The sequence below is a fragment of the Hemitrygon akajei genome, chromosome 18, assembly GCF_048418815.1.
Source record: "Hemitrygon akajei chromosome 18, sHemAka1.3, whole genome shotgun sequence".
In the NCBI taxonomy this organism is placed as follows: domain Eukaryota; kingdom Metazoa; phylum Chordata; class Chondrichthyes; order Myliobatiformes; family Dasyatidae; genus Hemitrygon; species Hemitrygon akajei.
The window spans coordinates 7,135,310-7,238,529 of record NC_133141.1 but is presented as its reverse complement, the minus strand read 5'-3'; the positions used below and the strand labels follow the sequence as shown (position 1 = coordinate 7,238,529).

The 103,220-nt window shown below is 41.1% G+C and overlaps 1 protein-coding gene across 2 annotated transcripts; it reads right to left on the bottom strand.

Annotated features, from left to right (window-relative positions):
• Nucleotides 1–21,342: 21,342 nt before the first annotated feature.
• gosr2 (golgi SNAP receptor complex member 2) lies at nt 21,343–98,145 on the bottom strand. 2 transcript variants are annotated; one of them, XM_073070715.1, is made up of 6 exons: nt 97,989–98,145; nt 85,348–85,412; nt 77,721–77,829; nt 75,453–75,585; nt 65,991–66,131; nt 21,343–23,497 (listed from the first exon to the last, which is right to left on the bottom strand). In XM_073070715.1, exons 1-6 carry the CDS (start codon nt 98,015–98,017, stop codon nt 23,336–23,338), a joined length of 639 nt encoding a protein of 212 aa, XP_072926816.1. In that variant the 5' UTR covers nt 98,018–98,145; the 3' UTR covers nt 21,343–23,335. The 2 variants fall into 2 exon arrangements, with proteins under 2 accessions (XP_072926816.1, XP_072926817.1); XM_073070716.1 differs by lacking the exon at nt 65,991–66,131.
• Nucleotides 98,146–103,220: the final 5,075 nt, after the last annotated feature.

Here is a 103,220-nt window from a genome sequence, read left to right as displayed (position 1 = left end):
CCTTCTGCCTGCAGGTCTCTGTGCCTCCGTTCCCTGTTTGTTCATGTGCCTGTCTAAATACCGTTGTATCTTCTTCCACCACCTACCACTCTCTCTGTAATAAAATCTACCTCATAACTCCATTCAAACTCCTCCCTCGCACCTTAACGCTGTGCCTTCGAGTATTTGGTATTATCACCTCACCTTGCTATTTGATATTTTCAACACTTTCACCTTCACTCTCTGATTACCAGCTATGTCTATGCCACACATAATTTTGCAGATTTCTATCAGGTTTTCTCTGAGCTCCTGATACTCAAGAGAAAACAATCAGGTTTTGTCCAATTTCTCTTAAATTCTCTTATTTAATTATTTAGGTAAAATCGTAACATGGGAACCAGTTTATTTATTTTATTTCTATTTAGAGACTCAGTGCAGAACAGGCCACACTGCCCAGTAACCCACCTATTTAATTTTAGCTAATCACAGGACAATTCACAATGACCAATGAACCTACTAACCGATATGGTTTTGGAATATGGGAGGAACCCCATGCACTCATGGGAAAGACATACAGACTCCTTACAGACAGCACTGGAATTGAACTTCAGACTCCGACACCCTGAGCTGTAATAACCACTACACTGCTGTGGCGACCCATTAGAGCCATTGATGTGGGCTGAGCTGCGAGATGTTCTCAAGTACTTTCCCTGGTCACTGGCTGAGGCATCATGCTCCCAGTGTTGTAAAGGTTTATCGATGTTATGTCACCCCTTCTGCTGGGCACCTTTCAGTACTTACACACAATGACATGGCTTTTGCATTTTCAAAATCATCATCATCGTCGTCATTATGTGTTGCTTCATATGATGTGGATGATCATGGTCTTCATGACCATGATTGTTCTTGGCGAATGTTTCTACAGAAGTGGTTTACCATTGCCTTCTTCTGGATAGTGTCTTTACAAGATGGGTGACCCCAGCCATTGTCAATACTCTTCAGAGATTGTCTGCCTGGTGTTAGTAGTCGCAAAACCAAGACGACCATCTCCCATGGCTTCATGTGACCCTGATTGAGGGGGCTAAGCAGGTGCTACTCCTTGCCCAAGGGTGCCCTGCAGGCTGGCAGAGGGAAGGAGCATCTTACACCTCCTTTGGTAGAGATGTATCTCCATCCAACCACCCAGTTTTCAGAATGCCCTTGTTTAACATGGCATGGTAAGGTAGCAGTTAGTGTTGCTGCCTCACAATTTCAGGGACCTGAGTTACAAAGCTGACCTAGGGGGTGTCAGTGTGGGGTCATCTTAATAATTATTGACATTTCCTCCAAGTGCTCCCATTTCCTTCCACATCTCAAAGGCGTACTGGTAGTTCTGTTAGTGTACATGAATGATGGAAAAATCAAAGGGGAGTTGACAGTCATGTAAGAGGGAATGAATGTAGTGATGGAAGAATACAGGGAGTGGAGAATGGAACCAATGGGACTGGAAGCTAGTACAGACACAATGGGCTGAATGGCCTCCTTCTGTATCATAGAATATTTCACAACCAAGAAATGTATTAGAAGCTCAGCAACCATTGTGTACACTGTAAAAACCCACAGAACTTTTCATTGAAGCACAGCTGACGTGTTCAAGTCCAATGCACAAAAATTAGAGACAAGTGTGCCAGGATATCCAACAGGCTAGCACGTCAACCTGGAACCCGTTCTTTCACAAAGTTTGAAAAAAAAATGGCAAACAACCATTGGGAAGAATTTAAGTGATTATTGAGGGATTGGTTCTGCAAATATTTATTGTTATTGGAAAAAAACTTGAAAGGGCCCTTGCCCAAACTGAAGACTAGTGTACAACTTCAGTAAAGTGAGCTGAGGAACAGCATTGAATCATAGAATTGTACAGCATAGAAGCAGTGCATTTGGTCTATCTTCACATACCAGCCACTGGGTGCTCTTCCATCTCCCAGCACTGGTCCATAGGCCTCTATAAACCAATTCATGTGTTCTTCTAGGCACTTCTTGAATGCTGTCAATGAACCAGCTTCAACCATTCTCTCAGGGCAGTGCATTGTCATTCCCTGAGAAGGCAGCTTCCCATTAAATCCCACCTTAAGCCTATACTCAGTGGCCACTTTATTAGGTACACCTGCTTATTAACGCAAATATCTAATCAGCCAATCATGTGGCAGCAACCCAATACATAAAAACATGCAAGCATGGGCAAGAAGTTCAGTTGTTGTTCAAAACAAACATCAGAATAGGGAAGAACTGTGATCTGAGTGACGTTGACCGTGGAATGATTGTTGGTGCCTGATGAGGTGGTCTGTGTATCTCAGAAACTGCTGATCTCCTGTGACTTCCACACACAACAGTCTCTAGAGTTCACAGAGAATGGTGCAAGAAAAAAAACATCCCGTTAGCAACAGTTCTGTGGTCGAGAACAACAATGGTGTGCAGAAGAGCATATGTGAAGGCAGAACATGTCAAACCTTGAGGTGGATGGACTACAGCAGCAGAAGACCATGAACGTACACTCAGTGGCCACTTTATAAGAAACCCACATGTGTTTCCTCCCACAGTCCAAAAACATATTGGTTGGTAGGTTAATTGGTCATTGTAAATTGTCCTGTGATTAGGCCAGGGTTAGTTAGGTAGGTTGCTGGGCGGTGTGGCCCATTGGGGTGTAAGGGCCAGTTCCGCGCTGTACCTCTAAATAAGTCAAATAATGAAGCAAGGAGTAAAGGTAGACACAAACTAGATTAGTAAAATAGACAGTACAACAGATAACAACAAGGACATTATTTTATTTGGAAATCTGAGGATGATGTCAATTATTTTAATATAGCTTTATTTTTACTGCTTGTGTTTGAGCTTTGGCCCAAATGACGAAAGCTAAGAGCACAAATAATATTTGAACTTGGAAGGAAACTTTCCCCTCGAGTAGTAACTGATGTGGCGCTTAGAATATCACGAGGTAACTATCTGAATAAGAACAAGGTTCAGCTTATTAACAGTGACAGGGGTGAATGAATGCCATGGGAAACACGGGGAAGTTTGACAAAGAGTGTTCAGCCAAGAGTTAAAGTTGTTGTGTGGGATATAAGAGAAAGCTAATGACTTTAGAAATTTAAATGATACATTTTTACCAGAGTGAGGAAAAACACTTCCTGAGAAAATAGAGGTGTTCTGCAGAGTCCATAACCAAGAGTGATCTGCACATGCTTCTCTGGATAAGGATAAATAGTCAAAGATGTTACAAGGTTGAAGAAAATGGGTTAGAGTGTGGTAGAAGTATTATGTGGGAAGTACTGACTATGTTGTGGAGGTACCTTCTAACTGCTAGTAGTTACCATCAATGCCAAACAGTAAAAGGAAGACTCATCAAAAAGCAGAAACTTTGGAGGTACAAATCATTTGAAAACACAATACGATTCTTTCAGAATCATAGTGTGGGGATCAAACCTGATAGGAGTGTATAAGGAATGCAGTGACTCCATTGAGTAAAGGAGTGGCACATTTTACAATCTAGCCGTTCATGATTGGGTTGGTCATTTTTTGTGGACACTTTGGACTTCTCCTTTCCTGCACGTCAGTTTCCAGTTGCTATGTCACTTGAAGGCAAACCTATGTTTTATTTTCTTCTGTAGGTTTCAGCATTTCACACAGATTAACGAGGATTTCAAGCTTGTTTGCTTCAAGCAAATTTACTGATTTAAGAGACTAGATGCTGTATTGTGATTCAAACTGCTGTTAAAACTCAATACAGGGATATTAATTTACACTTCTCGTTACCTTGGTAAAGCAGCCAGCACAATCAAAGACCCTACCCACCCCAGGCATTCTTTCTTCTCCTTCCCATCAGACAGCCTGAAAGCATGTACCATAAAGGTACAGGAGCCTCAGGACCTGCACCACCAGGTTCAGGAACAGTTGCTAACCTAAACCATCAGGCTCTTGAACTAAAGGGGATAACTTCACTCACCCCATCATTGAAATGTTCCCACAACCTATGGACTCACTTTCAAGGTCTCTTCATCTCATGTTCTTGATATTTATTGCTTATTTTTTTTTATTATTATTATTATTTATTTATTTATTTTTGCACTTGCACAATTTGTTGTCTTTTGCATTTTGGCCACACACCCTAGTTGGACAGTTGATTCTGTTATGGTTATTATTCTATAGATTTGTTGAGTATGCCCACAACAAAATGAATCCCAGAGTTGCGTATGGTGACATATATCCATGCTTTGGTAATAAAATTTACTTTAAACTTTGAGCACCAGACTCAAGGACAGCTTCTAACCCACTGTGAAAAATGATTCAATGGTACCTGAGTACCAAAAAATGGACTCCTGACCTCACAATCTACCTCACTGTAACCTTGCACCTTAGTGTCTTCCTGCCCTGCACTTTCTCTGTACTGAAACACTTTATTCTGTACTCTTTATTACTTTACCTTGTATTACCACAATGTACCGTTGTAATGATCTGATCTGCATGTAAGGCAAGTTTTTCACTGTACCTCCGTACATATGACAATAATGAACCAATTTGCTAATAACCTCCAGAACATGAAGGCCCTATTTGATTTCAGTTCTCATTTACTCTGTGTCAATGTACCTGAACATACTGTACTTCAATTAATAAAGCCTTTGGCTATTCATGCACTAAATCCTCCAATAAGATTAAGAGACCTGCTAAAGCTCAGCCAAAAGTCTAAAGTTCCAGTTTGCCCTTCCCACATGTACAAAAGGAGAAATCTTACTGAATTACTTCACCCACCAGCCAAGCCTGAAGATAGGAAGCAATTAAAACTGTAAATGGAGAAATCAAAAACAAAACAGAAATACTGGAAGAACACAGCCAGTCAAGCAGCATTTGTGGAAAGAGAAACCAGTCAGTGCTGTGGGTTGGAAACCTTCCTTGGGTCATGGGGGAAGTGTAGAAGGTTTAGTATTCCAAATAGAGCTAGAGGGGAGGATCAACATGTAAAACAAGAAACTTTATAAGGAGGTAGGTTAAGACCAATCAGGTGATAAGAAGACATAACAAAGAAATAGGGTGGGAAAGAAAAAAAATCCTTCGGTAAATGAAATGTTGCAAGAGCAATTTATGTGAAATAGAAGAATTCAATGTTCATGTCTAGATAGGATCCTGTTTTCCAATTTTACATTGGGCCTCACTATGGCTGGACGAGTCTACAGACAGACAGGTTAGAAGGGGAACGAGATTGAGGATTAAAATGGGATGGAGCAGATTGCTCGGGATCATCCCTGTGGACTGGAATCTGGATTTGGTTTCTCCAGTCTACAGGAGATCACACTGCAGTAAGTGAGATTGGACAAAGTACAAATGAATCACTGCTTCACCTGGAAGAATTGTTTGGGTCCCTGGATGATGGGCAAGGAAGTTGCTAAGAACTCTCTCTGCTTAGTCTGGTCAGCAAGCTTCTTGCAAAGATCCTACTGTAAAAATTCCAAGTCCTTACTGAGTTAGATCACGCTGAGATTCATTGTGGGGTTCACAGTTGGATTCTGCACAGCATACACACGTGATGGTGGTTTTACATAACAAGAATAACAACCATAGAATCATTCAAAAATTGGCTATCCAGTAAAGGTCTTCTTTCTACCTGTGGTGTTTCAGGTTTGTCTACCTTAGATGATATTTTTAAAATGTTCATTTTCAGGTAGGTTTCACTGGGAAGTCTATTTATTATCCATCCCTAGGTGCTTAAGTTTGATACTAATCTCTAGCGAGCTTGCTAGGTTGGTATGGTAATAGATAGTTAGGCCTAATAAGGTTATCCAGGTTCCTTCATGAAAGGTCATTGACTCACAAGGGCTGTTACGTTTGCACTAAATAACCACCAAACAAAGGTCAAATCATAAACAAGAGAAAACTTGCAGATGCTTGAAATCCAAGCAAGTCCTGCCGCAGAGTTTCAGCCCAAACCATTAACTGTACTTTTTCCATAGATGTTGCCTGGCCTGCAGAGTTCCTCCAGCAATTTGCGTGGGTTAACCAAACAAAGGTCCTCTACAGATCCTGTCCCCCACTAAGCAACACTGCCCACCAAACTACAGGGGTTCACAACAAGACCTTGGAAAAGGAGCAGTGCTTTTCCCAGCTACAGAGCCCCTGCCCATTAAAGATGAGATAACTTTTGGCACCATCTTGAATAAACCAATACTGCTCTAAAATCACCAGAGGATGGTGGTGGTTGTCCATCGTGTCCAATGATGACAGGAAACCTGTGCGGAAGAGTTTTTAAAGTGGAGAAGCCATTACACTGGGGCAATTCCATTCTCTCGACCTCAGACATCCATCTCCAGTGGTATGAACAAGCATCACAAACTAGGGTTTTCCTTGATAGCAGAGGATGATCATGATGTCTTCCGTGCCTTTTGATCTCCACGGAATGTTGTAGTATCACCTTCCTGGCCGTTGGATCTTACTGTAGATCTCATCCACACAGTCTGCTGGAGCTGACTTTGCATGCTAGGAAAGGCATGTGCCAATCTCACTGGGATATGTGGCCACTGGATACCCTAATCTGATTTAGAAAAGAATGCTGAAAGATCAAAACTTCAAGCCTAATACAAAGCTCCTGATCCACAAGGCAAACATGATCCCTGTCCCTCTCTCTGTTTCTGACACATCCCACAGCTTCCACATCACCTTCTGGACAACCTACAGCAGGCACCCAAGGACCACTTACACAGTCTCTGCAAATTCCTTCAAATCTTGGCACAGTAAGGGAGCTGATTACAATGCTTTCTCCCAGGGCTGACAACCCCACCACTGTAACCCAAATTACACTCATAGAAACATAGAGCATAGAAAACCTCCAACACAATCCAGGCCCCTTGGCCCACAATACTGTGCCGAACATGTACTTAATTTAGAAATTACCTAGGGTTGCCTATAGCCCTCTATTTTTCTAAACTCCATGTACCTATCCAGGAGTCTCTTAAAAGATCCTATTGTATCCGCCTCCACCACCATTGCCAGCAGCCCATTCCATGCACTCACCACTCTCTGCGTAAAAAAACTTACCCCTGACATCTCCTCTGTACCTGCTTCCAAGCATCTTAAAACTGTGCCCTCTCATGTTAGCCATTTCAGCTCTGGGGAAAAAGCCTCTGACTATCCACACGGTCAATGCCTGTCATCATCTTCTACACCTCTATCAGGTCACCTCTCATCCTCCGCCCTCCAAGGAGAAAAGGCCAAGTTCACTCAACTTATTCTCATAAGGCATGCTTCCCAGACCAGGCAACATCCTTGTCAATCTCCATCCTTGTAAACCTAGCCAGCTCTAATGGGCAGGGCACATTTTTTTAAGCACTCTATTCCAAAATCAGATTACCAGGTGGATGGAGTGAATGGCTCAAGGATGCTATTAATATCTTCCAGAAAAGCCTTCCCAAACCCATGGGAATCCCAATGCGACTAATGAAAATGAAGAACAAGCATTCACAGATACTGAGAACCTTGCTGAGTGCAAGTGCAAACCCAAAAAAAAAATGGCTTGGGTATGCCAACACCCCACCAACTATACACTCACCCCAAACATAAACAAACTCCTTCTGCTTAAACATTGTCTTCCTCAGCGATCTCAGAACGTACAGAACCAGAATGTAAACAAGTCATTGCAGGCTTTGAGGGAACACTTGACAGTCAGCAAGTTTGGATTTGTGCCACAGCAATGTTGTTTACAGGTCAAGGAATTCTCTCACTTGTTGTAAAGTCCCAATTGACCAGCATGGCTGGCATAGAGGAGTGGCACCTGTGGTGTGGCCACTCCCTGTGGCTCATGGGACAAGAAACCTGGGAATTAATGCAAAGAAGCAGAACAACAATGTATTCATTAATTTAAAGGCTCAGAATCAGGTTTAATATCACTGGCATACAGTATGTCACGAAATTTGTTGTTTTGCAGCTGCAGTACATTGCAATTCATAATAATAAAAATAAATATATCATGCAAAAAGAGAGGGGGAAATACTGAGGTAGTGTTCATCGGTTCATTGTCCATTCAGAAATCTGATGGCAGAGAGGAAGTTGTTCCTGAGACATTGAGTGTGTGTCTTCAGGCTCCTGTACCTCGTCCTTTGTGGTAGCAATGAGAAGAGGGCATGCCTGGGTGATTGGAGTCCTTAATTATGGGTGTCTCCTTTTTGAGAGACCGCCTTTTGAAGGTCTAATGCATCAAGTAAAAAATATTGATAATGTAGCCAAAATATTCTTGGATTTATTTAATACATTCCTCATCCACTGACATCCTAAAGGAATTAAGTAAATTGCAATTTAGTGGTCCTCAATTTCAACATTCTGAATACTTGGTTCTCCCCAGTACAAAGAACTGGAAAGGCCAAATTTGAGCTTAGTCAATACCAACAATTTTATTTTCAGCTCATTGATAAGCACGAGTAATTCAATTGCAAAACCTATATCCTTAATTAAGGAAATTAGGTGAGTGTCAGTTCTGGAATTCTGCGTCTGCCAAATAGTTTAATGAGCAATACATATGTTATCTTTTTGTTAAGTAAGGTAAGAGAATTTATGAACCATTATTAAAGAATTCAAAACTAATGAAGCAATTGAAAAATTACAATAAATTGATGTTAAAAGTAACATTACTAAAGTAATGATACAACATTTACAAATAGAAGAGTGATGAGAAAAGGCCTTTCAGCCCTTTGACCTGTGCTTTCGCTGATATGTTAGGAGGAGGAGTCGGTCACAGTCCCTTGAGCACCTGTTGCTATTTAATAAGATCATGAATGATCAAATTGTAACTTCACCTTAACTTTGCTGTAACCTTCTAATTATCAGAAAAAAAACAAATTACTTTTGCAGTAAGATTATTCCAAAACTGCATCCACCACCCTTTCATGGACATAAAACACAGAGCAGTACAGCAAAGGCACAGGTCTCTTAGCCGATAAAGTTGAACCAGGCTAATTTAAAACTAGTAATTAAACATTTAACTAACCTAATCCGTTTTACCTACATAATGAAAGTTCAAAGTAAATTTATCTTCAAAGTACATATATGCCATCATATACTACCTTAACATTCATCTTCTTGCAGGCATTCACAGTAGAACAAAGAAATACAATAGAATCAATGAAAAGCTACACACAAAGACTGACAAATAACCAATGCGCAAAAGTAAACAAACTGTGCAAATACAAAAACCAAATAAATAAATGTTAAGGAGAACATGGGTTGTAGAGTCCATAGGTTGTGCAATCAGTTCAGAGTTAAGGTTATTCACTCTGGTCAGGAGCCTGATGGCTGAGGAGTAATAACTGTTCTTGAACCTGCTGGTGTACGATCTGAGGCTCCTGTACCTTCTTCCTGATTGCAACAGCGAGAAGAGAGCATGGCCAGGATGATGGGAGGTCCTTGATGATGAATACTGCTTTCTTGAGACAGCATTTTGGGCCGAGACCCTTCATCAGGACTGGAGAAAAAAGATGAGGAGTCAGAGTAAGAAGGTGGGGGGGGGATTTACATTTTCCTTCATTATACTCCATTTGCAAGATTTATCTACTCACCTGCCCTATCAAGCTGTTTCATAACCTTCCTACTTACCTTTGTTTCATTTGCTATGCATTTAACAACTACACCTTCTGTTTCTTCATCCATTTTTAAAACTGTAAAAGTTGTGAACGCAACACCACTGATGCCAATGGGCATCATTAATTGATGCTTGCTCTTCATTCCCTGTAAGCCAGCCATGCTGTTAACTCTTCCTCCATCAGCATATAGTATTTTCTGTAATGTTACACCTGATCAAACACCTTCTTAAAGCCTATTAAAACCATCCATTCCCCTTCATCCACAGCACACCACTTCTTCAAAAAATCCAGTAAATTGGTCAAACATAATTTCCCTTACACAAAGCCATGTTGATTTTGTCCAATTAGCTTTTTTTTCCCCCTCAGCACCCTCTGAAGCCTCTGTCAGTCAGGGTCAACTACGGATGCTGCATCCTAGCTGTCAAGATATGCAAGCCTGGGCAGTACGATATGGAGAGCAAGTAGTTCTCCAAATAACAGGCGGCCCCTCTCCACACAGCTGATGAATGCAAAGGAACAGCAGAGACCGATACAATTTGGTACCAGCAGCATTGCAGGGGTTGCCAGTCAACACAGGACTATCTTAGGGACTCTGGATTTTTCCCTTGGGGTTTACTCCCAAACCTTTCCCCATGAGTGGGTATAGCCACAAGGTAGCGGAGGTTTGAGATCAGAGTTTTCCTTCTCCTAGATGAGCTGCCAATCACAGCTGACGAGTCCCATCTGTCCGAAGTGACTGGTTTTAAGGCACCAGCAACACACGTTTGCCCCTTCTCCTGTCAGTAGAAACATTTCCACTGGGCTTAGTAGCCAAGCCACACGTGAAGGCCAGGAGCTGGACTTGGTTGTCAGAGGCTATTTGAGATACACGCCATTGGGAGCATTTAATAGGTAGAGGGAGCTTATCCCCACTACCACTCCCGACTATGACAACCTTAAGGAACCAAGCGTCCTGCAATAACATATTTAGAAACAGCACCAGACATTTTCTCTTTGACAGATGTTAAGATAGCTGGTCTGCAGTTACCTGCTGTCACACAAATCTTTTGAATAAAAGAGTTAAAATATAACAAATACTGCTTTGTCACAAGCTTTTATACAAGTTTAATAAATAAGCAGTCATCTGACTGACCTCGATAAGTCTGCAATCCTCTTTTTAATTGTTAATTGGTAATTGCAAGTTACCTGATATTATTCTACAAAATGTGTAGGTCCACAGGTATCAGTTTGGTTGCAGAATGACAAGGTTTTCCAAGTTGAGGCTACAGAATGAGCTGAGTACAATATTTAAACTGACTAGGCAGCAGTGATGCCAAATTAATAGTGGAACAGTTTGAGCTAATTCACTCACAGCTCCATCAACACAGATTTAGTCACAACCTAGGGTGCTGTCGGCATGGGGTTTGCACAACCTCCCTTTGAGAACGTAGCTACTTCAAATGTAAGAAGCATGACTCCCAAACTGCTCGCGCCAAGTGCCCACTCGAACATCTGGTGATGTCAGTTGAAGAATATTTATTGGCCTGAAATACTCGAGAAACTTCCTTTATCCCCACTTTTTGGTGGGGGTCAGGGAGGTGATAGATGGAGCCCCAGTTTAAATCTCTTTTGAAGTAAGGCATCTCCAACACTATTGCACTTGCTCTGCATTGTCTGTGTGAAGTGGGGCCTGAACCCATAATTTTCTAGCTCCAATGTAAGTTGCCACCAAGGGAACCACATCTAACACCAACCAAGTACTCTTCAGAGCCTCAATGGCAAAATAATTCTTCAGGAAATGAATAAAGGTAGAAATCTCCAGGGCCCAGCACTTCACCAGGATAAGGTGCAGATACTGGATCCCAAAGATCCTAACATTGCAGGTTGGTGGTATGAAGACCCCAGGACGTGCTCAGTGCTGGACTCCCTCCCTGCTAGTATTCTCAAGTTAAGGACTCTGTGCTCTGCCATGAGGAATCATCAAGGGCAATTCTGAATTGTCTAGTTATAGATTGAATTTTCTAGATCGTGCCAGCAACCACTGTGACCAACGACAACATCTTGCAGACAGCTCATGAAACTACGTCTTCTTTTAAATATGCTTCTTCTCCTGAACTGTGATCGACTGCAGCCTGTAATTTTGATTTTGTTGACGTTTTTCTAGACCAATTGAGCGACCTGATGCTTTTGCTATCTCCTAGGGAATTTGGCGAGGTTTTATTTTAATTTTATTTACCAATACAGTGGGGAGTAGACCTTTCCAACCCTTCAAGCTATGCCACTCCAGCAACCCCCCCAAAACCCCAGTACTACCTGACTATTGGCTTTGATGTTGGTATTGATTTATTATTGTCACAGTGAAAAGCTTGTCTTGCAAACTGTTCAAAAAGATCAAATCATTACTTAGTGCATTGAGCTAGAAAAAGGTAAAACAATAACAACGCTGAATAAAATGTAAAAGCTACCAACAGAGTGCAGTGCAGATCAATGATAAAGTGCAAGATCATAACAGGGCAAATTGTGAGCCAAAAGTCTATTTTATCATACAAGAGATTCATTCAAGAGTCTGATAACAGCGGGACAGAATCTGTCCTTGAGTTTGGTTGTATGTGCTTTCAGGCTTTTGTATCTTCTGCCTGAAGGCAGGAGGGGAGAAGAGAAAATATTCGGGGTTGGGGGGGCCTTTGATTATGATTACTAAGGCAGCAGAAAGTATAGACAGTGTCTACAGAGGGGAAGCAGGTTCCTATATATTGAGCTGTGTACACAACTCTCTGAAGTTTCTTGTTGTTACATGCAGAGCAATTACCATACCAAGCCATTATACAGCCAAACAGAATGCTTTCTGTGGTGCATCAATAAAACTTAATGAGTCAATGAAGACATTCCAAATTTCTTTAGCCTCCTGAGGAATTAGAAGCATTGGTGAGCTTTGTTAGCCAGGACATCTGCTTGGTAGGACCAGGACAGGAGCAACATGTGGCCTGAACTTTCTGTGTTCGAGGCAGGTTAGAACTAGCTCACTTCCCAAACACCCTTCCAGTGTTTTCATATCACCGGTTACTTCAGTCCTCATGCCTGACGACCCTTGGATTTTTAACGTGGCAGCAAGCTCAAGAATGTCAGTGAGTTTATCAGGAGATATGGCTATGTTATTTAGTTCAGTGTGCTCAATGGCAATTTTCACAAGCCAAATATTTAAAACAAACTGAAAATTGATTACAAGGTGCAATGAAAACCAAATCAAGATAACTTGAAAAGCAATTAAAGGTTACAATCAGAGCAAAATTGCAGGCCACCTTGCAGGTTCATGTTAAAGTGATGCCTCTACATTTTGTGTTTTAGAACATAGAATAGTCAAACACAGAAAATGGCCTTTTGGCCCATCTTGTCTGTCCTGACCATGATGCCAATTTAAACTAATCCCATCTGCTGGCACGTTTTAATCAGAATCAGGTTCAATATCACTGGTATATGTCGTGAAATTTGTACTTATGTGGCAGCAGTATATTGTAATACATAATAATAGTTTTTCCCACTCCTTATGAGTGATGTGTATGCGTATTTTTCCCTCAATCTCAGGTCATTTACCAGAGGCCTGGAAGCTTGAGGTTTCGGTGAAGTATCCTTGCTGTTCCTAGTAGTGTGCTCCTCTGGACCGAGATCTCAGATGTTGTTCCCGGGATTTAATGAAGCCACTCTCCCAGTCCAGGTGTCACAGCTCCAAGTGTTCCTATCACCACCGGGATTACTCTGGCTTTAACCTTCCACAACCTTTCTATCTGCTCTTTCAAGCCCTGGAATTTTTCCAGTGCCTCATGTTCTTTCTTCCTGATGTTACTGTCATTCAGGATTGCCACATCTATACTGTAGCTTTCTTCTGTTCCTTGTCCAGTGTTACTCTGTCAGGTTGGTTGGCCTCTACCTGCTTAACAGTCTGCATCTGGAAGTCCCATAAGATCTTAGCTCTGTCATTCTCCACTACCTTCTCAGGTGTTTCCCATTTGGACTTGGGAGATTCCAATCCATACTCATTGCAGATGTTCCTGTGCACAATTCCTGCAACTTGGTTGTGCCGTTCAGTGTGTGCTGTCCCTGCCAGCATCCTGCACCCTGCTACTATGTGTCAAAGTCACAGTAAAATTTATTATCAGTGTACATACACGTCACCCTATACAACTCTGAGGTTCTTTTTCTGCGGGCATACTTAGCAAATCTATAGAACAGAAATTGTAAACAGGATCAATAGATAACAAACTGTGCAAATGCATTTATAAATAAATAGCAGTAAGTAACGAGCATGAAATGACAAGCTAAATGAGTCCTTAGATGGGTGTAGTTATCCCCTTTGTTCAAGAGGCCGGTGCTGGATGGTTTCAGCAGATCCCTTGCACGGTCTGCATTTTGAGATTTGTCTGGTGTGATAGACCCCTGCTTCTATTGCTCATGCACACCGCCTGTTCTTGTGCAGTCATGAACAGCGCCTCTGTGCTGTCCCTCAGCCCTGCCATTTCCTGTTATTGGTAGGACTTTCTTATGTCAACCACGGCGACTATCAGGCGATGGTGCATCCCCTGCAGGGGCTTGCCCTGCCGTGGCCTCTGGTCCTCCGGCTCTGCTTCACTCATATTCCCTGCCTGCTGTCTGGGGTATTCACCTAGTAAGTATATACATACACATTTATTTTATATATATATATAGGGGAAGAGGATGTTCCTAAAATGTTGAGTGTTTGTCTTCAGGTTCCTCTATCCCTGATGCTAGTAATGTCCTGGGTTGATGGGGTCCTCAATGATGGATGCTGCCTTTTTGAATCTTTTTGCATTTTTCTATTCTCTTCTTCATATGTCTATCTAAATGCCTCTTGGATGCTGCTACATTTGAGATTTGCACCCTCACTTTTGAGTTTGGCAGGCACCATATATTGCCAGTAAACTGTCAAATGATAGAGACAAGGCCATAAGTCTACTCTGGGTGTCATCATTCATCCACACAGGAACACGTAAACTCAGAAATCTATATAAAAATTAATGTATTAACATGCAGAGTGTTTTCATTTGATCTCTGTGCTGTTCCTAGTCAGAAACTAGACTATTTCCAGCTACCACTCCAAGCTAATAAAAAAAATCTAGAGGAATGATGAGTTAGTTAGCAGGGAGCAGGGAACCAGAAATGAGCTTTAGGCTTATTTCATCAACCTACTGATGAGAATAATTGAACTTCTCCCACATCCTAACTCTGTTCTTTAACACATACAAACTTACTTCAAAATTTAAAGTCAATTTATTATCAAAGTACATTTATGTCACCATATACAACCCTGAGATTCACTTTCTTGTGAGCATACTCAATAATTCCATAGAATATGCAAATATAGCCAATATGCAAATAACAATAAACTATACAAATACAAAAAGAAAGAACTATTAATAATATAAATAAATAAGCAATAAATATTGAGAACGTAAGGTGAAGAGACCTTGAAAGTGAGTCCACAGGTTGTGAGAGCAGCTCAGTGATGGGACAAGTGAAGTTGAGTGAAATTATCCCCTCTAGTTCAAGAGCCTGATGGTTGAGGGGGTAATAACTGTTCCTGAACCTGGTAGGGTGGGTCCTAAAGCTCCTGTACCTTCTTCCTGATGGCAGCAGTGAGAAGAGAGCTTGGCCTGGGTGGTGGTGGGGGGGTGGGGTCCCTGATGATGGATGCTGCTTTCCTGCGACAGCATTTCATGTAATTGTGCTCAGTGGTGGGGAGGGCTTTACCTGTGATGGACTGAGCTGTATCCACTAGTTTCTGTAGGATGTTCCATTTTATGGCATTGGTGCTTCCATACTAGGCTGTGATGCAGCCACTTATTATACCGTCCACTACACATCTGTATTAGTTTATCAAAGTTTTATACGTCATGCTGAATCTCCACAAGCTCCTAAGGAAGTAGAAGCGCTGCTGCACTTTCTTTGTAATTGCACTTGTGTGCTGGGCCCAGGACAGGTCCCCTGAAATGATAACACCCAGGAATTTAGAGTTGCTAACCATCTCACTTTATCCATCTTTCTACAAGCTCAGTTTTACAAAGATCAAACATTTTGCCTGTCCTCCACTCCACTCCAAGTCCCACTCACCCCCAGCAGTTTTGCTGCAGATTCCAGCATCTGCAATCTCTGGTGCCCCATTTACCTTCTGGCTTGCATTGAAGCTCGACCAACACCTCTGTTAACTTTCTACCCTCCCATTCCCTTCTTTTACTATCTGCCTCATCCTTTTCTCCATTACCAAGTCCACTTCATAAACTTTATGTACTTCGTGTTCTTCCAGCCCTATCCTGATTACCAATCTAATTGCCAAGTTTCAAGGTTATTATGAATTAATCTCCTTCCATCCCCCAGCCCCACCACTCTTAACTCAACTTTGCTTAAACTACCCAAGCCCACCTCATTGTGAGGGCTTGTTTTAAACAAGGCAAGAAAGTAAACAGTAGGATATTGAATGGTCTAAAAGATAAAAAGGGACCCTGGAGTGAATGTCCACAGAAGTTGCTGGACATATCAATAGGATGGTTGAAAAATGCAAATGGAATACTTTCCTTTAGAGTCAGTCATAGAAAAGTATAGCACAGAAATAAGCTCTTCAGCCCATCTAGTTCATGCCAAGGCATTTAATAATAGAGCATTGAACAAATGGTAGAATGATGTTTCTTGAGTTGTACACGTGACCAATTAGACTGCAGCTTGAACAGAGCATCTGTATGAAAAATGTGACAGGCAGAGTTTTGCAAATATTTACCAGATCTTGAACATCAGGAACATATGGAAAGATTGGATAAGGTTGGCTCAACCAAAGTGCATAGAATTAAGGGGGGGGGGGGCACAGAAAGAATAAATAGGAAAGCCTGGGCTCCCTCAGTTGATAGATCAAAAACTAGGAGGTGTGGATTTAAAACAATGATGGGTTCAGATGAAGAGTTTTTTCATGCAGAGCATAGCAGAGGTTGGGGTTCAGGGCCTGAATATGCGGTCAAGGCAGAAGCCCTCATGGTATTAAAGCATTTGTGTATCCACCCAAAGTGGTAGCTGCAGAACTCTGAACCAGGTGCTCAAAGGACATGCTAGATCTTCCTCATGCAGCATATGATGGAACTAATAGCCTCATACCTTAACCTTCCATTTTTCTTTCATCCATGTGTCTGTCCAATGTGCCTAATGTTTTAGCCTCCACCACCATCCCCGGCAAGTCATTCCAGGCACTCACAACCCTCTGTGTAAAAAAACTTACCCTTGATGTCTCCCCCAAACTTCCCTCCCTTAATTTTGTACATATGCCCTCTGGTGTTTGCTATTGGTGCCCTGGGAAACAGGTTACTGACTATCCACCCTATCTATGCCTCTCATAATCTTGTAGACCTCTATCAAGTCCCCTCTCATTCTTCTATGCTCAAAAGAGAAAAGTCCCAGCTCTGCTAACCTTGCTTCATATGACTTGTTCTCCAAACCAGGCAACATCCTGGTAAATCTCCTCTGCACCCTCTCCATAGCTTCCACATCCTTCCTATAATGAGGTGACCAGAATTGAACACAATACTCTAACATGATCCTGTGATAAACTCATCATCTTCCAATACTCAGGGCTAGGGGAAATTACATGGCAAACTGTGATTCTTTTAATAATATTGACACAGTCAAAGAAATGGGGACCGGCAAAGACGATAGTTTGTGGTTCTGGAAGAAAATCATATCAGCCATCAAAGGGCAGATATTGATTGGTCTGAAAACCTTTTCACTTGTCCCATTTAAACACTTTCTTGGACTTTCCAATGTTAATATTCCATAAATGTAAGAATGGAATCATCAATGCCTGAAATGATGGAAATAGAAAGTAATTAAACCCATTCAAAATAATGCTGTTTATGCATTGTGCTATTACAATCTAAATAATATTGTTACAGCTAAAGTAACAGATGGATATGTTCATCTTCTGCATGTATAACTAGCAGTAGTAATCCCTAATTATTTTCCCCTTCCCACACTCCCAAAGCTTTCCTCTTTAGAATTGGAGCAGATCTTCCCTGTTAAATTAAGGGAAGGTTTCTGCAAGCCAGTGCCTGTGACTTTTCACACACTCTGCATTCGAAGAGCATGCAGTGCAAACTTTGCTTTGTAAAACATTCTGGAAGTTGTTCAATACTCAGACTGTGTGTAAACAGCAGAGTCAACAATCACATGATTGAAATAGAGTGAAGTTAATGTTGAGCTATCTAATGTGGTGCAACACATTATCAGCCTGCATCCTTTCTTATCTGCACTATATCATTTAGGATATGGCCAAACATTACTTCTATTGGTTCTTTTGAGTCTGCCTGATAAATTTACAGTTGTCAGTATCAAACAGTCCCATGGTAAGCATGTTATTAAGTTGTTCATCTGATAGGGGCACTCCCATGGACTGGGATCTCACACACTGAAACTACACCAATGTCTGACCATTTCAGGATGCACAGCTTAAAATGTAATCAATTCTGAGGCAAGTTCACATTGAGCAAGTATGGACTTCAACAGACTCCAAACTCTAGGGGATGAAATTGTATTATATTACATTATTAAATCTAATCCCTGTTAATATCACTAAAGTATAAATAATTCTTTTGGGTGCAATAAATGTGCTTGAGATACATATTCCAGCTCACTTGGCAGTGATAGGAGATAGGAAACTGAAATGATAATGTAGTAGACCCTTGACAGACAATAAAAATAATTAATATGCCACAGTCATCATGAAGAAACTAGTTTTAAAATGAGAGCAAGCATTCTGCACAGTAATTGCCCCAAAAGGGTTGTTTTGCAAAAGTAATCTAAAAATGAATAGAGGAAATTAACTGAATATTTGAAACATCACCCAATGATACTTGTTTCCAATATGACAGATGAGCAAATCACAATGTTACTGATGCAAAGTAAGTTGAAATATTAACTGGGCAGAAATTACTGTGCTTTGGACCATTCTGGGTCATTTGGGCATGAGGAGAATGCAGCAGAGAAGTGTGCATAGCCATACAGGGGCCTCCCATAATTTAAATCAGAAATTTGCCAAGATTCTGCACCTCATTAGTGGCTATCAGACGCTTCAGTGCTGTAAAAGCCATCAACAGCACCAGCACTCACTGAGAGCCTGGAACTGGGGTGAACTCATCATGGATTGAGATGTAATTAGCACATGCTGGAAGGAACACTTCAAAAACCCTCCTCAACTGCAACCCTTTTCTACTTTCCCAAAGAACTCTACCCACCACTCCTGACTACACAGCCAAAAGTAACAAGATGTCAGGAACTGATGGAATCCCTGCTGAAGTACTAAACCTTGGCCGTGAAGAGTTCAGTCACAAATCCACTATCTTATCTTCACATCTGGGATGTGAATAAGGGAATCTCAAAGACAACATAATCACAACTATCTTCAAGAAAGAGCCAAACCTGCCTGTGGTAACTGCACAGGGATCTTCCCACCAAGGAGAGTCATTGTCCGGGTCCCACACAACCAATGCCTCCCAGTGGGCTATTTCCAAATCACAGGGTGACCTAATGGATCAATTCACCAAGCAATAACTTCAAGAAAAAAGCAGGAAGCAGCACTTGCCATCATACTTAGCCTTTGCAGCCTTTGACTCAATCATTCAGTGCACCTCTTTCAAATTCAACTGCCAGGAGAAAAATTGCCTCCATCTTACACTGGGTCCACAACACAATACCAAACAACAGAATCATTCTCAGTGAAGACCGGTGTCACATCACTGTGCCAACATTTCTGAATCCTCTTGCCACATTTCATCTAACCTCCAAAACTTCCCATGGAAGTGTCAATTAATTTCAAAATTAACAGGCACTGTTTAATCCACAGCAACCTCATACCATAACACAATGCCCTTAGCATTGTCAAAGATCCCTCCCATCTGTCCAACAATCTCTTTGAACCTCTACCAGGAGGTACCATAACATTAGGACAAGGATAGGAAGCAGCTTCTTTCTCCAGTCCATAATACTACTGAACTCCCTATCACCACCCAGGTCTCATCACACATGAAGGGCAAGTAGCATTATACTGTTTACTTTTTCAACTTACACCATATTATTTGTTAATTTATTTGTGGCGATATTAATTTATGTGTTATGTGTGAGAGTTACGTGCACTGTGTTGCATACCTTGGTCTGGAGGAATGTTATTTCACGTGGTGGTATACATGTGCACAATTGAATAATAAACTAGAACTTGAACCCAAAGTTACCCTAACATGGAGACAATATGCTTATCCCTGCTGAGCTCCAAGCCATGTCAGCTCTTTCCAGGAAATTTGAAAGGAGGGCAAGATTTACGTTCAAAATCTTTATCAAAGGTCCTCTATCAACTTTCCGCTGCTGTGGTGTGACCAGAGGAAACATGGACCACTGCCTTGTCTTTGTTGAGCAAAAGTGGACATTGATGCCAGCTTCAATGCATCAGTACAGACATTGGACAATTGGGAAAAAAACTATTTCAAAATGAGGACCTCAGATCTGGCACAAAACCATCATCTACAAAGGCAGCAACAAAGCCTGCCTTTTTATAAACTTCTATGGATTGGACTACTTACAGTGGGCATCTTGGAAAAAGCGACGCAACAGACTTTTAACACCATAAATCAGTGAGTTGATGGTTATGTCTCTCCTCTCACTGTGAAACAGGGACACCTCTTTTTCCCTTATTAGAGAGAGTGAGCCTATAGTATGCTGAATTACCAGGTGAACGAGTATTCTTTGGGGCACTACAAGTCTGTGTCTTTATCGATGCTTGAGTGCTCTGTGGAGGGTACCGATGTTTTTTTGACTGGTGGGGGAGCGGGGGGGGGGGGGTTTGTTACCTTGCCGCTGCTTTTGCGTGGGAGGGGAGCTGTGGGGGCTTTGGGGTCATTCATTCTTTGGGGCACTCCTCTGTCCTTGTGAATGCTTGCGAAGAAAAAGAATTTCAGGATGTATATTGTATACGTTTTTCTGATATTAAATGTACCTACCTATCAAAATTTCAGATTCAGGATTGCTTAAAGTGGAGGAACATTGAAAAGCTAGAGTCCATTCATTTTACAGAGGAAAGCTGTACGTGCATTGGCAAGGGCAGGTCACCTTATAAACTGCTCAGCTACCTGCCACATCGACACTTCCAACTCTACCCATGGAAGAATCCGCAGTTCCAACATTCGCCTTCTTGGCCACCAAAGAATCCATAGCACTGGAGTGGAAATAAATCAGCCTGGATCTGAGGAGCTGCCTAAAAATGATCTTAGACAGAAAATTAAGTCCACCTCCCTTCTGAGAGCACACTCACCTATTTCAATTTCCACTCTGCCCAGGTGGGTTAATAGAGCCAGCAAATCTTCATTAAATTTGGATTGAAATATACATGTTACAGTCACAAACTACTGAGGTGAAAAGACAGGATTTGCAGTCTGATAAACAGAACATCAACATAAATTACAAGCTATAGGGAGTGTAGTTGCAGGATTAAGTTCTTATCAGTTTTCATACATTCACAGTCTAATCATAACCACAACACAAATTACAACAAATTTACATGCTATACTTTAATGGTGGCCAACATTAAAGCACCTTTGCATTTTTAGTAGATTTACATTTGTCTCTGGGTATCTATATAAACTGGGGCATTTTAATGTTTTTAAAATATAATTTTAGGCCACTCTCCAGTTAGAAAAGAAAATGCTTTCTCTTCACTCAGTAAATATAATAAAACATTCAAATGGAGACAAAGGAATAATGAGCAAGGATGCCATTTAGGCTTTTTTTTAATTACTGTACAGCAGATATTTTTTGAAGTATGTGCAGGCCAAACAAGAGATGTTTCTGTGGAAAGTTGTCACAGTCTGATGCAGTCAACAAACAGTTTGCTTCAGTCAAGAGTAGTTCACATCACATATTTTCATCAAACACAGACCCATGGGCTTTAGGTACTGATACATAATGGGACATCACTTTTATAATATGCCATTGCCACACTGAAGACATCTGGAGACCATCAAGACTGAAAAAAACAGTTTGTTGCTTTATAATGAATACAGGCTCAAACAGCAATAATGGAAATATTTAAAGGCGACATTTTAAGTATATCCATCCCCATTTTCCCTCAAGCTCCCTGCATATTTTGACTTTTCTTTGAAAATGATCATTGTGTTATCTCTAATAGGTAGGGACTGGGATATCTCGCACACTTGCTGAGCAGCACTGCTTGGGACCCATCATTTGAGCTGTGGCAGATGGTTAGAGTCGACCATCATCAAATGTCTCAATACAGGTTGACATTCTCTCACCTAGCACTGTGGTTTTAAATTTGTAGTACAGATTTGTACTAATTAATTAATTCTAACCATGATCTAATAAAGATCTAAAATTTAAATCTGTACTGATTAACCCTCCCATGTCGACAGTGTTTCTGACTTATGGAAACTTTGGGTTACACTTAGTTCTCAGAACCTTTAGGTAACCCAGGAAGTGTATATACTTTAAAAACAATTCTTCTACTCAGAGGAAGATCATCAGGTGCAATTTCTGTGATCTGGCAATGGTCAGGTCAAGAGTGACAGACTGCTGAGTTTTGACCTGTATTATCTAAAATTGCTTGTATTGCAGTTACAATCTTCTGCCAGTGGTGTCACTGGGTGGCTATTGTTGGCCAATTGCTCAAAGCAGGGTGCCACATCTAATTGTTTTCTGAGTAAGATTTGCTTATTTATTTTTATACACAGTGAGGAATTGGCCCTTCAACCCGCACCACCAAGCAAACCCCAACAATCCCTGACTTAATGCTAATCTAATCACAGGACAATTTACGACGACTAATTAACCAACTAACTGTTACATCTTTGGACTGTGGGAGGAAAGTGGAGCACCCAAAAAAAACCACGGATTCCACAGGGAGAACGTACAGACCCCTTGCACAGGACGTCAGGGCTGAGCTCCGAACTCCAACGCCGCAAACAATGTTGAATGAGGAAGAAATACTGGCAGGATACTTTATTGGGGGGAACAAGGGGGAAATCTCTCTTACTTTTTTCAAAACATTAATATAAGGTCTAGATGAGTGGACACGAACCACAGAAATCAGCCTTGGAATGGATTTGGAATTGGTGGAACTCTGGAATAGGGACTTCTTCCCCTTTGACCTCAAGAAACTGGGAAATTGCACAGAGGCCAGCCAGTTTCTGAAGCACAACTTACTGTTCACGGCATTCCTAGAATCCAATCTTTGACAGTCAAGGATTAACAGATTATATTGGGAAGTGCTGGTTTTGAAGCCGCCACAGCAAATATCTGCAATTATTTAACTTTTTTTTTGAAAAAGGAAAAAAAAATAGGGGTGGCAGTGCTGAGAGGAGACGACTGCCAAAAGGTAGCTTCCAGGTTAAAAACATTTTAATCAATGTACAGAGTGACTGAAATATTCTTCTCTTCCAGGTACAAGAATATAAAGTTCATTGATATCCATTATCTTAATCACTATAACTAGAATTAATAGCTTTCATCAGGACTTTGATCAGTCTTCCTGTCAGAAACAATTGGAAGCTTTATTGCTAAGTGTGCACACTAAATTGTTCATTGAGATCAGTTATCCAAATTTGGTCCTGTAAAAGGTTTGAGGCAGGCTGAAGGGAGGGGAGCAATTCTGAAAGCAATGAGCCAGACAGATTTGGCCAGCTTCTCAAGGAATTACTGACGGTTCCTGTAGAAGACTGCATCACAAAGGCATCTGCTCATGTCAAGTATTTAACTGCCAAGACCATGATAATGCAGGTCACAACCATTCCACCGATCATGATGAATTTGTCCTGGAAGGCCCGTTTCTCAATCAGACGCATCACAGTATTTGACATTCCCAACATATTTGCCACATCTAGGACCTTCTTTTGTGCTCCCTGTAATGAAAGAACATAATTATTAGACACCTTTGCAATCATTGTAATTTCTTAAATTAATAACTCAAGTGCATCTTGTTTGAGGGTATTTCTCCTGACATTCTTCTCAATAGTTACATGTTCTTCAACAACAGTCAAAGATTCAGTTTGCATGTATATTACAGAGTTATTTGTGAATCGTTTCCAACAGTAATTGGCTGAACAGTATAACCACAGCAAGTTTTCATTATGTGGACATAATAAAATATTTATGAAGAAGAAAGAAGGTATGAGCCTTAAACAGGAACTGGAACAGGTCAACTTATTTACAAACAACAGAACATCTGCAGATGCTGGATATCCAAGCAACATGCACCAAATGCTGGAGGAACTCAGCAGGCCAGGCAGCATCTATGGATGAAGGGTCTCGTCCCAAAACATTGACTGTTTACTCTTTTCCATTGATGTTGCCTGACCTGCTGAGCTCCTTCAGCATTTTGTGTGTGTTGTATCAACTTATTTACAGCCTAGTTCCAATTAGACTACATTTGATCACAAAAGAAAGAGCATGAACAAAGTAATACACACACAGTATATTGGCGTGGCTTCATCCTTTGAAGATCAATTAACACATCACACTGGGGAAACCAGTCAGGGAAGATTCAGCTATTTTGTCAAGTCTCTGGTAGTGAGTTATTTAAGATGAGAGAAGGGTACGCACACAGCCAAGTTTGCACTTGTCAAAGCACTGAACTTATTGCGCTGCAAGAATGTCTCAAGAACGGCAAAGAGGCCCAGATGGTAGAACCTGGAGAGCTGCATTAAATCCTAACCTTGGGTGCTGTCCCTGTGGAGACTGCATATACTGTCTGCAAACAAAGTTTGCAAGTCAAGTCAAGTTGTCACTTTTTATTGACATTTTGACCATAACTGCTGGTACAGTACTCAGTAAAAAAACAAGACAACGTTTTTCAGGACCATGGTGCTAGGTCTCTAAGTTTCTTCCTATATCCTTAAGGTGAGCAAAATTAACCATTTTGTAATTTCAAAGCAATGACCTACTAACTACATATTGAATGCATTTTTGATATTGGAGTCTTTCCTGTTCTTTTACACACAGCCTTGTACCCATCCACAGATGGAATCCTGAGTGTTACAGGTTATAATTTATATCAAACCATGACTGTACCTTTTGCTGTGGGAAATTAATATATAGGTGAATGATAGAATCTGGGTGTGCTGATAGAACACAGGGAGAAGGAGTTTAATGGTTGGCGGGGACTTGGCGAACCAAAAACGCCTGTTTCCAACCTGCATCCATGACTCCATATACTGCTGTCAAAAGAAAATCACATTGGTGGCTAAAATAAATGATAGCATTCAGAAATGATCCTGCAGAGATTGGATGGTGGAATAGAGATACATCTCTACCAAAGAAGACGCAAGGAGTTCCTTCCCTCTGCTGGCCTACAGGTCACCCTTGGGCAAGGTGTAGCACCTGCTTAGCAACCTCCGCCACTGATCATGGTCATGTGAAGTCATGGAAGCAGGTGATGGATGGTTGTATGACCAACTGGTGCATATCACAAGTGCTGGTTATGCGACCACTGACACCAGGCAGACAATCTCTGAAGAGTATTGATAATGGCTGGGGTCCCCTATCTTGCCCAGAAAGTGGCAATGGCAAACCACTTCTGTAGAAAAAAATTACCAAGACCATGATCGTTACATCATTTAGACACGGCACATGGTGATGATGATGCTGCTGCAGAAGAGGTAATTCTGGAATATGACCAGATGAAAAGAAAGCTTTTTCAACTGATAGTTAGGGAGCTGATAAGAAATAACATGGATAAGATGATTTCATGAGACAGAATTAAATCATGTTATACACAACTTTGAAATGAGATTTACAATTATTTTTGAATGGACACCAACAATCAGACTGCTTGTTTAAACATTTCATAGATTTGGTATTTAGATTTGTGAAGTCATATTTCCTCATGCTACCAAAACAACATTTAATTTGCTTCTATTCGTTTGTAAAATCAAGATTCAATTTAGTGCACCGGTACATAAAATGCTTCAGTAAAGCGGGACCTTCACATCTAATAGATTGCTTTAGTTATCAGCAGAATCACATTATATTATAAGGTCATTAAGTAAATCAATTTGCAGACTTCCTGCTGTTAAAACTAATTTTGGCAAATCTTCATTCGTTCTTGTTGAGGTTCAATTATGTAACTCTATATTATTCAAATACAATTATCTCCAAATCTACATTTATTTAAAGCAAACAAAACTGCCAATTTTTCCCACAGCAAAAGGTACAGTCATGGGTTGGCATAAATTATAACCTGTAACACTCAGGAGTCCATCTGTGGATGGGTACAAGGCTGTGTGTAAAAGAACAGGAAAGAATCCAATAGCAATGATGCACTCAATATGTAGTTAGCAGGTCGTTGTTTTGAAATTAGAAAATAGTTAAACAACACTGCACCAGGACCCATATCACACTGTCCTGCAGAATGACTTACTACAATTACTTGCACTTCTGAATTTATCAAGTTGATATTAAGCAGTCATTAATAAATTTCAATGGCATTTGGGATTCTACATAAATCACAATTTTTCCTTACCCCCACAACCAACATTTAAAATGCTAAGAGGCTACAATACAATAAAACTGTATTAGTGAAAAAAAAACAGGCACAAACAGCAGGTGAAATCAGACTCAGGTTGAATATCACCAGCAGATGTCGTGAAATTTGAGCAGTACGTTGCAATACGTAATAATAAAAGCTGTGAATTACACTAAATATAGATACTAGTTAAATAAGTAATGCAAAAAATGTCCATTCAGAAATCTGATGGCAGAGGGGAAGAAGCTGTTCCTGAATCATTGAGTGTGTGGCTTCAGGCTCCTGTACCTCATTCTTGATGGTAGTAATGAGAAGAGGTCATGTCCTGGGTGATGAGGATCCTTAATGATGGACGCCGCCTTTTTGAGGCATCACTTCTAGAAGATGTCCTGGATGCCATGGAGGCTAGTGTCCACGATGAAGCTGAGTTCACAACAATCTGCAGCTTCTTTTGATCTTGTGCAGATGCTGATGCAGCCAGTAGAATTCTTACTTGCATACAAACTTATACCTACTAGGGTAACACAGAATTGCAGCAAGTTAAGCTGCTGCTTCACAGCACCAGTAACCCAGTTTGAATTGTGACCTCAGGCACCGTCAGTGTGAAGTTCATAGATTTTCCATGCAAATGCATGAACTTCCTCAGGATTCTCCAGTTTCCTCCCACATCCCGTAGTGTGTGGGTAAGTGCTAGAATTTAGAAGTTGATGATATTATGGGTAAAATTTTAAAAACTGGATTAATGTTCATTTAACATAAATAGATGGGTGATGTTCTAGTGTGGTCTGATTTCCTGCTGTCGCCTTTTGTATCTCTAACTCTTACTTTATACCAGAACCTGCAAGAAGCCACCATCCTTCCCACAGGTCCCATCAACATAGATGCTCCTCTCTAGCCTCAAAGCCTGTGTGTTCACAGACACCAGACATAGTTTTCTGCTGTTGTGCACTTGGTAAATGCACTTCTTTTACACTCACAAACATTGCCTTGTCATTCTGTTGTTGTTGTGCTGAGTGTGCACACTTCAATGTCTTCCCCGGTATATTGTAACAAAGGGTTGGCTTTATGATGCCTTTCCTGCCATACACTGCAGAATATTCCATCTCATTAGTAATGGGGATGTCTATATGTTGTGTATATACTGTACTTAAGGTAGATGCTTCTGTTTACTTTGTAATATAATCATAACTACATTGTAGGGTGCATCATATTCTGGTTCATGTGTAGTCTTAAGTTCACTTTGTTGGCAACTAAGATGGTATGGCTTAGTGCCAATTTAAATCTGGCTCATCGGGGGGGGAGAGGGGAGAGGTAGAAGCTGCCAAGGAGTTCGCACTGGCCAAAAATAGTATGGAGTTATTATTGTGTTTTCTGGTAGATCTGTTTGTAAATATTAGCAGTTTTGAGTACTTTTTGCTAATTTTTTGTATGTTTGCTTTTGACACACCTAATAAACACTTTTGCATTAAAGTGCTCAGTGACTCCAGCCAATTTTCCTTTGGTCACAAGCTACCTATCTAACAGTTTCTATTAATGACATCATGCTGCCTTGCAGGTACCATATCTCAGGATTTTGTACATTACAACTGATAGTTGCCACATAGGTGACATTATCTAAAACTTCGTACTGACATCATTCAGGGATATTATAGTAAGGTCCATTTAGCAATATTCTGTCATATTTGGGTATGAACTATGGCTTTTCCAACTTGGAAGGCAGGGAACTATAGACCAGTTGATTTAATACCCATTACTGGCAAGATGCCAGAGTCAATAATCATAGAGAAAATCACTGATCATTAAAGAAAGCTCAGTATATTTACACCTAGTCACATGGAAGGCTTTGGCACATTTGGTCAAATTGTTTGAGGATGTAAAGTGGAGAGTTGATAGGAATGTGAACCTGTAGATATAAAGCATTTAGTTTTCCAAAAGGAATTTGATAAGATGCAAAATAGAGACTGGTACATAAATTAAGGGCCCAAGATATTGGAGAAAGTGTATTAGCACAGAATGAAACTTGGCTGTCACATGAAAAGCAGAGTTAGAATAAATGGACACAAAATGCTGGTGGAACACAGCAGGCCAGGCAGCATCTATAGGGAGAAGCACTGTCGACGAAGGGTCTCGGCCCGAAACGTCGACAGTGCTTCTCCCTATAGATGCTGCCTGGCCTGCTGTGTTCCACCAGCATTTTGTGTGTGTTGTTTGAATTTCCAGCATCTGCAGATTTCCTCGTGTTTGCTCTTAGAATAAATGGACCTCTTTTCAGCTAGAGCAGGGGTTCCTTACCTAGGGTGCACAGACCCACTGCTTAACCGTATTGGTCCACGGCGCAAAGAAGGTTGGGAACCCGAGTTAGAGGGATATAATATTGGAATGCCCAAGGGATTGGATCTTGGTCCTCAATGACCCAGTGATGGGAATGAAATTAAAGGTTTCCAAGTCTACCATGATATGAAAATAGATGAATGGTTATTTTCTGATGAATGCTTAGGATTCTATAACAGGATAAATACACATTTGAGTAACTGGGCCAAAACCTGACAAGTGGAGTTTAAATGTGGGGAAATGTAACATCATGCACTTCAGTAAGAGCAACCAGAAAGCAGATTATCTAAAAGTTCACATGGATCAAGGTGTTCTAATGTATGAATCATAAAAATTCACAGGCGGGTCCAACAAGTAGCAAATAAAAAGCTTGCTGGCAGTTATGGCAAAGGGATTTGAGTTTAAGGTTAGAGAGGTTTGGCTACAGTTTCACAGGGTATTGGTGGGGCTACAACTGGAATACCATGTAGTTTTGGTCCCCTTACCTAAAAAAAAGGATAGTAAATTTGGAGTGACATAGTAAATCACAAACATGAGATAATCTGTAGATGCTGGAAATCACAGCAACACAGACAGGATGCTGGAGGAACTCAGAAGGAAGCCCTGAAGAAGGGTCTCTGCCGGAAACATTGACTATTTACTCTTTTCTATAGACGCTGCCTGGCCTGCTGAGTTCCTCCAGCATTTGGTGTGTGTTGCAGGTCACATAGTAAATATTTTAAAATTAACAACGGAACAAATTTGCTCTCTAAAGTTCATGGTAGAAATACTCAGTGCAAAGGGTGCTCCAGTTTCCTCCCACATCCCAAACCTGTACAGGTTGTGAGGTTAACTGACTACTGCAGATTCCAGTAATTGGTGGAATATGGGGGGAGTTGGTGGGAACATGGGAGAATGGGATTAACGTAGATTTAGTGATTGCTGATCTGCATGGGCTCAGTAGGCAAAGGGCCTGCTTCTAAGCTGTATATCTCTGTAATTCATTGCTCAACAGAAATGGATTCAGATCACCCACACAACATAACCATCAACTAAAATGTCAACTGTTTATTCTCCTCCATAGGCACTGCCTGACCTGCTGAGTTCCTCAAGTATTTTGCGTGTAATGCTTTCCACATTTTAGCTGACTGGAACTGGGTGCAACCAAATTATTGCCCAAGTTGAAATTTTCTTTGTAATGACTATTGATAGCATGATATACAAACCAAACTGCTACAAGGAAAACAGTCAGATTGTGCACAGTTTTAGACAGCTGAAATACAGGACCGACTTGGTGTTGTTTGGATGAGGTGAATCTATTCCTCTGCTCACTGGCACTTCATCCTACAGCAAATCTATTTCATTTGGCAGCTGATAAACAGTCTCTTGCTTTACATTGATGTGGGGTTAAATCCTTACACATGAAGAAAAGTGTTTTGCAGAGATTCTGCTATTGACTGGATTCATGAAAGAAACAGAATCAAGATTTCAAGATGGAAAAGAGTGTTGCAGCTTCTGGGGATTAAGGGAGTGGAAGATGTCACCAGTGTGCTTACGATGCTGATAAGCGTGTCAGTGGGAAAACTAGTCAAACAGTTTTACTTTAAAAACATGGCTGTACTGACAGCCAAGTTAGGAGGTAAAATAAAAGTGGTAAACAATTTCTTGCATTTCAAAAATAACCAATTTTCAACTGAATACAATGGAAGTAAACATCAGGCACCCTTTTGTTAAATGAACCATTGACAGAAACAGCAAATTTTGTTGTGGCCATCTAAATGTTATTAAATGCTATCTGTTGCTTGTATAGTTTAGAGTTTAGATCATTTCTGAAGCAGTGGACACAGATGTTTTCTATCTGGAGGAAGGCACTTCGGAATGGATGCTTAAACCACCAGTGTGGGAGCCAAGCTCTGGCGATCAGTAGATAGCCTGGGTCTGAACCATCCAATTACAAATTAGCACCAAATCCAAAACATCTTTTTTTGAAGAAGGGTGGGGTGAACACAAAGCATGCATTCTGGTTCTCATACCACTGAATTGAATAGTCAGGGCATAGAAATTGGCAGGGATATCCTAACCAGCTGTGGAAGCTGCAATGTAAGTAATTCTCAATTCCCTGATAGAGGCGGGCAGAGCTTGTATTTCTTGCAGCTCTGGTCACTGCACTTCAGTTCCTAGGGACCCCACCTTAGATAAAAAGGCTGACATGTTTTCCAGTGGCAGCCAACATAGATAGAGAAATGGGCAATCGCAGACAGGGAAACTAACTGAAGTGAATGTTGAACAAACAAAATAAAAGCCAAGTCACTTTCATGGAACCACCTTCACAATTAGAAAGGCTTTTTGCATACACTTCAATGGAAAGAAATTCAGACTTCAGGTTATCATTTGTCTTTATAATCTGTAAAATGCCTATAAAACTTAAGTACAGTAATTGAGCAGTACACTTAAGAACCAATGGAATGTAACATTGCTTGATAAGCAATACTGTAATCATTTTTAAATATGTATAAAATTACCCTTATCAACAAGGTTGATAGAACAAGAGGAGTGGACTTCTCAAAGTTTGATATTCCTGATTTATGCCAAATCTGTCAAAACAGGCTCCAAAGTAACCATCACTCAAGAGTGAGTGAGAGTGAGTGTGAGAGTGAGAGTGAGTGTGTGCGCACGTGCACTAGTGTTACTCAGTGCAAAGGGTGCTCCAGTTTCCACTCACATCCCAAACCAGTACCGGTTGCTAGGTTAACTGATCAGTACCGATTGCCTGCAATTGGTAGAATCTGGGGAGACTTGATGGGAATGTGGAAGAATGGGATTAATTTAGATTTTCAAGTCCAGCCACAAATTCTCAATTGGATTGAGGTCTGACCTCAGACTTGGCCACTCCAGGACATTAACTTTGTTGTTTTTGAATTGCATTGAATTTATTTAAATCTTACATCCATCCCACAACATGAAGGTGTAAAATTCTTTGTCTTATGACTCTGTCGCAATGTACAGTCATGAGAATCTATAATTCTAATGGCTTGTATAAAGAAGCTGTCCTGTAGCCTGCTGGTCCTGGCTTTAATGCTGTGGTAGAGTTTGCCAGCAGAAGCAGCTGAAACAGTTAATGGTAGGGGTGACTGGTGTCCCTGATTATCTTCCAGGCCTTCCTTATGCACCTGCTGCTGTAAATGTCCTCAATGAAGCGAAGTTCACATCCACACAAAATGCTGGAGGAATTCAGCAGGCCAGGCAACATCTATAGAAAAAAGTACAATCAACACTTCGGGTCAAAACCCTTCGGCAGGACTGGCGAAAAAAAGCTGAGGAACCAGTCCTACCAAAAGGTTTTGGCCCAAAATGTTGACTGTACTTTTTTTCCATAAATGCTGCCTGGCCTGCTGAGTTTCTCCAGCATTTTGTGTGTGTTGCTTGGATTTCCAGCATCTGCAAATTTTCTCTTGTTTACGTCCACAGATGCCAATTTGGTCAGCTACCTACAGGAAAGATGTAAATGAGGTTGAAAGAGTACAAAGAAAAGTTACAAGGATGTTCCTGGGTCTGGAGGAGCTGAGTTATAAGGTAAGATTGAATAGGTTAGGACTACATTCTTTGAAATGTAGAAGATTGAAGGGAGATTTGAGGAGTATAAATAGAGCAAAGGCAAGTAGGCTTTTTCCACTAGGTTGGGTGGGGCTACAACTAGAGGTCATGGGTTAAGGGTGAAATGTGCGAAGTTTAAGGGGAACACGAGGGGAAACCTCTTCACTCAGACAGTTACGAGAGTGTGGAATGATCTGCTAGTGCAAGTGGTGGATGGGAGCTCAATTTCAATGCTTAAGAGAAGTTTGGACGGGTACATGGATGGTAGAGGTATGGAGGGCTATGGTCCGGGTGCAGGTCAATGCGAATAGGCAATTTAAATGGTTCGGCATGATAAATGGGCCAAAGGGCCTGTTTCACATGTTATATCTCAATATGCAGAGTACAAGAAATAGGTGGATGATCTTGTTGCACTACTACAGATTGTCAGCTATGATGTTGTGGCCATCACTGAATCGCGGCCGAAGGATGGTTAAAGTTGGGAGCTGACTGTCTAAGGTTACACTTTGTATCGGAGGGATAGGAGGGCAGGCAGAGGGGGTGGTGTGGCTCTGCTGGTAAAGAATGGCATCAAATCAGTAGAAAGATGTGACGGAGAATCAGAAGATGTTGAATCCTTGTGGATTGAGTTAAGAAACTGCAAGGGTAAAAGGACCCTGATGGCAGTTATATACAGGCCTCCCAAAAGCAACTGGGATATGGGCCACAGATTACAACAGGAATAAAAAAGGCATGTCAAAAGGCAAATTATATGATAGTCATGGGAAATTTCAACATGCAGGTCGATTGGTAAAATCAGGTTGGTAATGGATCTCAAGAGAGCGAGTTTGTTGAATGCTTATGAGTTGGCATTTTAGAGCAGTTTGTCATTGAGCCTACTAGAGGATCAGCTATACTGGATTGGGTGTTATGTAATGAACCAGAGGCAATCAGACAATAGACAATAGGTGCAGAAGTAGACCATTCGGCCCTTCGAGCCTGCACCGCCATTTTGAGATCATGTCTGATCAATACCCGGTTCCTGCCTTGTCCCCATATCCCTTGATTCCCCTATCCATAAGATACCTATCTAGTTCCTCCTTCTTGAAAGCATCCAGAGAATTGGCCTCCACTACCTTCCGAGGCAGTGCATTCCAGACCCCCACAACTCTCTGGGAGAAGTTTTTCCTTAACTCTGTCCTAAATAACCTACCCCTTATTCTCAAACCATGCCCTCTGGTACTGGACTCTCCCAGCATCTCCCAGCATATTTCCTGCCTCTATCTTGTCCAATCCCTTAATAATCTTATATGTTTCAATCAGATCCCCTCTCAATCTCCTTAATTCCAGCGTGTACAAGCCCAGTCTCTCTAACCTCTCTGCGTAAGACAGTCCAGACATCCCAGGAATTAACCTCGTGAATCTACGCTGCACTTCCTCTACAGCCAGGATGTCCTTCCTTAACCCCGGAGACCAAAACTGTACACAATACTCCAGGTGTGGTCTCACCAGGGCACTGTACAAATGCAAGAGGATTTCCTTGCTCTTGTACTCAATAACCTTTGTAATAAAGGCCAACATTCCATTAGCCTTCTTCACTGCCTGCTGCACTTGCTCATTCACCTTCAGTGACTGATGAACAAGGACTCCTAGATCTCTTTGTATTTCTCCCTTACCCAACTCTACACCGTTCAGATAATAATCTGCCTTCCTGTTCTTACTCCCAAAGTGGATAACCTCACACTTATTCACATTAAACGCCATCTGCCAAGTATCTGCCCACTCACCCAGCCTATCCAAGTCACCCTGAATTCTCCTAACATCCTCATCACATGTCACACTGCCACCCAGCTTAGTATCATCAGCAAATTTGCTGATGTTATTTTCTATGCCTTCATCCAATTAGGGAGCTTAAGGTAAAAGAACCCTTAGGAGCCAGTGATCAAACTATGATTGAGTTCAACTTGAAATTAGGTATGTAGAATGTAAAGACTGACGTAGCAGTATTTCAGTGAAGAAAAGGAAATTACAGTGGTATGAGAGAGGAGTTGGTCAAAGTAAATTGGAAGGAGATGCTGTCAGGGATGACAACAGAGCAGCAATGGCATGAGTTTCTAAGAAAAATGAAGGAGGTGCAGGATAGATGTATTCCAAAAACAAAGAAATATTCAAATGGCAAAATAGTACAACCTTGACAGACTAGGGAAGTCAAAGCTAATGTAAAAGCAAAAGAGCAGGCATACAACAAAGCAAAAGTTAGCAGGAGGATAGAAGATTGAGAAGCTTTTTAAAAACCTACAGAGAGAAGCTAAAAGAATCATTAGGAAAGAAAAATGAAAGCAAGATAGCAAACAATATCAAGGTGGATAGTAAAAGCTTTTTCAAGCATGTAAAAATAAAAAAGATGAAAATGGATGTAGGACTGCTAGAAAATGAGGCCAGAGACATAATAATGGGGAACAAAGAGATGGCAGATGAGCTAAAAGAGTATTTTGCATCAGTCTTCACTGTGAAGACACTAGCAGTGTGCCAGATGTTGAAGGGTGTGAGGGAAGAGAAGTGAGTGCAGTTACTATTACAAGGGAGAAGGTGCTCAAAAAACTGATAGACCCAAGGGTACATAAGTCACCCAAACCAGATGAACTGCATCCTAAGGTTCTGAAAGAGGTAGCAGTAGAGATTGTGGAGGCATTAGCAATGATCTTCCAAAAATCATTGAAATCTGGCATGGTTCCAGAGGACTGGATAATTGCAAAAGTCACTCCACTCTTTAAGAAAGGAGGAAGGCAGCAGAAAGGAAATTATAGACCAGTTAATCTGACCTCAGTGGTTGGGAAGATATTGGAGTCAATTGTTAAGGATGAGGTTATGGAGTATTTGGTGACACAGGACAAGATAGGACAAAGTCAATGTGGTTTCCTCAAGGGAAAATCTTGCCTGACAAACCAGTTGGAATTCTTTGAGGAGATTACAAGTAGGATAGATGAAGGGGAAACAGTGGACGTTCTATATTTGGACTTTCAGAAGGTCTTTGAAAAGGTGCCACACACAAGGCTGCATGCCAAGTTAAGAGTCCGTGGTATTACAGGAAAGATACTAGCATGGTTAGAGCATTGGCTGATTGGTAGAAGGCAGCGAGTGGGAATAAAAGGATCCTTTGCTAGTTGGTTGCCAGTGACTCGTGGTGTTCTGGAGGGGTCGGTGTTGGGACTGCTACTTTTTAATGCTTTCTACAGGAGCACAACTGAGAGCATCCTGACTGGCTACATCACTGCCTGGTATGGGAACCGTACTTCCCTCGTTTGCAGGTCTCTGCAGAGAGTGGTGCGGACAGCCCGGCGCATCTGTAGATGTGGACTTCCCACTATTCAGGACATTTACAGGGACAGGTGTGTAAAAAGGGCCCAAAGGATCATTGGGGACCCGAGTCACCCCAACCACAAACTGTTCCAGCTGCTACCATCTGGGAAACTGTACCGCAGCATAAAAGCCAGGACCAACAGGCTCCGGGACAGCTTCTTCCACCAGGCTATCAGACTGATCAATTCACGCTGATTCAATTGCATTTCTATGTTATATTGACTGTCCTGTTGAACCTGCTATTTATCACAAATTACTATAAATTGCACATTTAGACGGAGCAAAACTAAAGATTTTTACTCCTCATGTATATGAAGGATGTAACAAATAAAGACAATTCAATATTGATGATTTAGATGATGGAATAGATGGCTTTGTTGCCAAGTTTGCAGATGATACGAAGATCGGTGGAGAATCAGGAAGTGTTGAAGATACAGGTAGGCTGCAGAAGGACTGGTTAGAGCACTGGCTGATTGGTAGGAAGCAGTGAGTGGGAATAAAAGGATCCTTTTCTGGTTGGCTGCCAGTGAATAGTGGTGTTCTGTAGGGTTTGGTGTTGGGATTGCTTCTTTTGTTGCCAAGTTAGTAGATGATACAAAGATTGGTGGAGGGGCAAGTAGTGTTGAGGAAACAGGAAGGCTGTAGAAGGACTTATAAAAGATTAGGAGAATGGGCAAGAAAGTGACAAATGAAATACAATGTCGGAAAATGCATGGTCATGCACTTTGGTAAGAGAAATAAATATGCAGACTATTTTTAAACGGGGAGAAAATCCAAAAATCTAAGATGCAAAGGGACTTGGGAGTCCTTGTGCAGAACAACCTAAAGGTTAACTTGCAGATCGAGTTAGTGGTGAGCAAGGCAAATGCAATGTTAGCATTCTTTTCAAGAGATCTAGAATACAAGAGCAGGGATGTGTTGCTGAGGCTTTGTAAGGCACTGGTGAGGCCTCTCCTTGAGTATTGTGAACAGTTTTGGGCTCCTCATCTTAGAAAAGATGTGCTGGCATTGGAGAGGGTCCAGAGGAGGTTCACTATGGATGATTCCAGAAATGAGAGGGTTATCATACAAGGAATGTTTGCTGGCTCTGGGCCTGTACTTGGAGGAATTTAGAAGGATGAGGAGTGATCTCATTGAAAACTTTCAAATGTTGAAAGGCCTAGACAGAGTAGATGTGGAAACGATGTTTCCCGTGGAGAGGAGACATGATAGAAGTGTTCAAAATCATAATCATTAAGATGGATGCCAGCTGCTACTTCAGAGTTAATCTATCAACAAGGACACGGGCCCACAGGTGGAGTCTGGTTAAGGGGATATTTTAGACTAACATCAGGAAGCATTTCTTTACACAGTGAGTTGTGGACACATGGAACAAACTACTTACTTATGTAGTTGAGAGCAGTACCTCAGAGACTTTCAAATCTAAACTCGATAGCTATTTTAACACACTATGTGAAGAGGAACTTGGCAAGCTTTAACAGGCTGAATGGCCTGTTCTTATCAAAATATTTATATGTTGTAATGCTCTAAATTTTAAAAATAATTTTATGCTTGGGCATTGCTCCTTACAACAAAATTGGCCGTAATATCAGATCATTATATTGATTGCAGCAAATGTTGGGATCTGCTACACAGAATGAACACTGCTCTATCCATTGACGGATGAAGCACAAGCCGAATCCCTAATGCAGGTTAATATGCGCCATTGCTCTAGTCAAATGTGCCACCAATTACAGATTGTTGAACAACAATCAGTCTGTTTGGAGGATGTCAGCATGTTGAAGAGATTCTGTGGAAGGAAAAAAAATATTGAACCAAAATGTCAACAACTCCTTTCCTCCCGCAGTTGCTGCATGACTTATTGAGTACCTCCAGTAGATTATTTGTTGCTTCAGATTCCAGATCTGCAATCTGTTTGTCAGCTCAACAACAATCCTTAATTGAGGCACAAGTCCAGTAAGCAGATAGACCCAATCAGTTTGGAGATCATTACTAATTGTGAAGCCTTAAAAATTTCTCCCATTGTCATTTGGAGGATTTTAGTTCCAACTCAAAGAAAAAAGAAATGGGTGAAAAGGAATAATGAATGCAAGCAGATGTGACTGGGAACCGAAGAAGGGAAATGGAGACAGTCAAACCAACAGCAGCAATGTAAGGTATAGCACAAATCAGCAATGTAGATAAGCATGAAATATGTAAAATAATCGTGGAAGACTCTAATCTCTAGGTAGATGACACAATGCAATTTAGCCATAATGCTGATCAGTTACCTCCAGGAGGACCACAACCTTGTGGTAGGGTTTGGAGGCTTGTGTGCCTCAATGACCCTGGGAGCTATGCTGGCTGGAGTCAGGCTTTGGCTCTTGGTAGGGTCACCCATGTCAAAGGTCAAAGGACAGAAGACAGATTAAGAGTAGTCCAGCAGTCCTCTAAGTTCGGGGGTTCAGCTCAGAGCTAACAACCTTGACTGGTCAGACAAAATTGTCACAGAAACAGCAATAAAGGATCCTTTTACATCTGAATGCGACAGTATTCCCAAGTCTCCACCCGGGACCTGGAGGACTGACAGTAGTGAAAACCAAAAAGAAGCTACTGACATGATGAAGGAAGTCCAGAACAGCACCAAAGATGGAGGACCTTTATTGCTGCCCTAAACACCAGCAGCGTAATGGGCAGTAAGTGACCAGCTGACTGTGAAGTAATGGGGATTCCAAGAAAAAGATTAGCCAGAACATTTGGGAAAACTCTGCTCCTATTCAAGCTACTGCCATGAAAATCCTTTATGTCCAGCTGAAAGAGCAAGCAAGCATCTACATGATGGCACCTTTAATAATGCAGCACTCGCTCAGTCGCTCCCGGCAACGTCAGCTTATGCTCTTGTGCTTATGTCTGAGTGGGACTTGAACATACAGCTGGCAAAAATTGACCAACCACCACCACACGAGCATCCTTGTCATTCAATTTATTTATTATGCATAAGTTTGTAAGAACACACATTTTGCAACTTCTAGCAACATCACCTGTTAAAACAGGTGCCAAGAGTGAATGCTGAAAACTGTGTACATCAGTCCATCTTCCACGGCATCAAATAGTTCACTAATCTTCAGGTATATATCTAGGGCAGTGAAATTAAATGAAACAATAACTTCAGCTCCCAACTGACACGACACACCTTCGCTCTTGATTTCTAATAAAGAGAGAATGCACCTCAGCACTTTATAGAGCCCCAAGCTAAAACTGTATTCTACGTATTCAATGCATTTAATAACATACAGAAGTCTTGCATTGTCTTGAGCCTCTCAGCTCATATACCTTCCCTATTGTTTGCAAAATGGAACAATTTATTAAAAAAAACAGCAAACTCAATGCCCTTTATAAAGACTGTGTCCCTCTTGTATCAGATCAGTTGACCTACATCCAAGGCAATTTCCATTTTTTTCCCTTCAATTTCATTTTATTCAAGTTCCCTTAATTAGCCAGCTCAGCTCAGCTTCTGTAGTAGAAATTGGATTGGGTGGCACTGTTTTATTAAGTGCTAAATGATCCAAAACCAATTTTGCCTGGAGTGAATTGTCCCATCTCCGGATGAAATTGTGGCAAGTGTAAAACTGGATCAAACACTTCTGCTGCTGACATTATTTGAGTAATGCATATTCCCACTTACATCAATATTATTGGAGCTCAAACAATCATCGGGAAAAGAAAGAATCTCTTATATTGAAACATTTGATCGATTTATGGAATAAGGTAAATGTGGATGATGAGATAAAGAAATCTTTATTAGCAAAGAGAACCCTAATTCAAAATAGACTTATTCCTTTTACAATGGATAATCAACTTTTATATAACTGGTTTCAAAAAGGGATCAGATATATAGGTGACTGTTTTGAAGGAGGTATATTGATGTCGTTTGATCAATTAAAGAATAAATATAAAATATCAAATAACACTCTTTTCTGTTATTTTCAATTAAAGGCCTATTTAAGAGATAAACTGGGTCAAACAATGTTAATGCCAAAACCTAATGAAATAGAAACTTTAATTCAAAAAGGAAAAATTAAAAAATTTATGTCTTGTATGTATAATTTGATTCAAAAACAGACAATTAAACCAGGAATTCATAAGTCAAGACAAAAATGGGAAACTGATTTGAATATTAAAATTGATGAAAAAAATTGGTCAAGACTGTCTTGATAGTATGACAAATACAATAAATGTCCGACTTAGATTAGTACAATACAATTTTTTACATCAATATTACACCACAAAAAATAAATAGATTAAACCCAAATTTATCTGACCAATGTTTCCGATGTAATCAAGAAATCGGTACGTTTTTTACACTCTTGTTTTAAAATTCAACCTTTTTAGATAAATCAAGACTTTTACTGGAACAAATTATTGGAATACAACTTCCACATAGCCCAACATTATTTTTATTAGGCAATATTGAAGGGATAATACCGAAATCTAAATTGAATAAATATCAGAAAAAATTTATAAAAATTGCATTGGCAGTAGCCAAAAAAGCTATTGCAGTTACTTGGAAATCAGATTCATACTTAACTATGGATCGTTGGAATAATGAAATATTCCACTTGAAAAAATTACTTATAATTTAAGAACTGGATATGATATATTTTTGAAAATTTGGCACCCCTATCTACAAAAGATAGGATTAAATATATAGGTCCTTTGAAGATAAAACTACCCGGTATTAGTTATTTGGGGAAAAAAATAAAGATATATACTAAAGTTATTTTGAACTCCATGGTGCATGTGGGGATCCTCCAATATCCAGGCAATCCTTTTTTCCTTCTTTCTTTTTTTTTTAGACAGGGATGTTAAGGGGGGATTAAGGGGAGGCGGGAGGGCTAATATTAATTTTCATTACTTTATTATTCTATTCATTGTATGTAATTCTCTTAAAAATTTAATAAAAAATATATATATATATATAAAAACCAATCATTCAGCAATGGCTTTGGTAACAACTGTCTGACTGGGCAGTTCTAAAGTAGACACACACCTCACTACATTCATCGTGCAACAACTAACATAGATACGTTTTGCTGCAGATTGTGTTAAGCTCCTCATTCAATGAGTACCTCAATATTTCAGACAAACAACACAGTCCAGGCCGTTCCAGCCCAACGAGCTGCACCACCCAGCAAACCATCTATCAACTAGCCTAATCAAAGGACAGTTTACAATGATTAATTAACCTACTATCTGATATGTCTTTGGACTGTGGGAGGAAAGCAGAGCACCCGGAAGTAACCCACTTGTTCTCCTCCTTACAGATGGCGCCAGAATTGAACTCCGAACTCTAATGCCCTGACCTATAATAGCATTGCGTGAACTGCTACATTACCATGGTGCCCATAGTGACACTGGTGCAATAGTGACATGCCCAAGAGCATTTTATGTCCAGAAGCCCTGAATTGGCACCACAGGTCACACAAAAATTTTGGGCCATAAGATAGTGACTTGCCAATCTGTGATTTATCCAATCTCAGAGTCTTTACAGACATCACATCCTATGGAGACAACTCTTATCCTCTTCTTTCGTGACTTCTCATACCAAAGGGGCAAAGGGGGTTGCACCTAGAGCTGTGGTGATGAAGCATTCATGAGCAGAGTGAAAAATGCCAGTCCCCTCCTGAAGATAAAAACTATTTACTACCTCAGGTTCCTTATACCGGAGGCGGTGGGTGTGGGGGGGGGGGGGGGGGAGAGAGAGAGAGAAAGAGTATGGGGATAAGGTCCCACTACCTTTTAAATGCTCACAACGGCATGTGGCTCAAATAGCCTCTGCCAACCAAGAACCAAGCCCAGCTCCTGACTTTCACACATGGCTCAGATACTAAGTTCAGTGGAACCGTTTCTACTGACAGGAGAAGGGGCAAAGGCAGGTTACTGGCGCCGTAAAATCAGTTATTTCAGGCAGATGGGGTGCATCAGCCGTGATTGGCAGCTCATCTAGGAGAACGAAAACTCTGATATTACACCTCCACTACATTGTGGATACACCCATTCATAGGAAATGCTTCGGAAGTAAACCCCGAGAGAAAAATCTGGAGCTGGAGTCTCAAAGGCAGACCTACGTTGAGTTCAACGCTGACTGGCAGCTCCTGCAACACCACAGGTGCCAAACTGTATCGGCCTCTGCCGTCCCTTTGGATTCATCAGCTGTGTGGAGAGGGAGAGCCTGCTGCAAGGGAGACAGCTTGCTCTCCTTATTGTACTGTCCTGGCTTGTGTATCATGAGGATAGCTGGAACATAGACTGGGAAAGGATGAGGAATGTGGATGGAATAACAATACGTGTGCTCAAGTGAACTTGCACGTGCATCTGGATAAGTGTGAGACAGCAGTCATTTCACTAGAGTGCAACTTACTTTGACACACAAAGATTGATTCGACACTGATCCACTATTTGGGTATTCTCACATTTCAAGCTACCCATTGCCAATCTCTTCTAATAGTGGCTTGGACAGGTCACCTGCCACTCAACATGAAGGACCTCCCTCTTGATAAAGTCAACACTCTCATCCCCTCTCACAAAACCATGGAGCTTTTGCTTCTGTCAGGCTGTTTTGAGAAGTTCACCTTAAGGTGAGAAAGCCTTTCATGATTACAGTGTAGCAAAATATTAGTAGCTGTGTCAATTAACTCTGGTGCTGTGAAGAATGAAGAACTTCTATAGTTTCTGTTTGGCTGGAAATCACCTCAACGTCATTTCCCAGTGGCTTTTAACCAGAAGTAAAAAACAGACGATGCTGAAACCACTCATCTAGTCAGAAAGGAGACACAGGGTTAACAATTCAGGTCCAAAATTCTTTGTCAGGCTGAGAAAAACTTCTCATGAAGTTCACAGTTACAACAAAGGGGTCTTCTAACTTAAAGCTAATTCAGTTGCTCTTTCCACAAATGCTGCCTGACCTGTTGTGTCTTTGCAGCATTGTTTTTCTTTCAGATTTCTAGTATCTGCATTTTTTTTTCATTTTTTCTTGACTAGATTCGCTATTTGCTTTTGAAAGGAAGTTGATTTGATACTTTCACTAAGTACAACAGATATGTGTACCAAAAATAGTTGAAATCTAATTACTAGGCATGTAATTAGTATGGAATCTAACACTGAAATTTGCTACTTTCACACATTCTTCCAGTTTTACAAACTCTGTTTTTCGTTCCTCATCAGCAATTATGCAATCGATAAACATTTTATAAAGGCTAAAAAAAGCCTACCTGTACTTTGGTAAATACAACCATCCCCAGAGCCTTATTTAGGATAATGGCAACTACTTTTGAAAATAATTTCTCTAAATATGGAAAACTCTGTTACGAAGTGTCACAAGTGCTGACCACACAACATGACACCCACAACAAATCATAGCATTTAACAGAGTAAAACATCCCAAGGCACTTCACGGAAGGAATTATTAAACAAAACTTGACACTGAGCCACACAAGGAGCTATTTGGACAGCCAGACAAAAGATTGATCAAAGAAGTAGATTTTAAGGAGTGTCTTTAAAAGTGGAGAGTAATGCGGTGTTTTGGGTGGGAATTCTAGAGCTTAGGGCCCCAACACCTGACACTGGATTGCTGTCTGTGCAGCAAAGGAAATCAGAGCTGGGAAGGAACCAGTGTAGATGAAGAGAGACCTGGATTGGTCGAGTTATAAAGAAAGGAAGGAAAATCATGAAAGCATACAGCACACAAACCCACAAAGACTATCAAATATTGATTTATAATGACCCTGTAAAACATCTGATTCAATTCACCCCATATTCCCTGTAACTCGCCTGAAATTGATCACTCACCTGCAGATACTGTGGGCAATTCACCAACCTACTTTGGGATGTGGAAGGAAACTGAAGCACTAGGGGAAGCCCACATGGTCAGAAAGAATATGTGCAGGAGCTGCGAAGCAGTAGCTCTGCTAGCTGTACCACTGTACCACACAGTAAGGCGATATCCATGCGGCATGGTAATAGGCCTTTCCGGCCCAACGAGCTCATATCGCCCAATTACACCCACGTGATCAAAAACCTACCAACCAGTACTTCTTTGGAATGGGGGAGGAAACTGAAGCACCTGGAGGAAACCCACAGGGTCACGGGGAGAACGAACAGAGGAGACTGTATGTTCTCCCAGTGACTGTCTGACAGCAGCAGTGGAGTTGAACCACCGGGTCGGGTCACCGGCATTGTAATAGTGTTACATTAATTAATACGCTACTGTGCTGCCCTAACTTTATCAACTTGAAGCTGCGTTCCCGTATTAATCACAGAACTAATTCCTGCATTCGTTATTTGCTCAATAGCACTTTGCTCTGCTGCATGTGACTAGAACAATTCAACTAACAAGTTCACAAAATGTCTGGGCATATGATGTTTCCTCTTGTGAGAGAAACTAGAACTAGGGGTCACTGCTTTAAAATAAGGGGACACTCATTTAAGCAGAGATGAAGTGCTATTTTTCCCCCTCTCAGTAACTTGTGAGTCTTGGAGGATTCCCTTCCAGAAAAGGAAAAGGTAGTGAAGACGTTGAGTATTTTTGAAGGCAAGGTTAGAGTCGTAGAGAGATACAGCATGGAACAATGTCCATTTACTAATCCCATGCTATATAAGGCCCTGGTCAGACCCCACTTGGGGTACTGTGCTCGGTTCTGGTTGCCTCACTACAGGAAGGATGTGGAAACCATAGAAAGGGTGCAGAGGAGATCTACAAGGATGTTCCCTGGATTGGGGAGCATGCCTTATGAGAACAGGTTGAGTGAACTCGGCCTTTTTTCCTTGAAGTGACTGAAGATGAGAGGTGACCTGATAGAGGTGTACAAGATGATGAGAGACATTGATCGCATGGATAGTCAGAGGCTTTTTCCCAGGGCTGAAATGGCTAGCATGAGAGAGCATAGCTTTAAGGTCCTTGGAAGTAGGTACAGAGGAGATGTCAGGGGTAAGTGTTTTTTTTTTTAAAACACAGAGTGGTGAGTGCGTGGAATAGGCTGCTGGCGACGGTGGTGGAGGCAGATATGATAGGGTCTTTTAAGAGACTCCTGGATGGCTACATGGAGCTTAGAAAAGTAGAGGGCTATGGGTAAAACCTAGGTAGTTCTAAGGTAGGGACATGTTCAGCACAGCTTTGTGGGCCGAAGGGCCTGTATTGTGCTGTAGGTTTTCTATGTTTCTATGCTTTTAATGTTTCCCATATTCTCAACAATCTTCCCAGATTCGAGCTACAAAATAGAGCAAGTTACATCGGCTATTAACGAGCCAGATCATCAGGACATGGGACAGAGGGAACATACAAATTCCGTGCCGGCTGCACTCAAGGTTAAGACTGAACCTGGGTGTCTGGTGTTGCGAGACAGTGGTCCTACCAGCTATACTGCTGAATAAACAAGGGTAGTGGGGGCGGGGAGGTAAAGTTCATATTCTCTTGTACCACAAGAACACCAATTCAATTGTTTATTGGCTAAACTGCAAGAGAGAAATTGGGACATCTCATCATGAAATGAATGGAACCAGAGGCAGACAGGATAACAGTCTAGTGGATTTCACAGCACATCCAAAATCAATTTGGATTCAATCTAGAACAGGGGCTCCCAAGCTTTTTTATTTCATTAACCGAGGGGCCCGTGGACCCCAGGTTGGGAACCCCTGCTATAGAGCATCCAGTAACAGGGTACTTACAGAAATGTGCATCTACAAGGGAGAATACATCTATGAGGGTAGCAAATGTGTTATGTGCAAATAACTCCAAGTTCCTGAATTACAACATTGATTACCTTTCAGAACAACTTGACTGGCTATAAAGTGTTTTGGTACACCCTGAAATACTGATTATAAATGAAGGGCAAGGGAACAAGATAACAATGAATGCACATTACAGAGAGTAAGAGGAATTCAAGGCTGTGTACAAAACAAGCATAACTGTTGAGAAGCTGGGCCTATTGTGGTGCATTTATATATAAATACGCACACAGCAAAAGAACATATTATTGTGGGATCAACAGGCATACTCTATCCTGTCATGTACCATCCTCACCCATTTAATGATCCATTTTCCAAGTAATCATGCCAATTAGTGAGAATTCAAACAATAACATTAGTTGATTTAGTCAGTTACTCTTGAGGTATTTAGTCATTTATTTTGTCTAAATCTTTTTGAATAGTTGCTAATTAAAAGAACAGTGGGAAGCTGTGTTATTTTCAGTGAAGGAAACTATAAGGATTTGTTCTACTATATTCAGACACCCAAAACAATATACGTCAGACACTGGTGCCCTCCTCTACAAAATACGTATCTTCAGAAAAAGATAGAAGCATTAAAAATAATTGAAAAACCAAATGTGTCTGCCGTGGTTTATGTTATTCGGTGGAGATTACTCTCCGGATAAGTAAACAGGTGATACAATATCTAAGAGAGAACTTTGCTGAATGATTAGAAATGCTTGAAACACATAATGTGCTCAAATGTTTCCCTTTTTTTAAAAAAATCAGGCATGTGCAGTTTCTTTCCTTTTATTTCCAACCGATTCATTATTGAGAGTATTTATGGCATTAAGGCAACATCCTAGCTATAATACCAATGATCTGTGCTCCAGAAATGGTAACACCTCCAAGCCAAACTATTCTAATATAGTCAAAACACTGGCATATATCCAAAGCTGAAGAAATTATATGAATATGTCCTATCCACGAAAAAAACACAACATATCCAACCCAGCTGATTAGTCTATTTTCAATCACCAGCAAAGCGTTGGCAAGTATCATTACGTCAGCGCTTCCTGCTCACTGATGCTCAGTTTGGGTTTTGTCAAGACCACTTGGCTCCAGACTTGATTACTGCTTTAGTCCAAACAGGGACCAAAAAGCTGAATTCCTGTAGTAAGACAAGAGTGACTGCCTTTGACATCAAAGCAACATTTAAACAAGTGTGTCATCAAAGAACTCTGGCAAAACTGAAGTTATTGAGGGTTAAGGAAGATGGCTGTGGTTGTTGAAGCAATCACCCCACCCCTAGGATATCTCCACAGGAATGTCTTGGGCTTAACCATCCTCATCCATGTCCTTCCTTCCTTTACAAGATCAGAGATCGGGATGTTTACTGATGACTACATATCTAATTCCATCCATACCACCACACTAAGTCAAGCAGTCCATCCTCACACATCTATGGAAAATTATACTTACGCCACACAAATGCTGGACAATGGCCAATTGTAGTGCAAGTTACATTATCCACCTACACCTAACAATCAGTGGCATTACCAAGTTCTACCACATCAACATCCTGGCAGTCACTGACTAAAAGGTAAACAGGAACAACCGCAAAAAATACTGCATCTATTCAGTGGCCAAGTGACTTACCTTCTGACACCCCAGAGCTTTTCCACCAACAAGGCACAAATGCTGAGTGTGACAGAATACAATCTCTTTGCCCAAATATACACTCCAAAAGCACTCAACACCATCCAGGAAAAAGTCAAACCATTTCTATGGGAACTATTCCTTGTATCATCGCCACATGATGGTCAAAGTGTGCATCATCCACAAAAGATACTTGAATTACTTAGTGTCCTCAAGTCACTTCTATCACAAGTGACAAGGGCAGCATGTATCAACAGCAAGTTCATCTCTAAATCATGTCCTTCTGACTTGGAAGTGCATCACTGTACCTTCACTGACACTGGATTCATATCCTTAACCACCCCACTCAACAACGTTGTCTCAGTACCATCATTAGTTCCAGGGCAAATGGAGATGGCCTATAGTTGTTGACTTGCTGGTGATATCAACATAACATAATGTTAATAAAATGGTGAGGGTCTTCAGTGAAAAAAACAAAATGGAGAGGTTGCAATCATTTTTCCCTAGAGCACAGAAATTAGTGCTTGTTGAACCTAAGTGCTCAAAACTGGGAAGGCTTTCAAAGAGCAAATAAGGAGAAAATGCCTAACCTTGCAAGAAGGTCAATAACCAGAGGGCCCAGATTTAAGATAACTGGCAAAGAACACAAGCAGGCAGATTTTTAAAAAATGTAGTTTTGATCTTGACTATTTACATAAAAAGTGATGGATTCAAAATGACTTTCAAAAGGAATCAGATATACAAAACAAAGGAAAACATTGTTAGACTGAAGAATAAACAAGGAAGTGGGACTTATTAACTTTTCTAAAGAGACAGCACAGGTATTGCAGGTTAACATGCTACCATTTCCACTATATATTTCTTTAAGTCACTGAACATTTTGCAAATGATAGTGACACATTGGTATACTATTGTGATGCATCATGACAATTAAAGTAAGGTGCTTGGCATTTGTCACGGTTTCCTGGCAAGACTAAGGAAGTGAAGCATCCTGTTTCAGGATTACATCAGCAGGATCATATCAATGCTAACAACACTTGTTCTATTTTCCATATTTGGAAACAGTTTATCCAATTGCTTCAGATACCCATGACTTAAATAAAATTAACCATATTAGTCACTGCTTGACATCTTAGAGAAACAGACTGTTGAGAAAGCTGTTAACAATGCCATATGTTTTATTTGAGGTAGAAAGAACTTTATATCAACATTTTTTTGGATAATATACAGTCATCTGTGATAGAATGTAAAGATTGAGATTAATGCACCGTGTAGGACCAATCGACTATTACATTACTAACAGAAATTTATGAAAGCAGTTCTTGGAAATAATCAAATTTAAATCAGGTTTATTATCACCAGCATGTGACGTGAAATTTGTTAACTTAGCAGGAGCAGTTGTTCGCAGCAATACATAATCTAGCAGAGAGAAAAAAAATAAAAATAAAACATAATAATATACAAGGAAATCAATTACGTATATTGAATAGATTTTTTAAAATGTGCAAAAACAGAAATACTGTATATTAAAAAAAGTGAGGTAGTGTCTAAGAGTTCAATGTCCATTTATAAATCGGATGGCAGAGGGGAAGAAGCTGTTCCTGAATCGCTGAGTGTGTGCCTTCAGGCTTCTGTACCTCCTACCTGATGGTAACAGTGAGAAAAGGGCATGCCCTGGGTCCTGGAGGTCCTTAATAATGGACGCTGCCTTTCTGAGACACTGCTCCCTGAAGATGTCCTGGGTACTTTGTAGGCTAGTGCCCAAGGTGGAGCTGACTAGATTTACAACTTTCTGCAGCTTCTTCTGGTTCTGTGCAGTAGTCCTTCCATACCAGAAAGTGATGCAGCCTGTTAGAATGCTCTCCACGGTACAACTGTAGAAGTTTTTGAGTGTATTTGTTGACATGCCAATTCGCTTCAAACTCCTAATAAAGTATAGCTACTGTCTTGCCTTCTTTATGACTGCATCAATATGTTGGGACCAGGTTAGACAATAGACAATAGGTGCAGAAATAGACCATTCGGCCCTTTGAACCTGCACCGCCATTCTGAGATCATGGCTGATCATCTACTATCAATACCCGGTTCCTGCCTTGTCCCCATATCCCTTGATTTCCCTATCCATAAGATCCTCAGAGATCTTGATACCCAGGAACTTGAAGCTGCTCACTCTCTCCACTTCTGATACCTCTATGGAGATTGGTATGTGATCCTTCATCTTACCCTTCCTGAAGTCCACAATCAGCTCTTTCGTCTTACTGACATTGAGTGCCAGGTTGTTGCTGCGACACCATTCCACTAGTTGGCATATCTCACTCCTGTACGCCGTCTCGTCACCATCTGAGATTCTACCAACAATGGTTGTATCGTCAGCTAATTTATTCAACATTAGGAATATTCCTAATTTTAATTTAATGGCTAATCTGTAAATTACCCAGAACAAGTACTCCCCAAATAGTTGCAAGACTCAATTTACTACCCTGGAAAGTGAAATGAACAAATATTTTAATTAAATATCAACATAACGGCTACACAGATTAACCATGAAGCAGCCGTAATAAATATCACAGACCAAGTACATCCCTAATTTCTAGCCTGATTCTTTTGATCATTGCTGACCAGGGTAATAATGGGACCTCCAGCATGTTGTGATATGTGTTTCCTATGAAAGTAGTTGAACATCAAATCCTATATTATATATATATATATAGAGCACCTTTAAAAGAGAAAATGTATCCAAATAAGAGTCAGAATCAGGTTTATTACCACTGACACATGCCATGAAATGTGCTGTTTTGCAGCAGCAGTACAGAGCAATACATCAAAAATTACTATAAGTTACAATAAGAAATGTTTACAAATAAATAGTGCAAAAAGAGAGCAGAATGATGAGGCAACGCACACAAAACGCTGGTCAGGCAACATCTCTGGAAAGGAATAAAAGAGACGACATTTCGAGCATTTTGTGGGTTACTCTGGATTTCCAGCATCTGTAGAATCTCATGTTTAGAATAATAAGGTAGTGTTCCTGGCCAGTTCAGAAATCTGATGGCAGAGGTGAGAGCTACTGAACATAAAAAATTAGTATCGATCTGAAAAAAAAAGTAGGAAAAATGACCAAAACATGTGGTCAAATGGGTAGGTTTCATAGCAGAGTATGAAGCTTTTTTTTAGGGAGGCAATACCAGAGATCGCTGTCTTATCAGCTGAATCACCGCCACCTCAGATGACAGCCATGGATGAGCAACAGATCAGTATCAGAGCAGTGCAACTATCTCAGAAGATTACAGGCTTCAGTAGTTTTTACAGAGATGATAGCAAGAGTATGGTGCTGTTCAAAAACAAAATTATGAATTTTAAAACTTAATGCATTTCTTAACCAAGCGGCAATACAGGTCAAGAGTCAAGATAAAAATAAAGGATTTTCTGTTAGTCAAGCTTAAGTATTTGAAAGGTAAACAAGATGCCAAATCTCAACATTGACTCCAGATTCCCTAAAGTTTCATGGTACCAGTCCAAAATGGCAAGGAAATTCTAGGCAAGGGCAACAACACCAGTGCACCTCAAGGATATGTGCTTAGCTCACTGCTCTACTCTCTCTCCAGCAATGACTGTGTAGCTAGGCACAGCTCAAACTCCATCTGTAAATTTGCTGATGACACAACTGTTGTCGGCAGAATCGTAGATGTTGACAAGGGGGCATACAAGAGTGAGATAAATCGGCTGGTTGAATGGTGTTGCAACAGTAAGACCACAGAATTGATTGTAGACTTCAAATAGAGGAAGTCGATGGAACACATACCACTCCTCATCGAGGGATCAGCAGTTTCAATTTCCGGCATGTTAACATTTCTGAGGATATATCCTGGCCTTGTACTGATGCAGTTACAAGGAAGACACATTAGAAGTTCTACTTCATTCGGAGTTTCAGATTTGGTATATCACCAAAGACTCTAGAAAGTTCTACAAATGTACCACTGAGAGTATTCTAACTTGTTTCATCATAGTCTGGTATGGGGGGGGCGGTGGGGGGGGGTGCCATTGCACAGAATTGGAAAAAAACTGCTGAAAGTTGTAAACTCAGCCAACTCCATCATAGGCATTGAGGACATCTCCAAAAGGCGATGCCTTAAAAAGGTGGCATCCATTATTAAGGACCATCATCACCCAGAACATATCCTCATCTCATTACTAGCATCATGGAGGTGGTACAGGAGCCTAAAGACACACATTCAATGTTTTAGGATCAGCTTCTTCCCCTCTGCCATGAGATTTCTGGCAGACAATGAACCCATGAATATCTACTCACTTATTTTTGCTCTCTTTTTACACTACTTAATGTTTTAATGTGTATTTCATATTGGAATTTAGACCATAAGACCATAAGATATAGGAGAAGTAGGCCATTCAACCCATCAAATCTACTCTACCATTCAATCATGAACGGATCCAATTCTTCCAGTCATCCCCACTCCCCTGCCTTCACCCCATACTCTTTGATGCCCTGGCTAATCAAGAACCAATCTTTCTCTGCCTTAAATGCACTCAATGACTTGGCCTCCACAGCCCCTCGTGCCAACAAATTCCACAACTTTACCACCTTCTGACTAAAGTAATTTCTCTGCATCTCAGTTCTAAAAGGACGTCCTTCAATCCTGAAGTCGTGCCCTCTTGTCCTAGAATCTCCACACCACCCTTTCTGCCTACTAACCTATCTTTCCGATACGCTGTATATCCTTGGACGTTAAGCTTCCAATGGCAGCTATCCTTTAAGCCAAGTTTCAGAGATGGCCACAACATCATATTTGCCAATCTGTAGCTGAATTCCAAGATCATCCAATCTATAGTATATTTTATGTATTACACTGTACTGCTGCCACAAAACTCAATTTACTGGCTGAATCAGTGTCCAGAGCAAGTTACAGTATGGAATAAAGGTCCTTTAACCTACTGAGACCGTGCCAACTCTCAATCCCGCATTTACACCCATTCTACGTTAATCCCATTTTATTCTCCTCACATTCTCATCTACTGTCTCCAAATACCACCACTCACAATTAACCAGCTAATCCTCAAGTTCCTGGGATGTAGGAAGAATCAGAGCACAAGGCCACAGCTCTACCAGCTGCACATTGTGCCTTCTGAGCCTTTGAGAATTTATCTAACAGACTGCATCTGCAGCATGAATGATGCAATGTCAATTCAAAACATTGCAGATTCATCTACAATTACAATCAGCAGGAGACATCATTGATCAAAAAATGTTCAAAGTAAATTTATTATCAAAGTACCTATTTGTCAGCATATACAACCTTGAGATTCATTTTCTTTGTGGGTATACTCAATAAATCTATAGAATAATAACCATAATACGATGAATGAAAGACCGCTCATCCAATGTGCAGAAGACAACAAACTGTGCAAATACAAAAAGAAAGAAATAATAAATGAATGAGCAATAAATATCAAGAACATGAAATGAAGAATCCTTGAAATTGAGTCTGTTGGTTATGGAAACATTTCAGTGATGGAGCAAGTGAAGTTATCTCCTTTGTTCAAGAGCCTGATGATTGAGGGTTAGTAACTATTCCTGAACCTGGTGGTGTGGCTCCTGAGGGTCCTGTGTCATCTTCCTGATGCCAGCAGTGAGAAGAGAGCATGTCCTGGGTGGTGGTCATCTTCAATGATGGATGCTACTTTTCTGCGACCGTGCTTCATGTAAATGTGCTCAGTGGTGGGGAGAGCTTTACCCGTGATGGACTGGGCCATATCCACTACTTTTTGTAGGATTTTGCATTCAAGGGCATTGGTAGAGCCGCAGTCATGCTGTGGAAATAAAACCTCTATCCTCGCAATAAAGACAATCTCCAGCATGCTGTGTGGCACTACTTCCTAGCTTAATTGTACAGAAAATTGATCTCATAGCTAAATAGTGGGTAGCCCTGAGATACTGTGGATTATCAACCTAAGAATGCTATTCTAAGTTCATCTGCAATGTCATGGTCTGATACATCCTGCACCTTTACATCAGAGGGAAATCCAGAAAAGTAATGGCGGGACCACTAAAACTTTAGTGCCAATTGCCATGGTCAATGCTGGCAGTCATCAAAATCAGCATGCATCTGAGTAAACAAAGCCACAACTGCAGCACTGACACATCCAGACATGAATGGCTGTGGGTAAATGAATAATGAATTCAAGTCACCCAGAGCAGTCTTCAGTTCTCAAACAGAAGTGGTGCACAGATCATCCTGAGATCTCAACCATCACAGCCAGCCTTCAGTGAATTTGGTTCACTCCTTATGATGTGCAGCTGAACCCTGAACACTGTTTAAACATGCTCGTAATTTCTCAAAACAATGTGGAATACAGAATTCAACAAAGATTGAAAGGTGGCAAAGGAATATTCATGCCTTTGATCCATTTTGCTACCTTTGACTCTCATTGCCATCCCATTGCTGAGCCTCCCTATCAACATCCCTCTGGGCACCACCAACCAGAAGCTGAACCGGCTACACAAACACTGTTGCTACAAAAGGAGCCTTAATCCGTGCTGCTCCTGCAACAGTCAAGTGTCATTCAGGACAAAACACCCCACTCGATTAGCATTCCATCCACCATCATAAACAATTACTTACATCATTGATACATATTTAGCCACAGTGCGCCATTTACAGTTACCTTTGACGTCTATCATCAAGAACAAAGACAACAGTTAAATGGGATCACCACCATCTGCAGGTACCTGTCCAAATCATACAACATTCCAACTTGGAAAACTATTGCTAATCCTTCTAATTTGTTGGATCTAAGTCCTGGAACATAACATTCGACTGCATTGTGGGATTACCCTCATCAAAAGGGCTAGTGAATTCCAAGAGGTAACTTGCCACCACCTTCTCAAGGGCAATTAGAGATGGTCAATAAATATTGGTCTTGCCTACATCATTCATGTCCTACAATGAAATAAAAACAGCACATTTAATGACAACTTCAAGAATAGACCAGAGAATTCAGAATGCTGCAATTTCAGGAGGTGGCAGAATGGACAAGAGTGGAGACACTATCTTACAGGGAATTTCCAAAGAAAAAGTACAGTCCAAAGGAGGGGTGTCAAGGTAGATGAGGAGCTGTGCAGAAGGAATAAAGAGTTCATGAAATAGAAAGAAAATTAAGGCAAATGAAGAAGAGCTCTAACAGCAACAAAATAAATGCAAAATTTGTTGAGATTACTAAAAGATTAATTCACTATTTCAGACAGTGAAAGGAGCACTGATCTCAAGTGACAAGAAGAGTAAGGTTTGGTGAATTGCATTAGAGATCTCTGTAATTACGGATGGTTTCAAAACTTGGAAATCTATGTGGCAGAGCTGGAGGTTGTTATTGAAGAAAGAGACTAAGGTACCAAAGTCTATTTCAATTGAAAGGGAAAGGAAGCAGAAAAACAAACCCAGAAAAGGGGGGAATAAATTTAGCCTTGTAAGAGAAAAGCAGCAGAGTTTTGGACTTGAATGTTCAGTATTAACTGATCAAAACTGCTGCAAATAGCCTTATCATTCTACATAACAAAGTCATGACTAGTGCCAAAGGCTACTGATCAGGTACTATACTGTGACCACTATGTATCTAGGGAGCAGACCAAGCAGCTTGGCTCATGTAAAAACAATTATTTTTTTAGTAAGGCAATGGAGAGCTGCCAGAATCTATGCAACTGCACACCCACATGAGTCAGTCATAAGAGGAAGAGTGGAATGAACAGATGGTGAGAGGTGTGGGGGAAGTAAACCAATATTAAGGCTGTAAGCCAATATGAAACAGGAAGCTGTAACACTTCAGAGAGGAAGTGGAACAAGGCGCACACATATTCCAGCATATCATGTAGTAGAGTCACATTGGACAATCTTGATTTATTCCAGCAGATCCACTGTGAGCTCCCAAGAGGTACAGAGTATTAGTTATAGTGTATTCCGGTTAATTGGGCCGTCAGTTAATCAGGGCAGCCGCTTATCTGGGACAACTCGTAAAGAACAAAAGTTAATCGAATAAACAGCCGAGATTCCCTTCATATATTTGAGACACTATGCCGCTGGGATGGGATACTGTTGCCGAACAGTTTTTAAATAGCGCTAGTTGTATGCGCTTGTGTTATGTTATCCACGGGCCAACAAATGCTGATTCAAAAGGAAAAAGGAATTTATGGTCATTTTGTTTTTTATTTCAGAATCAGATTTAATATCCTTCCCGACAGTAACAATGAGAAGAGGGCATGTCCTAGGTGATGGGGGCCCTTAATGATGGATGCTGCCTTTCTGAGACACCACTCCTTGAAGATGTCTTTGATACTATGGAGGCTAATACCCAAGATGGAACTGACTAATTTTACAACTTCCTGTAACTTCTTTCAGTCCTGTGCAAGAGTGCCCCCCCCACCTCCATACCAGACAGTGATGCAGCCTGTCAAAATGTTCTCCATGGTACATCTATAAAAATTTGAGTGTTTTAAGTGACAAACCAAATCTCTTCAAACTCCTAATGAAATATAGTCGCTGTCTTGCCTTCTTTATAGCTGCATGTTGGGACCAGTTTAGATCCTTAGAGATTTTGATACCCAGGAACTTGAAATTGCTCACTCTCTCCACTTCTGATCCCTCTATGACGATTGGTTCATGGTCCCTTGTCCTACCCTTTCTATCGTCCACAATCAGCTCATTGGTGTTACTGATGTTGAGTGCAAAGTTGCTGCTGTGACACCATTCAACTAGCTGGTATACTTTGCTCCTGTACGCCCTCTTGTCTCTATTTGAGATTCTGCCAACAATGATTGTATCTTCAGCAAATTTATAGATGGCATTTGAGCTATGCCTAGCCACAGAGTCTTGGGTATGTAGAGAGTGAAGCAGTGGGCTAAGTACACATCCCTGAGGTGCACCAGTGTTGGCAGTCAGCAAGGAAGATGTGTTATTACTAATCCACACAGAATGTGGTCTTCTGGTTAGGAAGTCGAGGATCCAATTGCAGAGGAAGGTAAAGGGACCCAGGTTCCATGGTTTATTGATCAGAACTGTGAGAATGATGGTGTTAAATGCTGAGCTATAGTCGATGAACAGCATTCTGACATAGATCACCTGGACAATACAAAAACCTAAGGCCGTGTGAAGAGCCATTGAGATTGCGTCTGCCGTAGACCTATTGTGGCAATAGGCAAATTGCAGTGGGTCCAGGTCCTTGCTGAGGCAGGAGTTCATTCTAGCAATGACCAACCTCTCAAAGCATTTCATCACCACAGACGTGAGTGCTACTGGGTGATAGTCATTAAGGCTCCCACACTATTCTTCTTAAGCACTGGTATAATTGTTGCTCTTTTGCAGCAGGTGGGAATTTCTGACCATAGCAATGAGAATTTGAAAATGTCCTTGAATACACCAACCAGTTGGTTGGCACAAGTTTTCAGAGCCTTCCCAGGTACTCCATGTTAGAGTGATTTTTTGGTTTAGGTTATTTACATTTAGCAATTAGCTTTGGCTACCAGTCTTCCATTCCTTGATAATGTATTGTGGATTTAATTTGGAACAATGCATTCCCAAAAAGCTGTGAATCCCAGTCCAAACGATGCTAGCGTCTGTGGGATGGATGAGAATCAGAAGGTGTGAAGTTTGTATGTAGTTTCAAAAGAAGGCATTGTATATACTTTGTAAATATGGAATTGTCCTTTGTGTTTAGCACATAAATATCGAGCCCCACGTTGGGCCAGCAGACCTTTCCACCAAAAGCGTCTTCATGTGATGCCTGCTGTACCTTGATTTGTCGAATAAAGAAGCTGCTTTGTATCTACCAGTAAATTTCTCTGGCGATTTCATTCACACAACAATACTCCATCAGGGCCCGCCGCCTTATGAGGGTTCACCCTCCTGAAAGACAGTCTGACATCAGCCTCTAAAACAGATATCACAGGGTCACTGGGTGCAGCAGGGATCTGCACAGCTGTAGTTATATTCTCCCTTTCAAAGCAGGCATAAAAGACATAGCTCATCTGGTAGTGAAACATTGCTGCCATTCATGCTATTGGGTTTCGCTTTGTTGGAAGTAATGTCCTGCAAACCCTGCCAGAGTTGACGTGCATCAGACGTTGCCTCCAAACTCATTTGAAATTGTTTGTTCACACTTGAAATAGCCCTCCGCAAGTCATACCTGGGTCACCAGACTTAAATGCCACAGATTTAGCCCTCAGCAGACTATGGACCTCCTGGTTCATCCACAGCTTTTGGTTTGGAATGTTCAGCAAATTTTCATAGGCACACACTCATCCACACAGGTTTTACTGAAGTCAACTGTGGCATACTATTCCAAATTCAAAGATGAATTCCTGAATGCAGTCCAGTCACCGATTCAAAGCATTTTTGATAAGTTTGTTTTTCATTTTGACTTAAAAAAGTTCAGACCCTTACCACATAACAGGCAGTACGGTTTGTCACCGATAGTTGGCAGTAAAACTGTTTTGCTCACTATGGTTTCAAACATTCAGACTTGGAGACTGCAGAAACAGCTAGAAGTGAAATCATTTCACTACTTCAATAAGTTAGGAACTATGAAGAATTTGAAGATATCGACAATCATCTTGAATGTTACAATAAAACTGAAGATTTGGAGGATGCAATCATCAAAAGCATTGTATTAAAACACCAAGGCGGGATATATGAAGATGACACATCTGAACTGGAGCTAGTGACTCCAGGGAACAGGATGCCAGGGAATTTATTGCTATATTACGGCACTACTTCTTGCAAGAAGGGAATGAAGGCAGTCCATCGTCTGCATTCGCTGCCAATTAAAAGAATATAACAGCATACACTAGATTAATTCCTCCGTTGATAACCATTATGAACTTATACACAGCTTTATAGTACTGTGGTAGTTTTGGTAGTGCTCTAATTTGCTCTGCACTTTATTTAAATACATAATTTGCTACTCAGTTTAAAGGTAGTTTGGCTTTTTTTTTATATAGCTTTTTAACTATTTCCATGAAACTTCAACTAATTGGGGCAACTATTAGTTGGACCAAAATATACTGCTGCCAATGTGTCCCAATTATCCGGAATCCAGTGTATCAAACAATCCAAGGAATACCAATCTTAACAAAAGAAAATGATTGCTTTAAATAAATGTAAGTCTTAATCCCACGCTCTCACAAACTACACAGTGTTTGATTATAACTTTCAACAATCTTTCTCCATCACCTTTGTGTGGAGATGAGGTTATAAGACTTGTACTGTTTTTACATGTTTGCGTTCACTTAGACATTTTTAAATGTTCAATGTTGGACCTCTGAAGATATTCAAAAAAGGAGTTAATCTATATTTTAGATTACTTCCGCTCAGTTTATGTAAATATAAAATGACTTTAAAAATTTGGCAAGTTGACAGCCATAGAATTTCAAGGGAGTGAGGCATTATTTTAAAGTCTATCCTGCTGCTACTGAACAAGAGTTTCAGTTCCAGACAGTACATTCTATTTCAATGGAATACATTTCAATTCTGTATGATCATATGTGTTCATACAGTGACACAAAAATTACTCAACCACAATCTGCAATACCACTACCAGCCAAAGATGGCAGTGTTGCTCTGATCACAATTAAGCAATACAAAAGAAATGAGAGAAACAAAAGGAGTCAGGGTTTGAAATTTCAGTTGTGTTTCGAATAATTGCTCACTTCTAGGATTTCTTCATGTCTGGCTTAAATTTTATTTGATTAAAGAAAAAACTCAAAAGACCTATTTTTCTGTCCCTCTCTATAGACCCCATTGTAGTATGAATGATGTGTAGTTGGACAAAAAGGGAAAATGAACAATTGTGCATTACATCTAGATATTTTCAGAATTTTCATTTTTGTACTGGTCTAATATACTTATGATTGTGAATTACATCTTCTCTTAGCTTTATTTGGCAGGTTCTTGATTAGCCAGGGCATTAAAGGGTATGGGGAGAAGGCAGAGGAGTGCGGATGACTGGAAGAATTGGATCAGCCCATGATTGAATAGTGGAGCAGACTCAATGGGCTGACTGGCCTACTTCTGCTCCTATATCTTATCGTCTTATATGAAATATTTACTTTTAAACCATCCAAAAGAAACCCTAGCATCAGGCCAGTGCTTACAGTTGATTATTAAACTGGATAATTCTTAGGAAAGAAGCATACATTTCAGACTGAAAAGTATAAGGTCTCATCAATCAAGCTTGAACTTTCCAATTAAAATTAACAGCTATATAAAATGCCCCCAAGTAACAGATTACCTTAATAATTGAATGAAAACTAACTGCAATTTGAGCTAGATCTTATCCTTTTAGGTATGGAAATCCAATTATTAATTCTGACTACAATATCTGCAGACCAGCATGAAATTCAGAGATGTTATCTCTCTTTTTCTTATGCCTTCAAATAAAATGATTGTGCACAGTTCACGCAGGAAGGAAGGAAGGAAGGTAGGCAATCATTCCAATCCACTCATGTGCACCTTGTCCCATTCTGTTATAAATGGAACATGCAAAGGGCACAGGGCAGGTGCCCAAAGCACTTCACCGAACAAATTCATTTGACAGTAAACATTATGCAGAAAGAACACATTCACTGACTGGGTCTTTTACTGATTTGATCACAGATTTAAATATATTTACAAAATCACGTCTTCCTCTGCATTTGCAGAAAGCAGGAGTCATGAGGAAAGCTGGCATTTAGATGCGCCCAGTAAATGTTACTGAGAATATGCTGATGAGGCATCTTCTTAAACTGCTGTAATATGCATGGTTCAGGTATACCCAGTGCTGTTGATTATAAACTTTCTTAATTCATCTATCTCTCGATTTGTCAGTTCATATTCCATTCTTGCACTCCACAATTTCCAATAAAATAACAGTATGAGGAACAGTTAAATAAAACATCCAGCCCAGGGGTTCCCCATCTTTTTTATGCCGAGGATCCCTAACATTAACCGAGGGGTCTGTGAACCCCAGGTTGGGAAGCCCTGATTTAGATTCTAAGACATGCTGCTCACTTGAATCTCTAGCACATAAAGAACAACTTCACAGGCTGTTTGGGACTTCTAATAACAAAAAGAAATTTGAACCCCAGTTGATGGTCCACTTCACTCCAGAGATGCTGACTGATCTGTTGAGTTCATCCAGCTGTTTGTTTTTAAACCCACTGCTCAGCAGGCTAACAAGGAAAGCAGTTCCCCTCTGAAAATTATAGGCAAAGGACAGGCTCCTGCCACAATGCAACTCCTACTGAACTGAAACATCCCACGTCTTCCCCTAACATTTGTATTTGAGAGCAGGCTACTATGATAAAGACCTACTCCCAGCAGAATTCAGGATAGTGGCTAGTGCTGCTGCTTCACAGCTCTAGACATCCCAGTTTAGTTGTGATCTTTGGTTGCCTGTAGGGAATTGTGTCTTTGTGGATTTTCTCTCTCTCACCCCGCTCCTCCCTGCTCCAGGTTTCCACCTTCCTTCCCCCATCTCACCTCACCCTGCCCTTGGATGCCAAAGGTTGGAGATGTGTCTATTTTAACACAAGGAGTGTTGTGAACAAAGTGGAGGAGCTTAGAGCATGGATCAGTACTTGGCGAGATATGATGTGGTGGCCATTACAGAGACTTGGATGGCTCAGGGACAGGAATGGTTGCTTCGAGTGCCGGGTTTTAGATGTTTCAGAAAGGACAAGGAGGGAGACAAAATCTCTGTTAATCAGAGTTAGTGTCACGGCTGCAGAAAAGGTGGATGTCATAGAGGGATTGTCTACGGAGTCTCTGTGGGTGGAGGTTAGGAACAGGAAGGGGTCAATAACTTTACTGGGTGTTTTTTATAGGATGCCCAATAGTAACAGGGATATCGAGGAGCAGATAGGGAAACAGATCCTGGAAAAGTGTAATAACAGAGTTGTCGTGATAGGAGATTTTAATTTCCCAAATATCGATTGGTATCTCTCTACAGCAAGGGGTTTAGATGAGGTGGAGTTGGTTAGGTGTGTTCAGGAAGGTTTCTTGACACAATATGTAGATAAGCCTACAAGAGGAGAGGCTGTACTTGATCTGATATTGGAAATGAACCTGGTCAGGTGTCAGGTCTCTCAGTGGGAGAGCATTTTGGAGATAGTGATCATAATTCTATCTCCTTTACAATAGCATTGGAGAGAGATAAGAATAGACAAGTTAGAAAAGCGTTTAATTGGAATAAGGGGAATTATGAGACAATCAGGCAGGAAATTGGAGGCTTATATTGAAAAAAGATGTTCTCAGGGAAATGTATGGAAGAAATGTGGCAAATATTCAGAGGATATTTGTGTGGCATTCTGTATAGGTATGTTCCAATGAGACAGGGAAGTTATGGTAGGGTGCAGGAACTGTGGTGTACAAAGGCTGTAATAAATCTAGTCAAGAAGAAAAGCTTACAAAAGGTTCAGAGAGCTAGGTAATGTTAGAGATCTAGAAGATTATAAGGCTAACAGGAAGGAGCTTAAGAAGGAAATTAGGTGAGCCAGAAGGGGACATGAGAAGGCCTTGGTGGGCAGGATTAAGGAAAACCCCAAGGCATTCTACAAGTATGTGAAGAGCAAGAGAATAAGATGCAAAAGAATAGGACCTATCAAGTGTGACAGTGGGAAAGTATGTATGGAACCGGAGGAAATAGCAGAGGCACTTAATGAATATTTTACTTCAGTATTCACTATGGAAAGGATCTTGATGATTGTAGTGATGACTTGCAGCAGACTGAATAGCTTGAGCATGTAGATATTAAGAAAGAGGATGTGATTGAGCTTTTGGAAGGCATCAAGTTGGATAAGTCGCTGGGACCGGATGAGATGTACCCCAGGCTACTGTAGGAGGTGAGGGAGGAGATTGCTGAGCATCTGGCGATGATCTTTGCATCATCAATAGGGACGGGAGAGGTTCTGGAGGATTGGAGGGTTGCGGATGTTGTTCCCTTATTCAAGAAAGGGAGTAGAGATAGCCCAGGAAATTATAGACCAGTGAGTCTTACTTCAGTGGTTGGTAAGTTGATGGAGAAGATCCTGAGAGGCAGGATGTACGAACATTTGGAGAGGCATAATATGATTAGGAATAGACAGCATGGCTTTGTCAAGGGCAGGTCATGCCTTACGAGCCTGTTTGAATTTTTTGAGGATGTGACTAAACACATTGATGAAGGAAGAGCAGTAGATATAGTGTATATGGATTTCAGCAAGGCATTTGATAAGGTACCCCATGCAAGGCTTATTGAGAAAGTAAGGAGGCATGGGATCCAAGGGGACATTGCTTTGTAGATCCAGAACTGGCTTGCCCACAAAAGGCAAAGAGTGATTGTAGACGGGTCATATTCTGCATGGAGGTTGTTGACTAGTGGTGTGCCTCAGGGGTCTCTTCTGAGACCCCTACTCTTCGTGATTTTTATAAATGACCTGGATGAGGAAGTGGAGGGATGGGTTAGTCAGTTTGCTGATGACACAAAGGTTGGAGGTGCTATGGATAGTGTGGAGAACTGTCAGAGGTTACAGCAGGACATTGATAAGATGCAGAACGGGCTGAGAAGTGGCAGATCGAGTTCAACCCAGATAAGTGTGAGGTGGTTCATTTTGGTAGGTCAAATATGATGGCAGAATATAGTATTAATGGTAAGACTCTTGGCAGTGTGGAGGATCAGAGGGATCTTGGGGTCCGAGTCCATAGGACGCTCAAAGCAGCTGCGCAGGTCGACTCTGTGGTTAAGAAAGCATATGGTATATTGGCCTTCAACTGTGGGATTGAGTTCAAGAGCCGAGAGGTAATGTTGCAGCTATATAGGACCCTGGTCAGACCCCACTTGGAGTACTGCGCTCTGTTCTGGTCACCTCACTACAGGAAGGATGTGGAAGCCATAGAAAGGGTGCAGAGGAGATTTACAAGGATGTTGCCTGGATTGGGGAGCATGCCTTATGAGAATAGGCTAAGTGAACTCGGCCTTTTCTCCTTGGAGTGATGGAGGATGAGAGGTGACCTGATAGAGGTGTATTAGATGATGAGAGGCATTGATCGTGTGGATAGTCAGAGGCTTTTTCCCAGGGCTGAAATGGTTGCCTCAAGAGGACACAGGTTTAAGGTGCTGGGGAGTATGTATACAGAAGATGTCAGGGGTAAGTTTTTTTACTCAGAGAGTGGTGAGTATGTGGAATGGGCTGCTGGCAATGGTGGTGGAGGCGGATACGATAGGGTCTTTTAAGAGACTTTTAGATAGGTACATGGAGCTTAGAAAAATAGAGGGCTATAGGTAAGCCTAGTAATTTCTAAGGCAGGGACATGTTCAGCACAACTTTGTGGGCCGAAGGGCCTGTCTTGTGCTGTAGGTTTTCTATGTTTCTATGTGCTGGGTGGTAATTGGCTACTGTAAATTGCCCCAAGTATAGGTGGGTGCCAGGAGAATCCAGGAGCAGGAGGAAGAACTGATGGGAATGATTGAGGTAAGGTGTGACTGGTACAGATTGGATCAAAGGGCCCATTTCCCTTTTGGATGACTCCCTAACTCTAAGCATTTTTCATGCAACAACTTATGGGCACTTACAATTTCAGAATCAGAATCAGGTTTAGTATCACTGGCAATGTCATGAAATTTGTTGTTTTGTGACCGCAATATATTGCAACATTTTATAGTGTTAAATTACAATTAAATTAAATTGGTGCTAAAAGAGAGGGAAAAATACTAAGATAGTGTTCATGGGTTCAATGTCCATTTAGGAATCGGATGGCAGAGGGGAAGAAGCTGTTCCTGAATCATTGAGTGTGTGCCTTCAAACTCCTGTACCTCCTCCCTGATGATAACAATGAGAAGAGGGCTTGTCCTGGGTGATAGGGGGTCCTTAATGACGGATGCCACCTGTTTGAGGCATCGTCTTTTGAAGGTGTCCAATTTAGAAACCAAGCAACTATGTTGCCTATCGTTTGGTATAAATGTAGCAAATGCTTGTAGGTTACAAACAGGGTAATGTTTGAATAATTAAAGTGACAGATTGACCACCATTTAATCTTTTCACAGGTGAGCCTTCTTACTATGGTTTCAGTAAAATAATCAAACAGCAATGGGTAGGTTAATCAGGACAAGTGAAAGTTTTCCCTTATTACAGATCCTTTGTGCCATGGGCAAAGAATAATAGTTGAGATGATTCATTTTTCATTGAGAAAGGCCTAGATGCTTTGAGTTGTGAATAACATCACATGTGGATTATATTCTGGTCCTGATAAATGAACAGCATTCTTCATCAAAAAAGATGATCCTTGGCAGAAAACAAATGCAGTGCTTGCCATTTGTGGTAACATGGTAAACTTCCTTTGTATGGAAAGGATTGGATTCCCAGAGTAATGGAAATTCCTACACTACATAGAGGAAATCAATTAGATTGTGTGGTACTCTACAGGGACATTAACGAAATGCTCACTGTGGAAATAAAGATCAAAATAAGTGCAGCACATTTTTAAAAATAAAAACAAAAATTCAATGCAATTGACATGGTAAATTAAACATAAGGGCTTGAAGCTGCTGAGTTTTTTTTTAAAAAGGCATTACAGTTTAAAAGTTTTTTGAAAATAGCTTACACAGTGATTTCAAACCACTGTAAAGTTAGATTTTGCCATTTTCCTCTTTGACAGCATGACAATGAGAAAACATCAGTGAATATTGCACAAAAACAACAGCATTTAGAATAGCGATGTGTAATCAAATTGAGTGTTTAGAACTACAAGAGCAGCTTCAACTTTGTGAGGCAAGAGAATATGGGGACATGGAGAACAATTAAGTATGGATCAACAACATCAGACTTCTGGATGAAGATAGTTACAATCACTTCAGCCCTTTCTTTTGAATTTGTGTGCTGAACTACTACATCAGCATCAATAGGGATGTCCAGTTTCCTCCCTCCTCCTGTCAGTTGTTTAACTGTTCACCCTTCCTGAACGGAGGACATTTGCTTTAGTCCACTCATTACTAGACTTCAAGCTCTAGCTATAGCACTTTTGTCAGATCTGTATCTCATTCTTAGATGAGCTTATTGTTAACCTAGGCATGCTGCTAGATACTACTTGAAGGAGAATTGGTTCCTTGCATGACAGATGGTGAAGCGTTCCAGTTGTGGGCCTTCTTTAAATCACCAGGATTTACAAGAAAACAGACTATATTCTATTTTGCGGGGTGTGACAGAGAGTGCTTTAAACACAATCTTTCAAACACACACACACACACACCCTTGTCATTCTGCTGTTGTTGCACTGTGTGATCTTCAATGTCTTCCTCGGCATATTTTCATAATGGGTCCTAAAGGGTTTGGCTTTCCCTCCATAAACTGTGGAATATTCCATTTCTGTAGAAATGGGGATGTGCAAGTGTGTATGGTGTTGTTTACATACTGTATTGAAGGTAGATACTTCTGCTTATTTTGTAATATGATTGTAACTACATTGTGGGTGCATCATATTGTAATTCATGTGTAGTCTTAAGTTAACTTTGTGGGTGGTATGTCCTGGCGCCTAATAAACAGGGCTCATCACTCTCAGTGGGAGAGAGATCGAGGCTGCCAAGGGTTCACACTGGACAAATTGTCTTTTCTGGTAGATATCTTTTGTAAATATTGGCAGTTTTCTTTTCAGTAGTTTCACTAATTTTTGTAAGTTTCATTTTTGACGCACCTAATAAACACCCTTGCACTGAAGTGCTAGACAACTCCAGCTATTTTTCCTTTGGTCAACACCCATGTATCTTACATGGGGTTAATGCACTTAAATATGAAGTTTATATCATCAGAGCAGCTCCTTTATACAAACTTCTATAGAACCACTGTACTGCTTTTCTAGTGTTATTTCTCTGCTACATTACTTTGCTGGCATTTTTTGGACAAAGTTGTGATACTCAACATGCACTGAGTTAACCATAAGATATAGGAGCAGAATTAGGCCATTTGGCCCATCAGGTCTGCTCCAATAGAGTCTGAAGCTGGAGACAACCACAAATTCAAGATGCCATGGATTAATGACTTCAAGTGGTAAAGCATATAAGAGCATACCAGCCCATTCGTAAATGTTTGCCTCACAGTCATGTTAAAAATTGTATTCAATGAATGAAGACATTTGTTATGAAATAATTTGAATTTAAGAAGTCAGCACAGGGTAATACAAAATAAAAGGGTTACAGTGTGTCTTTTCAGAGATTCCACAAGCTTAGTAATGTCCCACCTTGAGAGTCATCCGCTGATCCCGTAGTCCAGTGAGAATAGAGGACCCGCTCCCCAGAAGATCATCCATTCCTTTGTGTGCATTGTGTAAAGAAGTATTAAACTGCAAGGTCTCGTCTATTGCTATTGAGGTGTCAGCATCCTGCACAAGAAATGGGAGGTCCTCATTACCCATTCAGATCCTTCTCAGCATCAACATATATTTTTTACTGCTCAGTATTTTTGACACATACACTGACTAGGGAATTTTCCTTACAGGTTACTTACTCATCAACCTCTGTTAGTACTATCACTTAAGTGACTGGCACAAAAATAAATTATTGTAAACACAAGCTTCAAATCCCTGGATCAGAATATTAATCATCTGGACCCGTGTGATCAAGCTATTTCCAGCAATGCTATTCAACCCCAAACTTACTAGTCTAATAGTTTTTTTAAGTAAATTCTCTAGAAATGGAATTCACCACTCACGCACCCAAGTACAGTAACACTGTAGTTAAATTACTGGAATAGCAGCCAGACTTCTGGAAAGTGTGGTGGGGGGGGGTGTATTTTAAAATTAAAGTAATTCAATAAATCTAGAATCTGGGATCGAAAAAGTGTGGTCACATTAACAGTAACCAAGAAATGACAAGATTGCCTGGTTCACTGATGTCTGCTGTGCCAACCCAGTCAGTCCACTACACAATGAATGATCTACTAAAAGAGTCTGTTGTCTTCTTTGTTTATGGTGAAATAAGAATAGATAAAAATGTTGGCCCTAGCAGTGATACTCATTCCACGAATGAGTAAATCAAGAAAAAATGTCAATGTACACCAGAAGATGGGTGTAATGTTTATGTCTTATGTGTTATGTTTAAGGCTGCAGTTATACTGCATCCCAAAGAGTGACCCAGGTTTGACCCCAGTCCTTCCAGGTGAGGCAACATTTCACCTGTGAGTTGGCTAGTGTGGTATACTGCTTCCGGTGCTCCCGGTGTGGCCTTTTATATATTGGTGAGACCCGACGCAGACTGGGAGACCGTTTCGCTGAACACCTACGCTCTGTCCGCCAGAGAAAGCAGGATCGCCCAGTGGCCACACATTTTAATTCCACGTCCCATTCCCATTCTGATATGTCTATCTATGGCCTCCTCTACTGTCAAGATGAAGCCACACTTAGGTTGGAGGAACAACACCTTATATTCCATCTAGGTAGCCTCCAACCTGATGGCATGAACACCGATTTCTCTACCTTCTGTTAATGCTCCTCCTCCCCTTCTTACCCCATCCCTTATTTATTTTTTTTATAAACTTTTTTTGAGTTTTCAAATAATTACAGAAATAAAAGAAAATATATGAAAAAAAATGTATATACCCTTCCCCCCTCCCCCCAACACCCCTATAGAAAAAAGAAAGAAAGAAAGAAAAAAAAGAAAGAGTGCCTGGATATCGGAAGATCCCCACATGCTCCATGGAGTTCGTAATAACTTTAGTATATATATTTCTTTCCCCAAATAACCAATTATTTCATCTTCGGAGCACCTATATATTTAATCCTGTCTTTTGTAAATAAGGGCGCCAAATTTTCAAAAATATTTCATATTTATCTCTTAAATTATAAGTAATTTTTTCAAATGGAATACAGCTATAAATTTCCTTCTTCCAACGATCTATACTTAAATATGTATCCGATTTCCAAGTAACTGCAATAGCCTTTTTGGCTACTGCCAGTGCAATTTTTATAAATTCTTTCTGATATTTATTCAATTTGGGTTTCGGTTTTATCCCTTCAATATCGCCTAGTAAAAATAATATTGGATTATGTGGAAGTTGTGTTCCAATAATTTGTTCCAATAAAACTCTTAAATTTGTCCAAAAAGGTTGAATTTTAGAACAAGACCAAGTAGAATGTAAAAAAGTACCGATTTCTTGGTTACATCGGAAACACTGATCGGATAAATTTGGGTTTAATTTATTTATTTTTTGTGGTGTAATATATAATTGATGTAAAAAATTATATTGCACTAATCTTAACCGGACATTTATTGTATTTGTCATACTATCAAGACATAGTCTTGACCAATTTGTTTCTTCAATTTTAATATTCAAGTCACTTTCCCATTTTTGTCTTGACTTATGGACTCCTTGTTTAATTGCCTGTTTTTGAATCAAGTTATACATACAAGAAATAAATTTTTAATCTTTCCTTTTTGAATTAAAGTTTCTATTTCATTAGATTTTGGCAATAACATTGTTTGACCTAATTTTTCTCTTAAATAAGCCCTTAGTTGGAAGTAACAAAAAAGAGTGTTGTTTGATACTTTATATTTATTCTTTAATTGATCAAATGACATTAATATACCTCCTTCAAAACAATCTCCTATATATCTAATCCCTTTTTGAAATCCCTTATTTATTTATTCTTCTCTTCCCCCCCCCCTTTTATCTCTCTCTGCCCCTCTCACAATCACTCTTTGCCTGTTCTCCATCTCCCTCTGGTGCTCCCCCCCCCTTTCTTTCTCCCTAGGCCTCCCGTCCCATGATCCTTTCCCTTCTCCAGCTCTGTATCCCTTTCGCCAATCACCTTTCCAGCTCTTAGCTTCATCCCCCCCGCCTCCCGTCTTCGCCTATCATTTCGGATATCCCCCTCCCCCTCTCAAATCTCTTACTATCTTTTCTTTCAGTTAGTCCTGACGAAGGGTCTCAGCCTGAAACGTCAACTATACTTCTTCCTATAGATGCTGCCTGGCCTGCTGCGTTCCACCAGCATTTTGTTTGTGTTGCTTGAATTTCCAGCATCTGCAGATTTCCTCGTGTCTGACCTTGGTCAATACATTAATAATAGAACATAGAAAACCTATAGCACAATGCAGGCCCTTTGGCCCACAAAGCTGTGCCAAACATGTCTTTACCACAGAAATTATCTAGGGTTACCCATAGCGCTCTATTTTTCTGAGTTCCATGTACCTGTCCAGGAGTCTCTTAAAAGACCCTATCGTATCCACCTCCACCACTGTTGCCGGCAGCCCATTCCATGTACTCACCACTCTCTGCGTAAAAAACTTACCCCTGACATCTCCTCTGTACCTACTTCTAAGCACCTTAAAACTGTGCCCTCTCATGCTAGCCATAACAGCCTTGGGAAAAAGCCTCTGACAACCCACACGATCAATGCCTCTCATTATCTTATACACCTCTATCAGGTCAGTTCTCATCCTCCGTCGTTCCATGGAAAAAAGGCTGAGTTCACTCAACCTATTCTCATAAGGCATACTCCCCAATCCAGGCAACATCCTTGTAAATCTCCTCTGCACCCTTTCAATGGTTTCCACATCCTTCCTGTAGTGAGGCAACCAGAACTGAGCACAGTACTCCAAGTGGGGTCTGACCAGGGACCTATCTAGCTGCAACATTATCTCTCGGATCCAAAACTCAATCCCACAATTGATGAAGGCCAATGTACCGTATGCCTTCTTAACCACAAAGTCAACCTGCGCAGCTGCTTTGAGTGTCCTATGGACTCAGACCCCAAGATCCCTCTGATCCTGCACACTGCCAAGAGTCTTACCATTAATACTATATTCTGCCATCATATTTGACCTGCCAAAATGAACGACCTCACACTTATCTGGGTTGAACTCCATCTGCCATTTTCCAGCCCATTTTTGCACCCTACCGAGTACAAAAATTCGTCTTACGAGCCTGATTGAATTTTTTGAGGATGTGACTAAACACATTGAAGAAGGTAGAGCAGTAGATGTAGTGTATATGGATTTTAGCAAGGCATTTGATAAGGTACCCCATGCAAGGCTTATTGAGAAAGTAAGCAGGCATGGGATCCAAGGGGACATTGCTTTGTGGATCCAGAACTGGCTTGCCCACAGGAGGCAGAGTGGTTGTAGATGGGTCATATTCTGCATGGAGGTCGGTGACCAGTGGTGTGCCTCAGGGATCTGTTCTGGGATTCTTACTCTTCATGATTTCTATAAATGACTTAGATGAGGAAGTGGAGGGATGGGTTTGTAAGCTTGCTGATGACACAAAGGTTGGGGGTGTTGTGGACAGTGTGGAGGGCTGTCAGAGGTTACAGCAAGACATCGATAAGATGCAGAACCGGGCTGAGAAGTGGCAGATGGAGTTCAACCCAGATAAGTGTGAAGTGGTTCATTTTGGTGGGTCAAATATGATGGCAGAATATAGTATTAATGGTAAGACTCTTGGCAGTGTGGAGGATCAGAGGGATCTTGGGGTCCAAGTCCATAGGACGCTCAAAGCAGCTACGCAGGTTGGCTCTGTGGTTAAGAAGGCACATGGTGTATTGGCCTTCATCAATCGTGGAATTGAATTTAGGAGCTGAGAGGTAATGTTACAGCTATATAGGACCCTGGTCAGACCACACGTAAAGTACTGTGCTCAGTTCTGGTCACCTCACTACAGGAAGAATGTGGAAACTATAGAAAGGGTGCAGAAGAGGTTTACAAGGATGTTGCCTGGATTGGGGAGCATGCCTTATGAGAATAGGTTGAGTGAACTCGGCCTTTTCTCCTTGGAGCAGCGGAGTTTGAGAGGTGACCTGATAGAGGTGTATAAAATGATGAGAGGTATTGATCGTGTGGATAGTCAGAGGCTCCCCCCCCCCAGAGTTGAAATGGTTCACACCAGAGGGCATAGTTTTAAGGTGCTTGGAAGAAGGTATAGAGGAGATGTCAGGGGTAAGTTGTTTTTTTTTTACTCAGAGAGTGGTGAGTACATGGAATGGGCTGCCAGCAATGGTGGTGGAGGTGGATACGATAGGATCTTTTAAGAGACTCCTGGATAGGTACATGGAGCTTAGAAAAATAGAGGGCTATGGGTAACCCTAGGTAATTTCTAAAGTAAGGACATGTTCGGTACAGCATTGTGGGCTGAAGGGCCTGTATTGTGCTGTAGGTTTTCTATGTTTCTATAGGTTTCTAATATTTTAGTTTTGCCACTTGATAGCTTGTAAAATGAGTACCAGGAAGTACAGACACAGCAATAGTTCTGCAAACTGCACTGATACCGAGTTCATAATTCACAACAGGTTATCCCTTCCTTTTATTGAGACAATAACTGGGTATTCAAGTATTCTATTTCTAGGTCTCAGTAAAAAAAAAGCATAGAATCTGACATTAAAAGACAATAACATTGCTTCAACAACTGACGTTCATGGCCTTGTCACTTTAACAGTGGAAGCAGTAGTTTCTGTGCTCCTCATTGTTCAGCTTAGGCAAAAAAAAATTAAACCTACGGTTCACGATTTCATGAGATAGTAAGGATTGTCAAAATAACTAAGGTTGACAACTGAATTATGTGGAGAAAGGCACGATAGAAGCAGCGAGAGTACACCACCCACCAAACAAAAGGGAAGCATTCACAGATGTGTTCCTCATGAGATGCTAAGCATCCGTGTTCACAATGACCTCACTGTTATATAGAATTTTCCCTACAGCTAGTTTTTTTAATCTCATCCCACTGCAGCCATCATTCTCCCAGCTGGATACACTTACAATCCATTTCATCCTGCTCTAAACACGCAAGTTCAGTCAGCAGTTTGGTAAGCACCTACACCCTTTTCTATCGTAATTAAGGTCCTCAATAACAAACAGCAGATTTCACAGCAAGGGTGAGATGATGGACAGCCAAACTAAGTAAATCAATCTGGTAAAGACGCTTTGGACTCAGAGTCTCTGCACAGATTCTTCCATGCTGTGTGTCTCCATGACACTGAAGCAGCTTCATGGAAACAGGTCCTGCAGGCAAATGAATCCACACCAACCATCAACCACATTTCTTTACACATTGACCCTACTTTATTTTTTTGCTTTCTTCCTTACTCCCATCAACTTCCACAAGTACCACCACTCACCTGCTTTCAGTGCCAACTGATCTACCAACCCACACGCCTTTGAGATGTGGGAGAAAACCAAACCACCAGGAGGAAATCTATGTGGTCATCGGGAGAACATACAAACTCCCCACCAACACTGCAGAGTTTGGCTCTGGGCCTGTACTCACTAGAATTCAGAAGAATGAGGGGGATCTCACTGAAACCTATCGAGTGTTGAAAGGCCTCAACAGAGCAGATTTGGAGAGGATGTTTCCTGTGGTGGGGAGTCTAAGACCAGAGAACACAGCCTCAGAATAGAAGGACGTTCATTTAGAATGGAGATGAGGAGAAATTCATTTAGCCAGAGGGAGGTGAATCGGTGGAATTTGTTGCCACAGGCGGCTGCCGAGGCCAGGTTACTGAGTGTATTTAAGGCAGAGGTTGATATATTCTTGATTAGTTAGGATATGAAGGGATATGGGGAGAAGGCAGGAGATTGGGGTGAGAGTGAAATGGATCAACCATAGTGAAATGATGGAGTAGAATTGACGGGCCAAGCAGCCTAATATCTGCTCCTATATCTTATGGTCAAGAAGTGCGGAAGGTCAGAATCTTGCTGCATAACCATTCTCTGCAGCTTTTAATTTACTGAACAGGAGCTTATTGGCACAGTTAACCTTTATTGTCTGAATTCAATTGCCTTTTAGCAGGTGTGATGAGCTGCTTTCTTGAACTGCTGCAATTCTTCTTAAGGCACTCACTCCACGACTATATAAAAAAATAAGGAGTGCTAGGTTTCAGATCCAATGGAACAAAGAAACAGAAATGTATTTCCAAATCAGAAGTGTGCAATTAAGCATGCAGGCGCAGGTTAGCAAGAGGCTGTTTGGCCTATCTAATCTGTGCCAACTGCTAACTAAGCATCAAATCAGTTTCACTGGCACGTTCTTTCCTTATTACTCTGTAAATTATTCTCTTTCAAATGCCTATCGAATTTCCTTTGGAATGCATTATTAGCTTTGTTTCCATTTATCTTACAAGCAACTCAAATATTAATTATGATGAGTGAGTTCTTCTCTGGGTGATGGAGTGGAGATAAGCCTCCAGCAAAGATGTAAGATGCTCCTTCACTCTGCTAACCTGGACAAGGTGTAGCATCTGCTTAGCCCCCAATCAGAGTCACGTGAAGCCATGGGAGCAGGTGGTGGATGGTCATATGAGTAGCCGGTACATATCACAAGTCTTGGTTATGTGACCACTGACGCCAGGCAGACAATCTCTGAAGAGTATTGATGATGGCTGGAGTCACCTGTCTTGTAAAGACACTGCCCAGAAGAAGACAATGGCAAACCACTTCAGTAGAAAAGTTTGCCAAGAACAATCATGGTCATGATGGACCATGATTGCCCACATTATACAATACGGCACATAATGAATGAGTTCTTCTTTCCCTATAATATACATCTATCTTTTCCTCAGAGTCAGGCTCAGACCTATCTAATAATGGGAAGAGCCTCTCTCCATTTCTTAGACAGTTAAGATCCTGCTCACTTTTTTCAAACATGCTCCCAACTTCTTGACTCAATGAAAGATTACGCTCCTTCAGTCTAACCTTGTGGCTAAGATTTCTCTTTCCAGGAAGCATTCATCTAAATGCTTTCTGCACTCTCTTTCTGGGGCTTTCACATCCTTCCGAAGTGCAGTCACCAGATTTGGAAAAAATATTCTCGGTGTGACCTGACCAGGTTTAACATAACATTGCCTCTTTATTTCTCAATACATCTATTAATGAACGCCAGGTGGCAGTCCAACTAATTTGTCGATGTGCCCTGCCATTTTCATGAATGCCCTGTTACCATGCATCCCTTTTATACCCATATTATTTGGGCTATATTGTCTTGCATTATTCTACGAAAGGACATCATTTCACCCACTGAAGTATTAAATATCACTTCCCATGCACCAGTCTATTCAGATGGCCTATCAGTGTCTTCCTGCAGTCTATTACACTCCCTCACAGTTTACAACTCAAGCTTTGCTTGCTCTGCAGGTACAGACATTTTAACAGTACCCATATCTAAAGCAACAGTGCTCTCAGCCCTAATCCTCTAAAGAACACACAAGTAAATACTACCATTTTGTCCGAAAAACTATTTACCACTGCTCTCTGCTTCCATCCTTGACTCAATTTCCAGCTGCACATGACCTATTTGTTCAATGGGCCACAATTTAGTTAACTGACTGGCTGTTTAAGACCTCAGTAGACAACATCCACAACATTCTCTTCAACTTTGTTCTATAACCTCCAAAAATTCAGAGATTAGTGAAATATGCCTGTAAAACAAACTGCCATTGGCTCTGCTTCATTAACTTTCCCAGTTCCATGTTCTTGGTTTTAAGATTCCCCACAACCCAAATACAAAATGCTGACGATACTCATGACAGCCTGAAGAAAATAGAGATAACATTTCAAGTCTAGTCAGAACAGGTAAAGAGAGACCAAGCTAGTCTGAGTATCAGAGAAGGTGAGGGATAAGAGGCTGGAAAAGAGGGGAATATATCTCTAATAGAGTGAGACCAAATAAGTTAATGTGGCAGTTAGAATCAGGTTACGCTTCTTTGTCTGCATAATGGGTTGTTAACAGTGAGGTTGTGGGTATAGCTCAGTAGGGCAAACAATATTCATTGGAGAGAAAAATTGAGCCAAAGGACAACAAGCAGGAACTGCAGTTCTGGTGCAAACAGAAAGACCAAGTAACCTAAAGTTGGAGAATTTGATATTAAGTCTGATGGCTGATGGATGATCTATTGAATGTAGAAGTTTTTGTGGGGGAGGTGAGGACCAGGAGAACTTTGTTCTTGGTCTCCCCAGGAGAAAAGGGGTTGAGAGCAGAGGTGCGAGAAAAGGAAAGGATGCACTTGAGGGCTTTGTCCACATAGTAGATGGGAAGACACAATTTAGGAAGAAAAAATAAATTTCGGGGCACAAGCACACATGACTTCCCAAAATAAGCTGCCAATCAATACAAATGTCTTTAAAATGCAAAATACTAGAAATGAACTGTTTTACCAAAACTTGCTCATCTTTGTCACAGTCCAATGAAGAAAATATTTATTAGTTACTGCAATATTACAAACTCTTTTCTATTTGAAGGCAAGCACTCAGCAAAAAACATCCTTTGCAAGAAAGCTAGCCACAGGTCATAAATGTTTGCGCCATGCATAAATTTCATTGATTTCGTGAGACTGCGTTCTGCTGCTCAGCAGTTTCTTTCTAAAGTTTTACAGCAGATCCATATACAAGATGAATAAGAAGAGGAGTTTTGTCTTATGTGCAGATTTCCCTTCTCATTTACCCACTACCCATTCCAGTACAAAGGGTGAAGCGCTGCTGTCATGCTTACCACTAAAGCAAATCATGCCACCAGATGTTGTTAATAGGCTGGTTGTTCTCCTCCACCCCAGCCCACCCACTATGATAGAGGACACCAGACTCTAATTCAACATTTAATACTCAGAAATCCAAAATCCACCATACCACACTGAAAATATTGTAATTCCTATGTAGGGAACCACATAATTTTCCAATGATGAATACTTTCACCAGTACAGATAGCACTGATAAATCCTTACATTGGTTGTGAATGTGCGCGACAACAATTCCTCACGCTCTCGATCCTGTTGCTCACGTGTATAGCGGCGGTGCTGGAAATTCTTTAAAGCTGTTTGTAAGTGCTGGCAGTCATATTTCAGTTGATCCACTCGACTAGAAGAGAGAAAGGAAGCACTGAATGCCATTTAAAACCCGAGGTTGGCAGACATCATAAAAATATCAGTGCAAAAACCTATGTGGTGGACCATTGATCACAATGATTTCAGAGCACATTTAGGACACATAAACTGGGTGGAAGCTACATATGCAGTCAATTCCAGTTAATTGGGATACATAGGAGCCAGTACATTTTGGCCCAATTAAGTGGCTGCCACAATTGGCCAAAGTTTCATAGAAATAATTAAAAAGGTTAAAAAAAAGACAAACTACTGTTTAGCTGAGTAACAAATAATGTATTTAAGTGAAATACAGAACAAATTGGAACATTACCAAAAGCTACTACAGTGCCATAAAGCTGTGTATTAGTTCCTACTAGCTATCAACGCTGCCATGTTCTTTTAATTGCCTATAAATGAACAAAATCAAAGTAGACACCTAGTGCAGATAATGGACTGCCTTTAACGATTGCATTCTCCAAATCTTCTTTTTCATTTAGCATTCAAGATGATTGTCAATACGTTCAAATTCTTCATAGTTCCTAACTTGTTGAAATAGTGAAATAGTTTCACATTTCATTCCCGGCGATTTCTAGCAATTTCAAGCTTGAGTGCTTGAAACCGGGGTGAGCAAAACAGGTCTGAATTGTCTTGCTGCTTACCTCTCACCAATTATCAGTGACAAAAATCTCTGCTTTTTTGAATACAAACACACACAACTGACACTACTGAAAAAACTGTTCACTCTAAGCAAAGTATAGTGTCTCAACAGCCACATGCGTGTACGTGACCTGACACAAGTTAAAAACTGTTAACAGTTTCCTGTCCCAATTAAGCAGCATAGTGTCCACAATGAACAAAGGGAATCCTGGCTATTTTCTCGATGAGTTTTTGTTTTTTAAAGGTTATCCCAAATATGCCACTATCCCAATTAACCGATGGTTCCATTAACTGGAATCCACTGTAAACTTCTATACTAAACTATTACATCCCATCAACTGATTGCATATGCTACATGGTCATTTGTAGAGTTAAAGTTAATTATACTGTCATTAGCACACATAACACTGACAACAACTTAGTCTTGCAGTAAATTAAAGTTCATTTATTGGGACTGAAGAGGGTGGAGCTTAGCCAAGATGGCGCTAAACGACGACTCCTTTGCTTGCATCTTCAGAAACAGCTCTATTTCCATCTTTAATATCTCTATTTCTCCCTTTCAGGGTTCTTTTGAAGACCCTGACCTGGAGTTACGTGCTGACTGGTTCTTTGCGGAAATGGGACCTGCTCTTGGGGTTTCACAACTGGCCGTTATTTGACATTCCAAGGATGTGGCCTAAGAGCTCTGCACTCCTTCTGATGTCCAAAATCTCGTGGCTCTGGAGAAGGGTGGGTCGAAAGTCGGTGTCCCGGCAGGAGATCAGTGTGTCGTGAGAGTCAGAAGATCTTTGGCTGTGTGCTCAGAGACCTGAGATCTTTGGGCACAGAGCTCAGAAAAGGCGATGCATGGACTTTTAACATTGTAAACCAGCGAGTTGTTTGTTATGTCTCCCCTCTTGCCGTGAAACAGAGACACCTTTTTCTCCCTTATTAGGGAGTGAGAGCCTGTTGTATGTCAAATACAAACTGTACCAAGTGAACGAGTAGCCTTTGGGGTACTGCAAGTCTGTGTCTTTGCTGTTGCTTTGCTGCACGCTTGAGTGCTCGGTCATGGGTGCCGAGACTTTTTTTTTGCCGGTGGGGGAGGGGGATCATTGCTTGCTGCTGCTTATGCGCGGGAGGGAGGGGGGAGCTGGGGGGAGACTTTGGGGTTCTAATATTTAACTGTCATTCATTCTTTGGGGGCACTCCTCTGTTTTCGTGGACGGTTGCAAAGAAAAAGCATTTCAGGATGTATATTGTATACATTTCTCTGACATTAAATGTACCTTTGAAACCTTTGATTTACTTTGGAACAATTTTGATAAAATATTTGAACTTCAACAATGCAACAGAAGCTCAAACTATAAAAACAAACTTCATGCAACTCATTAATTTATTTAGCTTAAGTCTAGGAAATTTTTGTTTGGAGATGTTCAACATTAATCTGAATAAATAAATAGGAATATACATTAAAATGTCGATCACACTCACAGCTTAGCATTCTGACGTCTGTTTGGTGGCTCCTTGCTAGTCAATATTTCAAGCCGCTCCAAGCTGCTAAATACTTGATCTATTCTGGCTTGGATTTCATTTTCCACCACTGCAGAAGGATCAAAATTGTTAGCTTATTAAAACAATGGGAGAATTATACAAGTTCCACTGGTAATATTATAGACAAGCAACATATGAACCCATCTCTACACTTACAATGCTATATACTGTATACTTTTATGCTGGCAGCTGATCACCCACTGGCAATAATCAGATTAGGATGAGGTTACAATTTACACTCCAGAAATATAGGCACACGATCCAAGACCGACATCACGAGTCAAGGATTGAAGAGGTGCTGCATTCATAGGCGCTGTCTTTCAACAAGGCATTAAACAAAGATTTCTTTAAGTGTTGGACATAAAGAACCCTGTGCCTCTACTTTGTAAATGGACTTAATGACTACTCAATATTTATCCCTCTGTCAACATCTCTGTAACTTACCAGGTCATTACAAATCACTGTTTCGGAGCTTATTTTGCATAAAAAGACAACTGCATTTCTAACTTTGTAAAATGAAAAGTACTTCACCGGCTGTAAAGATGCAAGTCATGAAAGTTAAATGCAGAGGGGAATGGGATGTGGTGAGTGGAAATTTTTCAGGCAAGAGCTCCAGTTAGTGCCCTGTAAGTCCTACTGCAATATACACACACAAGAACAACAGATGAAGATTGGGCCTGACACATGGTCTTGGGGTAGGGGAGTGGATTCACACAAGCAAACAGTGATGGGCAGGTTGTGTTGAACAACTGTACGTGAACAAGAAATGATCACTGTGGGATCAAATAGATCATTTTCAACGTCGTCAAACGACTGTTTAAAAAAGCAAAGTCTAATAAGCCAAGTTACAAAAAAAACCCTACAGCCGCATAATTATCAGGTCCATATGATTTCAGTGTTGGAACTTTTAGAACCTATAATCAAGGGGGACAATTAGGAATCTGGGAGAAATCCAAGTTGCTAGCTCATAATTTGGTAAAGGCAAATCATTTTAAATTACAAGGAGGTAAGAGAAAGGATAATGAAGGAAAGTTTTCTCTAAGGATTTTCTGAAGATAATTGACAAAGGTCTGCATAAAAAGCTGCTTAATAACATTGAGACCGATAGAATTAAAATATAATCAAAGGATGAGAAATTAGCTATAGGCAATAACAGAGAGACACATAAACAGAAGGATGGTAGACAGTAGGTTTCCCCAGGACAAGTGAGAACACTATTCTTGATAGTTTGAGGAAGCAATCAGTGAAGTATGTGAGATCCTGGAGTACACTGAGTACAACAACATGTCATATTGAAGCTGCATCCAAGACAGATGTGGCCAAACTAGAATATTGCATTCAATTCTGGTCAAATTATGTATTTGAATCCTCTGTAGAGTGTGTAGACAGAATAATTTTTCCCAAGGATGAGAGATTCATTTCAGATAGATTGGAGAAACTGGTGTCATTCCTTATAGAACCACAGAAAACTGAAGAGAGAAAGAAAACAAAATGCAAAAAGATAAGGAGAGTTAACCTTTCAGGTTGACGACCATTTGTCCATTTCCAGCATTTGTTATATTTTGCTTCCAAAAGGAAATTTCACATCGGTGCAGTCAATCATGTTTGTTCTCAGCTTGGGTTTAAGCTGGAATCAGGCAGTGTACACTTTTTATAATATATGCAATCTAAACAATCCTGTAGCCAGCCATGAAGTATTACAGCTTGAGTATCCCTTATCCAAAACTACAAAATCCAAAAACTTCCGAAATCTCAATTTATTTTTGAGCATTGCCATGATGTCATAAATGGGAAAATTACATTAGATGCAGTGAAGGTTCCCATGTGCACCACAGACAGTTTTGAGAAGTGACTTCACATCAAAACCAGAATCAGAATCAGGTTAAATATCACTGGCATACGTTGTGAAATGTGTTAATAGCGCCATCAGTACATGATAAATATAGAAAAAAGTATATATATATATAGTAAATAAGTATACATAAGTTAACTTAAAAATAGTGCAAAAACAGAAATAAAAATGTAGTAGTGTTCATGGGTTCAATGTTCATTTAGAAATTGGATGGCAGAGGGGAAGAAGCTGTTCCTGAATCGCTGAGTGTGTGCCTTCAGGCTTCTGTACCTCCTACCTGATGGTAGTAACGAGAAGAGGGCATGACCTGGGTGATGGAGGTCCTTAATAATGAATGCCACCTTTATGAGGATTTGCTCCTTAAAGATGTCTTGGATACTCCTAATGTCAAACTCCTAATGAAATATAGCCACATATGTAATGAACAGAAGTTAATGAAAAATAGAGAAATGCTGCATAGAGCAAAAAAATGAAGATCTCAATCATGCATCATCAGCATTGGAGTGAACATATGCCAGTAACTACATGCTGCTTATGAAACAAGCAAAGGTTTATCAAGGTGAACTGAAAATTGTAGGCAATTGTGAATATTCAGCAGACCGGTTGCAGAAATTTAAGAAAAGGCACAGAATTAAATTTTTAAAGCATCTGCTGATCACGAAAATCTAGCACCAGAACAAGTCTACAATGCTGATTGTTTTTATACCTTACATAAAACTTATAAAATGTAAAGTACAAATACAGTGTGCTGTAACCTTTTAATCAAATTACGGTATCATAGGTGGAGACTGAAAGCCTGCTGTTGTGCGTTGTTGTTCAACAGTTGATTTAGGTATTCTCCCAATGCTGCCGTGTTGCATTTGTTACTCTGCACACATTATATTTTATATATTAATGGTATGTAATAGTTTTTACTGTTAAGTACATATGTGTGAAGAACAAGTGTGAGACAAAGACTGCTTATCTGTAGCACATAAATTCAGAGTTGGAAATGATGGCGATCCCAAGCCATCATTATATATTCCAAAATCCCAAAAAATCCAAAATACTAATCAGCCCCAAGCACTTTGGATAAGGGGGTACACAACCTGTATCAGCACGTTTCCATCTTCAATAATCCATTGTCTTCCATTGTAAGATTTTCTTTTAAGTCTTTATAGTTAGAAATGGAGGCACACAAGTTCCCATAACAAAGCAATTTCCTGCATAGAGAATTGATATCCAGGACGATCACTGCAGTTCTGATTCCTCTAAGAATTACAAATGAAAACAGAGTTGGAAGCACTCAACTGATCAAACAGTATCAATGTGGAAAGAAAGATAATGTTTCTGCTCAAAGACTGTTGATCGGAAGTAGAAAAGTGAGCAGTTAAGTTGCAGTGAGAGTGAGGGGTGAAGAGAACTGAGGGGATGTCTGTGATAAGGTGTACATCAAAGATATCAAAGGAACATTCGCTGGCAGCTGAAACTACAAAAGAAAAAGATACAAATTGAAATGGAGATACACCCACATCTGTGGAGCAACAAAAATAAAACTGGGCAATGGAACTGGGCACACTCTGACAGAAGATGAAGACCTGTTCCTTGATCTACATTTATTTAGAGATACAGTGCAGAATAGGCTCTTCAAGCTGCACCATCCAGCTACACCCAACAACCCCAATTTAACGCTAACCTAATCACAGGACCATTTACAATAACCAGTTAACCTACCCGGTACGTCTTTGCTGTGGGAGGAAACCAGAGCATCTGAAGATCATTCCAAGGGGAAAGATGCTTTACAAAGGATGCCAGGATTGAACCCCGAACTCCATTCCTCCGACACAATGAGCTATAATAGCTGTGCTACTATATACCATTGGAGAATTAATCAGTCAATTAATCAGCAGAGAATTAATCAGTCATCTTGCAGACTGAATGGAGATGTTCAGAAAACTGGCCACTCAATCTGTATTTGGTTCTCCAAATGCTAATATGCTAAATTGGAAGGAGGACGAGTTGTTGCTTCACCTGAAAGGACCGTTTGAGACCTGGATGATGGGAAGAGAAGAGTTAGAAGGGCAAATGTTGCAACTCCTGTGGATATGAAAAGTATGAGTTCAAGAAGCGTCACCAATATACTCATCACTGCAATGGAAAAAGTTAACAGAGTAGGCCTGAAAAATACCGAAACAACGACTGATCGATGTATCCAATCAAGTGACAGATTCGCTTGGGCCAATGTGAGCTCCCACAGCTGCACTTATGACTTGAAAATGAGTGAGATGAAAGAGATCTTGCTCAAAGCAAGAACAAGTTCAGTCAGGTGAAGGAGAGAAGTAGCAGAAGGGCAATGTCAAGACCTGTTTAAGGAATAAATTGAGGACTCTCAGATTACCCCAATGTGGGATGGAGGTTACAGACTGGACTGATGATGAACCGTGGGGGAGAAAAAAAAGACAATGAAAAAAAGTGGCAACAGGCACCAGAGTTGTCATAGATGTAATGGGAAGTGACTAAAGATGAGAAGAAAGTATGGAGTCCACAAGACAGGAAGGAGGTTCTATGGGGACAGTGCATGCTGAAACAGTGAGGTACCAGAAGAGGATCAAGAAAGGATGACAAGGATCTTACAGATGAGGTAGAAGGCTGAGGGACAATGAGGGGATGTTCATTCAGTGGTGAATTTATGGCCCACTGGGACATATGATGAGGTTAGAGTAAAGGCAATGGAAAATTTACCATTGTCTGATGCAGGGTTTCAACCCGAAACAGCGGCAATTCCTTTCCTCTCATAGATGCTATTCAAATCACTGAGTTCCTCCAGCAGATTGTTTGTTGCTTAAGACTGTCAATGTTGTGTTGGCAGTCAGCAGTGAATAGATCCAGAAAGGGTATGAGGCCAGAGGGAGGGGTCCACTTGGATTGGGAATTCTGAAGGCGGAATGTTTTCTAAAAGCAAAAACCATGGTATTCCTGGCTCTCCCCTCAATAAGACACAAAACCAGCTCAAAGTCCAACACTTGAACTGTGTGTGCCAGCTGAACATCAAATTGAGCTTCCAGCATGAAAATACACCACCTCCCTTCCTCTGGGCATATAGCCAATAAAATATACTATTGAGAAAAAAAAAAGATTTATGCAAACAATGTTAGCTTAGTTTTATTACTCATAAGGGCCAACTTTATAAAACAAACAGCTTTCATAGATGGGGAATAGGAGCAAGGACTAAGGAAATGGGCAGAAAATACACCTGCCTATACAGTATCTCTACACTGTATGTATAATCTATATTTTCATTTATATTTATCATTATTATTGTTATGAGCAGAGAGACAACATCTGCCAGAAGTAAATTCCTTGTATGTGCACAGGTACTTGGTGATTAAAGTCTGATTCTGATTCTGATTCTCAATGTTCTGAGGTTCTCACAACTCAACTGCACCCAACTCTCAGTAAGCAGGATGGTGTGTGTCATCTAACAAAGTGCTCATCATACTAAATAACTAACAGTAAATACTTAGTATGAAATAATCTACTACTTTTAACTGAAATATATTTTAAATGACTGATTCGTGATTGCATTACTAAATATGAGTTTTATGGTGTCAAGTACCATTTCAAAATCTTTTGCATAATCTCAAGAAAAAGCAGTAAAGTCAATGCAGCAAATGTGAAGAAAACTCGTATGCATGTGTCACGGAGAGTACATTGACTGGCCTGATATGGAAATACCAATGCCCCCAAATGGGAAATTCAACAAAAGTAGTGGATATGGCCCAGTCAATCATAGGTAAAGCCCTCCCCACCATTGTGCACATCTACGTGGAAAGCTGTCGCAGGAAAACAGCATCCATCATCGGAGACCCCCCCCCCCCCCAACGCCCAGGACATGCTCTGTTCTCGATGCTGCCATCAGGAAAAAGGTATAGGAGCCTCAGGACTCACACCACTAGGTTCTGGAACAGTCATTACCTCTCAACCATCAGGCTCTTGAACCACACGGGATAACTTCACTTGCCCCATCACTGAAATGTTCCCACAACCTATGGACTCACTTTCAAGAACTTTTCCTCCATGTTCTCAATATTTATTGCTTATTTATTTATTATTATTATTATTACTTTCTTTCTTCTTGTATTTGCAAAGTTTATTGTCTTTTGCACACTGGTTTAACACCCAGGTTGATGCAGTCTTTTATTGATTCGACTATTGAACTGAATTGACTTTATTTCTTACATCTTTCACATACATGAGCAAAAATCTTTACACTATGTCTCCGTCTAAATGTGCAATGTGCAATCATAATAATTTATAACAAATAGATTAGTCAATGTAATACAGAGTACACTCAGATCAGCATGAGTTCATCAGTCTGATGGCCTGGTGGAAAAAGCTGTCCTGGAGCCTGTTGGTTCTGGCTCTTATGCTGTGGTAACGTTTCTCGGATGGTAGCAGCTGGAATAGATTGTGGTTGAGGTGACTCGGGTCCCCAATGATCCTACAGACACTTTTTACACACCTGTCTCTGTAAATGTCCTGAATCATGGGAAGTTCACAACTACAGATGCACTGGGCTGTTCGCACAACTCTCTGCAGAGTCATGTGATTAAGGGAGGTACAGTTCCCATTCCAGGCAGTGATGCAGCCAGTCAGGATGCTCTCAATTGTGCCCCTGTAGAAAGTTCTCAGGATTTGGGGGCCATACCAAACCACCTCAACCGTTTGAGGTGAAAGAGGCGCTGTCGTACCTTTTTCACCACTCAGCTGGTGTGTACAGACCACGTGAGGTCCTCAGTGATGTGGATGCCGAGGAACTTGAAGCTGTTTATCCTCTCAACCTATCATTCTATAGATTCATCATTCTATGGATTAGCTGTGAATTTCCTGCAAGAAAATGAATCTCAGGGTTGTATACAGTGATATGTATGTACTTCGATAATAAACTTACTTGGAAGTTTGAAATACTTCCAAGTTATCTATTCACCGCCTCAGTTATCTATTCCCTGACTTAAATTTGCCCAATATTCTGATGTGGATTAGCACAAATTTTCTCCTAAATATTGGGAGAAATTGATTATCTTTCATCACTTCAGTAATGTCCCAAATTGTAGCCATCAGCTTCATTTTTCTTGCTGGAAATTATATGAAACTAAATTGCACCAAATCAGAATCAGATTTATTACCACTGACATGACAGGAAATTTTCTGTTTTGTGGCAGTACAGTGCAAGACTTTTTAAAAAATCACTATAAGTTACAATTTTAAAAAGGGTAAATAGATAGACAGAGCACTGGGAAGGGTTTTGGACCATATATCTTAAAATCTGTCTATTTAATCTCCCACTGCTTTCGATCATGATTCTCCAATGTTCTCCAAGATCCTGGGTACAGAATTTATTTTTCTAAATGTCAGTACCTCTTTTCCTACCTTCACGGCACTTCAAACCTGCCACATATTTATCCAAATATCTTCTTTTAGAGCATCATCAAGTAAAATTGGACCACACTCTTGTGAAGTGCCTTGGGATAATTTGAAATATTAAAGGTGCTATTTAAATACAAGTTATTCTTGTTGGATTTGTCACTTTGTAAAAAGAAACGTAATAAGGCATCCCACTGGGAGGAAAACAATGTCATTATTTCTTTTGGCAAAGGTTTATGCCCACTCCACTCCCAGCCCCCTGTCTTGGCACCAGGCAGGCTCTGTTTACACCGCTTAATTATGAATACTTACAGTGAACAGATTGCGCATCCGCCTTCTCCAGCCGCCCCATGTGGGCTTGCACCTCATGGATCTGCCTGTAGAGACGCAAAGGAAATGGGTGGTTAGCATCTATCTACAAACTTCTGGGCAAGGCCAGTGAAAGGAAAGCTTTTTTTTTGCAGTGTGCTATACATGGATTCTCTATCAGCCCTGGGAAAAACATGACAATAGCAAAAGGGGTGGTTCCATTTACACAGCACAACTGATGGCAAAGATAGTGGGAGACTGGATATGTGCACCGTGACAACTGAAATCAAAGGTCCAAAACAATGACAAATCTCCGGCATAAATTACACTCATGTAGATTCTCGGCCTCTGTGAAAACAAATGGGGAAAGAAGGCGGCTCTCTCACAAGTGGAAACTGCTGGCAGATATAGAAAAAGATGCAGTAACATACAACTAAACAACCCAATCTATAGCTGCAAAAATCAAAGCATTCATTTTCATTGTAGATTAAGACCATTCAATTCAAATTCCACAGCAAAGTAAATAAATGTGCCAATCTATACCTAAAGAGTGACTAAAATGTAAAACATAATCGTAAGGAGTGCTTAAAAAAGAGGCAAAGTAAACACAAAGGAGAAAGGAAAAAGGCACATACGGGGTGGGAAAGGGTTCTTGTGAGCTCTAAACAATAAATGAGTCGGACTGGCCAAACACATTCTTACCAATGTCGTAACTTTATTGTAACTCAGTGAAAATATTCCATACACTGAGGTGTTGGATCACAGATCTGAAAGGTTCTATAATCAATTTCAGAAGGATGCTGATTAACATTACTACAATAGTTGTCAATAATGTCAGTTGGATTAGTCCAAAAGTAGAATACATGCATTTATCAAGCAACACACACACAAAATGCTAGAGGAACTCAGTAGGACAGGCAGCATCTATGGAAAAAGGTAGAAAGTTGATATTTCAGGCTGAGACTCTTCATCAGGACTAGAGAAAAAAGATGAGAAATCAGTGTAAGAAGGTGGGGAAGGAGAGGAAGAAACACAAGGAGGTAGGTGATAAGTGAAGTTGAGGGAGGGGAAGGCGTGAAGTAAAGAGCTGGGAAGTTCACAAGTGAAAGCGATAAACGGCTGGAGAAGGGGAAATCTGATAGGAGACCATGGAAGAAAGGGAAGGGGGAGGAGCACCGGAGAGAGGTGATGGGCTGGTAAGGAGATCAGGTGAGAGAGAGAAATGGTGAAGGAGAAGAGGGGAACAATAACCGGTAGTTTGAGAAATACATACATTCACCAGCTAGGTTCACTCCTGACAAATGGCCAGTTATTGATGGCACAGGAAGGCCATCATTAATGCATGATAATTACAGCTCTCAGATTGGGGGACCAGTCTGATGAATGAACCATCATTTATCACTGTTCCAAAGTAGGAAGTTTCCAAATTGCCCATCGTGTTCAGTGCTAACCTACATCCTTTTAGATTTGCCACAGAATGGTTGGAAAACTTTGAAGTTAACTGCTACAACTATTCACATTACTTTAACTGAATAGACACACTTCTCATCTCCATTCACATTCAAACGGTCGACCAAGTAAACTACTGTAATCAACTCACTAAAGCTGATCTAATCAGAGAATTTTTGAGGCAATCTTCAGGTAAGGAGGACAGTAGCAAGAGTGCAGGCATTAGAAACAGAAGACAGACTCTGGGTATTTTTTGATGCTGTAGTTATCATTATCGCCATTATCATGTACTCAGTGATTGCCACTACTCTAAATATATAGTACCACTCCAATATAAGTGTTCCACCACAAAAATACATAGCGCTCGTCATCAAACTTGTATTTTGTTTCAGTGGTTTGGACATTAGCAGAATGCTTTATGGCTCTAACTAATATCGTACCACAACCTGCAGTGTAAGTACACCTGAAGAACTGCACAATTCAAATAAAGTGTGATCAACTGAATGCTGTTAAGTATCCAAGACCATTACAGATCTTAACTGTGCAAACTTTATAAAAAAAATCAGCCTAAATTTGGCATACTGCATTGCAATTTCAGTGTAAAGTTCCTTAACTCCTGGGAATTTAATTTGTTTTGTTGTTCTTCTCCACACCTTGTGACGCATCGGGTCACCTTGCCACTTCTTTAGCATTTGTCTGGTTTTTTTAAAGAGGCTGAGTTGCCAGCTCAACACTCAACCCAGCTCAGACGGAAAGCGTGCGAGGAGCCAGCCGGATTCGAACCCGGGACCACTCGCCTCGAAGCCTGGTGCAGATACCACTACCGCACCGGCCAGCGGAGAGCGAGATTGTAAACCTGATAGGAGCAAAGAATGTTGGGAATGGCGAAAATGCAGTCCTGCGAGAGAGGGGTGGTACAGATGGCAGAGAAGGAGTTCCGGGGTGGGGTGGGGGGGGTGCAGGTGCAGACACACACCCAGCCCTGAAACACCAGGCAAGGTCATTTGATTCCAAACAATTGGTTTATTGATCATTACTGAATGTCTCTCTGGTGCTTCCTACTCCCTCCCCACTCCTTGGCCTCTTCCCACTCTCAGTCCACAATGAAGACCCACATCAAAATCAGGTTTATCATCACTCACATACTTCATGAAATTTGTTTTCTTTTGTGGTAGCAGTACAGTGCAATATATAAAATCACTACAGTACTGTGCAAACGTTTTAGGCACCTTACCCTTGCTATACAGTACCTGTGCCTAACTTTTGCTCAATACTATACATTGTGCAGATTTCCCCTTAAAACATGTAACATCAAATCAACATCTTTTACAATAGGTTTATGTAAATCCAGCATGCGGTAAGCTTTAGTTAAATTGCTTAAGGCTGACAGATAACCTTCCCTCCAGTTCATCTAGTCTGAACTGTCATTGCAGGAATTGCATTCAAAGCATTGTACAAAGGAGTCAGAGGAGCTCAGTGGGTCAGGAAGGGTCTATGGAAGAAAATAAACAGTTAGCATTTCAGATTGACACGCTTCATCTGGACTAGGTCCCAGATCCAGTCTCAAAGAGTGGTTGTAGACGGGTCATATTCTGCACTGAGGTCAGTGACCAGTGGTGTGCCTCAGGGATCTGTTCTGGGACCCCTTCTCTTTGTGATTTTTATAAATGACCTGGATGAGGAAGTGGAGGGATGGGTTAGTAAATTTGCTGATGACACAAAGGTTGGAGGGGTTGTAGATAGTGTGGAGGGCTGTCAGAGGTTACAGCGGGACATTGATAAGATGCAAAACTGGGCTGAGAAGTGGCAGATGGAGTTCAACCCAGACAAGTGTGAGGTGGTTCATTTTGGTAGGTCAGATATGATGGCAGAATATAGTATTAATGGTAAGACTCTTGGCAGTGTGGAGGATCAGAGGGATCTTGGAGTCCAAGTCTATAGGACGCTCAAAGCAGCTACGCAGGTTGACTCTGTGATTAAGAAAGCAGACGGTGTATTGGTCTTCATTAATCTAGAATTGACTTTAAAAGCCGAGAGGTAATGTAACAGCTATATAGGACCCTGGTCAGACCCCACTTGGAGTACTGTGCTCAATTCTGGTCTCCTCACTACAGGAAGGATGTGGAAACCATTGAAAGAGTGCAGAGGAGATTTACAAGGATGTTGCCTGGATTGGGGAGCATGCCTTATGAGAATAGGTTGAGTGAACTCAGTCTTTTCTCCTTGGAGTGGCAGAGGATGAGAGGTGACCTAATAGAGGTGTATAAGATGATGAGAGGCATTGATCGTGTGGATAGTCAGAGGCTTTTTCCCAGGGCTGAAATGGCTAACACGAGAGGGCACAGTTTTAAGGTGCTTGGAAGCAGGCACAGAGGAAATGTCAGGGGTAAGTTTTTTACTCAGAGAGTGGTGAGTGCGTGGAATGGGCTGCCGGCGATGGTGGTGGAGGCGGATACAATAGGGTCTTTTAAGAGACTCCTGGACAGGGACATGGAGCTCAGAAAAATAGACGGCTATGGGCAACCCTAGTAATTTCTAAGTTAAGGACATGTCCGGCACAGCATCGTGGGCCAAAGAGCCTGTATTGTGCTGTAGGTTTCCTATGTTTCTCCTTGATGGCTGCCAACCACAGCCGAAAGGACCCATCTGCCCAGAGCAACTGGTTTTAATGTGCCAGTAACCCACCTTTGCCTTTTCTCCTGTCAGTCGAAACATTTCCGATGGGCTTAGTAGCTTTCTGGGAAAAATGAGGAAGGTGCAGGACACGTGTATTCCAAAAACAAAGAAATACTGAAATGACAAAATAGTACAACTGTGGCTGACAAGGGAAGTCAAAGTTAATGTAAAAGCAAAAGACAGGGTATATAACAAAGCAAAAATTAGTGGGAAGACAGAGGATTGGGAAGCTTATAAAATCCTACAAGCAGATGGCAGGTGAACTAAATGAGTATTTTGCATCAGTCTTCACTGTAGAAGACTGGTATATGAAGGATATAAGAAATAGTCAATTCAATTCAAAATTCTGTGCACCAGATGTTATAGGGTGTGAGGGAAGAGAAGTGAGTGCAGTTATTATTACAAGAGAGAAGGTGCTCAAAAAGCTGAAAGACCTAAGGGTATATATGTCACCCAGACCAGATAAACTGCACTCTAGGGTTCTGAAAGAGGTAGCTGTAGAGATTATGGAGGCATTAGTATTGATCTTTCAAAAATCATTGGACTCTGGCATGGTACCAAAGGACTGGAAAATTGCAAATGCCACTCCACTCTTTCAAGAAAGGAGGAAAGCAGCAGAAAGGAAATTATAGGCCAGTTAGCATGACCTCAGTGGTTGGTAAAATATTAGAGTCAATTGTTAAGGATGAGGTTATGGAGTACTCAGCAACACCGGACAAGATAGGACAAAGTCAGCATGGTTTCCTTAAGGGAGAATCTTGCCTGATGAACCTGTTGGAATTCTTTGAAGAAATTACAAGTAGGATAGATAAAGGGGATGCAGTGGATATGTTGTATATTTGAACTTTCAAAAGGCCTTTGACAATGTGCCACACATGAGATTGCTTACCAAGTTAAGAGCCTATTGTGTTATAGGAAAGTTACCAGCATGGTTAGAGCACTGGCTGATTGGTAGGAGGCAGTGAGTGGGAATAAAAGGATCCTTTTCTGGTTGGCTGCAAGTGACTGTGTAGGGGTTGGTGCTGGGACTGTTTCTCTTTATGCTGTATATAAATGATTTAGATGATGGCTTTGTTGCCAAGTTTGCAGATGATATGAAGATTGGTGGAGAGGCAGGTAGTGTTGAGGAAACAGGAAGGTTGTCGAAGGTCTTAGACAGATTAGGAGAATGGGCAAGAAAGTGGCAAATGAAATACAATGTCAGAAAATGCACGGTCATGGATTTTGTAGAAGAAATAAATGTGGAGACTATTTTATAAACGGAGAAAATTCAAAAATCTGAGGTGCAAAGGGTCTTGGGAGTCCTTGTGCAGAAAAAACCTAAAGGTTAACTTGCAGGTAGAGTTAGTGGTGAGCAAGGCAAATGCAATGTTAGCATTCATTTCAAGAGGTCTAGACTACAAGAGCAGAGGTGTGATGCTGAAGCTTTATAAAGCAATGGTGAGGCCTCACCTTGAGTATTGTGAACATATAAGCTCATCTAAGAAAAGATGTGCTGGCATTGGAGAGGGTTCAGAGGAGGTTCACAAGGATGATTCCAGGATTGAAGGGGTTATCATACGAGGAATGTTGGACAGTTCTGGGTCTGTACTCACTGGAATTTAGAAGGATGAGTGGGGGGCTCACTGAAACCTTTCGAATGTTGAAAGGCCTAAACAGAGTAGACATGGAAAGGATGCTTACCATGATGGGGAGTCTAGGACTAGATGACACAACCACAGGATAGAGGGGCGTCCATTTAAAATGGAGATGCGGAGAAATTTCTTTAGTCAAGGGTGGTGAATTTGTGGAATTTGTTACCACACGCAGCTGTGGAGGCCAGGTCGTTGGGTATATTTAAGTCAGATTGATAGGTTCTTGATTGGCCGTGGCATTAAAGGTTATGAGGAGAAAGCCGGAGAGTGGGGCTGAGGAGGGGAAAAAAGTACCAGCCTTGATTGAATGGCAGGTAGCCATCAAGCCTTGACTTGATGGGCCAAATGGCCTAATTCTGCTCCTGCGTCTTATGGTCTTACACAGCCACTAAATTATTAATAGTGTAAGAGCCAAAAGACAGCTTTATAGATAGGACCTCATAAAGCTTTTCTGTGTTTACTTTCAGTTTTAAAATCAACTCAGATACTCAATGTGAGGCTTAGAGTAGCTTTTCCAATTTCATTGGTACTTAAATCACCTGAATTTGCCACTCTTTTTATATAAGTGAGTTCTTACTTTTCAAAGTCCAAGGTTCCTTATGTTTTACCTGAACAACACACTACAATCCCGAGTATTGCAATAGTTATGTCAAAGAATTGTGCCTCCTACCCCGGACATTCTCTCTTCTTCCCCCTTATGTCAGGCAGAAGATACGAGAGCTTCAAACATGAACCACCAGGTTCCAGAGCTTCTACCTTGCTGTTATAAGACTGTTGTTAATAATGAGCTCTTAACTTCTCCCAATGCACCTCGTCATGGCCTTGCACCTTATTGTGTACCTGCACTGCACTTTCTCTGTAACAAAAGCATTAAATTCGGCATTTTATTTTTTTTCCTTGCACTACCAAAATGTACTTATGTTTTGAAATGATCCATTTGGATGGCTTGCAAAGCCAAATTTTCCACTGTATCTTGGCACAACCGACAATCATAAGCCAACGTAATTTCAGAGGAGGTGGCTAATCATCCTGACGTGCACAGCAAGAGAGCTATCTAATTCCACTCTCCTCCTCCCCAAAAGGTTTTTAATCTCTCACTTAGTCATACAGATAAGTAGGAATCGGCAACCTAATCTTATTGCCTAGTCAGCCATTGGATAAGATCAAGCCACAGTGTCACCTGCTTACAGCCAACCAGCAGAGAGGAGTCGGAGTGGGTGCGCTTCACCAGAGGCGGTGCGACGCAGTGCCCAAGCTGGATTTGGTACTGCCCCCTAGTGTTCGCTCGGCAGAAGACAAGCCCTATTGTGTTCGACTGCAGATTTCTGCAACAATCTTGGGACTATATTTTTATTTTGTCTGACTGTATTTTATTGGTATCGTATATGTGCTTTGTGCTGAGTGTGAGTGTTGGTACTGCGTTTTGTAACTTGGCCCCAGAGTAATGCTGTTTTGTTTGGTTGCATTCATGGGTATTCATGCATGAATGAATGACAATTGAACTTGAACTTGAATTGAGAGGTCAGCAATGGAAAGGGTGAACAGCTTCAAACTCCTGGACATTAGCATCTCCGAGGTTCTGTCCTGGGTCCAACATATCATTAATACAATTACAACCAGCAGCTCTGCTTTGTTAAGTGTTTCAGGAGATCTGCTGTGGCATCAAAGCTCTTGAAAATTTCTATAGCGGACTGTGGAGAGCATCCATCACACCCTGGTATGAAGTTCCCAATGCACAGGACCACACAAGGTTGCAAACACAGCCATCACTATCACGGGCACAACTCTCCGCACCATCAAGGACATATCCAAGAGGAGATGCCTCGAGAGCGGCACTTCAGGAATCCTCACCATCTGGGGCGTGCCCTCTTCTCATTACTACAAAAAGGAAGATGTACACAAGCCTAAAGAACTACATTTAGTGAATTAGAAACAGCTTCATCCCTTCCACCAACAGATCTCTGAAAAATGCATGAACATTATTCCTTTTGTGTAATAATTATTTTTTGTAATTTATAACAAGTGTGAGGTATTGCACTTTGGAAGGTGAAACCAAGATAGAGCATACCAGGTAAATGGTAGGACACTGAGGAGTGCAGTAGAACAGAGGGATCTGGGAATACAGATACATAATTCCCTAAAAGTGGTGTCACAGGTGGATAGGGTCGTAAAGAGAGCTTTTGGTACATTGACCTTTATAAATCAAAGTATTGAGTATAAGAGTTGGAATGTTACGGTGAGGTTGTATAAGACATTGGTGAGGCTGAATTTGGAGTATTGTGAGCAGTTTTGGTCACCGAATTACAGGAAGGATATTAACAAGGTTGAAAGAGTGCAGAGATGTATGTTGCCGGGACTTGAGAAACTGAGTTACAGAGAAAGGTTGAATAGGTTAGGACTTTATTCCCTGGAGCGTAGAAGAATGAGGGGAGATTTGATAGAGGTATATAAAATTATGATGGATATAGATAGAGTGAATACAAGCAGGCTTTTTCCACTGAGGCCAGGGGAGAAAAAAACCAGAGGACATGGGTTAAGGGTAAAGGGGGAAAAGTTTAAAGGGAACATTAGGGGGATCATCTTCACATAGAGAGTGGTAGGAGTGTGGATTGAGCTGCCAGTTGAAGTGGTGTATGCAGGCTCACTTTTAACATTTAAGAAAAACTTGGACAGGTACATGGATGAGAGGTGTATGGAGGGATATGGTCCAGGTGCAGGTCAGTGGGACTAGGCAGAAAAATGGTTTGGCACAGCCAAGAAGGGCCAAAAGGCCTGTTTCTGTGCTGTAATGTTCTATGGTTCTATAGATGTTAATATCTTTGCACTGTACTGCTGCCACAAAAAAAATTGGATAGTCCTCATAATAAAATTGATAAGGGTGTTGGTGGCCTAATCAAAGGTGGTGATGATTCAGCATATAGGAGGGTGATTGAAAAAAATCAGGCTGAGTAGTGCCATAACAACAACATCTTATTTATTGTCAGCAAGATCAAAGAGCTGATTATTGGCTTCAGGAGAAGGAAACCAAAAGCCAGTCCTCATCAAAGGATCAGAGGTAGAGAGGGTCAACAACTTTAAATTCCTGGGTGTCATCATTTCAGAGGACCTGACAATTACAAAGAAAGCACAGCAGTGCTCCTACTTCCTTGGAAGTTAACAAAGATATGGCATGACGTATAAAACTTTGACAATCTTCTATAGATATGTCGTGGAGAGTATATTGACTGGCTGCATCACAGCCTGGTATGGAAACACCAAAGCACTTCAATGGAAAATCCTACAAAAAGGTAGTGGATTCTGCCCAGTACATCACAGGTAAAGCCCACCCCACCACTGCGCACATCTACACAGAGCGCGGTCATGGTGAAGCAGCATCCATCATCAGGGACCCCCACCAGCCAGGACATGCTCTCTGCTGCCATCAGGTAGAAGGTACAGGAGCCTCAGGACTCACACCATCAGGTTCAGGAACAGTTACTACCCCTCAACCATCAGGCTCCTGAACCAATGGGGATAATTTCACCAAATTTTGCTTCCCCCATCATTGAAATGTTCCCACTGAGTTTCAAGAACTTTTCATCTCATGGTGTTATTTATTGCTTATTATTTCTTTCTTTTTACATTTGCAGTTCCTTGTTTGTTGAACACCCAAGTTGGTGTGATCCTTCACTGATTCAGTTATCAGAACCATAATCAGGTTTACTATCACCGGTATATGTTGTGAAATTTGTTGTTTTGTGGTAGCAGTACATTGCAATATATAATAAAAACTGTTAATTACAGCAAGTATATATATTAAAAAGTTTAATTAACTAAGTAGTGCAAAAATAAAAATATAAAATGTAGTGAAGTAGCATTCATGGGTTCAATGTCCATTCAGACAGGGCAAGAAACATTGAATGTTTGCCTTCAGGCTTCTGTACCTCCTTTCTGATGGTAGTAATGAGAAGAGGGCATGCCCTGGGTGATGGGAGTCTTTAACGATGGATGCCACCTTTTTGAGGCATCGCTCTTTGAAGATGTCCTCAATGCTGGGGGAGGCTAGTTTCCTTGATGAAACTGACTGAGTTTACAACTTTCTGCAGTTTCTTTTGATCCTGTGCAGTCCTGCCACACCCCCCCCCCTCCACAAATGCCTGGTGAAGGGTCTCAGCCTGAAATGTCCCCTCCATAGATGCTGCTTGACCTGCAGAGTTTCTCCAGCATTTTGCAGGTGTTGCTCTGGAAGGAGCACAGAGTTTAAATGGTACATGGAGTCACTCAACCTATCGAGTCATCTCTTTCTTTCCTCCATTTCATTGATCTTGAAGGCACTGCCTGATCTGCTCAGTAGTTCCAACTATTTTTCCAGAATTGTACAGGGAAAACCTAGATATTGTTAAAATAACAGCACCTGCAATATAGGGGATGATTTGCAATCACAAGTTGTTGTTTTCCCCAAAATGCCAAAAAAATTTTAAGATGCTTAGAAGTAGGTACAGAGGAGATGTCAGGGGCAACGGTGGTCGAGATGGATACGATAGGGTCTTTTAAGAGACTCCTGGATTGGTACATGGAGCTTAGAAAAATAGAAGGCTATAGTTAATGTCTAAATTAAGAACATGCTCTGCACAGCTTTGTGGACCAAAGGGCCTGTATTGTGCTGTAGATTTTCTATGTTTCCAATTACACTTAGTGGCCACTTTATTAGGTATAATAGGTGCCCACTGAGTCTATGTTCATGGTCTGCTGTTGTAGTTCATCCACTTCAAGGTTTGATGTGGTGTGCGTTCAGAAATACTCTTCTTCACACCACTGTTGTAACGCATGGTTATTTGAGTTGCTGTCACATTCCTGTCAGCTTAGACTATAAGACATATGAGCAGAATTAGGCCATTCGGCCCATGGATCCTACTCAACTCCATACATCTGCCTTCTCACCATATCCTTTGATGCCCTGACCGATCAGGAAACGATCAACTTCCGCCTTAAACGTACCCACGGACTTGGCCTCCACTGCAGTCTCTGGCAGAGCATTCCACAGATTCACTACTCACTGGCTAAAAAAACTCCTCCTTACCTCTGTTCTAAAGGGTCGCCCCTCAATTTTGACGCTGTGCCCTCTAATTCTGGATATCCCCAGAACAGGAAACATCCTCTCCACATCCACCCTATCTAGTCCTTTCAACATTCAATAGGTTTCAATAAAATCCCCCCACATTCTTGTAAATTCCCATGAGTACAGGCCCAAAGCTGCCATACGCACCTCATATGTTAACCCTTTCATTCCCAACGTCATCCTCGTGAATATCATCTGGCCTCTCTCCAATGAGAACATATCCTTTCTGAAATATGGAGCCCAAAACTGTTGACAATATTCCAACTGCAGCCTGATTAGTGTCTTATAAAGCCTTAGCGTTACCTCCTTGCTTTTATAATCTGTTCCCCTTGAAATAAATGCCAACATTGCATTTGCCTTCTTTAACACAGACTCAATCTGTAAATTAACCTTCTGGGAGACTTGCACGAGGACACTCAAGTCCCTCTGCACCTCTAATGTTTGAACCTTTCCCCCCATTTAGATAATTGTCTGCACTATTGTTCCTTTTATCACAATGCATTATCATACATTTCCCACTGTATTCCATCTGCCACTTTTGTGCCCATTCTTCCAATTTGTCTAAATCCTGCTGCAATCGCATTGCTTCCTCAGCACTACTCATCTCTCTGCCTATCGTCGTATCATCCGCAAACTTTGCCACAAAGCCATCAATTCCATTATGTAAATCACTGACAATGTGAAAAGTAGCGGTCCCAATACTTACCCCTGAGGGACACTGCTAGTCACTGGCAGCCAACCAGAAAAGGTCTGTTTTATTCCCACTCAATGCCTCCTGCCCATCAGCCATTCCTCTATCCATGCCAGTATCTTTCCTGTAACGCCACAGGATTTTATCTTGTTAAACAGCCTCATGTGTGGCACCTTATGAAATGCCTTCTGAAAATCCAAGTAGATGACATCCACTGCCTCTCCTTTGTCCATCCTGCTTGTAACTTCCTCAAAGAACTCTAACAGATTGGTCAAGCAAGATTTCCCTTTACAGAAACCATACTGATTTTGACTTATTTTATCATTAGTCTCCAAGTACTCTGAAACCTCGTGCTTAATAACAGACTCCAACACTTTCCCAACCACTGAGGTTAGGCTAAATGGCCTATAATTCCCTTTCTTTTGCCTTACCCCCTTCTTAAAGAGTGGAGTGACATTTGCAATTTTCCAGTCCTCTGGGACCATGCCAGAATCAGGTGATTCTTGAAGGTCATGACAAACGCATCCTTCAGCAACCTCTCTCAGGACTCTGGGATATAGTCCATGTAACTTATCCACCTTAAGACCTTTGAGTTTGCCTAGCACCTTTTCCTTTGTAATAGCAATGTCACTCACTGCTGTTCTCTGACACTCACGGTCCTCTGGTACACAGCTTGTGTCTTCCCCAGTGAAGACTAATGCAAAGTACCCATTAAGTTCATCTGCCATTTCTTTGTCCCCCATCACTACCTCGCCAGCATCATTTTCCAGCGGTTCAATATCAACTCTCTCCTCCCTTTTACTCTTTATATAACTGAAAAAACTTTTACTATCCTGCTTTATATTATTGGCTAGTTTGCCCTCCTACATCTGGAGGAGGAAATCACTGGGCCCATCAATTGAGTGCTATGCACTGACAACTTTCTAACTTGTTTCCGTCGACATCCGTACAACCTTTTCGTCTCATTCTTAGTGTTACACTAAGCCACCCTATCTGCAAAAGGCTGGGGTGGAAGCCCGGTGGAGTGTCCGCGGACACCGAGCAATGGGCCTACCCCTATCCACCGCCCTCCACCTCACCAAACAGTGCCACTTACTTATTGGTTTGGTGATATAAAGTCTCCATCCTGGGAGGCCCGGAACCGGAGGCCGGGACGCAGGCCTGGAACTCGGGATATCTGAGAACGGGAGACCGGGGATGACGCTCGAAACCTCGGCCTCTCTCAGCAACACGTCACCACTTGATTTCCCTCTTCAGGACCCGCCGCAACAATCTGTGCCGGAGAATCCCACGTCCTTCCAATTCAAATGGTTTACACTTCTAATTATTATTTTTAAAACGAGTTCCTATTTGATTTCATTTTTTTCCGAATTCTCGTGAACCTAACTCCACTTCGGCATTCCTTTCCATAGTTTAACGGCAAAAGATAGGGCGTATTCTACCGGCGACTTCAGCGGACGCCTTAAGGTCTTTTATCTGCCTCCGCCTTCAGCAAGTGGCTCCAGTTCTGCAGGGCAATGTGCACCTCTCTGCTGCTACAGTACCTCCAGAGCTGACATTACCGGGATGAATGTCAACAAGCTGTATCCAGTTTAATTATGTGCCTCCCTGCCAAAGAAAAAACTAAACTAACAGTGGAATAGCAACGTGGCGGAAAGCTGCAGCTCAGGGAAACAAACAGGTAGCAGAGTGGAGAAAGAAAAATATTTAACTTTTCAGACCGATCATCTTTCAACAAAACTGTTGAAAGTTCTTTCGAAATATCACTGACTTGTAATATTAATTCTATTTTCCTCCAAAAATAATTTAAAACATAACGCTGGGGTATTGTTAATCTGAACCAAACACACAGGCACAAGTGCATATAACATTACTTAAATAACCTCTGACGTGTTTTTTACCATTATTTACAAAAACATATTCTGACAAAATCAAACGTCGTGCCTTATGCCGATGTCGGCAATGATAATAACATAAAGTGTCAGCTCAGAAATATGATGTTGGGCTGCAGAAGTGGGACAAATATTTTTGTGAGGAAAAGTATACTGCTATTTAGAGGAGCTCAGCGCTTGAGCAGAATCCGGGGGTACCGTAAAGTGGTGAACAACATTTTGGATTGAGATCCTGCACCGTGACTGAGAGTGCGGAGGGGAGATTGGCAGTATTTATTTATTGAGATACAGCATGGAATAGGCCCGTCCACTCCTTCAGCGGGGTTGAACCCTGGTCGCTAGTACTGTAGAGTGTTGTGCCAACCACTAAGCTACCAGTGGTGAGGTAGTGGCTGGCAGGTGAGGAAGAAGAATGAGGGGTGACTTCATTGAAACCTATGAAATAGTCAACGGCCTTGATAGAGTGAATGTGGAGAGGATGTTTCCTATGCTGGGAGAGTCTATCACCACAGGACACAGCCTCAAAATAAAGGGGTGTTCTTTCACCATGCAGCCAGAGAGTGGTGAATCTGTGGAATTCTTTGCCACAGGCAACTATGGGGGACCAAGCCTTTATGTATATTTAAGGCAGAGGTTGATAGATTCTTGATTGGTCAGGGTATGAAGGGATACGGAGAGAAGGCAGGAGACTGGGGCTGAGAGGAAAATTGAATCAGCCATGATGAAATAGTAGAGCAGACTTGATGGGCCAAATGGCCTAATTCTGCTCCTGTATCTTATGGTCTTGTGGTGATTGGTGGAAGACTAATATAAACTACAGAGGGGGAGCAGTGAGAGTTTTTTTGTTGAAGAGAGGAGGAATGTTTCCTCAAAGTGGGCATATCTTGAAGAGAGTATTTAGTACAATGGAGGCAAAAGACTGCAAGTACTGGAATCTGGAGCTAAAATCAACCTGCTGGATAAACTCAGGGATGGACAACATTACAAGTAGAACCCCTTCACCAGGACCAAGTGCAGAAGGAAGATGGCCAGTAGTATGGTAGCGTAGCAGTTGGCGCAACACTATTATATCTCTGGGCATCAGAGTTCAGAGTTCAATCCCGGCTTCCTCCATGAGGAGTTTCTATGTCCTCCCTGTGGAATAAGTGGGATTCTTCTAGGTGCTCTAGTTTCCTCCCACAGTGCAAAGATGTACTGGTTTGTAGGTTAATTTTACATTGTAAATTGTCATGTGATTAATCTAGGGTTAAAAGATGGATTTCTGGTAGCGCAGCTCAAAGGGCTGGAAAGTTCTTTTCCACACTGAACCAAGACCTCACTCTGTTAAGCCTCACTGTTGTGCAAAGTCCGTCCAACATTAAAAGAATTCATGCATTGTCACAAGGAACACTGTGGCAAGTGTTGGTGTGATGAAGCAGCCTTGCCTGACTCCAGTCCTCACAGGGGTAGGGTCTGCCTTGGATCTGTTGGTTAAAATTACAGCTTGGCCATGACCATGCAGCTGATGTTAAAAAGAGAGGGGTCAAAGTTGAAAAGGACTTTTTCACAATCTCTCTTGTTGCAGACTCAAATCACTATATAACAAATAATAGTTCCATTATAGACTTATAGACTTGATTACGGAAGCTTGCTTTAAACAAATTGGTTGTCACAATTCCTATATTGGAACAGTGCCTGAACTTCAGAACAATTGTATTGCTCATAAAGCACTTCAGAATATTCAAGGTTTGTAAAGGGCAGTACAAGAATGAACGTCCTAAATTTTTACTTCGATTAAAGGAAAGGAAACAAAATTGTCAGTTACCAAGTTTCACAAAGCAATCTCAGGCAAAACAATTACTAACTTAACATGAGCAAACGTGAAATGTTTAGAAGTGGTACAACAAATTAGTTGGATTAGAGGAAGCAATACTAGAAAGGGAGTGTTATCAAAAATTATGATTTTCATGGGGTGCTGGGAGATATGAATCAGTTTAGGTGGGAAAGTGTGACGCAAAAGGAAACTGATAATTGAGGATTGTCACAGGCCATCTGGGCAAGAGAAGGAAATTGATATGGAATTAGTTGAACAAATAGAAAATAGATTGAAGAAAGGGAGATTGATGCCTACAAAGGATGTCAATAACATTAGATTGAATTAAATTCAAGGAAAAGGTCATTTCATGGAGTCAACTGGAGCTGAGCACAGCATGGTTAAGGAGGAAGGAAGAGACAATTGTTTTCCTAATAAATAGCTGCAGTAGCATGGATTCAGAATCGAGACAGATCTACAACTCTGCAGCCAAAGCCCATCTCCCAAATAGTGGGGTAACAGCTGTGATTTATAGGCAAAGGCGTCCTCTTCGAGCAATAGAGAAGAGGTCATATTATCTCTATGTGAGGACCAGTCCAACTGTAACAGAACTAAAAACAAGGATCATCTATCACTTCTAATATATCAAGGCATCCCACAATATTTGACAAGAGTTTGGTGTCAGACAAAATCTGATGCCAAACTAAAGAAGGAACCAATATGACAATTGACCAACTCTTAACCAAAGAAGTTGATTCAAAGTGTGTCTTAAAGGGAAAGATAAATACAAAGAGGTTAAGGAAGGGATTCTGTAACTTAGGGAAAATGGAGAAAGGCAAGGTCACCAATGATGTGTGAAGAAAGTCTAAGTTGCACAAGAGACCAGTGGAGAATGAGCAGAGAGATCTTGGTTGGTAAGAGAACTAGAGGAGGTTATAAAGGTGTAGAAGCATGAAATGATCTCATGATAAGAATTTGAAAATAGATATGTAGTCCCACAGAAATGCAAAGCAGCAGACATGGTATAATGGGTGTTTTAGTCATGATAGGGAAGGATAGAGGGGGTGTATTACCCCACCTATCGATATAGAACAATATCTTGATCCATAATTTTATTTTATGTGAATATCTCTGTGTAGATTAATAACTGCCAGTAAAAATCTGCAGTCCAGATTTAATGAGGTCATTTGGAATAGCAAAATGAATTTGACCCAATTTTTAAGAGGAACAACATTCTCTTTTAAATGCACAAATGTTTTGAAAAAAATCCAAAAATTACATCTGAAGACATCTTCAACATATTTAAATAGTTATAAAATAACCTTAGATCTGAATTTGCTTCAAACCCATTTCCCTCAAATCTTCAGGTTGTATTAACAGAATGCAAAACTGGGCTGAGAAGTGGCAGATGAAGCTCTATCTGGAAAAGTCTCTGTCTATGCCTCTTATCATCTTATAAACCTCTATCAGATCTCCCCTCAGCATCTGTCAGTCTAGAGGAAACAACCCAGGTTTATCCAGCCTCTCATGATAGGGCATGGTCTCTAAACCAGACAGCATCCTGGTAAACCTCTTCTGCACCCCCTCCAAAGCCTCAGCATCCTTCCTATAGTGGGGTGACCATAACTGTGTGCAATAATCCAGATGTGGCCTAACCAGACTTTTATACAGTTGCAACATAACCTCTTGACTTTTGAACTCAATGCCTCGACTAATAAAAGCAAGCATTCCATAAGCAAACAGGAGGAAATCTGCAGATGCTGGAAATTCAAGCAACACACACAAAATGCTGGTGGAACGCAGCAGGCCAGGCAGCATCTATAAGCAGAAGCACTGTCGACATTTCGGGCCAAGACCCTTCATCAGGACTAACTGAAAGGAACGATAGTAAGAGATTTAAAAGTAGGAGGGGGAAGGGAAAATGCGAAATGATAGGAGAAGACCGGAGGGGGTGGGGTGAAGCTGAGAGCCGTAAAAGTGATTGGCAAAAGGGATACAGAACTGGAGAAGGGAAAGGATCATGGGACAGGAGGCCTAGGGAGAAAGAAAGCGGGAGGGGAGCACCAGAGGGAGATGGAGAACAGGCAGAGTGATGGGCAGAAAGAGAGAGGAAAAAAAGAGGGGGGAAAACACTAAATATATCAGGGATGGGGTAAGAAGGGGAGGAGGGGCATTAACGGAAGTTAGAGAAGTCAATGTTCATGCCATCAGGTTGGAGGCTACCCAGCCGGTATATAAGGTGTTGTTCCTCCAACCTGAGCTTGGATTCATTTTGACAGTAGAGGAGGCTATGGATAGACATATCAGAATGTGAATGGGATGTGGAATTAAAATGTGTGGCCACTGGGAGATCCTGCTTTCTCTGGCGGACCGAGCTTAGGTGTTCAGCGAAACGGTCTCCCAGTCTACGTCGGGTCTCATCAATATATAAAAGGCCACACCGGGAGCACCGGACGCAGTATACCACACCAGCCGACTCACAGGTGAAGTGTTGCCTCACCTGGAAGGACTGTCTGGGGCCCTGAATGGTGGTGAGGGAGGAAGTGTAAGGGCAGGTGTAGCACTTGTTCTGCTTACAAGGATAAGTGCCAGGAGGGAGATCGGTGGGAGAGACAAATGGACAAGGGAGTCGCATAGGGAGCAA

Excerpts from the sequence above, each read along its gene's own strand:
- gosr2 (XM_073070715.1), bottom strand. The coding sequence starts at position 98,017 with ATGGAGACTTTATATCACCAAACCAATAA. Across the intron at positions 85,413-97,988 it reads TTATATCACCAAACCAATAA|GCAGATCCATGAGGTGCAAG; the intron begins GTAAGTGGCACT and ends GCGTCTCTACAG. Across the intron at positions 23,498-65,990 it reads ATCAGCGGATGACTCTCAAG|GGAGCACAAAAGAAGGTCCT; the intron begins GTGGGACATTAC and ends CTTTCATTACAG.